Consider the following 144,179-nt stretch of genomic DNA (forward strand, 5'->3'; position numbering starts at 1 on the left):
GAATCACCTGCCTGGCTTGCCTGCCTGAAAGTGTCTTTGAATACGTACACCAGGAATGGCCTATAGTCAGGTATAGGCTTGGCTAGACTGAAATGCAATGGATATATATATGTTGGAGACCATATGTATATTTAATGCACTGCAGATCACTGAATCACTTGCCTGCCTGCCTGAAAGTGTATTTGAAAACGTACACCAGCAATGGCCTGCAGTCAGATATAGGCTTGGCTAGAATGGAATGCAGTTGATATATTGCAAGCTTCTTGAAGACTATATATATTTAATGCACTGCAGATAACTGAATCACTTGCCTGCCTGAAAGTGTATTTGAAAACGTACACCGGCAATGGCCTGCAGTCAGATATAGGCTTGGCTAGACTGGAATGCAGTGGATATATATATGTTGAAGACTGTATAAATATTTAATGCACTACAGATCACTGAATCACTTGCCTGCTTGCCTGAAAGTGTATTTGAAACGTACCCTTTGACCTTTGGGGGTGGTCCCTATTCCAATCCCTGAGTCCTAACCTTGTTCTTCCAGGGGAAACCCTAACCCTAAACGTACACCAGCAATGGCCTGCAGTCAGATATAGGCTTGGCTAGGCTAGAATGCAGTGGATATATATGTAGGGGACAGTATATATATTTTATGCACTGCAGATCACTGAAAAACCTGCCTGGCCTGCCTGCCTGAAAGTGTATTTGAATACATACACCAGGAATGGCTTGCAGTCAGATATAGGCTTGGTTAGACTAGAATGCAGTGGATATATATGTAGGATACAGTATATATATATATATATATATATATATATATATATATATATATATATATATATATATATATGTATATAGGAAGGCTAGTATGGTCGCCTGAATTTATGGGAGGAGCCCGGGGGGTATTTAAGCAGCCCGCTCACCTGTGGTGCTTGTCAGTTTCCTGTGCGCGATATACGTCACTAGGCCGACGATTCGAATACCAGCGTCCGCAAGCTCTTGTCTCGCAAATTCCTGCATTCGCAATTTTGTGCTCGAGAGTTTCGAAGTCGTGTTACCTGTTCGTAGTTTCGTACCACGCGTCTGGCTCGTCTGTCGCAGGTAGGGTCTCGGCTGACGTTTGTTTTTCACGCATTGTTAGATATCATGTCACTAAACCGTGATATCAAACTTACGAAACGCTCGCACATTTCACAACGGAACCGCAGTGCATACCACTCGCACCATCGTTATGTTACCGTTTCTCGTTATTAATAAACCACAGCGACATAGACGTTGCTTCATTCAGGCATGTCTAACAAATGGTTACCATGCGTCAGTAGACAATCGTTGTGATTCCCAAATTCGCTATTTTCTTATCCACTCATGTCAGTCCGATACCAAGTCATTTCTCATTTCGGAAACATTTCTAAACATTTCAAACATTTCAAACCATTTAGAATCATTTCATTCATTTCAGTCACGTACCGCGCTCCGATCCGAATCCAGTCGCATCTATAGATGCACCGATTCAGTGCATGCTCCAGAGTCACATTCGTTGTCAGTCGCTCATCACCACTCACCGATTCGTACCTCTGTCATGACCATCATTTCACTGTCACGTATCACGCCCCGAATTTAGTCGCATTAGATGCACCGATTCGTCTCGGCGTGCCACAGGAATTTACCACATTTCGGTATATGCTCCAGAGTCTGATTCATAGTCAGCCACAACAGCGGCATGATCGATTCGCGCCTCTGTCATGGCAAACAAACTGTTACACCTGAACTTACTGCGCTCCGGTTCGAATCCAGTCGCATCTACGATGCACCGATTCGTTACGGCGTGCCCCAGGGCTCGGACTCATTTCAGGACATGCTCCAGAGTCCAGATCGCAGTTAGTCGCAGACAGCGGGTGACCGATCCACATCTCTGTCATGGGAATTATTACCATTCATTTCACTCCTACATATCGCATCACCAGTCGCATCCGAGATGCACCGATTCGTCACGGAATGCCCCAGTTGTTTCGGCCGTATCCATACCTATACCAGAGCTCGGTTCGTTGCCAGTCGCAAATGTGGCACAACCAATTCGAGCCTCGGTCAAGGTAAAACATTTCTGTCATTTCGTTGTTTCATACTTCGCTCCGATTCGAATCCACATGCATCCATAGATGCACCGGTTCGTTCCGGTGTGCACCAATGTTTCTGTTGCCTCATTTCAGTACATGCTCCAGAGCCCAGTTCGTGGTCAGTCGCAGTTGCGGCATGACCGAGCCGGAGCTCCGTCATGGTAAGAGATTTCATCCATTTCATGATCAAGGCAAACATTTCAAATCATTTCGTTGGCTTGGCCTCATTGGCGCAGTCACAGCACACCGATTCGTGCCTCTGTCATGGCATAGACATTTCACCCATTCTATTTAATTTCATGCATCTGTCGCTTAAACACATTTCAAGTCACTTTTCAAGTCAGGTAGTCAAACCCTTCACCGGTTGTCACCTGTCATTTCCTCCAGGTCAGTCAAAGTTAAAAAAAAAAAAAAAAGCCACACCCCCTCTTCCTGCGAAGTTCAGTCATGGTCCCAATTCATTGGTTAAAACCTGCGCCTCACTACCATCCCCCTTATAGTCGCACAATCCGATTTATGTTGGTATCATTTCATACACCTTACAAACTGATTCGTATCAGGATTCATTGTATACAACATACAAAGATTTGTATTGGTTTAATTTCATACACGCTACAGCTTCGATTCAAATCTAGTCGCGTCGGTGGCACAGCGATTCACATCGGATCCAGATTCATACTCTTTACGATCCAATTTTACATTGGATTAATTTTCATACACTCTACAGTCGGTTCTTATCAGAATGGTTTCATATGACCGATTCGTATCAGATTCATTCATACACCTTACAACCAGTTCATATCGGACTAAATTTCATACACAAAAAAAAAAAAAAAAAAACGTTTTGCAATCATTGCAAGCATGCATCCAAGCACAACTCCCCGCAATCGTTGCAAGCACGCATCCAAGCATAAACTTCTTCCATTTGTTGCAAGCACACGTCGAAACATAACTTCTTGCAATCATGGCAAGCACACATCCAAGCACAACTTCTTGCAATCGTTGCAAGTACGCACCCAAACATAACTTCTTGCAATCGTTGCAAGCACACCCAAGCACAATTTCTTGCAATCATTTCAAACACGCAACCAATCATAAACTTTTCGCAAACATTGCGGGCAGGCATTCAAGCATAACTTCTTGCAATCGTTGCAAGTACGCATCCAATTACAACTTCTTGCAATCATTGCAAGTACGCATCCAATTACAGCTTCTTGCAATCGTTGCAAGCACACATCCAAGCATAACTCTTGCAGTCTTTGCAAGCACGTGCAGTAACACGTACTTTTCACAGTCACCACAAACACATCTTCAGAGACATAAACCCCTTGCAACCGTTGCAAGCACACATTTAAGCACAACTCTTACAATCATTACAAGACACGCATCTTAGCATAACTTCTGGCAAACATTGCAAGCGTACATCCAAGCATAACTTCTTGCAAACATTGCAAGCATACACCCAAGCATAACTTTCCGCAATCATTGCAAGCATGCATCTAGTCACAACCTCTTGCAATTGTTGCAAGCACACATCTAAGCATAACTTCTTGCAATCATTGCAAGCACGTATCCAAACAGAACTTCTTGCAATCATTGCAAACACGCATCCAAGCATAACTCCTTGCAGTCCGTGCAAGCACATGCAGTAATACGGACTTCTCACAGTCACTGCGAATACATCTCCATTGACACAAACTCCCTTGCAATCGTTGCAAGCACGTGTCTAAGCACAACTCTTGCAATCAGTGCAGGCCTTGCATCTTAGCATGACTTCTTGCAATCAGTACAAACACATTCCTTAATCGGACAGTTGTCTCCAGTGGCATCTTCATACAATCCACCCATCATTTCTGTATCATTTCTCGCTTAGGTCAATTGAGTTCAGGTTCCGTCCCGCACCAGGTATCGTGTTGCCACACACAGCTGGCTCCTTCTCATAACACTATCAGGCTATACCTAGCCAGCATCCAGCATTTCCTGTCCTTACAGGACCCCAGAGAGACGTCTGTGTCTACGGCCCATACAGTAAGATCTCTTCTACGTGGCATCCAGAAGCATCAGCCCATAATTAACGGCAACACTTGCCCATCACAACTGCCATCTTTACGGACATGTCACAAACCTCACACATTCCCCAGCCTAGTCATTCAAGCAGCCATCTACCTGGCCTTCTGTGGTTTTCTACGGCCTAACAAATTTACTTTTACTGGCACTAGCAGCCAGGTACTACGTAGACACCACTTGACTCGCTGATAAAACCATTACGTCCTTTCAGCTTGCGGTCTCCAAAACTCAACAACCGGAACTGAGGTCTACAATAACCTCTTCCGAACTAACAACTCCATGCAGGCCAGCCTCCCCCTTGACAAGCTGACCCGCATCAGGCCAGTTCCCCAAGACTTCACCCATACATGGGTGTGTACTAAGAAGCAGCTTCAGTCTTTCCCGGGAATGCTCAATTTTGCAATACAGGTCATTTCCCCAGGATTGATCTTCTGTGTCTTCCTCTCCCACACACAGGACCCCTTTCAGATCCTTAACTTAGACGCCGCGGCGGTAGCGGACCTATCAATGCCGGAAAGTCCCGTACTACGTGGATCGGTATATCAATGTTTATACCATCTATGTCGCCCTTATCACCCCAGGTAGTGACAGATGCCACAGCCTCCACAGGCTTTGCTGCAAATTTTGGCCACCATTGGTTTACAAGAACATGGCCTCCAGAGACACTCCTAAACCCCGTGTTTACACGGACTTCCTCCCTCTTCAAGCTATACCCGGTCATTGCAGCCGCACAACTCTAGGGTCATATCTGGACAGGACAGGCCGTGGCTTTCGCCACCGACAACCGTTCCGAGGCGATCTTGATGAAGCCAGGTCCGCATTGCTCTGTTATGTCCTTCCTGCTCAGGCTGGAGCAAATTATCTTGGCAACACCAGTTTAATGTCCACTGTACATTCATCCCAGGCTGCCATCTTCGGGGACATGCTTACTATCTTCACTAGTTCGCCATTTGGCCTTCTCCCCAGTTTGCTCATACAAGCAGCCATTACTTAGCCTACTACGGGTTCTGGCGGCCCAGCGAGTTCACCCGCAGCAATCCCGCAGGCCAAGTTCTGAGTAGTTGGCTCTCTACCGACACCATTTCTTCCTTCACCTTGCAGCGTCTAAAACCCAGCAATCAAGCCCCACGATAGACATCCATCTCCATAAAATAAACAATGTCCGGTGTCCTGTAACCATACTCAACCGCCTACTGTCACTCCTACCGGTACACTCAACCTCTAGTCCCCTATTACCTTTCGGGCAAACCCTTGAGTGCCTGCCAGTTTATCAAACACCTGGGGGTTCTTCTACGCAGTCTACACCTCGACCCCAGTCAGTACTCCGGTCACTCTTCAGTATCGGGGCAGCCTCGGCAGCATTTCGGCATGGGTCCCAGACCATGTCATTAAGAGACTTAGCAGGGGAAACTCTGCCTACCTCGCCCGGTACATCCCCACTCCTTAGGTGGAAAGCAAACCAAACTTGCTCAATAAACAAAGATTAAACTAATAAAACTACACCCCTACCTGAATGTTTTTGCCCCCTTATTTTGGCATACCGGCCTTCAGACCAAGGCACACTTTCAGGTCCATTTCATAGGGTAAGTCCACACTTCCAGGTCTATTTCCGATGGTAAGTCTTATGTTAACTATAAATGTTATCTATGTCCATATCGGACATAGGGCTCCAACCATAAGTAGGAAGGCCAGTATGTGGTGCTTGTCGGTTTCCTGTGCGCGATACCCACCCTACCATCCCCATTTCAGAAGCATTTCTCAACTATTCATTTCTCTTTACAGAATAATCATTTCTTAAACTAGGGTATAAGAATATATAAAACACAAAGCGCTGTGATGCTAAATAGCTGATAATTACACATAAAACCAAGTGAGGCTGCTATCAAAAGAGAGTGTTTTCTGAGTCACTTAAAAAGAATAAATAATGATATTTGAAGCGCTTCACAATGTGCATAAATAAATAAATACTCAAATAAATCCAGCGGTGAATAAAAATTCCTAAAAAATCCAGCAATCAAAATAGTGTAAAATTAAAAAAATTAGTGCCACCAAATGTGTAAAAAAATCCACATAAAAATCAACATAAAAATAAATATATAGGGATGTATTCAGAAGGTTCAATTATACAAGTGTAGAATCCGATTGGTATAAAGCTTTGATCCGGTCCCACTAGCAAAGCTGTTTAAAAACACTTGCTTAATTAAGGTGCTCATTGACATTTATAGTAACAATGTTTCTTTTGCTTCTGTTCACAACCAATGTGAGAATCATAGACAGATCTAATTTGACAAGCAGATAAGAGAAAAAACAATCATTGTGCAATAGTTAGGATACCAAGGTACACAGGCAAACTTCAATCCACTCACGTGTGCCTTATAATGATAAGGCATATGCAGGTTTTACTATAGCAGTCATCCGCCTTAGACAGGAGCACATTCACTGCAGTACACTGTGTGATACTGCTGATCTGCACAGAGCGTCCTTGGCTCCTCCCACGCGTTGCATCACAGTCACGTGACTTTTTCAAGGATTCGGGTCTCATAACAGAGGGCAGATATTTGACAGGTAAGGATACATGCAGAAGGCATGTATATCCTTATAGATAACCACTATGGCAGTAGTTTAGAAAAGATGAGAGTGGGTTTACATCCACTTTAATTTAAACATTTAAAGCAACAAAAATTTGATATATTTTTTTTTCACTGATGTTCCCTACACTCTGGATCCTGATTGCCTTAGATAAAAAAATATCCTGCTCACATTTAAATAAATAATATACTATATGGGGGGAAAAAATGGTAGGGAACTCATTAGTACCTTAAGTATTTCTCCGTGAATATTTTTAATATAGATTGCATGTTCACATCCTCATCATTTCAGCCTACTCCTTTTATCACTCCTTTGTAGATCTGATACTCAAACTAATCCACACTCCTACACCATAACCACTCTTTCAATCTTTCCGCATGTGAAATCATGTCAATGCCAACTGGAAATAATGTCAGGGAATTGGTAAAAAAAGAGGATAGCTTATGTGACGTACAAAAGCTCTAAGACACAGATAATTAATGTGAGGTAATGAGGTAGAGAATGGAACAAAGCATGGTGAAGAGCAGACAAATGGAGGAGCAGAGGTGAAAATGAAGAGTGTAAAATCTCAGGGATAAATAGATTCCTCATTATCAAAGAATCAGAATACAGGACAAAAAATACAAAGCTATTTACAATGACATAGATGAAAAAACAGAGAAAAAAAAAACGTGAAGTGCAAGAGGAGGAGGTTGGGGAGAAATGACAATGCAGCATTTCGGACTAGACAGAGTGCTTGAAGCACAGAAGCTACCAGAGGGAAAAAAACCTGTCTTGACAGATTAGCCCTTTTATTTCAGACAATAAATTGTACATATTACTTTCCAGAGGACTGCAGATATGAGCTATAAATAAAGTTTATTTAAATATGGCCAACATTGCAAAAAAAGCATCAGAGAACAACAAAGCACAGCTGTCACACTGGTTAAAGTGCTTTTCAAGCAACCTACCAAATTATATTGACCCTTTTGGCCACATCAGTAGGTTGCTATCCTTTAGTAACCATGTATGGGATTTCTAAAAAAGACACTACCGAAAATATTTTTCTTCATATCACTGATAATGAAAGTCTGCAATAATCTGTAATTCCACTTCAAATTAAAGCCAAAAAAAAAATTATAGGGAGTAGAGGGGAAGATTATTATAAAACTTCTCAAATAAAACTGAGCTCCAGGCACAAAAACTGTTATTTAAATAAATTCCTCAACATACAGAAAGATATAATTCTACTTTGTGTGTACCAAGTGCCTTTACACACCCAGTTATTACCTTGTAAAAGTAGTTGTGATGTCAACACTGTGCACAGTGGTGGAAGGGGCCCAGCAGGCACACCCAGTACAGGCTGCCTAAAAAAATGACAAGAGGGGGTGGATACAAATCCAGTTATCCTGCACACGGAAAAAGAGAGAGCAGTGACTGATTTTAGTACAGGAAACTCCTGCACACATGCCTCTTGTATTTAGACAATATCTGCCTATGCTAGACTTCAGCTTTACAATGATTTCCGGCTGCATGTTAATTATAGAGTAATGATGTTCTGTCCAGGCCGCTGGTTGGGCATCTGTACCTCATTTGCTATGTTCCCATTAAGTGCTGAGAATGATGATGAAATCTTGTTCTTTTCATTCTCAGAATGCCTGCAGTAACTTGCATCTGGGAATGTAGCTCGATATTTGTGTTTTGTGTTCTAATTTGAAAATTATGTTTATGATATTAAAAGAAATGCATAAACTAGAAAGGGAAAGACAGCTCAGGGCAGAGAGCAGACCCGACAATTCTAAATCTTTTGCTCAGTGATCATCCTGTTCTTGTTGTTCCATTAGCTGGGTATATAAATAATGTTTGGTAATGATATTCTAGCTTGAAAGAACAAAATTAACTTGAGGTACCCATACAAAGAAACTATCTGTTGTACAATGTAATCAGTTTTGGGGCAACCACAGGACAATGCGATATGTATAAAATCAAAATGATCAAATCAAATCTTCATCTCAAATCAAAATTTTGCTCAATTAGTCGTATTTGCTGTCAAAGTGCAGGAGAATACCAGAATTGCACATTAGACTAGCTTCACACAGACGTTACAACTAAAACATCACTTTAACACCTATAATATTAGTTTGCATTTTAGGTGCATTTTAGATGCCTTTCCGAGGCATTAGAAAGTGACTTCTGATGCTTTCCAAATGCCAATTTTGAAGGGGGGGGGGGGCAACGAGGAAAATAACATTGCCATATCACTCCTCAAATGTATGCCAAATTCTCAGAAGCATTCAAAACGTGTTTGTGTTGTGCCTACATAGACTTGATTGGAGTCATTTGGCAGGTTTTGCAAATTGTAACATCTGACAAATGTTGAAGGCAAGATAAAAAATAATGCCAAGCAACACAAATGTGCTGGACCATTTACTATGCATATTAAAAAAAAAAAACAGGCATTTGCTTTGCAAAGCATTTAGAAAAGTTTAATAACATGAAAAAATGCCTGTTCTGTATGCCCATGTGAACAGGGCCTTAGAGTTTATGTTGAGTTCCCTAAAACAAACTGTACATTATGGGCTTGATTGAAGGATCAAAGGATGTTCATTTAGCACAGTGTGTATAAATTTGGCTTAGTGAATACAGTGCAAATTTGTTCACTTTGGATACCCAATCATGTTCAAGGAAAATAAAAACAATGTTTTTTTCTTCCACATGATTTGATGACTTAAGTAAACAAAGTTTCATTCTTTTAACTAAGGCTAGCCACCTTACATGGTTATTTTTTCACTTAGCCAGTGGGCTGAATGAAAAAAAAATGCAGAATTCCCAATCCACACAAACAGGGTAGATGAAGGAACTCCCCCACATTGGAAGATTTCATTCTGACATTGGCACCCTCCACTGTCAGAGTACACTGATCCAGGGCTGGTGCAAGGATTTTTGACACCCTAGGCATTTTTGACACACCCTCATTTTGCTGCCCCTCTTGGCTCCACCCCTGACTCTACCCCCTTTGCTCTGCCCATGTATACCCCACCTTTTTAATGAAGTGTCGATCAAATGCAGTCCACCAGCACCCATCAAATGCAGCCTCACCAGCGCCCATCAAATGCAGCCTCACCAGCGCCCATCAAATGCAGCCTCACCAGCGCCCATAAATCCAGCCTACTAGCGCCCATCAATGCAGCCTCACAAGCGCCCATCAATGCAGCCTACCAGTGCCCATCAAATGCAGCCTCACCAGCGCCAATCAAATGCAGATTCACCAGTGCCCATCAAATGCAGCCTCACCAACGCCCATCAAATGTAGCTTTACCAGCGCCCATCAATGCAGCCTACCAGCGCCCATCAAATGCAGCCTACTAGCACCCATTAATGAATGTTTGTTTGCTTCCATTCATTCGGGAGTCGGGACACAGATACAGTCCTCATCTGCCGCTGTGCCTCTGACACTATGTGTGAACAGAGCGGCGGCTGCCTGCTGATGCTGAGACTTATGCCGCGTACACACGGTCGGACTTTTCACCTACAAAAGTCCGACAGCCTGTCCGACATACTTCCGGCGTACCTTCGGCGGACTTGCGGCAGACTTTCTTACGAACGGACTTGCCTACACACGACCACACAAAAGTACGACAGCCTAGTACGCGGTGACGTACACCAAGTCCGACGAGACTATAAAACGGAAGTTCAATAGCCCGTACGACACCCTTTGGGCTCCTTCTGCTAATCTCGTGTTTATCTCGTGTTAGTAGAAGTTTGGTGAGAGACGATTCGCGCTTGTGAGACTCGTATTTTTCAGTTCGTTTTAACTGTTGTTCAGTCTGTGCTTGTGAGGTTTGTATCTGCTTTTCAGTGCGTTTGGTCAGTTGGCATTGAGAAATCTTTGTTTTATTGGCCGCTCGTTCCTGATTTTCAGGTCGTTCTTCACAGGCCTTGCTGTTCTTCAGTGCGTTCTGTTAAGTGCGTTCTGACCAGCCGACCGTTTTGAAACCATGTTACCTGTACGTACTCGTCGTCGAGCTCGTGCATTGTATGTGTTTGGTGCTGTAGTTTATTCTTCAGCCCAAGACCAGTCCATGAACAGGGCGAGGAGGAGTTCATGGACCAAGAATTGGTTGCTTCAGCGTGACCAGTTCTGTCACATGCCTTTGCTCCGTGAGATCCGTGAGAATAATCCTGAGGATTTCAGGAACTTTCTCCGGATGACGGACCCCGTTTTTGACCGTTTGTTGGCTTTGCTGACCCCCTATATCAGCAGGCAGGATACCTGCATGAGGCAGCCCCCCCTCCTCCTCCTCCTCCTCCTCCTCCTCCTCCTGCCACAACTGAAACACCAGAGCCACAGCCTCAAAAGAAGGCTACAGGGAAGGCTGCAGGGCAGCGTGGAGGAAAGGCTGCAGGGAAGAGAAGAAAGTGATGACCTGGGTTCAGTCTGGTCTGACAGAAGACGCAGGCTGTTGTAGGACCACAGTCTGGGGACATCTAGATCATCTGCTGGTGCTGTTGATCTCTGGGATTCTTGGACCAGATTGTGCTCCCTCTTATATGGACTCCGCAAGATCCCAATTTTCTTGTACACCGACTTTTGCCAGCGTTGACTTCCTCTTTATTTTATTTTGACCATGAATAAATGGATCTTTTTTGAGTTTAACAAAAGACTTTATGTGTTTTCTTTTAAATCATTGATTTTACACACAATGTTAAATTAACAAGGGACAACAATCTCATTGAGTTTGAAAAAAACACACCAAAAATACATTACTAATGTTAATAATGTTCAAGTGGTAAGTCTTGAAAATAAAAAAATCTACATAACCAAAAACGGTGCTTTGGGTTAACTTTATCTAAAAACTAAAAAATAATCACTAGAAAAAAAAAATAGAATAATGGGTTCTTTGTGGTAACTTTACAAACCTAAAAAAAAAAAAAGGGAAAAAGTATTATTAGTATGGAAACATTGTTTTTAAAAAGCATACTATATCATTCATGAGATCAAAGAGAAAAAGAATCCAGAAATCAGTTTGGGAGAACTCTGATTATGAACAGCAAAACCCCTTCGTTCTTTAGAGCATTCGTAAAGAAGAAATAAAATGCGCTGCATTCAACGATCACAGATTTTGCAGCGTGATGAATGTGCTACCTACAATACGAACACTAGTTTTACTAGACCGAGTGCTTCCGTTTAGTTTTTGCTTATGAGCATGCGTCGTTTTTTTGTCCGTCGGACTAGCATACAGACGAGCGGACTTCGGGGTCCGTCGTAGTTACGACGTAAAGATTTGAAGCATGTTTCAAATCTAAAGTCCGTCGGATTTGAGGCTAAAAAAGTACGTTGAAAGTCCGGAGAAGCCCACACACGATCGGATTACCAGCCAGCTTTAGTCCGTCAGCGTCCGTTGGACTTTTGTAGACGAAAAGTCCGACCGTGTGTACGCGGCATTAGATGCTTGCTGCAGAGAGAAGAGAGAAGAAACACCAGTGACCGGGCGCCCTAGGCAGCAGTGCGCCCTAGGCGGCTGCCTAGTTTGCCTAGTGGTAGCACCGGCCCTGCACTGATCCATGGCTGCAGCTGTTGATTGTCAATCAGGCCACACACTGATTGAAATCTGGCTGGTTCAGCTGTATCAGTTAGACTTGCTATTTACACGAATGTAGGTAATATAACCGTCTTGCATTACGTTATTACTTGTTTCTTGTTTGCTATACTGTAGGTGACATGATCAAGTGTCCACACACATTAGGACCTATAGGGCTCAATTCACAAAGCTGTTTTTCTTTAGTTCAAATGTTGTTTTCCCCAATAGCACACCTTATCTACCTCATTCCATAATATGTCTCCTAAATCTCAAATCACAAGGGTGCATAACATGCTTTGTTAAATTTTCACATGCATCACACTTTAATGGTAAGTAGGCAAATTGCTTATCCTTACAAGCTCAGCATGTATCCAAAGCAGTGGCGGATCCGGGGGGGCCATGGGGAAATTGCCCCCCACCCCCAGAAAAGAATGAGCAGTCTGTCTGGTGACTTAACGGGCCGACGGGTGACTCGAGGGGCAGGCTGCTGGTGAGTGAGCAGGCTGGCGAGTGGGTCAGTGAGCAGGCTGGTGGGCGGGTCAGTGAGCAGGCTGGTGGGTGACTCGGCAAGCCGGCGAGTGAGGGAGCAGGCTAGCGGGTGGGCAGACTGCTGAGCGGGCTAGCGCCATGGGTGAGTTAGCAGGCTGGCGTGCGGGTCAGTGAGCAGGCTGGCGGGTGACTCGGGGAGCTGGCGGCTGAGGGAGCAGGCTGGCAGGCTGCAGAGTGGGTGGGCGAGCAGAGAGATTACATCATCTCTCACTGCACCCCTGCATCACCGCAGTTCTGCATCTAAAAGAAGACTGCCATTACTGTGCATGCGTGGGCCGCAAAGAGATTACATCATCTCTCACTGCCCGGCCTCACAACAGGGACACTGCCACTGGCCACTGGCAAGTGACAATCCGCATCTGGTGGAAGGCACTGGTGGCAATTGACAAGCTGCATCTGATGACAGGCGACATGGCAAGTGACAATCTGCTTCTGATGACAGGCAAAGTGGCAAGTGACAATCCGCATCTGGTGGTAGGCAATGGGTGCAAGTAACAATCCGCATCTGGTGGCAGGCAATGGTAGGAAGTGACACGCTGCATCTGGTAACAAGCGACTGTGGCAAGTGACACACTGCATCTTGTGGCAGGCAATGGTGGCAAGTAACAAGCTGCATCTGGTGGCAGGCGATGTGGCAAGTGACAAGCTGCATCTGGTGACAGGCAACAGTGGCAAATGACAAGCTGCATCTGCTGACAGGCAACGTAGCAAGTGACAATTTGCATCTGGTGGCAGGCAACAGTGGCAAGTAACACACTGCATCTGGTGGCAGGCAATGGTGGTAAGTAACAAGCTGCATCTGGTGGCAGGCGATGTGGCAAGTGACAAGCTGCATCTGGTGACAGGCAACAGTGGCAAGTGACAAGCTGCATCTGGTGACAGGCAACATAGCAAGTGACAATTTGCATCCAGTGGCAAGTAACACACTGCATCTGGTGGCAGGTGATGGTGGCAAGTGACAGGCTGCATCTGGTGGCAGGCGATGGTGGCAAGTGACAGGCTGCATCTGGTGGCAGGTGATGGTGGCAAGTGACACGTTCAGGGCTCCCACTGATTCCGCATTGTGGTAAATTAAACAATTTCATTGTACTTTAATAAAATAAAATAATAAAAGTTGCACTTGATAACAAGATCAGGACACATAACCTGGTTAAATCTGCTACTATGGGGTACCAGGTCAGAGCAACCATTGCTGTGTCCACTCTCACTAGGCAGCTGGCATGAGGAGAGGGCAGGAGCACATATGAAAACATCTGGAAGGGTCATTGGACAAAACATACCCAATAATTGGATGGCAAAAGGACCAAAAATGTATCCTGGAAAATGAAGCACCACCATATTTCAGGGTCATACTGCTGCATCAGACTCTCAGAGGTTTCTCCTAGTAATATACCCTTATTAAAATTATCCTTTGTAGATGCAAGCATTTTACCCCTGCCCTTTAAATAGGCACTATCCCTTTGCCCATTTAGAACAAAGTAACAGTCTGTTTCCAAAGCCCCCACCCCAGTTATATTCACTTTACTCTACATTATCTACTTTCAGATAAAAAACATGGTGTTTCCCGATATGGGGGACCATCTGACCTTCTGCCATTGATAGTGCACAGCTCTAGCAGCCAATTTGTAGGTCTGAGCACTGCCACATTCCGTGATGTCGCTGTTCTCCCTAGCTTCAGACTCAGGAGCATTTTATACTGTAGGCTACCATGAGCTTGGCCCTCCTATCTATCTTATCTTGAATTGTATTGTAACTGTTCTGTCTTCCTTTATTTTGTAAAGTGCTGTGCAAATGTTGGCACAATTTAAATCCTATATATAATATTAATGCTGGTGAAGGCAAGGGCAGCACTGGATCTCTGGTTATGTTAGAATACTTGGGGCAGGGGGAAGTGTCAAAAATATGCTGTTACTTTGCCCTGAATGGGAAAAGTCTGGTTTCTTTTAAATAACTGGAGATTTCATAAGGGTGTCTCTAGAGGAGAGCAGGAAAAAAGTCATGTGAGATTATGATTAACACTTCATAAGATAACATAACAGTTCATGGAAAAATAGGGCTTTTAGAAGATAAATGTTTATATCATGTGGAAAATTAATATTACGCATCTTGGTACCATTTACTGTATGCTTTTTCGTCTTAAATTATTTTTAATTATAATTCATTTACAATGTACATTAATCTTATAATTCATTATTTTTAAATTAACATGAGATAAAATAAGTAGCGTTGTTATAAAAACAAATCCATCTTAGGGAATAAAGCCTATAGTGTAATAAGTTTAATTTTAAAGGTATCTTCATTACCTTTTTTTCTCAGCTGACATAAGTTTCTAGTGTACTTGACATGTGAAGTAATCATTTCTCTAACCCTTCCCATTGTTTCATTACAATTATATGTAATGAGACAAGAAATTGGTTAAATATTATTAAGCAAATCTGGTAGAGCCTATTTTGCATGATGGAAAATCTACGGATATAATTTTGCTTTAGCTATGTGTTAGGGATTGTTCATGTCAGCTGCTTTGGACTGTAGTGAAGATGCAGTTCCAGAGAGTCTGCTCCCCCTCCCTCCATAGAGCATATCACTTTGCTCTTATTGGGAAGTGGACAGATGAAAACCCTGCAGGGAAAGGAAGCCAAGAACTCATAGTTCCCATGCTTCTGACAAGCAGACGTGTGAGTGTGTAAGGTACACAGAACTTAAAAGGTGGTGGGATCTGGCCCTAATCCTAGTGATACTCGAGACAGGAAAAGAATGTAATTCATAGTGAAAAAGGAAAGGATGACTGTGAATTGGTATTGGCTGCAGCCTTGTAAATGGCCATATGGCAAGGTGCCCTAGAGAAAGTAAGGACTTAAACTTTACATATATTTTGCAATCAGATTAATTACATTCTATTATGGTCTCATACTAAGTAATTAATTGAAGTGCTAAAAAAATACTGAAGGGGAGATGTACTAAAACTAGAGCACACAGAATCTGGTGCAGCTGTGCATGGTAGCCAATCAGCTTATGACTTCTGCTTTTTCAATTAAAACCTGAAAGCTGATTTGTCTCTATGCAGAGCTGCACCAGATTTTGCACGCTCACGCTTGCAGTTTTAGTAAATCTCCCCCTAAGTTTTTCAGGTCCCAAATACTTCTAATACAAGCAGTTGAACTTTCCCACGTGTAAAGTTGTTCCTTCTATTTTAAAGAAATCTCCGATAAAGTAATTCATTTTCAATGATGACAAAAGATAACATAATCTAACCTCCAGCTGTTAACTTGAATAAAAATCGATCGGCGCAATAATGTGAGTATATAAATATGCGATTGTAAGTAAGCTGCTGTCACTTTAAAAGATTCCACTTTCACCTCTCAAGCAATAATGATACAAAATACAGTGCTGCGCTACTAATCCTCAGATCAATATAATCAACAAATATTGTGTATATTCAAAAAAAATGTGTATTATCCAAAAAAAACTATAAATATATGTCTCAAAAGTTCATGCATAAAGTGACTGATTGAAGAAAATCCGGCCGTATTCCACCCCAAGAGCAGATAAAGGTAAGTGCTCTCCACCACCGGTATCACAAGCTGCTCACTTCATAGACAAGTAAAATCAGCAGTTGTCCCCTCTGGGGATAATCAAGACACCGGGCACACTCTGGATACAAAGATCTCCTTAGGCAGAAAGACTCCTTAATGGGTTTCAAAGACCCCGGTAGCAGATATTTTGAGCTGAGTTGAATAAGATAACACTCACATGACTGAAAATTGAGCACTCAAAGTGGAACTAAACCCTCCTACCCATTACAGACAAGGAAAGCTTCTGTTTAGGCTGCAGATGCCATGGTGCTGCAACTGTGACAGTTATAATTAATGTCATTTATTTTCAGCAATACAAGATATTAACCACTTCAGCCCTGGAAGGATTTACCCCCTTCCTGACCGGGCCATTTTTAGCAATACAGCACTGCGTCGCTTTAACTGGCAATTGCGCAGTCATGCGATGTTCTGACCAAATAAAATTTACATCTTTTTTTCCCCACAAATAGAGCTTTCTTTTGGTGGTGTTTGATCACCTCTGCGGTTTTATTTTTTTGCGCTATAAACAAAAAAACGACTGTCAATTTTGAAAAAAAACTATATTTTTTACTTTTTACTTTTTGCTACATATTTTTGTAAAAAAAAACTGCAATAAGTGTATATTGATTGGTTTGTGCAAAAGTTATAGCGTCTACAAAATAGGGAATAGATTTATGGCATTTTTATATATTTTTTTTTATTAGTAATGGCGGCGATCAGCAATTTTTATCAGGACTGCGACATTGCGCCGGACAGATCGGACACTTTTGACACTTTTTTGGGACCATTGATATCTATACAACGATCAGTGCTATAAAAATGCACTGATTACTGTGTAAATGTCACTGGCAGGGAAGGGGTTAACACTAGGGGGGTTAAATGTTTTCCCTAGGTGTGTTTCTAACTGTGAGGGGATAAAACTGACTAGAGGAGGAACCAGATCATTGTTCCTACTTAGTAGGAACAGACAATCTGTCTCTCCTCCCCTGTTAGAACAGGGATTTGTGTGTTTAAACACACAAATCCCCGTTCTGGCTCTCGTGCCTGCAATCGCAGGTGGCCGACGGCGATCGTGCCCGCCGGCCATGTGCATTGGGTCCCCCAGCATGTAGTGGGCACATGTGCGCCTGCTATGGCTCTTAAAGGAGCTGCCGTACATATACAGCGATTTGCGCAGGAGAGCCATCCTGCTGTCGTATATGTACAGGAGCTGGTTGGCAAGTGTTTAAAGTGCAACTGTATCTGAGCACCACAAATCGAAAACACTGTTTGATCAATTTTAATGATCAAAGCAAACTCCCCCACCCATCCATGTCTCCACGCTTTATTTTGTTGAAAAATCACTTTGAAAAGCCACCCCTAGCATCTCTAGCCACATCCATTTTGAGTAAGGGCAGATGATTCATGTAGCATTTACTTCCTGGAATTCATCTGCCCTTAGCTTAGGTATGCAGGCAGGAGGTCCAAAAATCACTCAAATCAATCTCCTGGGCTGTGCAGTGTGCCTATTTACAGCTGTGCGCTCTTTGCTTTGATGCTTAGTGATAAATAATGCACTTCTCGCTGCCCTCCACAGACCGGGGAATCTAAAACACTGAAACAAGAAAAGAATCAGAAGGCGCGTGGACCTAACGCATTATCCTCAAACAGAGATATTTATTTGAATATGAAGATAGGTATTATACTCACAAAGACTTGTTAAAAGCATGTCTTATTGGTCCTCCACATTAGTCCGTGAAGCTGTCCACATCACATGGGACTACCTCTGTGGAGGCATAGACTGGCTCACAGGCAGGAGGGTGTGCTTAGATTAGAAAACTCCTTCTTCCCCCACTCCAGATGAAAGGGAAAAATGCCCATGAAAACACCTAGGATATATAAAATCATTTTGGCCTAGGCCAAAAACCAGGAAACAACTGAAGAAATGTAAAACGAAGGGTTAAAACAGGAAAGTATATTATACATTCCTATCTATTTATTAATGCTAGAAGCAAAAGGATTAAAAATAGTTAATGCTGATTGAGGGAGTTTAGTTCTGCTTTAAACCAGAGTGGAAGATTTGCTGTTAAAAGGAATATCTTGAATGTTAGTTGTGCCTAAGCAGCACCCTAGAAATGTTTTTTTTTTCTAGGATTTAAACTGAAAAATAACAGTGCACTTTCTGGTGTATGGGGATGTCTTGGCATTCCTGTGCCTGTGCCTCATGGTTGTGTAACTTCAGTGTGAGATCTATTGCACTTTGCCTCTGACTGCTAGTCTCAGGAGCCTTGGAGGTAGGTGTAGTGATGTCATTACTGTGCTGCATACTGTTCATCTTTCTGGAACCTCTGACATAGGGAAGCAAAGCACTGCTGCTTCCAAGAAGATTGCCTCCACACTAGTGTCCCGTACATGCAATCAAAAAATTGTATGAACGGCAGAACAAATAATGACAGAGTACCATTTACCAAGCAATATGCTGTTCTCATGTATACGTGGTGGATTGGTCTTTTTCCCACTTCCTAAGGACGCACCCCATACCCAAATTAAAACTACCTACTAAGGCATGGTGCTTCTACTCAACTACACCACATTCCGTCAAAGGAATAACGCTATTCTACAATCTCCTTCATGAGAAACAAACCTTCAATAAAACTACTGCCCTTAGGAAGTGGGAAAAAGACCTATCCACCACCTTCTCTGCTGAACAATAGATACATGCATTCCAGGTAATCCATAAGACATCCCATTGTGTAAATCACTGGGAAATGACACTCAAAATTATCAGATTATATAGATGGCACTATTCGCCATATAGACTTGCCATCTTCTTCCCAGCCACATCTCCTCTATGTTGGAGGCAGTGTGGACAAATTGGCAATTTACTACACACCATTTGGGAATGCCCGAGCTTAACTAGTCTATGGAATAAAACGTTCCAGCTGATCTCGGCTATTACAGGGATCCTAACACCCCCGAACCCTGCACTAGCAATACTTCATATTGGCATGGAGAAGTTTCCTCCAGAAGACAGATCAGTCATCACTCATATACTTTTGGCAACCCGCACTCTCATACTTCGTAACTGGAAAGACACTATAGCTATCAACCTATCTGAAGTGATCACACTAGTTAACAGAAACCATAGCTTAGAGCGTCTATTGGCTATTAACTCCTTAAATTGCAAATAATTTGATAGCAATTGGAAAATCTGGACTGACAATCACAAAAGTCCTTAAATATCCTTCATGCTATACAGTGTCTATTGTGTCCTGACCTTGAGGTTACTGGTATGCTGTTATACTGGTATGCTGTTATACCTATAGTAAACTGTTGATACCCTAGACCATGACATTGCACATTGTGTGTAACTGTTATTTGTTGTTAATCTTGTGAAAAAACTAATAAAAATCTATTGAGTAAATATAAAAAAAAAAAAAAAATTTATGAAAAATCATACAATAATCTCATCTTTAGTACACAGCTTATGAGAGCCAATTACGACAGTTCATTCGATATTATCTGATGGGACAAGCATAAAAAAATTTTTGTACGATACCAGATCGTACGATTTTCATTTGATCAATACAGTTGTCATTCCAAAAAGGCAATACAAATACACTACAACACATTACATCACTTCCGAATGTTTATTCTGTCATACAAGAATTTTCGTCACTTTAGTAAACTCTTCAATTTCTATATGAGACTAGCGTGCAAAAAGAAAAAAAAATGGGACAATAGTTTGTTCGATAATCTCATCGTCTGTACAAGGCATAAGACATAGTGCAGAAAAAGGCATGGCAAATCAGTAGTGTGAAAAGATCAGCTGCTGGAAGAGCACAGACAATAACCATGGCTAGTTCTTTGCTCTCCAACTGCATTTTTTGGGCACAGCTTTCAGAGTTCAGTTCTTCTTTAATCACCTTTATTGTTGATCCTTTTGCTTTGGCAACAATGTTACTGTTAAAGTCTACCATAAATCTTTCATAAGGTTAATTGTTTTTTAGGGATGAGCAAAATTGAGTGTTTATGTAATCAAATTAGGAAATTAGTTTGTTAAGAACCATGAAGGTATAATGGGTTAGCTGGGTGAGCTGATACACCTTACCCAGAGTTTAATCCAATTTACAAGCAGACAGACCAGCAATAAAATATTTTAAAATTCAATAAAACAATGGATTACATTGTTTATAACTGCACAACAAATAATAGTTATGTACTGTATCTGTATTTTTGGCATCAATTTTGTAATAGTTGTCCTTTAACTGGCACAGAAGGTTAAAAGGACAAGTTTCCATAGAGTATCATTGTAACCTGACCATTCATGGAGACTTTTTTCCAGGCCAGTGTTCCTTTCCCTTTTTAACATTCCCCCTGCAATTTCCACTGATGTCAGTGGCAGTGCTAGCATCTTGTTAGCCCCTTGGCATACATGGAATTGCAAAGACCTATACTTAAACGATAAGTATTATGGTCCATTGTGAAGGAATAATGCAGCGTGAGGAGCTTGTAAAATGAGCACAATATAGCTGCTGTGCTGATATACTTTAACCTGTTTCCACTCTTCATACATGCCAACTAGAAGTTTGCACGATCTATTATTTTTAAAGCTATCGTTGAAGTTAAGTGAACATGATTACAATATATACAACTGTATTTATTAGTTGGAATACTATTAACCCCTTCATGAAAATGGTAAAAAAAATCCTAATGCGTGAACAGAGTTTTGCAACTTTGACATGTGTTAATAAAACTGTACATATTGTATCATCACAGCTACTTGCTTACTGCATCCAGGTGAATTAAACTTTGTTCTTTCAGGGCAAATTGCGATTTCATTTTGGTAGTAAGTGGGAATGGATATCTCCTGATTTTTTTGTATCGAAGGAAAACTGTCCTAAAATAGTAAAAAAAATATATATATATATTTTTTTTTAAATTCAGCTGTATATCTCCTGCTATTACCATAACCTACCACCAAAAAGCAACATAAAATAAATTCTCCAGCTCCTGATAAGTGCAGCGATAACACGTATGTGTATATTCTTTGTTGTTTGTACTCGTAGTAGGGCCCAGAAACAATGGTGCACATTTTTCTTTTTTGTATCTTACCTGAAACTCACTGACACCGATTCTTATTTAAAAATGTTTTTTTTTTTTTAATTCTACCTAACATACACTTACCCTGACCTTTAACCCTGATGTTTGAGCTTGACCTTTGACCCTAACACTAACCCTAACACTGGCCAAGATCAAATCCTGCTCTAGCTGTTTTATGTTTATTTTCTGTTATTATTATATATTATTTTTTTACACACTTTTATTGTTTACAGTTTTCTCCTCTAGAAGGAGAAACATATATAATATACCTTTCTCTCTATTCAGAGGAGAATAAAACACAGGGGTGGGCTGTAGAGTGACTGATCACTGTAATAGCCAGTCACAGCAATCAGGTGTTCGGGAACCAGTCCTCTTGGTTCCCGATTGTTAGTATAAGACCCGGAGCTCTCGGTAAGTCCCCAGTCTCTGTGCTGGGGGCAGGTTGTGTAATATGCTCCCAGCACACACACATGTTCGCATATATGCAGTCTCATGGAAGAAGACCACTACAGTGTGGCCGGAAATATACTGTATGTGTACACGGCAGTAAGGGCTGGAATAAAAAAAACTTAATAAGGAAGAAAATAATTATTATACATTAATACTGTATAAATTAGGCAGTTTGTACATATCATATTGTATGTTATAAAATCATACATATATTACATATTACAAATACACAAAATATTAGTTGAAGAATTGCCATACAGCAAAAACAATATGCGCTATAGATTACAGAGATCTGGTACAATCCAGTCATACCTGAAAATGATGTATAACCACTGATTCATGTTATGCAGGCTTTGTGCCAAATGACACAAATATGTCAACGTTATGAACCCCTGATGAAGCAATCTATGAGTAAAATCACTGCTGCATATATGACTCTTCCCAGTCAAGATGGTGCTGGACACATGGCTGAATCCTTTACATTTTTTAGGAACTAACAGGAACCCAGAGACAGGAAATTACATCTTAACCATAACACCTAGTGGCAGGAATACTAATCACAGTATAATATATGAGATTGGTTGTTGCATCTAAGTCTGTAAAAACAGCATGCTAAAAGGGAGTCTACATGAAATGGTGCAATTCATGTACTTATTGAGGTTAAGGGATTTTTTTTTTTCATTGTGGGCTGTGTAATATTCTAAATAGTCTTAGGTTACCAGGTTACTCTGGACAAATATAAAATACATATATCAGTGCAGTTCTGTGGTAATTGTTACATCATTAAGTGCGTTTTTAAAAGTCAGCAGTGTAATTATCTGAATTTAGCTTGGTATCGACATTTTCAAGTATACTTTACAGGTAAAGGGGTTGTAAAGTCAGAAGGTTTCTTATCTTTTTTATGCATTAAGATAAAAAGCCGTCTGTGTGCAGCAGCCCCCCCCTCAGCCCCCATAACATTTACCTGAGGTCCCTCTCTGTCCAGCGATGTTCACGAGTGGCCAGCCATCTGAGATTCTCCCTCTCTGACTGGCGGAGACTGCTGTCAATCAAAGTCAGCTAGCCAATCAGGAGAGGGGCAGGGGTGGTGCCAGGTCGGGGCTCCATGTCTGAATAGATACAGGGAGCTGTGTCTTGGCTCAGGTGCCTCCATAGCAAGCTGCTTGCAGTGGGGGCACTGAACAGGAGGGAGGGGCCAGGAGCACTGAAGAGGGACCTGAGAAGAGGAGGATTTGGACTGCTCTGTGCAAAACCACTGCAGAGCAGGTAGGCATAACATGTATGTTTTTTTTATAGGAAAAACAATGAGAAGTGCTGACAAAGAGCATGCTGATAGGAGCAGAAGGCTGGGCGACAGAGGGGTGAACTCAACACTGTACTGCTTCTCCTTCATTGTCCATTACAACCTGTGGGTGGGTACATGGGCTTCATGGGGAGGATATAGTAGGCCAGCGATCCCTAGTATTTGTAATGCCTATAAAAGTGGAAAAGAACTTGAACAGTAATTCAAAGTCCAAAGAAGGGGACCTGGTAAACACAAAGATACATCAAGCGTAACCCCCTAAAAAAATAAGGCGACAATAACCCCCAAAAGCCTAGCATACCTTTCCTTTATGTGCCTAGGTTTTTGGGGGTTATTGGTGGCTTATTTTTTTAGGGGAGCTTATTTTTTTAAGGGGTTATCCTTGATGTATCTTTGGGTATACCAGGTCCCCCTTATGGACTTTGGGTTACATTTCATTGATGTATGCAAATGGCATAGATAAATGAAAGCCATGTATAGTGTCTCAAGCCTACAAGCTGATCATGATTTATTGAATAATTTCTTTTTAAAACTTAACTTAATTTAAAGTATAATTACAGTCAAATTCTAACTAAGCCTAAATCTACTCCCACCCCCATTCTAAGAATATTCTATCTACCCTGTAAAAGAAAAGATCTTTATACTTACCTATTCTGAAGCCACTCCAGTCCGGTGACATGATCAGTTCCCAGTGCCTGTTTCAGTGTAGGGGGAGGTAGCAACAACACCTTTTAGCCTTTAGGGTTACTATGGGGAAGCCGTCGGCTGTGCCTCCTCTACACTGAATTTGGTTGTGGGACCCAATTATGTGATCAGACCGGCTCCAGAATAGGTAAGTATAGGCATCAGCGGCGGCCCGTTCATAAAAGGGGCAGGGACACTGCTCCCCCATCCATGCGTCCGGCCTCCTAATCTACATATGGGGTGCCAGGCGCACAGAATCCAATGTTTTTTTTTTTTCTTGAAGCACGTGATTAGAGTCTGAGACTCTAATAGGCTTCAAAAAGGGATGGGCTCGGGTTGCATAGCACTGTGCCCTGAGCCCACCCAGTTGTGTGACAATGGCGAAAGCTTATTCGCTATTGTCACACTGATTCTCCTCCTAACCAATCAGGAAGTGGGTCCTGAGACCCGTTTCCTGATCGGCCGAAAGGACAAGTGATCCTTTTGGCCTAGGAGGAGGGAGGAGATGCATGGACACCATGATGCCAAGGACTGACCAGCCCACCAGCCGACAAGTCCGATCCTCCACCCCATCCATGATAAGTGCTGTCAGCTCCTCCTGTGGCTGTCTGAGATGGGTTACTGGCTGCAGAAGAGGGGCGCACACACCTATAGAGGGAAGGGGTAGGTAGCAGAGAGCTACAGTGATGCCACCGTGCCTAATGCACACTATTCTCCATGGATCAGCCCTGTGTCATCGCACACCAGTGGTGTATTTAGGTTTTGTGCTGCCCTAGGCCTGACTAAGCTCGCGCACCCCCTGATTTAACTATGACCCACCCCTTCCTGTCAAGGCCACACCCCTTCCTTTTTAAGATCTCCCCTGTCATCTTCATGGGAGGACAGACTGACACCGCGGGAGTAGGACAGTGAGCGATACAGCATCTTTTCATTTGGGGGGTAAGGGGATATGTGCTGGGTGCTTTGGGAGGCTCTTGCACTGAAGTCGTGTCCCTCCTCTGTGGCTCCTCCTCCTCCTGGCTGTGTACTGAGTGTGTGTGGCTGACAGTGGGGAGAGAGGTGTCGGCTGCTACGGAAAGCCCATCGCCGCTTGTGGGACTCCAGGCGGCAGATGTCCTGGGTGCCCATGCTGGCGTATCCCTGTCTGGCCAGTTACCGAAACTCAGTGCCATAACTTGTTGTGGGCTCTGGGACAGTGGCTTCACTAGGGTTGGCCTAGAGGATATCAGGTTAGGTACTTCCTAATGGCTCAGTTCCTGGGAACAGTAATGTATAATGGCCAACAGGCTCTCTTACCAGACCCGGTGAAACTGCAACAGTGATTCCTCCGGCTGGAAGTTCGCTCACTCTGGGTTGCCCAGGCCAACTCTAGTCAGTAGTGTAGCATGTCTCTACCCTGGCAGTGGCTTCATCCTTCTCCCCCTCTGGTGGTGCGGGTACAGCGTGGCTCTCTGGTGGTGCGTGTACAGCATGGCTCTCTGGTGGTGCATGTACAGCGTGGCTCTCTGGTGGTGCGTGTACAGCGTGGCTCTCTGGTGGTGCGGGTACAGCGTGGCTCTGGCGGTGCGGGTACAGCGTGGCTCTGGTGGTGCGGGTACAGCGTGGCTCTCTGGTGGTGCGAGTACAGCGTGGCTCTGGTGGTGCGGGTACAGCATAGCTCTGGTGGTGCGGGTACAGCGTGGCTCTCTGGTGGTGCGGGTACAGCGTGGCTCTGGTGGTGCAGGTACAGCGTGGCTCTGGTGGTGCGGGTACAGCGTGGCTCTGGTGGTGAGGGTACAGCGTGGCTCTCTGGTGGTGCGGGTACAGGGGTACAGTGTGGCTCCCTATCTGGCTTCCCCCAGCACAGTATTCTCTTTTTCTCCTCCTGTAACCCCCCCCAGCAGAGTGCATGCATGCTGGGGGCTGTAGCATGATGTCTGACACACACAGGGGCCGCCATTCTTTAGTGATTACTTTTCCTATTATGCCCCCAGAGTCTTCTGATTGGCCCTCTGCTGTGGCCAATCATGGGGAGGGAAACAGTGGGGAGGAAGCTCGGTGGCGGCACAGCGAAACCAATTAGAGCCGCTCTCTCTCTTCTCCCTTCAGCTGACAGAAAGGGGCGGGGGAGGCGAGCGGGGAAGATACACAGACAGCCCGCATCTCTCCTCTCCCTGTCACAGATCTGCTGCTCCATTTACCAGAGAACTCCCCCGCTCGCCCCCCCTTCCCTTTCTGTCAGCTGAAGGGAGAAGAGAGAGAGAGCGGCTCTAATTGGTTTCGCCGTGCCGCCGCCCAGCTTCCTCCCCGCTGTTTCCCTCCCCATGATTGGCCACAGCAGAGGGCCATTCAGAGAGAGAGAGAGAATCACGGCTTTACAGGGCGGCTTGACGGCTCCTGTGTGGGAGGAGAGCGGGTGCCATTTTGGTGGGGGGGCGGCTTTTTTGCCACCCCCCACAAAGTGCCGCCCTAGGCCTGGGCCTTGTTGGCCTAGGCCAAAACACAGCACTGGCGCACACCACGCACACCTCTCTGACATCGATTCCCCCTGCCACTAACCTCATCAAGCTGGCATCCCTGGGCATGGTCCATCTGAAGATAGCAGCACACGGTGAGAGAGAGAGACTGGGGGGGCGGCAGGCAGGAGCAACGGGAGGGTCCATGGTCAGGTCTGCCTGCCATCTCCCCCAACTGATGGAGCACCAGCCATCACTGATAGGCATCTGATGATGATGACCATGATTCCGAGCATTCGTGGACTTTTGTCCGACGGACTTGTGCACACACGATCAGAAAGTCTGACAACAAACATTTGTTGGCAGAAAATTTGAGAACCTGCTAGCCAAAATTTGTTGGCAGAAAGTCCGACAATAAATGTTCGATGGAGCATACACACGGTCGGACTTTCAGCCAACAAGCTCACATCCAACATTTGTTGTTGGAAAATCTGATCGTGTGTACGGGGCATTAGTTATAATTTGACTGGCATTTCATTTGAAGTGAATAACTTACAGCTGTATTTACATCAATTATCTAATCACATGCAAGACAAGATCTGTGTTTTTAAAACCCCTGTATATGATTGGGGGTTCAGAGTAAACAAGGCTTCGCTTTGCTAATCCACATTTTTTTTAACTCCTTTATTACATCAACCCCATTGTGTGACTGTAATACTACATGGCAAACAAGGATCACATGAAATAATTCCCATCCTGAGAAAATGGTAAATCAGTGATAGAGAAGGATCTGGATGTACTTGAAGACTATAAACTTAGAAATAACATAGATGGTAACATCTAGAGCCAAGAAAATGTTTTGATCTAATTGTGGAATTGACTATTAAAAGAGGATTACAATTTTGCTGCTCTACAAAGCATTAGCACAACTGGGTGACCATACACAAACAGAATCAACTGGAAAGAATACAGAGACATTGAGGATATCAACTGATTACCACAGAAAATAGATATTTGAAGAAAGTATGGGAGCTAGTAAGTTCAAACGCAAAATTACTTATATCTACTGGGATAATCCATAGATGAATTATCTGCCCTAAAATTTCCATATTGAGCAGGAAGGCAGTGTCAAGGATTTTTGCTGGGAGATCACATTATTGCAGGAAATAAAATATATAGTGGTTATACCTCCTGACAAAGTGCAACATAATAAAATAAATACAAAAATAAATAAAGTGTTGGTTTTATGTGAACAGTGTCAGTAGAATCTAGTGCCAAGACGTTGACGGCTGTATCTTTCAGCACAGCAAAAGGTTAGTCTTTGGTAGAAAGAATCCTGGCAGAAAGGTGAGTATGCAAACATGGTCTCAAATTTTCATAAGGGGAGTTAGTGTTTAAGTTACAGTTAGGCTAGGGTTACACATATGTTTTCAGTGCGGCCTGCTGCTGTACCTGTGTGAAACATGGGAAAAGGGTACCTGCACCTTTTTAAAACTGTAGCCACAGGGAAATAGCATGGTGCTTTTGCACCATGGAAATTTCTGCACCCTTAAATGCACTGCTTGCTTAGATGTGTGGGAGTGCCGTTAAGAATGAATGGCAGCCCCGTGCATCTGTAAAATAGGAGCCCCTTTTGGCTGCAGGTGCAAGAACAGGTGCCATTACCGCTCTGCAACCACCGTCACAAATGTGAACCAAGCATTGAGGTTAGTGTTAGAATTAAAAAAGACATACATTATACAATTTTCTTTCCTTCAACACTGACTGTGTTGATAGGGGAATCCCTCTCCTTGCACTATTGTTTTCAGATAGGGGAGTTTTACCAGCTGTCAATATAACAATCGCCTAGTTAGTGCAATGGGTGGACACAGGGTAGGGTATCACTCTTACCATTGGTTTCTCTGTGTTGAAAACTATCAGCACCAATCTTCCAGCTTTGAAAACTAGTTTATCAGTGTGGACTAGTACTTTTGTAGGGGATGGATGGAATGCTGGTTAGAATAAAAGTTGAGGGCAAATGACATCCATGCCCAATACTGCACCTCCTCCTCCCTCTTCCCAGGTCTTGTTCAAGACCTCATAAACAAGCACTATATAACACCTCTTCAGGAAGGAGAGAGGATTGGAGGGCCCCCCTCGTCGGATAGATCTCACTGTAATCTGATCTATTCACCCTCCTTACCCTTAATATTTTTTTTTTCTCTTTCACCTTTTTTCATCTCTCCCCAGTGCAGTTGTTAATTTAGCCTCTGCCAGGAGAGTCCCATTGGCCATTGAATCTAATCTTCTTTTTTGCACTTTCTATATCCATGACAAACCCTCCTTCCCTAGATGAATATGTTCTGAACTTCTTTACCCCCCCCCCCATTTTATTTTTTCTTTCCCCTTTTTGAATTCTTCAAATACCCTCCTTATATGTTTGGGATTTAGACCCAGTTATGTTTGTTGTTTATTGTTTGAGGATCGATATGTGCTGCCTTCCTTGTCTTCGCACAACGACGGCTGTTCGGCCAACAATTTGATTTATCTGCATTATTTCCTATGCTGATTTCTACAACACACCAATTGTACGACTGTATGACTATATGATTGTTATATTCTTATACTGTATGTACCCAAAAAACTTTTCATTAAATAAAACTTGTTTGGAAGAAAAAAAAAATGAAAGAGAATAAAAGCTGAAGTAAACCTTATAAAAATTAAAGTAGAACTAAAGTTGAAGAATATAAAATTGCAAATAGACAGGGTCTTTTTTGCAGAAGAGGCATGCAGTGTCTCTTCTGCAATAAAACACGCTTACCTGCCTATTCTCAATTCCCTGTAGAATGTACCGTTGGAACTAAGGTAAGTATTTTTGACTCTAGTTCCACTTTGAAGTGGCTGTAAAGGGATAAGGTTTTTTTTTTTACCTCAATGCATTTTCTAAAGCAACTCAGCACAAGTGCCCCCATAACAAGAAATTTAATATAGATTTCCCTTTGTTTTGGACAACTTTGAAAGACAACATTCATACCTACACCTGTTGATGCTTCCATTCTATTTATATTCTCTTTTTACACATGAAAAGGGTAACTTTAATCGGTATTTGCAAAATATACTCTTATATCAGAAGAAATGTGAAACTGGTACACTGTTCAGCAAGCAATGTTTTGGTAGACAGCTAAAAAGATTTAGAGTGGTTGTAAACCTTCCAAATGCAAAATGAATAAAGCATATCCTCATATTGTGTCTCAATTAATAGTGCCCAGTGTGTATCGTGGCTTTTCTCTCCTTCCTCTACGATCTGCATGTGTCACTTCTGGCAATCTTCTCCAAAAACAGACAATCCACGGTAAAGCCATATTTAAGCCAGATTTAACAAAACACTTTCAAGGGTATAATTAGCTGACCAAACATAGCAAATAAGGGGAGTTCATTGTGAAGGTTTACATACACTTTAAAATTAAACATTCCATATAAATATTTCATATTTACCATCGGCCATTTGTTGTAAGAAGACTGAAATTTGCTATTTATAACACAGTTACTTAAGTGTTGGACACATACCCCACTCTTTCTTGCCCATGTGGCTCCATAAGAAATTTCAGTTAGAGACATTTTGAAAGTGAATAATATACAAACAATAAAAAAGTAGGATCTTCTTAAAAACGTATAACATAGGAAAAAAAACTCAAATCATGTTGACCAAAAAACATTAACCACTTGTTGACGAGTTCACATACATTTACGTCGGCAAAGTGGCTTGCTTCCACGAATCGCCGTACATGCATGTCGGCTCCTTTAAGAGCCATAGCAGGCATGCACATGGCCGGCGGGCGCGCTGACCGCCAGCCACCCATGATCGAGAGCCAGAACGGGAATTTGTGTATCTAAACACCCAAATCCCCGTTCTGACAGGAGAGGAGAGACAGATCTTCTGTTCTAAGAAATTACGAACAGCGATATGTCTCCTCCTCCAGTCAGTCCCATCCCCCCACAGTTAGAAACCCTCACGGGGGAACACATTTAACCCCTAGATCACCCCCTTCTCTGCCAGTGACATTTACACAGTAATCAGTGCATTTTTATAGCACTGATCACTGTATAAATGTCAATGGTCCCCAAAAAAGTGTCAAAAGTGTCCGATCTGTCCGCTGCAATGTCGTTGTCCCTCTAAAAATCACAGATCATTGCCATTGCTAGAAAAAAAAATAAAAATGCCATAAAAATGCCATAAATCTTTCCCCTGTTTTGTAGACGCTATAACGTTTGCCCAAACCAATCAATATACTAGTTATTGCGTTTTTTTAACAAAAATATGTAGAAGAATACAAATTGGCCTAAACTGATAAAGAAATTTGTTTTTTTTTTTTAATTTGGGGATATTTATTATAGTAAAATATTGTTTGTTTGTTTTTTCAAAATTTCGCTCTTTTTTTGTTTACAGCAGGAAAAATAAAAACCGCAGAGGTGATCAAATACCACCAAAAGAAAGCTCTATTTGTGAAAAAAAAAGGACATCAATTTTGTTTGGGTACAGCTTTGCACGACCACGCAATTGTCAGTTAAAGCAACGCAGTGCCGTATCACAAAAGATGGCCTGATCATTAAAGAGGAAAATCTTCCGGGGCTAAAGTGGTTAAAGCCTATTATTTTACTCAGGTGGCCTCAATCTGAAACTACATTGTGAGCTTAGTATTTGCAAGTTAAGGAAAGTGTTTTCTCTAGACTATTGCTGATAAATGCAGATCTACTGTATATACAGTATACCTTAATATAAAATGTTAAACTTAATGGACCTATGCCTGCTATCTTATTTTCAGTTGTAGATAGATTGCCATGGATGTGCAACTCAATGTAAAATCACATCATATGTAGATTGAGTGAATATGCAGACCTTGCATCGCTGGAGGAAGGCAAGCTAAAAGGTAATTCTACCATAATGTGCAAGTATGCACACTTGCACATTATGGCAAGGACTCTGAGGGGCCCATATCAAGCAAAGTTACACTTTAAAATGTGTTTTAATGTTAGCAGCCAAAAATGTGTTAATTTGTATATTTTTTCATTACTAACCCTGTCTGTACTGTGCTAGCAGATCTTTATTTTTCAGCTGTAAACTAGATGTGCACTGTCAGTCCTAAAAAAGGGACAAGATTACAAGGCTTGGATGGTACATTGTGTTTTAATGCACTCCAAAAAAAAAAAAAAAAACTGTCTCGCAATCTGTCCCCTAATTGCACATTGCAAGATATTTTTACAAATATACACTGCCTGTAGATTCCTATGCAGTAATGTATTTAGATCTTGTGCTGCCTTAGGCCTGACTAAATTTGTGCACCCCCTAATTTAAGTAAGACCCACCCATTCCTGTTAAGGCCACACACCTTTCTTTTTAAGACCTGCCCTGACATTTTCCAGTGGGGAAACTAGTTCTGAGGGCCCTGGGGGGGAGGGGCAATGGATTCCCTTAATTTGCAGAGATTTCCTCTCACTTCCTGTATGGCTATGGGGCAGGAAATGAAGAGAAATCTCTGCAATGGTACAGGGATGGCAAAAAATAAATTAACAGGGGCTATAACCCTCCCTTACGCTATCCAAAATTTAAAAAAAAGCATTGCCTATAGTTCTACTTTAAGCACAAATTTCTGCTTTATTTACGGAGAGGAATAAGAGGATATAACCATGCCTCTGGTGCAGCAGAAAAGATATCACACAGTGATGAAGGTATGTGGTCCAGGCATTGAGCAAAGGAAGGATCGGGGGCAAGATTCCTTAATATGTACAACTGACACAAGCAAAGGATTGCAGGAGAGTCCTTCTACCTACCCGCCAGGTATATAAATATATATATATATATATATATATATATATATATATATATATATATATATATATATCCCTTGTGTCTGCACCATCCCTAGATTAATAGCCCTTTGGCAGCTAGGTAAGTGCCATGCAAGTTTCATCCAAATAGTGTAGCTTACCTTCTACCCTGGGTGCCCCATGCTATATAATCTAGTCAGTTACTGTATAAACATTAACACCTACCTTCTTATCTATGGTAAGTCACTATAATATATAGCAACTCCTCAGCCAAAGGCAAATAATTAAGAAGAAGATTTCCTAATATTTAATATTTAACTATCATGTGCAACATTGCAAGCTTGAAAGCCCTCAGGGGTTTCTAGTATATATAGTATATATATATATATATATTTGATTGTGATCACCCAAAGGTTTGCAGGAAAGTCTTACTACTTACCTCCTAAGTGTAGCTGAACATCTCAGTCTCCCTTGCATCTGCACCATCCCTACTACCCAGATTAGAAGCCCTATGGCAGCTAGGTAGATTTTCCTGCAATTTCCACACAACTGGTGTGGTTTTCCTTTCAGCCTGAGTGCTTACAGCCTGCCTGGCTCCCTTCACGTGTCTCCACTGTACCTCTCCCAACATGGGGTCTCCTCACACAGTGGAGAGCTCCTCCTCCTTCACTGTACTGCACTTTCTCCTCCAGTTTCAGCCTCCCGATATGGCATCTGTTTCTCTGTAGCTTAGAACTCAGGTAAGAGGTCCGCTGTGATGTTAGGACAGTCAAAACTAGAAGAGCCCCCCCCCCACAGTTACGGAACGCTGGCCACCCGCATACTAGCAGCATGACCAATTTGTCTACCGTCCCAGTCCGCCCCATAAGACTGGCACTACACTGAAAGCCAGCGGGGACTCTTTTCGTGCCATCCCCCTGCAAAGTGCCACCCTGGGCCTGGGCCTCGTCGAACTAGGCCAAGATACAGCGTCCTATGTATAAATCTGCTACAAAGAAACAATAAGAAAGGTACAAAATATTTTTGTAAAAATATTTCAGGTATGCTGTGTGAATGGCTATACATAACAAACATACAATGGGAGTTTCCCAAATTCTAGCCTTAACCCTTTATTTGTATATTGCTTAATTGTCTCTTTTCTGGCTCTACAAACTGTATTTCTTGTGAATAGTGATGGTGAATGCCAATAAAGCAGGGGGAATCCTCGCAGGCAGTTGTGCCTGAATTGGACCTCTAAGTCGTTCAGTTCAAAAAAAGGAAATTATGACTTTAAGCATACTGGTCTGAAAAATGTAGTCATAAAGCAGAAAATAGGTGCAAGAAGTCTCCCTGTCCTTTTTATTTATATTGCTACAATATTATGCTTGTCTTGTACAACAGTGAGTTGTTTCTTTCTGAATTATGACTAATTCTCCACTGAGAATGTCACTGATTTATTTATATATAGTCATTTTCTATGGTGTTTTATGGTATTTTTATTAAGGCATTGTAGAAAAAGAGATTGAGCTAATGCAGAAGACATTTTTTTTTTTTTTTTTACTTTTTGTATATACTGTAACTGCACACAGAAGCAAATTCTCACATATATTTGGAGATGAATAAGCATACACTATAGTTGTCCTGCATTTCACAGGCAATGCCTGTAAGCCAAAGGATGGCTTTGTTTTCCCCGACAGAACATTATGTATTCTAGGCTGGAATTAGAAAGGGAAAATTTCCTCTAGGTGGCATGTCCACGCTGAACTTGTCACAAGTTGGAAAGCTGGATCGTTCTCAAGACACAGCAATGCAAAATATGCTCCTTTATAGGCAATGTGTTTGAGAGACAGTGACAAAAAGAGGGTGTACTCTGCCTCTGAGATCTTTCGTTTATTGTCATGCAGTACTAGTAGATTACACACCCCCTATCAGTTCGGAGTATCAGTTTTCTTTAAAGCTGAATTACATGCAGAAATAAAAGACATATAATAATGCAGTAATGTATTCAATAATAAATCATTCAATTATTACTATATATTATATTGTTCTTGCAATCCCTATATAGCAACATAGGACTGGGAGCCAATCAGGTGTTCTGCATGCAATTGTCCAGAAGGAGCATGCTGCTAGCAGGAGAAAGTACTGTAAACAAATAGGTGACCTTATCAGTGTGCTTCCCATCTTTCACTGCTCAGTCAGCAGGCTGGGGTTAGAAGGAGGGTACCTCTGTATTGTACTTGTTAATTCTAATTGCTGTAATAGAGTGTCTATTTTGTTACCATGCTCAGGTGCAGGCACAGGCCCATTTAACTCCATTTTCCACAACTCCACACTCAGGGACAATCTGTTTTTCAGCTTCCCTCCCTCAGCAGCTCAAAAAGGCCACACCTGATGAGGCAGAGGTAGCTGGACAAGTGATTTGCAGCCAGGTGAGAGGCTCTCCATTGTCAGAACTGACATGTGTGCAGCTGGGGAGGAGCCTAATAATACGTAACTTCTTTAGAAGACCCAGCTACTATGGGGAACACCTCCTGATATGCTACCAGACTACTTTAGGCCTATTGGGGTGACCCTTTGTTCTTGAATTCCTCCAGCTGTTCACCTGTGTTTCCAGAGCTACCCTGAACTTCACTATGAAGGTCCCTGTTTATTAAGATAATTGCAAGTAGCTGTGTTCTGTACTGTTTTACTGAAGTAGTGAGCCTCAGACGGATTCTATTGTTATAGAGTCTTATGGATATTATATAATGCAGCCACATGCTACCCTGATGCACAGAGACATCAATGTGATGTTTTCATATGTTTGCACAGCTTTAAATATTCTGCAGTGTATACATGTTTTTGCCATCTTGATCCTGTTTTGCATTATTGCTTCTAACTTTGCACCAGTTATTTTTTCCCTTTTATTGGTTGAACTAGATGGACTTGTGTCAACCTGACTAACTATGTAACTATGTAAGTTCAGGAAAATGCCATTTACAGTTACTCTTCATCTGTTCATCTGGCTGAATATCTATTCTATTAAACTTAGCATTCATGAACAGGATTAGTTATGTCAGACAACAGTTATGGGAATGGTGTGAGACTGGTGTCAGGCAGTAGTACTCCAGAAGGAAGCAGGCAAGCAACCTTCTACCCTTGCATTAATGACCTCCTTATTCCTGGAAGAATTCCTGCTGCAATAATTACTCAAGTAAACAGGGCCTGTTCAGCATAGCTCAGGCAATTGCTAATTTTCAAACAACTGAACATCCTGCCTCAAAAATAGTTCCTTATCCCCTCCATGCTGTGCTGACAAAGGTCTTAACAAAAAATAGTTTTGTTGTGCTGAATTTAGCAATAGATTAGGGAGCACTTAGGCTGGCCATTCACAGTTCGAATCTCGGTTGGTTCAGCAGGAACTGGCCGAGATTCAAACAGTTGATGGTCAGGCTGAATGTACCAAGTTGAACGATCAATCAACTTTGGTACAACCAGCCTGATGGATTCTCTTGTGATTATTGGCTGCTATAGCCCCTAGCGATAAATACTATCTTCTCCCAGTGGGTGCGGGTTAGTTTTGGGAGTCACAAGAAACCGTGGGACTACTCTGTCTGCCACAGCCAAGACAAAACTCTTCTCTGCTAATTTACTACAGCTGGTGTCTGATTATCAGTACTTTATATACAGGTTATATATTTTTTCTTTTCTGCTATTGTTTTATATCATCTAAAGAAGAGTGTTCTGAAATGATTGTAGCTTGTACCTGCATCTAACGGAGCTGCTACGGATGTGGTAGCTTAAAGTGGTTGTAAACCTAGTTACTCCACTAGTACCTACATGTAAGCCAATAATAAGGCTTACCTGTAGGTACTGTAAATATCTCCTAAACCTACACAGTTTAGGAGATATTTACCATATACTGTACGCTTGCCCCGACGTCATGTATTGACCTCTGCCCCTCCAGCGCTCACTGTAATGCCTGTAGGTGGGGGGCAGCATGGTGCGGCACCAATAATTCACAGTCAGTTGCAAAAACAAACCTGTATTGAAGCAATGCAGCAACAGTTTACAACAATCCCAGTGGGAATCTATATAAAACAAGGGATAATATCCGCACTAGAATATATCATGAGTATTGAACAATGCATAAAAGCAGCTGACAAAAAATACATTGATTGCAATGTATCAAAATATAATAAAGTCCAACTGCAGCGCTGAGGGTAAAAAAGACAGATGATGGGACGGTGGGTACAGGTGAAAAACGTGGAAAGGAGGAACCTCTCACCAACTTCAGTGCATTATAAACACACACCACCGTGCTGACAAATATATCTTCTTACCAGAAACATGAATAACAAGCATATGGTATATAACTCATCCAAACGCTTAGGCAGGTAACATCATCAAACGGTCACCACAATCCAAATTGGGAGCTCACAAGGTATGAGGATCCTCTGCGGTTTCCAATAAACCAAGAATATGCAGCCTTATCTCCAGTGACAGGGGCGATAATTACCATGAAAGGAAAATGAGGAGGCACATAGTGAAGCCTGTAAGAAAAGAACAAAATTTAGTGATAAAAGGGATACTTACAAACATCAGATGAAAATAAGTATATATGTATCAAGGGACCGTGTTATAAGGCGTGCTGGTGTCCTGTGTGGGAAGACTGCCCAACCAGGTACACTCATGGTTACAGCAACATTAACAGAGTGGGTTCCAGCCAGAATGACAGCATCTGTAGAGATGGGCAGAATGCGGCCTGGCTGTCTCAAGCACAATTGGGAAGATGTCCAAAAGAGATGCATCCCTACGCTTTCCCTTCTTGTCAGGAACATTTCTCTACCACTAGTATTGTCCCTAACAGACGGGGTACTTTTCCCTGCACTACCCACTCGGATAAAGTGAGCTAAACCTGGGATCCAGGGTCTTAAAAAGGCACTCCCTGAACAAAGATGGTCACCAGGGTCACATGGGGTGGCAGCATCCAATCAGATCGTGTCACGCTTACCCCTAACGCAGGTGGTCAGACACTATAGCTAGCTTTTGTGTTCTTTACCTATAGCAGCCCCCTTTCCCATAAGGCAAGCAGGGCTACCGGTACTCGGTTGCCCCCAGAACTTATACACAATGCTATAGTGCCTGGCTACCATGCCAGGGCATGTGCGAACTGAGCAAAGCAAACAGATATTTGCGGTTCAGAATAGTCAGGGTCAACGTCCGAAGTCAAAAGGCAGGCAGGGTTCAGAGAATAGTTGATATCTGATCCAAGGTCATCAACGAGGTAATCCAATCTACCAGAGCAGGGCAGGCAAACAGGGAGCTTGATCAGGTATTACACACACTATTACAAGCATGAGACTGCAGGCTTGGCTAGCTTAAATTGGGTTTGGTCTGCACCCAGAGGCTTTCCACAATCAATTACCTTGCAGGTGGACAGACAGACAAGGAGAAGCCCACAGCCAAAACCAGGATGCTGGAAACAGCAGCTAAGATGAAGCAGGAGTGCACATACTCCCAACATTATCCCTCTCTGAGGAGGGCCCCCCAGACCCTTAGAGGCAGGTTGGACATCTATCACAGGACCATCAAGCTGGGTGTTGGTCAGGTGATCAGCGAGTTCAGGTTGGTAAGCAGACAGAGAGTCTATGGTGACAAACTGGACGGTAGACGGAAAACCAGTAGTGTCAGGCTGGATAGCAGGTGACATGTCACTGGAGTGAAGCTGGGTTAGCTGGAACACAGGCAGGATACAGAGTGGCTTGAAGAAAAGGTTGAAGGCCCCACCTGGCCGAATGAGGCAGTCTATCCAATGGATGGATGGAATTTCTTAGACAGATATGAGCAGATGTAGTTGCAGTATATATATATATATATATTTTCATTATATGAAAAAACAGGAGGCTCAACTGACATGGGCTGGACCGAAGTAACTGGTGCAAAGGCACACTGGACTGCATCGACAGGTGTAGAGGCAGACTGGACAGCATCAGCAGGCAGCAGAACTTGAGGAGTTAGCCTGGATGTGTGTCCAAGGGCGTTTAGGGACAGGCATAGGTAGGGGTAATCCAGAGGGCTTGATTTTTGAGGACTTAGAGCAAGCACAGGTTTTTCAAACTTCTATGAGAGAGCGAGCTTTTATGGATAGAGTGCCACCAAAGCCTGCGAGAAACCCAAGAAAATGTTTTAGTAATCCCTGGGTGCCCAGCCATCATAGCGCCATGTGCTTCTGAAAGCAGATCGCTTCCCCAGTGACCCAGGAAACCATAGAGGAACCATGTTCCTCCTGACTTCATCCCCAACTGCAGTGTTGCTGCAGACAGCACCACCATCAGTGGAGAAAGTATACTGCACCTGCCTACACGCCGGGCTGTGCAGGGGGCAAGAGCAGCTGGCTCAGTCTCCCGGTGGTGTCGAAGCATCTGGGTGGATCCTGACTGTAAAGTTGGGATCTTTCCTGAGTCCAAAGTGGCTGAAAGATATCGGCCAACAATGGCCTTTAGCCTTGTTGGCTGAAAATGGGTCACAGGAATGCAGAACGAACTGCACTCTTGAAACCCATGGGAGAAGTATAACCAAAGAAGCTTTGCCTATACTTCTCCTTAAAATCTCTTTGTAAAATGGTACTAGTGTTGAGTGTGGGCCAGATAATGTAAACTCCAAGATATTGTTTAAAACACAGAGTTGTTCTTTTTTACACTCAGTTTAGAGTGATTTAACTCCAGTTAGGATTTACATTTCCTGTGAACTGTGAGGCAGTATCATATTACGTGTACTTGCGCTTTTTGTTTTGAAATGCAGCAGTACTTATGCACTAAATTTACTTATACTAATGCATGTTTATGACAGAATTATATGCTTTGAGTAGCGCTTTTCTTTGGTAGGTAGAGATTTCAAAGAGTAGCAACCTCTAGTTATAAAATCATATTTAAATAGTGAAAGCACTATTATTGTGAAAAACATAGAGAGTATTTTTAAACTGTATTAAAGCATATACTCCTTAATAAATGTCTGTGTTTACGAAATAGCATCTAGTCATAGTCAATATCATCTCATATAATTCATCCCTGGCACATTCACTACAGGTACAATGGGGATATTTTTTTTAAGGCATGTAGACCAATAACTAAGGACAGTAGACTTTGAAAGTCACCTGCTTTTGGAACTCAAACCTGCCCCCGATACTGCAGACATTACAGAATTCCATGTATATCTAAACCAAATTACAAAAATGTAATATTTTGCAGTTTACTAGTCCTTAGGTGTAGTGGCTGCATTAGTTTTTATTTTTCAGGTTAAGAACAATTTCATCAAGTTCAGAAAATTTCTGCCGGTCTTGAATAAAAATGCAGTGTCTTTGTCACTTCCTGTGAGCTCAAAAGAAAAAAACAACTTATGTTTCTTCTGTAAACCACAGGTGTGCACAGCCTATTGCATTAGGGTGTGCACCCCAAAACTCAAACACATTTGCATTGTATATATACTGACAGAGCAAGGGACGGTGTCAGTAGGGAAGAGATTGCTTGCAGTCATTTTTATTTTTCACTTTATCTTATAATTTTAGGAGCCTTTAGGGGTCTTTGGTGAAATATTAGGGGTCTAAACAGGGGCAATCTGTAGCGCACTGGGTGATTAGGGTGTGCCCAGGCACACCTGGCACTCCCTGTGCGCACGCCTATGCTGTAAACTATTAATCCCCCCAAAAAAACAGTGTAAATGAGCCTAATGCAGTAGAGGAAGACAGGTTTGAAGTCCAGCCTGGTTGACAACCATGACTGCCCTTAAAAATACAGTGAAGGAGTAAGCATAGACAGCCAAGGACAGAAAGTATGTTATTTGCAGCAATACTGAGTGAAAATAAAAGAGAAAAAGCATGAAATAAAGAAAAAAAATTTAGTCACCTCATCTTAAAACTGGAAAGTTGGGCGCATGGGCAGATCCTGACTGAGCAGACATGCCAGTTTAGAGCTCTGCTCCTGAAGGGACGTTTCTGCTTTAATATACTGTGTCCCGACTCAACTTCACCCGGTAAATATTGTTACTTGGTCTGCTAATAACCCCCGCCAATTAATGTAATGGTTCTTGGGAGTTCTCATCTGAAAATGAAGCCAAAAAACAACAAAGCAGCGCTGCCTCAGGTTTCTGTCAGAATGGCACTAGCATCATCCCCTCTCCCTGTTACCTCACACTCAGTGAAATCTTCTCAGCGCTCTAAGGTGTCTGTGGCAACACAGGGGGAATAGGACTTTCCATAGAAGTCAATGAAAACGAAGATAATTCGTTCCGCATTGACTTCTATTGCATGCAATACCACATGTGGCCAGAGGTGGAGAGCCATATGTGGTATTGCTCCATTCCGAGACCCTCGAAAATACTCGGGGACAGCTTGGCTGAATCGGAAACCCTCGGAAAGGCTCGGAAACACTCGGTAATGGATTATTTCTGAGTGTTACCGAGTATTTCTGAGCGATTCCGAGTATTTCCAAACGGCTCCGAACGGCTCCGAACCATTCCGAGTTTCACCGGTGATCCCGCACCTCTGGCCAAATGTGGTGCTGCACACCACATTAGCTTGAATTCTGCTCGTTTTGCAAGACAACACTCGTAAATCGAGTCAGGATTTATAAAAAAAGTTGCTCGTCTTTCAAAATGCTTGTTAACCACTTTAAGGACCTAGCCTCTTTATGAGATTTGTTGTTTACAAGTTAAAAACTGTTTTTTTTGCTAGAAAAATTACTTAGAACCCCCAAACATAATATATTTTTTTCTAACACCCTAGAGAATAAAATGGCGGTCGTTGCAAAACTTTCTGTCACACCGTATTTGCGCAGTGGTCTAACAAGCGCACCTTTTTTGGACAAAATACATTTTTTTTAAATTAAAAAATAAGACAACAGTAAAGTTAGCCGAATTTTTTTTATATTGTGAAAGATAATGTTACGCCAAGTTAATTGATAACCAATGCTTCAAAATTGCGCCCGCTCGTGGAATGGCGACAAACTTTTACCCTTAAAAATCTCCATAAGCGACGTTTAAAAAATTCTATAGGTTGCATGTTTTAAGTTACAGAGGAGGTCTAGGGCTAGAATTATTGTTCTCGCTTTACCGATCGCGGCGATACCTCACGTGTGTGGTTTGAACACCGTTTTCATATGCGGGCGCTACTCACGTATGCATTCGCTTCTGCACACAAGCTCGTCGGGATGGGGCGCATTTAAAATTTTTATTTTTATTTCACTTTTTTTCATTTGTACACCGTTTTTTTTTTTTTTAATTGTGTCACTTTTATTCCTATTACAAGGAATGTAAACATCCCTTGTAATAGAAAAAAGCATGACAAGACCTCTTAAATATGAGATCTGGGGTCAAAAAGACCTCAGATCTCATATTTACATTAAAATGCAATTAAAAAAAAAAATTGTCATTAAAAAAATGGAAAATAAATGGCCCTTTAAGAGCTATGGGCGTAAGTGACGTTTTGACGTCGCTTCCGCCCTGCAGTGATATGGAAACGGGTGGGGGCCATATCCATATTCCCCTCACTCATCTCCATACCCAGGCAGGGGACAGACGAGATCGCCTCCACCACTGCCGATGGCTCCGGTAAGTGGTGGAGGGCACCGGTTCGCGGCGGGAGGGGGGCCCTCTCCTGCCGCCGATAAAAGTGATCTTGCGGCGAATCCGAAGCAGAGACCACTTTTATCTTAAACCGGACCGCTCACTGAAGAAGAGGATAGCTAGCTGCCATAACCCCGGTATACTCTTCTTCAGTGAACGATATCCTTCTTCAAAGTAGCGACGTATAACGACGGTGGGCGGTCCGGAAGTGGTAAAATGCGTTACTCCTTAACCAAGGTTCCACTGTATACAAGCTTCACAAATGACATCTTTTACAGACCCTGGTCATTCTTCTGTTCTGAGGCAATTTGAAAAAATGCTTCACAAAGCCCTTAAATAAACCTCAGATCATATAACAAACAATCTGTCTAGGGAAATCAGAGAACTGGGCCAACGCACTGCAAATCTTAAACTGCGAGTTGATGAACTTGAAAATAACACCCAGACCTATGCAGTTGAATTTAAAAACCTCAAAAAGGAAACGTAGTCCTTCAATCACGTTTAGAAGATAAGAAAATAGGGCCCGGAGTTCGAATATCTGTATACGTGGAATACCTGAATCTGTCACTGATTTGCAAGCCACTATGCTATCCCTATTTCAAGAACTAACGCCTTCCATACCAGTTGAACGAATGGAGATGGACAGGGTTCATAGAGCCCTCACACCTCGCAAAGCTGCATGTATACGTGTGCACCCTTGGTGGAGGTGCATACGTATATGCATCATTCTAATATAATTCCCATTTTAGTGTTAAACATAAATCTAATTTCTCATCCTGATACAGTTTGTTCTTAGTTGTAAACTCCCCCCTCCCTCTTCCCTTTTCTTTTAATATATGCTGTAGTCCTGTTTGTGGCCCCTCCCCTTGGATCACACCATGATGTTGTTGTTTAAATAACACTTCCTTGAATATTTATTATATCCCTTTCATATACCCCATCTTTTAGTTATAAATCTACCATAATTTTATTTAATTGTTTTTTATCATGTTGCTATTTATAGTGTGCTGGCGCCTGTTGTCCCACAGGCAGCCTAAGCACATAAATAGCTCCATACTAGCAGTATTCCATTAGACCTGTAGAAGGAGTTGTTGATTTCGAGCGCGTAGCCTGTGTGTCCTCTTCAAGATTTCTCCTCCTTGTCGCTTCCCGTGTTTCAGCTTCCGGTAACATCATCGGCTGTGTTCCACCTGCGTTCCACGTCAGTTCCAGCCGTCTTCCTGGTGGCCACAGGATAGGACTGCACACCTCGTTTCCCACGACTGCCTACCCGTGAGAATAGGATGGACCAGCAACCGGATTGCACTATGTGCCTACAGCACAGATGAGACACAGCACAACACAGATCTAACTTATTGCACTTAGGTGTCGCTTCCTTTTTGTTTCCTTGTTTTACCATTACAGAGCTGGCTTCTCTTTAAGGATAGCTGCCACCCACCACCATTTTATGATTTACCATTGTCTATATGGACTATTGAACTGTGACTGTGTCCTTTACAGCCATTGTCTGTTGCATGTATAGAGGTGCATTCATCTTTGCCCTTACAGTTTTCTTTTTTCTTTCTATAATGTTGTGGAAAACTACCACAGTCACACTGAATGTATATCCATACCCCCCCCATCTTCCCACTCTTCTATTTCCCACTTTACCCCCCCTCAATCACACCTCAGGTTTATGGTAACTCTATATACCCGACTACTTAGATACGTTACACATCTGAGATATTGATTGCAACCTCTACATTATGATACCTGCATTTTATAAATTGATTCTATGTACTGTAAATGTGGCGGCGGCTTTCAACCACCAATTTATATACCACCTGTTTTTCTTTATTCTGTACCTCCAACTACTTTTCTCTAAAAAAAATGGTTAATAATAAAATATATTCAACCATAAATATGTCTGCAGTTCTCTTGAAGAACTCCAATCCTCTTTACAAAACATTCAACTCCTAGAATGCCCTCTCAACCAAAGCAACGCATGAAATCGAATGGTTACTCGTTCCCTGCAAAAATCAACTGGTGCTGAAGGAAATAAAAGTCACCAGGGGCAATCAAAATGTGATAGTTTTTCTTCTCCTACACCAACTCCTGAGGACACTGTGGACTGACTTCTTTTTGTTTGACTCGATGTCAGGTATTCTTATATCTTTAACTTCCAACTAACTAGATGTTTAGTCTTTATTTTTTTTGTTTTACCAGTTTAGAACTCACTCGATGCAAACTTTTTTCTATAGTTTAACTCCTTACTTTTCGGTTGGTCTTTTTATTTTACTGACAGCAGTTGTTCGCTATATTTCTTTACATAGCCTCAAGCTATTTTTCATTTTTTGAATGTTTTCTGTGATCATTTTTATTTCTTGTATACCTTACCCCATCCTTCTTTATATGCTTTCTCATGACACATTGAGGGTATGGAACTTTTTGGGACAATGGCATCATTTTTTTTATGTATTACTTTTTATTGTTGGCAGTGTTCCCTTTGATGATGTTTTGCGCCTCCAGTTTGCTACCCTTGGATCCCCATTATTATGTGGGCTTCTGACAGTAGCTCTTTGGCCTGTGGTGAACCATATTATGTTGAGACTCGAACCAAGTCTTTTTCCCTTGGATAAATCTCCCCCTTCTCCCTCCTCCTATTCCCCTAAGCTTTCATTTCAGCAACTTTTTTCTAAGCATAACAGACTCTTGGCATGAGCTCAATCCAGCTCGTAAACGCTTTACATATTACTCCCATCCACACAAATCGTTGTCTAGGTTTGATCACATCTTCCTAAGTGTTGGCATGGCCCCAGAGATCTTATCATCAGTTTTACACCCTTTACTTGGTACGATCATAGTGCAGTTTGTACTACCATCTCCTCCCCTATCCCGAGATCCCAGGATTTGTTTTGGTGCATTAATGATTCCAATCTAACTCACCCATCCCATTGTCTAGATATTAAACATGCTCTCAATGACTATCTCATTAACCCTTTCATGACTAAGCCTATTTTTGAAATTTGGTGTTTACAAGTTAAAATCCGTATTTTTTGCTAGAAAATGACTTAGAACCCCCAAACATTATATATATTGTTTTAGCAGAGAATCTAGAGAATAAAATGGCAATTGTTGCAATATTTTTTATCACACGGTATTTGTGCAGCGGTGTTTTAAACGCAAATTTTTGGAAAAGTGACACTTTCATGAATTTTAAAAAATCCAAACAGTAAAGTTACCCCAATTTTTTCGTATAATGTGAAAGATGATGTTACGCCGAGTAAATAGATACTAAACATGTCACCCTTTATAATTGCACGCACTCGTGGAATGGCGACGAACTACGGTACCTATGAATTTCCTATGAATAGGCGACGCTTTAAAATTTTTTACAGTTACCAGGTTTGAGCTACAGAGGAGGTCTAGGGCTAGAATTATTGCTCTCTCTCTGACGATGGCGGCAATACCTCACATGTGTGGTTTGAACACCGTTTACATATGCGGGCGCGACTTCCGTATGCGTTTTCTACGCGGGGACAGGGGCACTTTAAAAATTTTTTTTTTTTTTTTAATTTATTTTATTTATTTTTGTACTTTATAAATTGTGTTTAAAAAATTTTTTATTTTTTTTTACTTTTATTGCTGTCACAAGCAATGTAAACATCCCTTGTGACAGTAATAGGTGGTGACAGGTACTCTTTATGGAGGGATGGGGGGTCTAAAAGACCCCCCATCCCTCCTTTACACTTCAAAGTATTCAGATCGCTGAAAACGGCGATTCTGAATACTGTGTACTTTTTTAAATTCGGCGCCATTGGCAGCCGAGTAAACGGGAAGTGACGTCATGACGTCGCTTCCGCGTTAACAACGAGAAGGCTGGAAAGAAGCCGCTCGCAGCTTCGTTCCAGCCCACCCCCAGCCGCCGAAGGCAGCCAAATGGACACCGGGCCTCCCGATCGCACGGGAGGCCCGGTAACAGCGGCGGGAGGCGGCGGGAGGGGGGATGTCCCCTCCCGCTCCTCCGGTATAACAACCGAGTGGCTTTTAGCCGCATCGGTTGTTATACACGGGTAGCCGATCGCCTGCTGTAAACAACGGTACCGGGATGATGCCTGCAGCTGCGGGCATCATCCCGGTATAACCCCGGAAAGCCGAGTACGCATATCTGCGTACGGTCGGCGGGAAGGGGTTTTAATAACACTTCTGCAGATATTTCCACTCTCACTCTTTGGGAAGCCCATAAACCTGTAATTCGAAGTACGCTTATCCGGCAAGCACCATTTCTCAAACTCAAGCGCAAGCTCCTTCACCAAAAATTAGAAAACTACTTCAATCTGTGTCACGATGCATTCCAAAATTCTCCCTCCCCTTCTTCTAAAGCTAAGCTTGATAGAGCCCGCTTAGAATTCGACCTGTTTCTCACTGACTCTGCAGATAAATTAATACGTAAATCACAAAACCTTTATTACCTAAAAGCAAACAAACAAGATACCCTATTAGCACATTCTGCTCAAATCTTGCTAAATTATATTTGCCCAACCATAACTTTGACCATGCTGCTGCTGATTCCCTTTTTTCACAAATTACCCTTTCAACACTTTCACAATGTTGGCCAAAATTTATACTGCTACATATCTTTGGTAAAAATAAGTACAAATTGGTGTATATTATTTGGTCTTTGTGAAAGTTATAGAGCCCACAAGCTATAGTGCCAATATCTGAAAATTGATCACACCTGAAGTACTGATGGCCAATCTAATTTCTTGTAAGTAATAATAAGTACTGGTGCGCAAACCACAAACTAGACTATAAACAGAAAAAAATATAAATGATAAAGCTGCCACCCCAAAGGTGTTCCCACACCACAAAATAACTGTCAATAATAATAATAGGTAATGTGGCGCTAAAATCAAAAAATTTTGCAAAACTATAGTGTGAAAAATAGATAAATAATCAAATATTAATGTGAAACAACCACGTAAATGGAGATTCTACACGAAAATCCAAATAATAATTGTGTCAACAACAATTAATCTACCATCATAATGTGTACCAAAGGTTATGATGAACCATCGCTACAACAGAAATAGGTGTGGATTTCCCTATTTCTAAATCACTACTGAGTCTCGTACATAAATCCAAACCAATTGGTCATCGAATAATCCAAAAAGTGACTGAATCCCAACAGAAACAAATATATATAAAATTATAAACAATAAATATGATGATTGTGACAATCGCCCGGAAATGGTGAAAATAGTAGTACCTGCACTGGGGAGCTGTTGCCGGTACTACTATTTTCACCATTTCCTGGAGATTGTCACAATCCGGATTGCACAGTGTATGGGACTTTTTATCGGGGGCACAGTTTTTTTGCACGAATTTAATATTTTTTTGGTATTATTGGACTGCAACTTTATATACCTCTACTTCACTTGTCATAATCATATATTACACAGAATTTATTTGGCACTGTTTTCACTTATTCTTTATACTTTGCATCATATTTATTGTTTATAATTTTATATATATTTGTTTCTGTTGGGATTCAGTCACTTTTTGGATTATTCGATGACCAACTGGTTTGGATTCATGTACGAGACTCAGTAGTGATTTAGAAATAGGGAAATCCACACCTATTTTTGTTGTAGCGATGGTTCATCATAACCTTTGGTACACATTATGATGGTAGATTAATTGTTGTTGACACAATTATTATTTGGATTTTTGTGAGGAATCTCCATTTACGTGGTTGTTTCACATTAATATTTGATTATTTATCTATTTTTCACACTATTGTTTTGCACAATTTTTTGATTTTAGCGCCACATTACCTATTATTATTATTGACAATCTAATTTCTTGAGACCCTAACATGCCAGAAATACCCCCCAAAATTACCCCTTTTTGGAAAGAAGACATTCCAAGGTATTTAGAAAGATGCATGGTGAGTTTTTTGAAGTTGTCATTTTTTCCCACAATTCTTTGCAAAATCAAGATTTTTTTTCACAAAATTTTCATATTAGCAGGTTATTTCTCACACAGAGCATATGCATACCACAAATTACACCCCAAAACACATTCTGCTATTACTCCCGAGTATGGCGATATCACATGTGAGACTTTTACACAGTGTGGCCACATACAGAGGCCCAACATGCAGGGAGCACCTTCAGGCCTTCTGGTGCACCCAGGCCAATTCTGACATTTCTCTCCTACATGTAAAAATCATCATTTATTTGCTAGAAAATGACATAGAACCCCAAAATATTATACATGTTTTTTTAGCAAAGACCCTAGAAAATACAATGGCGGTCATTGCAACTTTTTATCTCGCACGGTATTTGCGCAACAATTTTTCGAACGCATTTTTTTTGGAAAAAAAAACAGTTTTGTGCTTTAAAAAAACAAAACAGTAAAGTTAGCCCAATGTTTTTGCATAATGTGAAAGATGAAGTTAGTTATCTATGATAGATACCTCCAAAAGATACCTTCAAAATTGCACACGCTCGTGGAATGGCGCCAAACTTCCCTACTTAAAAATCCCCATAGGCAACATTATATAAAAATGTTTACTGGTTACATGTTTTGAGTTACAGAGGAGGTCTAGGGCCAAAATTATTGCTCTCGCTCTAACATTCACAGCGATACCTCACATGTGTGGTTTGATTACCGTTTTCATATGTGGGCGGGACTTACCTATGCGTTTGCTTCTGCATGCGAGCACACGGGGACAGGGGTGCTTTAATTTTTAATTTTTTTTTTATTGTTCATTTTACTTTGTTTATTTTCGTTTGACATTTTTTTCAAAAAAAAAATTATTTTTTGATCACTTTTAATCCTATTACAAGGAACGTAAACATCCCTTGTAATAGGAATATGGCAAGACAGGTCCTCTTTACAGTGAGATATGGGGTCAATAAGACCCCACATCTCACCTCTAGGCTGGGAAGCCGGAAATAATAAAAAAAAAGATCCTGGCTTCAATCGTAGTGGTGAGTCGGTAGAAGCACCGGAGGGCGGCGGAAGGGGGGGAGTCCCCTCTCGCCTCCCGTAGGAACGATCAAGCAGCGGAACAGCCGCTATGATCATTCCCATGGTGTAGGGGATCGTCGGCTAAAAAAGCTGATATCTGAATGATGCCTGTAGCTGCTGGCATCATTCAGATATCCCCACACACAGTCAAGGACGTAATATGACGGTGGGCGGGAAGTGGTTAAATGCATTTTTTTAAACACAAAGTTGGTCATTTATACAATATTTCTAACACATAGCATGTACATACCAAAAATGACACCCCAAAATAGATTCTCCTACTCCTCCTGAGTACGGCGATACCACATGTGTGAGACTTCCACAGCCTGGCCACATACAGAGGCCGAGTACAGCCGAGTATGGCTGAGCATGGCAGAGTATGGCCGAGCATGGCCGAGTATGGCAGGGTATTGCAGGGTATGGCAGGGTATGGCAGAGTATTGCAGGGTATGGCAGGGTATTGCAGAGTATGGCAGGGTATTGCGGAGTATGGCAGGGTATTGCAGAGTATTGCAGGGTGTGGCAGAGTATTGCAGAGTATTGCGGGGTATTGCAGAGTATGGCAGGGTATGGCAGGGTATTGCAGGGTATTGCAGAATATTGTAGTGTATTGCGGGGTATTGCAGGGTATTGCAGAGTATTGCAGGGTATTGCAGGGTATTGCAGGGTATTGCGGAGTATTGCAGGGTATTGCAGAGCATTGCAGGGTATGGCAGAGTATGGCAGAGTATGAGAGTATGGCAGAGTATGGCAAAGTATGGCAGGGTATTGCAGAGTATTGCAGGGTATTGCAGAGTATTGCAGAGTATTACAGGGTATGGCAGGGTATTGCAGAGTATGGCAGGGTATTGCGGGGTATTGCAGAGTATTGCAGGGTATGGCAGGGTATTGCAGAGTATTGCAAGGTATTGCAGAATATTGTAGTGTATTGCGGGGTATTGCAGACTATTGCAGGGTATTGCAGGGTATTGCAGGGTATTGCGGAGTATTGCGGGGTATTGCAGAGTATTGCAGGGTATTGCGGGTTATTGTTGGGTATTGCAGGTTATTGCAGGGTATTGCGGGGTATTGCAGAGTATTGCAGAGTATTGCAGAGTATGGAGGGATGGCTGAGCATAGATGGATGGATGGCTGGATGTGACTGCAATTGTCACAGAGCAGCGCTGTGGGCACTACAGATCCAGCCCACAGCGCTGCTGCCATCCGATCTCTCCTCCTCTCCTCTCACACTGTACCAATCGGTACACAGAGGGAAGAGGGGAACCGGCGTCATGACATGTTTACAAGTGATCGCTCTGTCATTTGACGGAGTGATCACGTGGTAAACGGCTGCTGTCAGTGGCAATTTACTGTGATCCGTGATGCTCTCAGGTGCGCGCCCCAGGGGGGGCACGTGAGAGCGGGATTCTGGGAGGACGTCACTGTACGCTCTCCCAGAGTTATGCAACTGCCCTGTAGCCGTCATTCGGCTATAGGGCGGTTGGCATGTCGTTAATGGCCATAATTTCCATGCTTACTAAATCTAAAACAGCCTCTTGGACAAATTACTGTCCTATTTCGCTTCTTAATATTGACATTAAACTTTTAGCTAAAATACTTGCGACCCGCTTGAATCAAGTAATAGGCAAACTTATTCATCGAGATCAAGTTGGGTTTATCCCCTCGCACCAAGCAAGTGATAATATTTGTAGAGCTTCTTTACTCACCCATGTCGCTAAATCCAGACGTCTACCTGCGTGTTTTTATCGCTCGATATAAGGAAAGCATTCAACACTGTCTCATGGCTATACTTACAATATATTCTTCAAAAATGGGGGTTTGGACCGCATTAAGTGGATTTCTTCCTTATAAGACAAGCCGAATGCATTTATCAAATATGCTGGTTTTAAATCAGACCCTTTCCCTATTGGAAGAGGCACCCGTCAAAAATGTCCTCTCTCCCCCCTCCTTTTTGCACTCCTCGTTGATCCCTTAGCCCATTTAATTAGATCTGAGCCAAACATAAAAGGTATTGAATTAGCTGGATGTCATCATAAAGTATGTCTTTTTTGCAGATGACATCTTACTCTTCATGTCATCTCCCCATATCACAGCACCAAATCTTCTCTCCGTCCTAAATCATTTTGCACACATTTTGGGCTTAACAGTTAACTATCAAAAATCGACTCCACTCAACATTTCCTTGCCTCCTTCAGACCTTCAGCTTGCTAAAGATTCACTTCCCTTCTCTTGGACACCTCATAGACTTCCCTACCAAGGAATACAACTCACTCCTAAGATAACTGACTTATACTCAGCTAACTTCCCTCCATTACTAAAACAGGTTACTGAATTATTATCACAATGGTCCTCTATCCCTCTATTCTGGTTTGGCAAAATAATTTAATTATTTTGCCTAACCAGGATACTGAAACATGTCCCCTCATACAAATCGTATTCTCATATTATCTCCCTTACTCTTCTGCTTCTCCTAACCGCTGGAGATATTTCCCCAAACCCTGGGCCTCCCTTATTTAACTGTACCCAACACACCCATCACCATCACCCTACACCCTCTGGCAGTAGTCGCAATTTAGTCTCCATTCCTCTTCTTCCCAACACCAGCCTCCCCCTCTCCTGTTCCCTCTGGAATGCTCACTCTGTCTGGAACAAACTCACCACTGTTCATGACCTCTTTGTCACTAATTCCTTTAATCTACTTGCTCTCACCAAAACCTGACTCCACAAATCTAACACCCCTTCTCCTGCTTCCCTATCCCAGGGTGGCCTTTACTGGACTCACTCCCCTAGGCCTAATGGACGCAAGGGAGGTGGAGTGGGATTCCTCCTATACCCCCCAGAGCACCTTCCAGGTTATTCAGTCTCCTCCCTCTTTTTCCCTCTCATCATTTGAAGCCCACTGTATATGTCTATTCTCTCCAACTTCCCTAAGAATTGCTGTGATCTACTGGCCCCCTGGACCATTATCGACTTTCCTTGATGAGTTTTCTGCCTGGCTACCCTACTTTCTCTCTTTGGAAATTCCCACAATCCTTCTTGGTGATTTCAACATCCCTGCTAATACAAACACTCCTGCTACTTCTAAACATCTTAGTCTAACCTCTTCCTTTGACCTGAAGCAATGGGTACAGGCTTCTACTCACTGTGATGGCAACACCCTTGACCTTGTATTCTCCTACCTATGCACTCCATGCAACTTCTCAAACAATCCTTTTCCTCTCTCCGACCACCACCTTATTAGTTTCTCTCTCCCCCTGTCTTCCACCACCTTTCCCTCCAATCACCTAACCATCACCCATAGAAACTTTCGCAACTTCAACTTCTCTCTCCTCTATTCTGCTACTGATCACCTCTATGACAAAACTTCTCCCCTGTCCTGCCCCATCCAAGCCACGTCCTTCTACAATAAATCCCTGCCCTCGACCCTGGACAAGCTCGCTCCCCTCACTACATGCAGAATCAGGCCTCGACCCCTACAACCCTGGCAAACAGATGACACTAAAATTCTCAAAAAACGTAGTCGCGCTCTTGAGCATCTGTGGCACAAGACTAAGTCTCTCAAAGACTTCAACCAATACAAATCTGCCTTCCAAAAATACTATTCTTTCCTCCACACTGCCAAGCAAACCTATTTTACAACTCTTATCAACACCTTCTCATCTAGTCCTCTTAAACTCTTCTCTACCTTCAACTCTCTACTTCGTCCTCCACCGCCTCCACCCACTGACTCACTCACTGCCCAGGAGATTGTTAATCACTTCAAAAACAAGATTGATACAATCCATGATGAAATCTCCATTCTACAGGTATCTCCCCCTGTTAAGACCCCATGTCAACAGGTACAACTGACACTCCCCTTATTCAAATATGCTGCTACAGACGAAGTTGCTAAACTCCTTTCTATCACCCACATAACCACCTGTCCCCTGGACCCTATTCCCTCTCAAATGCTACACTCTCTAATCCACATCTTCAATCTCTCCTTCACCTCTGGCATTTTCCCCAATGCTTTAAAACATGCACTGGTCACTCCCATACTTAAAAAGCCGTCCTTGGACCCTACCAATCTTAACAACCTACGCCCTATCTCCTTGCTCCCCTTTTCCTCTATTCTCCTTGAACGCCTGGTTTACAACCAACTGAGTAACCACCTCATTAAGAACAACCTTCTTGATCCCCTTCAATCTGGATTTCGCCCTCAACACTCCACGGAAACTGCTCTTTTAAAACTCACAAATGACCTACTAACTGCAAAAACCAATGGACACTATTCTGTACTCCTACTTCTAGACCTTTCAGCAGCCTTTGACACGGTTGACCACCCCCTCCTCCTCAAAAAACTTTACTCCCTCGGTCTCCGTGACTGTGCTCTTCAGTGACTCTCTCCTATTCCAACGCACCTTCAGTTTCACTTACAGTTCTACTTCCTCCACTCCTCTTCCCTTCTCCATCAGGGTCCCCCAAGGTTCTGTTCTTGGACCTCTTTTATTTTCAATCTACATCTCTTCCCTGGGTCAGCTGATAGCCTCTCACGGCTTTCAATATCATTTCTACGCTGACGACACACAAATCTATCTTTCCACCCCTCAACTCACTCCTCAGTCTCCTTACGCACCACTAACTTACTAACCGACATATCTGTATGGATGTCACACCACTTCCTCAAACTCAACTTGTCCAAAACTGAGCTTATAATATTTCCTCCTCCACATGCCTCTTCCCCTGACTTGTCTGTCAAGAGCAATGGCACAACCATCCACCCATCCTCACATGTCAGGGTGCTAGGTGTTATCCTGGATTCTGAACTCTCCTTTCGGCCCCACATCCAATCGCTTTCCAAAGCTTGCTGCCTCAACATCTCTAAACTACGTCCCTTTCTAACCAATGAAACCACAAAACTCCTGATTCACTCCCTGGTTATCTCTCGCCTCGACTACTGCAACTCCCTCCTCATTGGCTTACCTTTAAATAGACTATCCCCCTTCAGACCATCATGAATGCTGCTGCCAGACTCATCCACCTTACAAACCGCTCAGTGTCTGCTACCCCTCTCTGTCAATCCCTCCATTGGCTGCCACTCGCCCAACAAATTAAATTCAAAATACTAACAATAAGTTACAAAGCCATCCACAACTCTGCCCCCAGCTACATCACTATCCTAGTCTTAAAATACCAACCTAATTGCCCTCTCCGTTCCTCCCAAGACCTTCTGCTCTCTAGCTCCCTCATCACCTCCTCCCATATCCGCCTCCAGGACTTCTCCCAAGCCTCGCCCATTCTCTGGAATTCCCTACCCCCATCTGTCAGACTGTCTTCAAATTTATCCACTTCTATCCTGCCTCCATCTAACAACTGCACTATTTTCTCCATTAGCTCATCCCCCACAGCTATTACCCTTTTGTATAACTTGACCCTCGCTTCTATATTGTAAGCTCTAACGAGCAGGGCTCTCTGATTCCTCCTGTATTGAATTGTATTGTAATTGTACGGTCTGCCCTAATGTTGTAAAGCGCTGTGTAAACTGTTGGCGCTATATTAATCCTGAATAATAATAATAATAATAATAATAATTAAGATGGCTATATTGCCCAAGTTTTTATATCTTTTTAGAGTCTTGCCCATCCCAGTTCAATCTCATTTTTTACGGCTTATTCACTGCAGAATTATTTCCTTTATTTGGGGTAAAATGAAACCTCAAACCTCTAAATACACTCTCTGTCTCCCACAATGCTACGGAGGTTTAGGTTTCCCAAATAATTCTGCTTACTATCATGCTGCACACCTTGCACATTTACCAAAATACCATGCAATCAAAGAAACTCCTTTATGGATAACAATTGAGTCTGTTGACTGTGACCCTATTTTAGTATCTAACATGTTATGGTTAAGACCAACTGATCAGACTTTTATTCGCAATTCTATCACAAAACATTCTTTATCCATCCATGCCTGGATCGCTCCTAATTCTTTTAAAGCATGGAATACAGCTAATTTATCCCATTTATATAATTTGGTATCTGCCTCCTCCATACATTATTTTCCTACTTTGTGTGATACATTTGGCCTTCCTCAATCGGAACTGTTCCGATATTTGCAAATCAAAAATTTGCAAATCAAAAATGATCTCAATTTCAACTCCCAACTATCCCAGATGTCACGTTTTGAAAGCATATATATCTCTGACCCTCATGCTAGAGGGATTGTTTGGTTTCTCTATAAGCAAATTTTAGCTAGTTCTAACACTGGTCCCCCCTCATATGTCTCCAAATGGAAACAAGACCTTAATCGCTCATTTAATGCTACTGAATTGTCTAGCATATGGCCCGCAACTAAGTCTGCTTCTTCTAATGATGTTGCTGTGGAAACTAACTTTAAGGTGCTATACTGTTGGTATTTGGTCCCCGCTAGAATATCAAAAAATGCTTCTGATTACCTTGGAGCTTGTTTTCGAGGCTGTTCAGAGTCTGGCACTCAACTTCATATTTGGTGGGATTGCCCAATTGCCCAAAAATTCTGGAAGGCAGTTTTTGATTTAGCCCCCAAAATCTTTGATACACCTATACAGCCCAACCTGCTACAGCCCTAATAAACCTGAAACCTGATGGGATCACACAGAAATAATTTCACCAATTTCGTCAATTTAGCCATACACAAAACTAATAAAGCTCTTATTCATGCTAAAATGGAAGCAATCGAAAGTGATCTAATCAGTCAATTTGGAAAACCCTGGCTTCTTTGGATTAAGCATTGTTTACCTCCAGACTTTGATGACACACTATTATTGCCTTGGTATTTTACTCTATTTGCCTTGACTATACTTTCTATTAATTTATTCATCGCATCACCACGTGTAAACCCCCCATTCCTCCCCTCTTTTTTCTACCCTCTTCTCTCTATCTACTCCTATTTTTTGTTTTCTACCTTTCTTTTCATATTGTGTGGTACTTATAAACAGATTGTCTTTCTGTTTTTTAATATATACCTATTAGATTGATCTCTTGCAAGATTAATCAGAATAGAATAGAATTTTATAATGCTTTCGATGTAATACTTTATTGGTTTATTGGTTTCTCTACTTGTTACATTTTTACATTGTTATATACTCATCCTGTTCATAAATCGATACGTTTAGCTCTATTGCTATTTGAATATTGTACCACCATCCTTATATGTACTCAATTTGTCAATATTTCTTATATTTAAAAAATGGTAAACAAATTTGACAAGAAAACTGGAAAACAGCTATTACATTTTTGTTTTTGCATCTAGGTATGCTTTTCAGAGACAGGATGCACAAAGATGTTCTTTTTTGTGTCAGAACAAAGCATGTGTTGTTCATCTACCCCTCCTCCTGGATTGGCTCATGTATCATTTGTCAGTAAGATGGCAGGAGTAGACACATTGTACACATTCTGTCCAAATGTTGAATCTTCTATGATGGCCAAAATAAGAAAAAAAAAAATTGTCCATGTTCCCACCATGTGTTGCTCCATGTCAGCCCACTTAGAGAGCCAAGACTGAGCAAAGAGAACCTTTAAAAAGTTGCTGCAACCTCTTGTTTCTACACACTTGTTTTTTCTGCTTATTGTGGGGATATATGTATATAATTTTATATACAGCTCTAAAAGGGATGGTTTATATATTGCTGGTAGGGAGAATTATAGTTGCTTATAAAAAACTGGTGGGGGATATATTAGAAGAAAATGCTGGTTGTTGTATATTACTACCCCTTTTCTCTAAGGTAGATTAACACCATAGTGTTTTAATTTTTTTGGTGCAGAATAACATACAACAAAAACACATTGAAGCACAACAAAATATATATTAATTAATCTCTTCTAGGATACTAAAGGTCACGCCCTTTATGAAATGTCAGTATGGGTTGTCAGTGATATGGCATAATAAATCAATAAAATTATACACTCACCGATCACTTTATTAGGTCCACCTGTTCAATTGCTTGGTAACACAAACTGCTAATCAGTCAATCACATGGCAGCAACTCAGTGCATTTAGGCATGCAGACGTGGTGAATACTCAAAGTAGACCTACTAATGTGGATAGGGCAAACCCTGGTAGAGGAATGTCTTCGACACAGAAGGGCTGGAGTAAAGGGAAAGGACTGTTTCCGGATAAACCCAAGCCACATGGGAACCATACTCCTAGGAGAAATAACTCCAATTATTATGAGAATCATTATGGATATGACACCAAAGGTTGGGGCCCTATACCTACTCAGAATAGATTTGAACCCCTCAGAAACTGGGAAGATGAACAAATAGGAGTGAAATATATAGGTTGGCAACCCCAAGATAATTCTAGGGCCAGCACAGAGGTGGGTGGAGACAAAGAGGTGCAGGCACTAGGAAAGAGTAGATGATATCCATAATGATTCTCATAATAATTGGAGTTCAATTATTATGAGAATCATTATGGATATGACACCAAAGGTTGGGGCCCTATACCTACTCAGAATAGATTTGAACCACTCAGAAACTGGGAAGATGAACAAATAGGAGTGAAATATATAGGTTGGCAACCCCAAGATAATTCTAGGGCCAGCACAGAGGTGGGTGGAGACAAAGAGGTGCAGGCACTAGGAAAGAGTAGATGAGTGACAGTCAGGAAGGGTAGAGGGGGAAGTGCCAGGGAGGCTGATCCAGGGCTGGAGCATCCCAATAAGTACGCTCCATTGAGTGACATTGGTGAAACCAGTCAGGGACCAGCACTGCTGGAGCTGAGGGACTCTCCTAGCTGCCGGGGGAAGAACTCCTCCAGTGAGAGTGGGGGGGAAGCGAAGGGAAAGGAAAGACAGATTTTGGTGGTAGGGGACTCAATTCTTAGAAGGACAGAGAGGGCAGTCTATAACAAAGACCTGAAGCACCGAACTGTATGTTGTCTACCGGGCACTCGGGTTCAGCACATCATGGATCTGGTGGACAGATTACTGGGAGGGGCTGGAGAAGACCCGACTGTCATGGTGCACGTTGGCACCAATGACAAAGTCAGAGGCAGATGGAGTGTCCTAAAGAACGATTTTAGGGACTTGGGAGCTAAATTGAGGAAAAGGACCTCCAAGGTAGTATTCTCAGGAATACTAATGGTACATCAAGCCACACCAGAAAGGCAGAGGGAGATTAGGGAAGTAAACAAGTGGCTGAGGAGCTGGTGTAGTAAGGAGGGGTTTGGGTTCCTGGAGGATTGGGCCGACTTCTCAGTCGATTGCCAGTACTATAGAAGGGATGGACTGCACCTAAATGAGGAGGGTGCAGATCAGCTGGGAGTAAAGATGGTAAAAAAGTTAGAGGGGTTTTTAAACTAGGTGACAGGGGGAGGGCCCAGAGGTAGAGATAGTCAGTGCGGAACATATTCCAAAGGGTAGTATTGGGGGCATTAGTAGTAGGTTGACTAAAACACATAAACCCATGGAAAGTACAGTAACAAGTCCTAGTTGCAATCTCTGAACACCCAATAAGAGGATAGTATGCAACCGGTCTAAACTATGTGGCATGTTCACCAATGCCAGGAGCCTGGCGGACAAGATGGGTGAACTAGAGATACTGTTGTATGAGGAGGATTTGGATTTTGTGGGAGTTTCAGAGACCTGGTTCAACAGCTCTGATGATTGTCTGGCAACCATTCAATGGTATACCTTTTATCACAGGGATAGAGAGTGTAAAAAAGAGGGAGGGGTATGCCCATATATCAAGAATAATGTACAAGTCAATGTGAGAGATGACATCACCAAGGGAGCTAGGGAGGAGGTGGAATCCTTATGGGTAGAGCTCTAAAGGGATGAAGCTGAAGATGAAGATAAACCCCCTAACCTGAGGGAGGAGGGGGGGACGGATCTCCTATCACAATTTGGATTAGCAGCAAGGATGGGAAGTGTTATCATAATGGGGGATTTTAACTATCCAGACATAGACTGGGCGGAGGGAATCATGCATTCGTCTAAGGTTTACCAGTTCCTAAATGTCTTGCAGGACAATTTTATGGTTCGGATGGTAGACGCACCAACTAGAAATAAAGCGTTACTGGATCTACTGATTACAACAATACAGACCTGATCACAGATGTGGAAATACGGGGCAATTTAGGAAACAGCGATCACAGGTCAATTGGCTTCAGTATAAATCACACAAATAGGAAACATAAGGGGAATACAACGACACTGAATTTCAAAAGAGCCAACTTCCCTAAACTACAAACCTTGCTAGAAGGCATGAATTGGGATAAAATCTTAGGAACAAAAAACACGGAGGAGAGATGAGTTTGCTTTAAGAACATATTAAATAAGGGCATTAGCCAATGCATCCCATTATATTTAAAAGAGCGAACAAAAGTCCTGGATGGCTTAACTCCATTGTAAAAATGCATATAAAAGCAAAGGAGAAGGCCTTCAAAAAATACAAGGTTGAGGGATCATCCTCAGCATTCAGACTGTATAAAGAATGCAACAAGAAATGTAAGGGTGCAATTAGGGCGGCTAAGATAGAACACGAAAGACACATAGTGGAGGAGAGCAAAAAAAAATCTCAAGAAATTCTTTAAGTATGTAAACAGTAAAAAAGGGAGGACAGACCATATTGGCCCCATAAAGAATGAGGAAGGAAATCTGGTAACAAAGGATGGGGAGATGGCGAAGGTATTGAATTTATTATTTTTCTCAGTCTTCACGAGAGAATCAGGGGGCTTCAGTAACCAAAACTGCAGTGTTTATCCTTATGGAAAAAAGAGATTAAGTTTGCGCAGACCCATATAACAAAAAATTCTGATACAATACTCATATGTGTAATAAAAAATCCTAATACATTCGAATTGTGTTGACATTCAAGTCCTTATACTGTGTCAAAAATAGTGTTTTTCAAAAATGAAACAAAACTAGTGATATTATCAAACTGTGTTGACATTCAAGTCCATATGGTGTTTCCAAAAAAATATAATAAAAAGAGTGATGTCAAACATTCGTGTTGGGATTTGAAACTTCCAATTCAGTGTTGAATCAAAAGGGGGGGGGCACTTACCGGATAAGGATCTCCAATTACAAAGATCACACAGGCTCAATAATATAGATATTCCTTCCAAGGTACCTCCGGAACTGATGTAACACTCGCTCACGGATGGGTCAATCCAACCGTGGGTATTTCTCCTAATATACCTCCGGACATTACCCTTATGACACATTACAGGAAGCACCTCCATGGTTAACAGAGGATAGAATTAAAATTAGACTTGGGAAACTTAACATTAATAAATCCCTGGGACCAGATGGCTTGCAGGGTACTTAGGGAACTCCGTCAAGTAATTGCCAGACCATTGTTCCTAATTTTTATTGACAGTCTACTGACTGGAATGGTACCAGCTGATTGGAGAAAAGCAAGCAAAAGCAAGATTGGAGAAATGTAGCACCAATATTTAAAAAGGGCCCAAAATACATCCCTGGGACATACAGACCAGTTAGCCTAACATCAATAGTATGCAAGCTCTTGGAGAGGATGATAAGTGACTATATACAAGATTTTAGTATGGTCAGGGGTGGGTAGTGAGGTCCCCCAGGGTTCTGTCCTGGGACCAATCCTATTTATTTTGTTCATAAATGACCTGGAGGATGGGGTAAACAGTTCAATCTCTGTATTTGATAATACTAAGCTAAGCAGGGCAATAACTTCTCCACAGGATGTGAAAACCTTACAAAAAGATCTGAACAAATTAATGGGGTGGGCAACTACATGGCAAATGAGGTTTAATGTAGAAAAATGTAAAATAATGCATTTGGGTGGCAAAAATATGAATGCAATATATACCCTAGGGGGAGAACCTCTGGGGGAATCTAGGATGGAAAAGGACCAGAGGGTCCTAGTAGATGATAGGCTCAGCAATGGCATGCAATGCCAAGCTGCTGCTAACAAACCAAACAGAATATTGGCATGCATTAAAAAGGGATTAACTCCAGAGATAAAAAGATAATTCTCCCGCTCTACAAGACTCTGGTCCAGCTGCACCTAGAGAATGCTGTCCAGTTCTGGGCACCAGTCCTCAGGAAGGATGTACTGGAAATGGAGCGAGTACAAAGAAGGGCGACAAAGCTAATAAAGGGTCTGGAGGATACTGGTTAAGAGGAAAGGTTGCGAGCACTGAACTTATTCTCTCTGGAGAAGAGATGCTTGAGATACAAATACCGTACTGGTGACCCCACTATAGGGATTAAACTTTTTCGCAGAAGGGAGTTTAACAAGACACATGGCCACTCATTAACCACTTGCCACCCGCCCTATTACACAATGACGGCGGAAAAGTGGTTTGATAATCCTGATCGGACGTCATATGACATGTTCAGGATTATCCGCTATTGCACGCCCCCGGGAGCACGCACCACGGCGATCGGGGGTGACGCTTGTCCCTCGGACACAGCGCATCCCTGATCAGGGTAAACAGCCAATGAAATTGGCTGTTTACCATGTGATCGGCTGTGTCCAATAACAGCCGGTCACATGCCAAAACAAATTGGGGTCGCGCAATGCGCGCCGCCGGGGGCGCGCAGCGTGCCGATCGGAGAAGGCGAGTGTCCCTTGGACACAGCGCATCTCCGATCGGGGTAAACAGTCAATGAAATGGCTGTTTACCCACGTGATCGGCTGTGTCCAATCACAGCCGGTCACTGGTATAAACACTGTGGCGGTTTCCAGGGATCTCTCCTTCTCTCTCCTCACACACCGATCGTGTGAGGAGAGAGAAGGAGAGATCTGATCAGTGAGTGAAACACATTTATTTTTACATATCTACTGTCTGCACAACACGCACCCCCCCACCAATAAAGAGAACCTGTCACAGCCCATCAGAACCTGTCACAGCCCATCAGGATCTGTCACAGCCCATCAGAACCTGTCACAGCCCATCAGAACCTGTCACAGCCCATCAGAACCTGTCAGCCCATCATCGGTACCGCCATCAGCACCGGCACCGCCATCAGCACAGCCACCGTCATCAGCACCGCCACCGCCATCAGCACCGCCACCACCATCAGGATCTGTCACAGCCCATCAGGATCTGTCACAGGCCATCAGAACCTGTTACAGCCCATCAGAACCTGTCAGCCCGTCATCAGTACTGCCATCAGCACCGGTACTGCCATCAGCGCAGCCACTGCCATCAGCACCGCCATCGGTACCATCTGGATCTGACAGCCCATCTGTCACACAGGCCGCCATCAGTACCCCTAACGGTACCGCTATTAGTACCACCATCGGCAACATCTGGATCTGACAGCCCATCTGTCATAGCCCATCTGTCACACAGGCCCGCCATCACTACCGTCGCACAGTCCTGCCATAAGTAACGTCACACAGGCCATCAGTAACCTGTCAGTACCATCACACAGGCCCACCATCAGTGAGCTGTCAGTAGCACCACCAGTTCCGTCACACAGGCCCGCCAAAAGTACCACCATCATGTCCCAAAGAGTTTACACAGCTGAGGAGGCATATAACATCGTTACCATGTCGGATGATGAGAGCAGTGGGGAGCTCTTATTATCCGATTTTGGTTCGGAATACGAGCCAGTGGAGGGTAGCGGATCGGAGTCCGAGTCAGCGGAGGAAACCGCCCCTCCTAAAAGAGTAAGGAGATCAGGACCTAGATCAGAAAACCTGCCTACCACCAGCAGCGCCAGACCCCAGGAAGAGGAGCCCAGTACAAGTACTGGAATTGCACATGCAGCCCAAAGAATCCGGGCCCAGTCCTACCTTCCCCATGCTCTGGCAAACCCCTTATGGTTGCCTGCCAACTCAGGATCTGCTACAATCCCGCCTTTCACTGCACAGCCAGGTGTGCAGCCCAACACTTCGAATTTTTCATATTTGGACTATTTCTATTTGTTTTTCCCGGAAGATTTGTTGCAGTACATGGTGAACCAAACAAATCTCTATGCAGAACAATATATTGCTGCCAACCCCAGTTCGTCCTAAGCCCGTATGTTCCATTGGCGACATCTCACACTAGACGAATTCAAATTGTTCTTGGGCCTTACTTTTAATATGGGGCTTACAAAGAAAAATTAACTGCATGCCTACTGGTCCACCCACCCCATCCACCACATGCCCCTATATTCTTCTGTTATGTCCAGGACACGGTACAATATGATTATGCGTTTCCTACATTTCAATGACAATTTGCAGTGCCCTCCCCAAGATCATCCCAACCATGACAAATTATATAAGCTTCGCCCTCTAATAAATTCTTTTACCAAACGATTTTCTGAAGTCTTTATCCCTGACCAAAATATTTGTGTAGACGAATCCCTTATCCACTTTACTAGCCTACTGAATATCAAGCAGTATATCCCAGAGAGCCAGATACGGGGTGAAATTGAACAAATTATGTGACCGAGCCACTGGATACGTGTACTCATTTCGTATTTATGAGGGAAAAGACTCCCAGCTCCAGCCCCGTGAGTGTCCCACATACATAGGAACCAGTGGTAAAATTGTGTGGCACCTTGCATACCCCCTGTTCAAAAAAGGTTACCACTTATAAGTAGATAATTACTACAGCAGCTTGCCCCTTTTCCGTCACCTGTATTGTGAAAAAACCCTGGCCTGCGGTACCTTCCGAAAAAATAGGAAGGGCTTCCCACAGAATTTACCAGCAAAACGGCTACAAAAGGGGGGAGCCGCATTCATGAGGAATGAGGAAGTGTTGGCCATGAAGTGGCGGGACAAGAAGAATGTTCACATGATGACTACCATTCACAATGATACCTTGGTGGAGGTTCAGAGAAGACGTGGCCCCCTAGTAAAGCCTGAATGTGTCCATGACTACAATCTGTATATGGGGGAGGTGGATTTAAATGATCAGATGCTGCAATCATATTTGTCAACCCGCAAGTCCAAATATTGGTATAAAAAGGTTGCATTTCATCTGTTTCATATGGCCATGTTCAATTCATTTGTCTGTTATCAAAAATCACCCGAAAACCAACCCATCACCTACCTCAAATATATTGAAAACATTGTCACTGCCCTTATTTACCAGCAAGGACCCGCCCCAGGAAGCATTCGCTCTGATAGTGTCGACTTCATGAGCAACAGTTTCCCTATAACATTCCCCCCGCAGAATCCGTAAGAAGACGCCAAAAGAGATGTCGTGTATGCTCAAGTGGAGCAGCTAGAAGAGATACAAGTTATTATTGTTCCCAATGTCCCTCCCGACCTGGCCTGTGTATCGGTGATTGCTTCAAAAATTATCACACATCCATCAGATATTAGTTCCCCTTATTAGTAACACCATGTTTCTACCTTCCATGTTAACTGACCCTGGCCTGTTTACCGACAATGTCTTTGCCTGCCATTTTAACCACGTTTCTGACTTCCACGTGCACCGATCTCGGCCTGTTAAATCGACCATGTTTTTGCCTGCCACTTGGACTGATCTTTTGCCCTTCTACTTCAGTACACAGGGGTCTCACATATGTGAGGGCTTCAGAATAGCATTCTGAGTAGAGAAAATCAGTTTTTGGTTTTCTGTGTTCCCAGAACAGGGTCTGGTTGCCGAAGGCTTCAAAGAGATTTGGGTGGGAGAAGCCTCTACCCCTGTGCCCCTGGCCCTAAGCTTGATGGTCCTTCCTGCTGTCTGTTCCAATACTTTGGCAATGCTGACCCTATCGCTGCCTGTAATGACCCAGGACTTTATGGACTGTTTATTTCTGCTGCCTGGACTAATACTTTGGCTGTGTTGACCATATCTCGGCCTGCTGCCTCTACTGACTATAGCCTGTATTTTTGCCTGGACATCTCTGCCTGCTACCTGGACCAATGCTTTGGCTCTGCTGACAGTATCTCTGCCTGAACTAACTATGGACAGTATTGCTGCCTGGATGATTGCTTTTGCTGTCACTGATCACATCCCTGCCTGCTGCTTGGACCGATGCTCTCCTCTGTGGACCACTGCACTACTAAAACCACAGGTAATCTTTTGTTATTTGGTATGTACATGTTATCTATTAGAAATATGAAGGGCCTTCAAAAATATGATCGGTAGTCATGAAATTATATGTGTAATTTATGCTCCTAGAACGACTGGAGATGCTATTTGGATGTTGGGCCTCTGTATGTGGCCAGGCTGTGTAAAAGTGTCACACATGTGGTATCGTTAAACTCAGGAGGAGTAGCAGAATGTATTTTGGGGTGTCATTTTTGCTATGTACATGTTATGTGTTGGAAATATCTTATAAATGGACAACTTTGTGTAAAAAAAATGCGTTTTCATTTTTTTCCCACGTTTTCCGAAAACTTCTGGGAAAAAATGAACCATTCAAAAGACTCATTATGCCTCATAGATTATATGTTGGGGTGTTTGCTTTCCAAAATGGGGTAATTTTGTGGGCGTTTCCATTGTCCTGGTGCTCTAGAGCCTTCAAAAGGGAGATAGTTCATCATGAAATGAAATGTGTCATTTTGCTCCTAGAATGCCTGGAGGTGCTACTTGGATGTTAGGTCTCTGTATGTGGCCAGGCTGTGTAAAAGTCTCACACATGTGGTATCGCCATACTCAGGAGGAGTAGCAGAATGTATTTTGGGGTGTCATTTTTGCTATGTACATGTTATGTGTTGGAAATATCTTATAAATGGACAACTTTGTGTAAAAAAATGTGTTTTCATTTTTTTCCCACGTTTTCCGAAAACTTCTGGGAAAAAATTAACCATTCAAAAGACTCATTATGCCTCATAGATTATACGTTGGGGTGTTTGCTTTCCAAAATGGGGTCATTTTGTGGGCGTTTTCATTGTCCAGGTGCTCCAGGGCCTTCAAAAGGGAGATAGGTCGTCATGAAATTATATGTGTAATTTTGCTCCTAGAATGTATGGAGGTGCTACTTGGATGTTAGACCTCTGTATGTGACCAGGCTGTGTAAAAGTCTCACACATGTGGTATTGCCATACTCAGGAGGAGTAGCAGAATGTATTTTGGGGTGTCATTTTTGCTATGTACATGCTATGTGTTGGAAATATCTTACAAATTGACAACTTTGTGTAAAAAAATGCGTTTTCATTTTTTTCCCACGTTTTCCGAAAACTTCTGGGAAAAAATGGACCGTTCAAAAGACTCATCATGCCTCATAGATTATACGTTGGGGTGTTTGCTTTCCAAAATGGGGTAATTTTGTGGGCGCTTCCATTGTCCTGGTGCTCCAGGGCCTTCAAAAGAGAGATAGGTCGTCATGAAATTATATGTGTAATTTTGCTCCTAGAATGCCTGGAGGTGCTACTTGGATGTTAAGCCTCTGTATGTGCCCAGGCTGTGTAAAAGTCTCACACATGTGGTATTGCCATACTCAGGAGGAGTAGCAGAATGTATTTTGGGGTGTAATTTTTGCTATGTACATGCTATGTGTTGGAAATATCTTATAAATTGACAACTTTGTGTAAAAAAAAATGCGTTTTCATTTTTTTCCCACGTATTCTAAAAACTTCTGGAAAAAAATGACCTGTTCAAAAGACTCATTATGCCTCATAGATTATACGCTGGGGTGTTAGCTTTCCAAAATGGGGTCATTTTGTGGGCATTTCCATTGTCCTGGTGCTCCAAGGCCATAAAAAGGTAGATAGGTTGTCATGAAATTATATGTGTAATTTTGCTCCTAGAATGCCTGGAGGTGCTCCCTGCATGTTGGGCCTCTGTATGTAGCCAGGCTGTGTAAAAGTCTCACACATGTGGTATTGCCATACTCAGGAGGAGTAGCAGAATGTATTTTTGGGTGTAGTTGGAAGTATATGCATGCTGTGTTCAAGAAATAACCTGTCAATACAATAAGTTTGTGTTAAAAAAAAAAGTCTTAATTTTCCCAAGAATTGTGGGAAAAAAATTACAACTTCAAAAAACTCACCATGCCTCTTACTAAATAACTTGGAATGTCTACTTTCCAAAAAGGGGTGATTTGGGGATATTTGTACTTTCCTTGATTGTTAGTGTCTCAAGAAATGAGATAGGCCTTCAGTACATCAGGTGTGATCAGATGTTATCTATTTTCAGTGATTTGCACCCTAACTTGTAGACTCTATAACTTTCACACAGACTAAATAATATCCACTAATTTGAGTTATTTTTACCAAAGATATGTAGCAGTATAAATTTTGGCCCAAATTTATGAAGAAAAATGACTTATTTGCAAAATTTTACAATAGAAGCTAAAAAAAAAGTGTTTTTTTTTCAAAATTTTCGCTCTTTTTTTCGCTTATATCGCAAAAAAAAAAAAAAAACAGCGGTGATTAAATACCACCAAAAGAAAGCTCTAATTGTGAGAAAAAAATTATAAAATTATTTTGTTTGGATACAATGTAGCATGACAGAGTAATTGTCATTCAAAGTGTGAGAGTACTGAAAGCTGAAAATTGGTCTGGGCGGGAAGGTGTTTAAGTGCCCTGTATTGAAGTGGTTAAAATTAGAAGAAAAGCGGTTTAACCTTAAACTACGTAGAGAGTTCTTTACTGTAAGAGCGGCAAGGATGTGGAATTCACTTCCACAGGCGGTGGTCTCAGCGGGGAGTATCGATAGTCTCAAAAAACTCGGATAAGCACCCGAACGACCACCACATACAGGGATATACAATGTAATACTGACATTATCTCACACATAGGTTGGACTTGATGGACTTGTGTCTTTTTTCAACCTCACTTACTATGTAACTATGTGACTATGTAACTATGTAACCACCATATCAACAAAACTCTAATTATCATTTTTTAGGAGGAAGACAAAACAGGAAAAGGAGCATAGACGCAGAATAGGTAGAAGAGGAGAGAGCAGCGTTAATGGATCAAAAAAAAAATAAGGTGAGAATAGGACAATCTAAAGACTTTTTCAACCTGAGTTCGTTATCTCTTACCCCTGAGGAGAAGGGTATACTGAACAAGGGTTTAAAGTTTGTCCCTAAGACCCGCCTTAATTAATTTCAAACTTTCATCGATCTTCATAAATTCACCAGACAAATTAGCATCAAAAAACATTTTATACAAAATCCCATTGTACGTAACAGCACAGGTTCAATCTATCACCAGTCTCCTTAAAGAATGCTTCTTTTTTTATTCCTCCCAATAATGGTAATTCTTTAAAGACATGGTGATATACGATTTGGAATAATTAGAGGTAAAAAAAGTAAGAAAAGAAAGGGATAATCATCTTGGGAAAAACACTTCACTAGAAAGAAGGGATCTTGTTATAAGACCTGCCGACAAGGGAGGCGATATAGTCCTAATGGATAAGGATAGGTATATTAACCGGTTCCCGACCGGCGCACGCCGATGTACATCAGCAAAATGGGCAAATGGGCGTACCTGTACGTCCCTTTGGATTTGCCACCGTGCCATGGCGTGCGCGCCGGCCAGTCGGGTCGCGGGTCCTGCTGACTCGATGTCTGCGGGGATACCCGCGATCGTCTCACGGAGAGGAAGAACGGGGAGATGCTAATGTAAACAAGCATCTCTCTGTTCTTCCTAGTGACAGTGTCACTGATCCTGTGATCGGGAGCTATGATCAGTGGTGTATCACAGCTAGCCCATTCCCCCTACAGTTAGAACACATCCCTAGGACACATTTAACCCCTACAACGCCACCTAGTGTTAACCCCTTCACTACCAGTCACATTTACACAGTAACCAATGCAATTTTAATTGCACTGATCGCTGTATAAATGTGAATGGTCCCAAAATCGTGCCAAAATGGTCCGACGTGTCCGTCATAATGTCGCAGTCATGATGAAAATTGCTGATCACCGCCATTACTAGTAAAAAAAAAAACATTAATAAAAATGGCATAAAACTATCCCCTATTTTGTAGATGCTATAACTTTTGCGCAAACCAATCAATAAATGCTTATTGTGATTTTTTTACCAAAAAAGAAGAATACGTATCAGACTAAACTGAGGAAAAAAATTTTTTTTATATATTTTTGGGTGATATTTATTATAGCAAAAAACAAAAAATAATGCGTTTTTTTAAAAATTGTCACTATTTTTTTGTTTATAGCGTAAAAATAAAAATCGCAGAGGTGATCAAATACCACCAAAAGAAAGCACTATTTGTGGGAAAAAAAAGATGTCAATTTTGTTTGAGAGCCACGTTGCACGACCGCGCAATTGTCAGTGAAAGCAACGCCGAATCGTAAAAAGTGCTCTGGTCTTTGGGCAGCAAAATGGTCCGGCACTTAAGTGGTTAAAGAAATGTTTAACATCCTGAATGATAGGGATACCTACATTCCATTGAATAAAGGATCTTACTATTAATTATAAAAGAGAACTCAAGCAATTGATTAATACTGGTAATAAAGAAGGGATACTAAATAAGAAAGAGAAAACATTCTTAGTCCCATCAGCTCCCAGAATCCCTACAATATATTTTCTGCCTAAGGTCCACAAAGACCTCATAAATCCAACAGGAAGGCCCATTATAAGTGGCATAGGATCCATTACGTCGAGAATTGGGGAATATATAGATGCATTTCTTTAACAAATAGTGACACACAAACCAGCATGTCTAAAAGACACCAAACAAGTGTTAAATGATTTAAAGAATATGAGGAGTGATGATCAAACATTTTGGTTACTGCTGATTTGGCATCACTCTATACTAATATTGACCATTTAGATGGACGAGCAGCAGTGTCACTGTATTTAAATGAAACAGCTACCCAATACCTCAAAGAGAGTTTATTATTTCTCTGCTAGATTTTGCTACGTCTCATAATTTTTGTTGGTCTAAAGACTCCCTTTATCTGACAAAAAGAGGTGTTGCCATGGGGGCTAAATCTTCCCCCAGTTCAGCAAATCTCTTTATAACAAAATGGGAATGGGAAATTATTTTTGATAGACAAAGAGATAATCTATTGTTTTACAAAGGCTTTATAAATGATGTCCTGTTACTATAGAAAGGGGATGAATCATCATTAACCACTTGACCTCCAGAAGGTTTACCCCCTATATGACCAGGCCATTTTATGCGATACGGCACTTTGTTAATTTAACTGACAATTGCATGTGACACTTTTTTCCCACAAATAGAGATTTCTTTTGGTGGTATTTGATCACCACCTCTGCTGTTTTTATTTTTTGCACTATAAACAAAAAAAGACTTACAATCTGTGGTACCCGCTGCTGGGCTCCCACTGTGTATAATCACAGTAGGAGCGGGCCACCAGCAGTGCGGGTGCACGCCCCAGATCCAGACTTCATGTCCTACTGTATCTTAATAGCAATGACTATACTATAAGTTTATCTTGGATTTAAATTTGAAAGTATTTAATAGAGAAATTTACATGACATATTACATCCTTCTTTAAAGGTTCAGACAGGAACAGCTACATCTCACTAGACAGCTGCCACCACTCCCTTTGGTTGAGAGGTATTCCTAAAGGACAATTTCTCAGGATGAGACGTAATTGTAAAGATGTAAATGATTATGTACATCAAGCGTCAATCTTAAAAAATAGATTCCTGGAGAAGGTTATGATGAAGCTGCACTTGACCAATCTATACAAGAAGTTCTAAATATACTGTAGATAGAGAATAATTATTGGCCCTAGGAGAGAAAAGGGTTAATAAAATGTTTTGTCCTATGATTACCAATTTCTCAGTCCAACACCATCAAGTTAGGCAAATTTTGAAAAAAATCTGAGGGATATTAAAATGTGACCCAGTTTTAAAAGAGATTCTACCGGATAGACCAGAGGTAGTATTCAAGAGAGCCACAAATTTAAGAGATTGGTTGGCTCTGACTATTCTTGATCCTCCTAAAAAGGTTGCTATTTTTGCAGAGATTAAAAGCTTCCATCCCTGCAATAAATGTGTAATATGTACTGTCACTGGACAGAGACAACAATAAAACAATAAATAAATAAATAAACAATATCTATTTTCTTTGACTATCACTAATATAAACTACTCAATAGATACATTAATTTCATGTAAATCACGCCACGTGGTTTATTTATTGGCGTGTCTATGTCATAAACCATACGTGGGCAGAACAGCTAGGAGGCTGAGAGATCGATTGAGAGAACACAGATACAACATAAGAACAGGTTTTAAACAATGTAAACAATATCTATTTTCTTTGACTATCACTAACAGAAACTACTTGATAGATACATTAATCTTATGTGAATGAAGCCACGTGGTTTATTTATTGGAGTGCCCATGTCGTAAACAATATGTGGGCTGAACCACTGGGAGACTGAGAGATCGATTCAGAGAACACGTATTCAACATAAGAACAGGTTTTAAAAAACACAGCATCTCAGCCCATTTTAGACAGAGCCACAAAATAGATCCTAGTGGTTTTAGATTTCTGGCTATTGGCAAATTAAAACCACACTGGAGAGGTTTCACAGAATGAGAGAAATATCCAAAATGCAAATTAAATGGCTGTATGTATTGAAATGTTCCATTGGGGCTAAATGTAGATTGGTACCTAAATTGTTTTATTGATACTAGTGATTTAGTGTCTACTCATTTTAGACTGGTTGCTTTTATTAATAGAATAATATTCTCAACACTTTTAATATTTGTCCTTATTTGATTATAATATATATTTTTTTTGATGACATATACCCACGATTTTTATTGTTTAGTGACGCATTATTATTTTTATTATTATTTTAAAACTTAAATAGATTGTAATGTGTAGCCTTGTCAGACTATATTACTAACAGTTTTTTGTTTAGATATTAATTTGGAGATTTTTATTATAATTATTATAACTTTTGGGCTTGTCATATTATAACTCTTTTTGTAGCCCCATAGGCTGCCTCCAACATATTCAGTTATTAGCATTGTTTTCAGTTTGATTGCCTAGTGGCTACAGGTTGATACAGTTGTGTCTATTTATGAATATCTTCACTTCCTGGTCCCTTAAAAAATGGTGGCTGTTTTGTTAAGTGGTTTGACAACAACAAAATGGTGCAAAAACAGGAAGTTATGTAATGTTTGACTCCAACAAAATGGTAAAAGTGATGTAATGCTCTTTTTGTAGTCCCATAGACTGTCTCCATTATTCATTTATTAGCATTGTTTTCAGTTTGATTATTTAGTGGCTGGAGGTCAATGAAGTTGAGTCTATTTATGAGTTTATTTATGAATATGTTCACTTCCTGGTCCCTCAGAAAACGATGGCTGTTTTGTTAGGTGGTTTGACCACAACAAAATGGTGCCGAAACAGGAAGCGATGTATTCGAGCTTCGGGAAAAAGTTACATAATAATGGTCGTTATAGACAAACAAACAGACATCTCCTGATGAGGCACATTTGCGTAAAACATACGTAGAACTACACTATGAAGGGCTAGAGGTCATGCTGGCATTCTCTACAGGCTTGGCACCCCTTATGTAAGTTTGAAAATGGGATTTGTTTTTATACTGGTTGTTTTTATACTGGGTGTTTTTAATGTATATTTGGAAATATTAAAATACTACACTATGATCAAAAATATTACTTTTGGTTGGTGGCTTCATGCTAATAACTCTGGTACTATTCCCTGGTGGAGTACAATAGAGCAGTCTGGTTCTGCCATCTGTGGAGTGAGAGTGGTGATGCTGGATACCATTTACACAAAGTGCTTATTGCTGTTCTAGTAATAAACAGCATATCCCTCAGGTGAGTGTGTATTTTTAATCATTAATGAAGGATTGGCACTACAGGTGTTTCCAAGCATTGGGTGAAGGCTGAAGCGTAACACTTGTGTATGTTTTACACCCATTACAATATGAACTGTTTTGTATTTGAGTTGTTTTGACAAACTTCAGTTTATGAACACATTTTTGTGGACACTTTATTTTTATTTTAGCGCAGCATTTTTGTTCTATTGTGATGAAGATGACTTGCTGACGTTCAAACTGAGCATCAGAATGGGGAAGAAAAGAGAATTAAGTGACTTTGAACGTGGCATTGTTGTTGGTGCCAGACGGGCTGGTCTGAGTATTTCAAAAACTGCTGATCTACTGGGATTTTCACACACACAATCATTTCTAGGGTTTACAGAGAATGTCCAGAAAAAGAGAAAATATCCAGTGAGCGGCGGTTGTGTGGACGAAAATGCCTTGTTGATGTCAGAGGTCAGAGGAGAATTGGCAGACTGTCTCCAGATGATAGAAAGGAAACAGTAACTCAAATAACCACTTTTTACAACCAAGGTATGCAGAATACCATCTCTGAACACACAACACTTCGAAACTTGAAGAAGATGTTCTACAGCAGCCAAAGACCACACTGGGTGCCACTCCTGTCAGCTAAGAACAGGAAACTGAGGCTAAAATTCACACAGGCTCACCAAAATTGGACAATAGAAGATTTGAAAAACATTGCCTAGTCTGATAAGTCTCGATTTCAGATGCGACATTCAGCTGGTAGGGTCAGAATTTGGTGTAAACAACATGAAAGCATCGATCCATCCTGCCTTGTATCAACAGTTCAGGCTGTTGGTGATGTAATGGTGTGGGGGATATTTTCTTGGCACACTTTGGGCCCCTTAGTACCAACTGAGTATTGTTTAAACGCCATGGCCTACCTGAGTATTGTTGCTGACCATGTCCATCCCTTTATGATGGCTACTTCCATCAGGATAATGCACCATGTCACAAAGCTCAAATCCTCTCAAACTGGTTTCTTGAACATGACAATGAGTTCACTGTACTTCAATGGCCTCCACAGTCACCAGACCTCAATCCAATAGAGCACCTTTGGGATGTGGTGGAATAGGAAATTTGTATCATGAATGTGCAGTCAACAAATCTGCAGCAACTGTGTGATGTTATCATGTCAATATGGACCAAAATCTCTGAGGAATATATCCAACACCTTGTTGAATCTATAACACAAAGAATTAAGGCAGTTCGAAAGGCAAAAGGGAGTCCAAAACGGTACTAGCAAGGTGTACCTAATAAAGTGGCCAGTGAGTGAATATGGCAATATAGAACCTGTGTCACACATTTGCAACATGGTATATGACAACATGGTATCTGTAATAAATGATGGTATTAAAGAACAACAGATAACACTGTACATCTAGTAACATTGCCTCCCCTGTAAAGCATTACTGCATTTAGCATGGTAATGTGTGTCGTGTACAGATCATTTAACAGCATGATAAACAGGTAGAGCACACAGTGTCAGAGGTTCTATGCCTAGAGGCTCCTGTGCGATAAATCTAACCCCACAAGTACCCTTGTATATACATAAGTTCTAAACAATCCCTAAGATCACTACAAATAGAAAGATTTATTTTAGATGTACTGTATTATTTGTTAAAACACCAAACTATTATGGTTAATCTACCAAATCAAGTAAAATGTGTCAGATGTATTCCCTTGGGGTATACATTCCACTGGCTGAGAACCTGTGAATTAGTCTGCACACAGATTAGGAATATGAGATACTGTATGCCCCAGGCCAGGTTTAAAGTATAGCTGTGTGTTTCCTGGAAAATGTGGCAATATCCTCTTCCCACCTCCCTCCTAGGGATGAACTTGATGTTCGGGTCGAACATACGTTCGACTTTGAACATCGGCTGTTCGCCCGTTCGTCGAAGAGCGAACATTACGGAAAATTTGAGCGCCGCAGAACATCCCATAATGCACTGCGAGATCGCACCTGCATGCTTTGGCCAATTCCAGCGCCCTCTGCTAAGAGAGCCATAATTGGCCAAAGGCAGGGTGCCTTTGGCCAATCATGGCTCAGGGGGACTAAGTCCACGCCCCACACTATATAAGGCTGCATACACTGCGGCCCTGTGTAGTGTTGTTGGTGTGGATGGAGAGATAGCTTGATTTAAATTAAGCAGGCAGGTTATTCAGTTAGTGGCAGTGTATTTGATATATATATATATATATATATATATATATATATATATATATATATATATATATATATAGTCAGTCTAGTATATATATATATATATATATATATACATATATAGTATCTACAAAAGTGAGTACACCCCTCACATTTTTGTAAATATTTTATTATATCGTTTTATGTGACAAAACTAAAGAAATGACACTTTGCTACAATGTAAAGTAGTGAGTGTACAGTTTGTATAACAGTGTAAATTTGCTGTACCCTCAAAATAACTCAAGACGCAGCCATTAATGTCTGACCCGCTGGCAACAAAAGTGAGTACACCCCAAGTGAAAATGTCCAAATAGGTCCCAATTAGCCATTTTCCCTCCTCGGTGTCATGTGACTTGTTAGTGTTACAAGGTCTCAGGTGTGAATGCGGAGCAGTTGTGTTATATTTAGTGTTATCGCTCTCACTCTCTCATACTGGTCACTGGAAGTTCAACATGGCACCTCATGGCAAAGAACTCTCTGAGGATCTGAAAAAAAAAATTGTTGCTCTACATAAAGATGGCCTAGCCTATAGGAAGATTGCCAAGACCCAGAAACTGAGCTGCAGCATGGTAGCCAAGACCATACAGCGGTTTAACAGGACAGGTTCCACTCAGAACAGGCCTCGCCATGGTCGACCAAAGAAGTTCAGTGCACATGCTCAGCGTAATATCCAGAGGTTGTCTTTGGGAAATAGACGTATGAGTGCTGCCAGCATTGCTGCAGAGGTTGAAGGGTTGGGGTTCAGCCTGTCAGTGCTCAGACCATACGCCGCACACTGCATCAAATTGGTCTGCATGGCTGTCATCCCAGAAGGAAACCTCTTCTAAAGATGATGCACAGGAGAGCCCGCAAAATAGTTTGCTGAAGACAAGCAGACTAGATTACTGGAACCATGTCCTGTGGTCTGATGAGACCAAGATAAACTTATTTGGTTCAGACTGTGTCAAGCGTGTGTGGCGGCAACCGGGTGAGGTGTACAAAGACAAGTGTGTCTTGCCTACAGTCAAGCATAGTGGTGGAAGTCTCATGGTCTGGGGCTGCATGAGTGCTGCTGGCACTGGGGAGCTACAGTTCATTGAGGGAACCATGAATGCCAACATGTACTGTGACATACTGAAGCAGAGCATGATCCCCTTGGATCATGCTCCATCCAAGGGGATAACGACCCCAAACATGCCTCCAAGACCACCACTGCCTTGCTAAAGAAGCTGAGAGTAAAGGTGATGGACTGGCAAAGCATGTCTACAGACCTAAATCCTATTGAGCATCTGTATGGCATCCTCAAACGGAAGGTGGAGGAGTGCAAGGTCTCTAACATCCACCAGCTCCATGATGTAATCATGGAGGAGTGGAAGAGGACTCCAGTGGCAACCTGTGAGGCTCTGGTGAACTCCATGCCTGAATGGGTTAAGGCAGTGTTGGAAAATAATGGTGGCCACACAAAATATTGACACTTTGGGCCCAATTTGGACATTTTCACTTAGGGGTGTACTCACTTTTGTTGCCAGCAGTTTAGACATTATTGGCTGTGTGTTGAGTTATTTTGAAGGGACAGCAAATTTACACTGTTATACATGCTGTACACTCACTACTTTACATTGTAGCAAAGTGTAATTTCTTCAGTGCTGTCACATGAAAAGATATAATAAAATATTTACAAAAATGTGAGGAGTGTACTCACTTTTGTGTGATACTGAGATATACTCTGCATTTTGCATAGCCTATAAATTCAGTGTTTACTCTATATTCAGTCAGTGCAGGCAGTGTATTAATATATATATGTTTAGTCTTGTGTATATATATATATATAACTGGTTTACGGTGTTCTGCTACCACCAACACCTAAGGCCCAATTTTCTGCAGAGTATATAGGGCAGGCCGTATATTATATATACTGCTGTTCAGAATATACAGTGTTTGGGGGACGCCCACACCATTTTTTTTTTTAAATTTGGGTTCAGGGTTCCCCTTAATATTCATACCAGACCCAATGTACTGGGGGGGAACCCATGCCATTTTTATTCAATGATTTTTATCTATATTGCCGGGACCTGACAATACATTACAGCCGCGGTCAGTTTTAAATGACTTTTTTTCCTTTAGAAATGTCATTTTGCTGTGGTATTGTTCTAAACACAGGAAAACTGCACCACTTTTCAGGCATACTATGGACACCCCCCAGGCACGATATTTAAAGGAGTATTTCATTTTTATTGTGTTACTTTAAGCATTCTTAAAATCACTGCTTCCGAAAAAACTGCCGTTTTAAAAACTTTTTTTTGCATTGATACATGTCCCCTGGGGCAGGACCCAGGTCCCCAAATACTTTTTAACTTGCATTTAAGCCTTTAAAATTAGCACTTTTGATTTTTCACATTCATGTCCCATAAACTTTAACGGTGTTCGCGTGTTCGAACAAATTTTTTGCCTGTTCGCATGTTCTGCAGCGAACCGAACAGGGGTTGTTCGGCTCATCCCTATTCCCTTCTATCCAAATCGAAATGCAATCACAATTGTCATCTCAGTAGCTGACTAATCTGGAAAGATAAAACTTTATTTCAGCCTACCAGTAGATGTGCTACGGCATTAAACAACATTACAATACTCATTTTCAGAGTGGACAGGCAATAGGCACAAATTCCACTTTCATGCAAGGTTATAATAACAGGCTGTCTACAGGATTCCTCAATTACAGACCACGTAATCAAAAGCCTAGGCATTTTGGTTCAGTGATCTCTGCTAAATCAGTGAATCAGAGATTATTTTTCTCTTTGCAAAAACAAGTGCACATATTGATCTATGCATCACAGTGAGCCCGCTAAGAAAACTTTAAGTTACTACTTGAGTATAGGTCTCCTTTAAGGGCAGTGCCCAGACACAGAGCATTGTGGACAGATCCAGCTCTATGCAGCATTTAACAAAAGTTTTGGTATATGAAGCCAGGTGCGAGGCTACAGAAACATGAAGAAGGAGATAATGGCCTCTGTTGCTCTACTTTCTGCTATAATACTGATGTTATGCTGCACTATCCTCTCCAACCAGCAGGGAGAGAGTCAAGTCATGCCAGCCCATAGAACTATATGCAGAGTGCTGTTAATCATTGAAGTTGTCGTTTGAGACAGCAGCCATACAATGGGGACAGTGGACTCTGTACACTACAGTTCCCAGGATGTACTGAGAAGCAGAAGGAGAGGTGAGACAGCTTTTACTGAACTGCCCACTTCACTCTCTTGATGCCACAGACTTGGAGAGTGCACATCTGTAGCTGGGGTCAGACTGTGGTTAGGCTGGACTGGGGAGATTGAGTGGTAGACCCAGGAAGAAAGAGATACCCTTGCTGCATAACACAGGCCACAGTAATCAAGCTGCACCATTGCCGCAGAGGGATTGGAGTGTCCTCTTACCGCCATTTCCTATAGCTAGACTTCACAGATACCTCAGGGAAAGATAGAGTGATCCTTCTACAGCAAGAGCGCACCTGTGCACCTGTATCGCAGTGATCGTATTCACTGTTAGCAGGGCATTAAGCATATCACATTCCCATCGCATCTGTGTCTTACCTATTTTGTCTCCCCCCCTTGGGAACTGCATCTGTGCCATTTCCACTGCACTATTAATACAATACACTGCATGCTGGTTTGTTAGGACTGCCAACAAGTGCACCAACTCTTTCTAAACGATAGCCAGCAGAAGAACAATCTAAATGACTGCCCCTCCTCCCCATTAACCCCCCCATCCTGAACACCCCTTTTTTCCTCTTCTGTTGATACCATTTTCCCATGGATATGCCAGTCAGTCGAGGCCTAGCATAACCGCCATTAATGCACTCTGGCAGTGTAGTCACTGTATTTGGTAGTGTAAGATCTATTACTGCTCATATGCAGACCTGCAGACCTGGACTCAAGATGTCATTTTATGTTATTTTTTCTTGACCACCTTTCATTACTTATGCTAAGGGTGTTACTACTACTAATATGCATATTATTATTATTTTGCTTATTATTGATTGTTTATTATCCTGAGCGCAGGTGGATTGACATACCTCTTACTACTATTGTTATGCTTGTCTGTTACTAACTTTGTTTAGAGACAATATATTACATTTGCTTTTATTGACTTGCTCAGCGCCTGTTTTATTGACAAGGTATTACTGCTGAGTGCCAAGTGCCACTTTCAGTGATTTTTGGTGTCAGTGTAAGTTTTTTACATTTACCCTAGTGTGTCAGAGGCTTCCGAGGTTCTCAAGGAGGTTGAGGCAAAGAAGGGACCCCATTCTATCCAGCAGCTCCTATGGGGTAGAGCTTTTTTACTAGCAATAAAGTACACAAAATGCTGCTTAAAATAGGGGATCATATCTCACTCGCCTAAGATAAGCTGTTCTTTGTGGGTATTGAGATTTTCTTATTTTTCATGTAGTCTGTACAATACCTGTAACCTTTATAGTTTCTTTAAAAAGAAATCCTTCTTGTGTTTTTTTTTAAAAAGGAAATTACAAATAAAATGACCAGCTGGCGAGGAAGGTATGTGTAAGCTAATTAAAGGAGATAAAAAAAAAAATTAAATACCAGAGACTAGAGGTTTGGGGACTTATTTAAATCTTCTTTAGCAACAATTCACTCGATATATGCTTCCTATACATGGTTTGAATGCCTCATATGAGTCTTGAGTTGCATGTGCTCAGCTAGGGTAATCCAAAAGCCGGTTAGGTGAAAGCTGGGTCAGTAACGGAATCAGGATGAGTATCAGGCTCAGGAACACAGGAGCAAGACTGAAGGCCATTCAGCAAGGGGCTTGTGCAGCAATGATGTCTACTTGGCAGCAGCCAACGATGCACATACAGTTAGGCTTCTATCCCATTTGAAGAAGTCTTTTCCACGAAACATGTCTGGGGCATGGTTACACGGTATTCCATCGCACTGACATTAGACGCCTCTGTCTGAGGAGGATGACACCGATCGGATTGCTGGGCCTTAGAAAGTTGGGTGAGAGATACACCAGATCACACTTCAGATCCGCTGTGACCGCGGTGCACTGTTGGATCACTGATCCTGTTGCTTGCTGTGCTTGCTGTGGTTTTGTTCAAAGGCTTTTTTGTTTCAGTTTAAAAGTGAGTGTAACCATTGAAGTGTGTTTGGAGTGATTTTACTAAATCTGTCAAAATGGTATCACGCTATGTGGAGCACTTTATTTATTTTTTCACATATGGAGCTGGCTTGATTGGAGTCACGGTTCATCACATGCAACCCAGGTGTGGTTCAATTGCTGTTTTGCTGAACACGAGAGTGGGAGGCTATACAATCTGGTGAGTTCGCTCTTCAAAGGGAGTGGTGTCACTATCACGGTGGTGTGGTGGAAGAGTAGAGGATTTATCACACAAGAAGATTGAAAAACAACTGTTGAGCTTGATTATTCAATTCTTGTAATTTATTATCTATAGTGACACTTTTCACTGGGTGTTGATAATTTTTCATGATAAAAATAATTCTTTTCATGACACTATTATGTTTATGTATAATTAGAGGGTCATAGGCATCATGCTGCTCTGACCCATTATTTTACACAATTTATATTAGCGCCACTATCTCTTTCTGTACACATGTGAGAGGTATAGTTTTGGGATTCTGATCAATTTATGTTTTTATTTAAGTGGCAGCTTTTTTCACTGTACACTATGTATGTACACACATTTTGTATTCACTTACACATCTTTTATATAGCTTTGCACTTTTCTTTGGCGCAGTGGAGTAAGAGGGATTCAGGGGCGGCTTATTTGTATATCTCTTGCTACAAACCATAGTTAGGCTTCTATGCCTGTAAATATATGCATGCCTACGTGCAGAAACATTAGCCTGATGGCTGACATGAGGTTTCTAACAACATGCATGCCTTTCCTGACATTTTGCTTATCTCCTAAGAATACATTTGTATAGGTTTGGGCAAAAGACATCCCCATAGCCGTCTCTTTTAAATCATGGTAAGTGCTTCCAATAAGAAATAATTTTACTCCTGAATAAACTAACATAGATCTAGAATACATTTTCTGTAATTCCCAAAGGTTCTACGCATGGTTTTAGTAAAATTTGCACAGGCTTCTAATATTATGGGGTTGGCTTCACTATATACCCTTCCCTTCTAGGTGAATGTGTGACATGTGTGATTTGTTTTGTTAATAATCAAAATTTGGACACATTTTTTGTTATTTGGAGATTAGGATCTATATAAATCTATATGTATATAAATCTATAAATCACAATAGTAATGTGTAATAAATCCAAAACAAATTATATAATGAAACAACAAATTCATTTGTATTCTGACTTTTTTTGTTGTTTGAAGCATTCGAAATAACATAACAACATTAACGACATAACAAATGATCCGAATCAATACGCATCCATCATTTTGTTTTTATGTTGCTATAACATATTTCAATTTTTTTAAAATTGTACTAAATATGAAATGGTAACATATTGCAATAATACAGTAAGGTATAAAAGTGAAAGAAGATGATGATTCCTACTTATTGTGTTTTGGTTGGATAGAGGTGGAACTATCAGAATCTCCGAATCATAACATAAATGAAACCAAAATTAGTTTTGTTCCATTGAGTATGTTATGATTTGGAGATTCTGATGGACCCACCTCCATCCTCCCTAAACAGAGTTTATAAGCAATCTCTCAAAATAATAAATGAGCACAATAAAATGAATATAGCAGATCTTCCAAAATATGAACTGATTCAGAACAACAAATATATGAAATACATCTGAATGTACAAAACTAACCCCAATATACAAAATTAATAACAAAAAAGGAATCATTCTAACAAATCAAATAATATATAATAAAACAAAATTATTAACTTAATGAATAAATCCAAAATTAAACAAAGGTTTCTGTTGTGCGCATCTCTAGTAAATAGTAAATAATGAAATCTGATCCTTTAATTTTTTTAAAAAAGGTATAATAATTTTATGTCATTCATTTTGTAAAAATTCTAAAAGGTATGAATTTCATCTAAAGATTTTGTGGCAATTAAATTTTAGTTTTTTAGGCTAATACATTTGAAACACTATTAAAAGCTTATGATATGACATAGATTTTGTTTGTGTATGTAAAGCCAAAACCTATTTTAGTGTTGGATAAAGCAAGGAATGGCTGTTTTTTTGTCCTGTCTGTTTCCTTTAAGGAATGTTTCCATTAACTTCCTGTCCCAGAGACTTAAAAGGAAGCAAAAGAAGATTTTTGCAAATCGAAGATCACCTCCTTGACAGTTTTAAGGACAGCTATCCCAACTGAAATATTTCTCCTCCTTTTGAGAAAAAAAACTTAGATTTTCCATCACTTTTTGTACTAGAGACAATGGTCACATTACAAATAGAGAATTGAATCTATCCAATAGGGACACAAACATACTATACAGTTATAAAAACCTGACAAGGGTTTTAACACTTCCCCATTCTCCAAAAAATGCTTCAGAATCTGTTTGCCTTTAACCAGTTCTGTACCAGCCGCCGCAGTTGTACTGCGGCAGGTTGGCTCGGCTGGGCGAAGCGACGTTACCTTACGGCAGCCACAACGATCAGATTCGCTTCTGAACCGATCAGTCTCCAGGCCCAGGCCAATAATTTCTGGCCTGGACCTGATGATCAGTTCTGGCCAATGAAATCCTTCCCCTGCCTGTATAAGTGTAAACACAGTCTGGGGAAGTGATGTCATCTCCCCTCGTGGAACTCTTTTAGTTCCAGAGAGAGGATAGAAGACATCTCACAGTAAGTTGCACCAACACTACACTGACATAGTACACATAGGCACACTTATCACCCCCCGATCCCCCCCCAATTAACCCTTTCAATCCCTGTCACAGTGTCACCCAGTGCAGTATTCATATTTTTCTTTGACCACTGTACTGGTGTAATTTGTGACAATAATCATTGTTGGGTACTTAGTAGTAGGCCCAGATAGGTCTAGGGACCCCCCTAATAAAGGTTTAACCCCTTGATCACCCCCTGTCATCAGTGATCACCGTATTAGTGTCACGGGTGATGCTGGTTAGTTATCTATTTTTTTAAAGCATCAGGGCATCCGCCGTATATTACCTAATAAAATGTTTAACCCCCTGATCACACGGTCAGTTAGCTTTTAGTGTCAGTTAGGGTCTGTGTCACCCCAGGCAGCATAAGATTAGTGCCAGTAGTGCTAACACCCACGCACGCACCATACAACTCCCCTAGTAGTATAGTGTCTGAACGGATTGATATCTTTGATCTGATCAGAACTATATTAGCGTCCCCAATAGTTTAGGGTTCCCAAAATGCAGCATTAGTGGGATCAGCCCAGATACCTGCTAGCACCTGCGTTTAGCCCCTTCGCCCAGCCCAGCCCACCCAAGTGCAGTATCAATCGTTCACTGTCACTTACAAAACACTAAACACATAACTGCAGCATTCGCAGAGTAAGGCCTGATCCCTGCAAATGCTAACAGTTTTTTGAAGTTTGAAGCAGTCGCTGATGGTCAGGTGCTCTTTATTCCTGTGAGTCGCACTAATGTACCAGTAAATTTAGAGGTCAAAATGTCCAATCGAAGGTACACTAGTGAAGAGGCCTACACATTTCTGAGCCTGATAGATGAGAGTGAAGAGGAAGTCACCCATCTATCCGATTCAGGCTCAGAATACGAACCAGTAGACAGCAGCGGCACCCTAACAGATAGCTCTGACAACGGAGTAGTGGTCACTGCCAAGGTCAGGTGTACCCGACCCCGTTCTTCTGCTGTTGTTGAGGTGCAAGAAGCGCAGGGAACTCATATGGAGCAGAGAGCCAGTACTAGTGCCGCTCATTCTTCTGGTGAACTGGAAAGCACCAGCGGCCTAGTACATCCTGGTCGTACATCTAGCACTGCAGTAACACTTGGTGACGTGGCGAGTCCCATAAGTGCAGTTCAAGCTGGTGAGGTGGCTAGCACAACTAGTGTTCCACAGCCACCAAGAAGACAAACACAGGCCCGTCGAGCCCATAGTGCCCTTCCTGCTGCATTTGCCGATCTGAATTGGGAGCCCACTACTTCTGCAGAACCCGTACTTCCCTCATTCACTGGCCAACCCGGAATTCAGGTGGAAACAGTTGATTTTATTTCACTTGACTTTTATTCGCTGCTTTTCATGGAAGATCTCTATAGATCTGTTGTAGACCAAAGCAATTTGTATGCTGGTCAATTCATTGCCGCTAATTGCCGCCAGTTGGCCCTGCCAGAGATTGGAGACCTATTACAGTCTCCAAATTTAAGACCTTCCCGGGCCTATCCCTCCTCATGGGCATAGTTTAAAAAAGTGAGTTGCGGTCATATTGGTCCACGAACCCAAATTCACCATATGCCCGTGTTCTCTGCCTCCATGACCAGGACACGATATGAGCAGATCTTGCGGTTCATGCATTTCAATGACAATGAGCTCTGTCGTCCTTGGGTGACCCTGGATTCTAACGGCTCTGCAAAATTCAGCCCCTCGTAAACCACCAACAGTTTGCAGCCTTGTTTACTCCTGATCAAGTTGTCTGCGTTGATAAGTCCCTGATTCATTTTTCTGGCCGCTTGTCTATCAAACAGTATCTTCCCATCAAGCATTTCAGATATGGGGTCAAGATGTATAAGCGCTGTAACAGGGCAACAGGCTATACATATAATTTTATGGTTTACGAGGGAAAAGATAGTCACGTGGAGCCCGAGAACTGCCCAGACTACATAGAGAGCACTGGTAAGATTGTGTGGGACTTGATGTCACCCCTATTCGGAAAGGGGTACCACTTATATGTGGACAATTATTACACTAGCGTGCCACTTTTTAATCACCTTTTTGATTGTGGAATGGGCGCATGTGGCACCATGCGATCTAATCGCCAGGGCTTCCCCCAACAGCTTGTAGAATTCTGATTTTAGACGGGGGGAGAGAGCCTGCTTGAAGTGTAATAATTTGTTAGCAGTGAAGTGGGGGGATACACGGAATGTTTTCGTTCTGTCCTCCCTTCACGCAGATACGTCCAAATTCCTACGGTGACTAGTGTTGTGGAGAAACCTCTCTCTGTCCATGAATACAACCTTAACATGGGAGGGGTGGACCTCGATGACCAGTTGTTGGTTCCGTACCTAATTGCCCGTAAGGCCAGATGCTGGTACAAAAAAGTGTCCGTATACAGTAGGTGATCGATATTGTGTCAATCTCATCGCTGTTATCGGTGAGATTTGACACTTGCGAGCCCCGTCGTGGGAACCAGTGCCGAGCTGGCTCGCTGATCGGGAAAGGAAAACTTTTTTCCTTTCGCGATGAGCAACAGGCACTGCTGACAGCTGTTTGGTATGAATCATGAGGGGGAAAGCCGTGCCAAATTTTAAATGAAAAAACGGGCATGGGTTCCCCCCCAGGGGCATACCAGGCCCTTAGGTCTGGTATGGATTTTAAGGGGAACCCCCTACGCAAAAAATTGGCGTCGGGGTCCCCCCCAAAATCCATACCAGACTCTTATTCGAGCAAGCAGCCCGGCCGGTCAAGAAAGGGGGTGGGGATGAGCACCCCCCCTCCTGAACTGTACCAGGCCGCATGCCCTCAACATGGGGGGTTGGTGCTTTGGGGGAGAGGGGCCTGCGGGCCCCCCCCAAGGCACCTTGTACCCTGTACATGCACAGTACCCTGTCACTGAGAACCAGTGCGATAGGATCGCGCTGGAAACACAATCTCGTGGTCTGGTACTGTATTTATTCCAATTGGCTTTGCTGAATGCTTAAGTGCTATACAAAGCTTCAGGATGAACTGGATCCTTCCTTAAATTCCAGGAAGAGATCATCACAGCCCTTCTGTTTCCAGACAGTGCTGTGGCCCACCTTCCCAACGCAAATGCAATGAGCCGGCTGCATGAGAGGCATTTTCCGTATGTCTACTCTGGTATCCCTACTCAAAGAAATCCCCAAAGAAGATGTCATGTCTGCAGAAAACGCGGATTTAGGCATGACACCCGCTTTTATTGTCACTCCTGTCCTGACCAACCTGGTCTCTGCATCAGTGACTGTTTCAAATGCTAAGACACATTAGTGGAGTAGTAGCGTAGGGTACAGCATTGCACAGTCCTAGGGGACACTTACACAGGGTCTCGAAAGATGAGATGGACATCACATTTTGAGAAACCCTTATCTGGAACGTTTCTAGTTTACAGTTAATATAAAAGAAAAAAAGAAAACACAAAAACACAAAAATAAAAAATAAAAAAGCCAAAATATTTGTGGTTTTATTTTTCTTCTCTCTCTTATGTTCACTCTCTATTGTTTGCTCTCTATTGTTCTATATCTATTGTTACTGTATTTTAGAACGGTAATGTTTTATTTTTACTATGTTTTATTGTATTTGCTTTGCAGGTATGGTATATCTTACTGTTATGCCCCGTACACACGGTCGGACATTGATCGGACATTCTGATAACAAAATCCATGGATTTTTTCCGACGGATGTTGGCTCAAACTTGTTTTGCATACACACGGTCGCACAAAGTTGTCGGAATTTCCGATCGCCAAGAACGCGGTCACGTACTCCACGTACGACGAGACTATAAAAGGGCAGTTCAGAACCAAGCGCGGCACCCTTTGGGCTCCTTTTGCCAATCTCGTGTTAGTAAAAGTTTGGTGAGAGACGATTCGCGCTTTTTCAGACTTGTGGTTTTCAGATCGTTTTCTGCTGTTCAGTTTGTGCTTGTGGGTTTGTATCTGGTCTTCAGTGCGTGCAGCGAGTTACGCGTGACTCTGTCATTGTGTTCTTGTTCGTTCGTTACTGTTTTTCAGGTTGCTCTTCACAGGCCTTGCTGTTCTTCAGTGCGTTCTGTTACTTCGTTCTGAGCAGCCGACCGTTTTCTAGCCATGTTGCGTATACGTACTCCTCGTAGAGTTCGTGCTGTGCAGGGGGCTTGGTGTTGGGGTCCTTACCTTGACACAAGCCCAGTCCATGAACAGGGTGGGGAGGAGTTCACGTACCAAGAATTGGTTGCTCCAGCGTGACCAGTTCTGTCATATGCCTTTGCTCCGTAAGATCCGTGAGAATAATCCTGATGATTTCAGGAACTTTCTCCGGATGATGGACCAAGTATTTCACTGTTTGTTGGCTTTGCTGACCCCCTATATCAGCAGGCAGGATACCTGCATGAGGCAAGCCATCACTCCGGAGCAGAGGCTCGTCGCCACCCTGCGGTACTTGGCGACGGGGAGAAGCCTGCAGGACTTGAAGTTCTCGACAGGCATCTCCCCCAGGCTCTGTTCTGCCATCTGTTCTGCCATCATCCAGGTCCTGCAGAAGGATTATATTAAGGTAAGATTCATCCTTTAATATCACATTTTATTGTATAGAATGTTTGCTAATGTATTGTATTTCTTTCCTCATTCCCTAATTACCATGATTGTAATATGCTGTGAATGTCCCCTTTGTCCTCATGCATGCTGGAATTTTAGGGGTTTTTTTGTCCTTCATACATATTTGCCTTCACTTACCTCCCCAGCATGCTCTCCTGGGCCTATATTCACCTCGTGTAGTCAATAAACAATGTATTTTGTCAGATCCATAGTAGTGCTTTATCCTAACAACCCCCTAAAATGTAGACATTTGTGATGTGTGTTCGAAATTCTGGCAAAGTGCCAGAGGCTTTTTTTTTGTGTTCCAAAATCATTTGGAACCCCCCCCCCCAACTGCTAACTCAGCTGATAACAATCCTCTATCTGCTGACTTTGGCAAACCCATACACACTATACCCACCTCTTTAGTGGTCATATTTATGGATGAATTCCCCAAAGCATGTAGTGCAAGGGCCTGCCTGAATACTTACAAATGGTACTGTTTAAAGTTTCTGTATTCTATTATTATCTTGATAGGTAATAGCAGAATATAAAAATGTGCTTCCATTTGTACAGTGTGTATTTTTATCTTTGTATTATGACACTTCTTACCTGTCCAGTGGGCTGCCAATAGTGTAAAGTAAGGAGGGGCTGGCCAAAGTAATACACATTATTTAGGCATTCATCTCTCAATGAAGTGGAGAGGGTTACCTGTCCCAAACATATCCCCCTCCATAAAATTTAACAAATGGCCCATGAGGAGAGGGGGGGGATCTGATAGGTGGACCTTATACCTTAGTCTTTAAATACTCCCTAAAATAAATGTTATACTGATGTTGGCCAAGAATGTTTGTGTCTAATCTGCTTTCCATGTTTATGTGCAAAGTGATTAATTTTATTTTCTTGTTTGACTCCAGAGTTTCCTTCCACGCCACAGGAATGGCAGACTGTGGCCTCCCACTTTGCCCAGCGGTGGGACTTTCCTAACTGCGGAGGGGCAATTGATGGGAAACACGTCCACATCGTCCCACCACTCAACTCAGGGTCATACTATTACAACTACAAGGGGTTCAATAGTATTTTGATGTTGGCGGTGGTGTTGGCTACTTATGAGTTCCTGTATGTGGACGTGGGGAAGAATGGCCGGATGTCCGACGGTGGAGTCATCGCCCAGACGGAGTTCTACAGGCGTCTCCAGAATGGCAGCTTGGACTTGCCACCTCCAGAAGACAATGTGGAAGACCTCCCATTCGTCTTCGTTGCGGATGAAGCGTTTGCGCTGGGGGACCATCTTATGCGGCCATTCCCTATGAGGACCCTCACCCCAGACCAGAGGGTTTTTAATTACCAGCTGGCCAGAGCCAGAAGAGTGGTGGAGAACACGTTTGGAATCTTGGCCAGTCGGTTCCGCCTATTTTTTACACCCATACACATGGCGGAGTATAAACTGAATCATATCATCCTGGCGTGCTGTGTTCTCTACAACTTTTTAAGCCAAAATTCTGCCAACTATGCTGCCTCAGTTGGGCCTGAGGCCGGAATTCCTGGAACTGAAACAACCCTGACGGCGCTTGAGGCTGGCCATCCTGGCTTGCCCCCTGGTCCGTCTTAGCTACCTTGAATACTTTGCGGGTAGGGGGGCCATCAATATGCCAGGCAATGTATGATACATTTTTCTAATTAAAAAAGCATTTTAACTACTAAAATCTTTGGTGACATTTACTGCTTGTGTTTCTTTTAGCTGACCCTGACAGAGATGTGGGGAGTTCTGAAAATGGCGTGATTGTGTAACATAAAAAAGCACTGTTGGGTTTTATTTACTAAAGGAAAATCCACTTTGCACTACAAGTGCACTTGAGACTGCACTGAAACTGCACTTGTAGCACTAGTAGTGCAAAGTGGATTTGCCCTTAGGAAATAACCACCATTGTCACAATTTTACCACCACAAAATTTAAGGAGCATTGAAACAATAATCCACACATTCTTGAGTATGAAACTTTTTGATACTAGCACAATCACATGTGCATTTATAAAAAGTTTTTAAAACAAACCAACATGTTTGTTGTATAACAATTTTTTGGGTCACATTAATAAAAGTAGAAATGTCCATTTAAGGTAAAACAGGCATGTTTCAAACAAACAAGAAATACACAAATCTGGAACTTACAAAGTTCAACTTTTGTAGAAATTGAAGGCAATATCACACATGAGTATTTAGAAACTGTGTTTGATATTGCGTTCAGATGGGGTGAAGTCACCCCTGGAAAAGCCAAATTTTGAAGATGCACACAAATTACAGAATGTCAACATGTGCTAGATGCCATCATGGGGGATCAAGGGACGTGTTTTGGGGGTGCAACCCCTTCCTCACAGCTACTTTATTATTGAGGAAGGGGTTGCATCCCCAAAACGCCTACATTGATCTCCCGTGATGGCAGATAGCACATGTTGACACACTGTGTGCATCTTCAAAATTTGACTTTTCTATAAAATGTCAAAAAATGTAACAAATTCTTCCATTACAAATACCACCAAAAAGTCAGGGATTTGGAGGTTTTTTAAACTCTCCCTAAAACATCAATGATGTTCTTCATTTTGTTTTTAACCTCATTGATATTTTTCTGGATGTTTTCCAAGTCCCTATTACACCACATGATCTCCCCGATCAGGATCTGGGCACTCTCACTGGTGAAATGACCTGGATCCACAACATCACCATCACCTACAAAAATAAATTAAAAAAAAAAAAACATGTGGTAGAAATATGCCGGCATCCATCTCTTACCTGAGCCTGTGGTCGCAGGCACTTACCTGTTGTGGTGAATAGTTCCACCACGTCTCATTCTTCCTCCTCCTGCTCTGCTTGGCTTTGGGGGATTTCCCCTTCTTCCAGAGGTGGGGGGTCTGTGGTCTCCTCTGATGAGGGATGTCCTCCGAGTCTTTTCTCCCCTATGTCCAAAAAAATAGGTATACTTAGCACACAGATATTTGATGGCAGAAATAGGAATATGAAACATTGCTTGGAAGTGGGGTACAATTGTCTGTTTGGTCAGAGTTACAAGATGAATAAATATTGTTTTCCTTTGTCAAGCTTTAATACTTACCTGTTTTGTACAAGCTTCACAGATGGAGACACCCCTATAGTATACGCTGGAGCACATGTGTGGGGCCCCCCAATAAAAAGGGTGTTCTTGTGTCCCACACTAGTGCTCCAGCGTCCAGATGTGTAAACAGCTGCTGAGTGTCCTCTCCTTACACAGAATCTAGTTTGCATTACATTCTAGTTACAAACCCATCTAGACTCCAAAATTATTTTAAGAGAAGTAGGCCAGAAAAAAGGTATACAAATGCATATGGCCAAAACAATGGGGCTTTCTATGCCGAACGAACAATGTTTCATACGAACGAACAATGTGCCCATTAACATGAAAGTTGCCATTTTAAACTGTACAACAGTAAAGAAAAGCACATGGTGCAGCATGAACGTTATAAAAATAAAGAATAGGAACACAGGACAAGTACTTACTTTTTTGCAGCACTCTCCTGATCCTTCTGTACTGCTCATGCTCCCTTAATTTGAGGTCCGACCACCGCTTCCTCAGTTGATCTTTCGATCGACGTACCCCAAAATTCCTGTGCAGACTCTTCACAACTTTCGCCATGATCTTGGCCTTTCTGACATTGAGGTTGAGGTAAGGGCCATACTTCCCATCATAGTCGGCCCTCTTCAGTATGTCCACCATCTCCAACATCTCCCCAAAGGACATATTTGATGCCTTAAATCGTCTCCTTCGGGATCGGGATGTTTCTGGCTCCAGGCTTTCCTCCTCCTCCTCCTCGTTGCTGTAATTAGCACGCACCTGTTGTGTCTCCGCCATGTGCTCTTCCCCCACTGTGCCGAACAAGAAGGGGCGGGGAATAGACTAGAAAGAACTTCAGGGGCGGGCGGGGTTTCACGCATGCGCAGTGTATATAAAGCGTAACACGCGTGCGTAGTACGTACGATCTGTGAGCGGAGGAAGGAGTATCGGAGGCGCCGATCGTGATAACGAAGGTAAGATCTCAACTTGGGCCTATACTGCTTCTAGATTGAGACCTATATTGTAACAAGATTAGGAGAATTTCGCATGACATTAGGGTTTGTCTTGTGTTGTGTCTTGCAGATAAAATGGATGGCTTCAATGACCACAACTTCCTCCCCCTGTTCATAGATAAACACAGGGAGCTGCTCTGTCTGTGGCAGGTGAAACACCCGCAGTATAATAATAAACAAAAGAGGCAGGTAGCGCTAGAGAAACTGCTGGAGTTGGTGAAGCCGGGGGTCCCCACGGCAACCATCCCCTATTTAAAAGCCAAAATTGGTGGCCTGAGGAGCACTTATCTAAGGGAGCGCAAGAAGGTCATGGATTCCCAGAGATCTGGAGCTGCAGCAGATGACGGTTATGTCCCCAGGCTGTGGTATTATGAGAGACTTCGTTTTCTGTCAGACCAGACTGGAGTCAGGGAATCCCTCTCCACTCTTCCTTCCACTCTATCTTCCACCCCAGCTGAGGCTTCCGACGTCCAGCCTGGGATTTCCAGCCAAGTGTTTTACATATCAATAGACAGTAGTGGGCAAAAATAATTGGGACAAGAATGAAAAATGCTAGGCTCAGAATGATAGTCTATTATATTTGTTAACTTTCAATTAGCAATAGTCATGAGATGAAAATTGTGTGTAATTGATGAAGAAAAAACTAAAACTATGTCCCTTTTTCATACACAGGAAGACCTCAGCCAGGAGGAGGCTCTGGAATGTGGCACACAGGAGGAGGCGGGGCTAAATGGAAGCCAGGAGGAGGCGGGCCTAAGTGGCAGCCAGGAGAAGGCCGGGCCCAGTAGGAGCCTGACCGAATCGCAGGTTCCTCCCCTCCGCCTTCCAACCAAAAGACCCAGGAAGGGGAGTCACATGCAGGATTCAGCTCTCAGGCTGATTCAGGAGGCTTCTGCGTCCCTCAGAGCCTTACCCACTCCTGAAGAGGCCTTTGCCTGCATGGCTGGCACAAAACTGCAGGGTATGCAGGAGGGCCAACGCCTCTTGTGTGAGGACCTTCTTTATAAAGTCGTAACTAAGGGGGTGAGGGGCGAAATCACACCCAAAACCCACCTGTGTGAGTTGGACCATCCTCCTCCTCCTCCTCCTGCCACAACTCCACCACCAGAGCCACAGCATGGAAGGAAGCGTGGAAGGAAGACCAGAAAGTGATGACCTGGGTTCAGTCTGGTCTGACAAAAGATGCAGGCTCTTGTATGACCACAGCCTGGGGACACAGATGTCATCTGCTGCTGTTCAGGATCTCTTGAACTTCTGGACCAGACTACACTCTCTTATATATGGACTCCTCAGGCCACCAATTTTGCAGTAAAATAATTGATGTGTGCCCTGGGGGCCAAAGGCTTTGCCAATTTCTGCTGTTTCTCCAGCGTTGCCTCCCTCTTTGTTTGGTTCGGATCCCTTAATAAAGGAATTTTTTCTTAAATTATAATTGCCTATGTGTGGTTTTCTTCAAAAAAGGACAGTTTGTTTGTGAGGAGGCAGGTACATTTCAAAAATACAATGTGAAATTAACAAGAGACACCAACACCAAGCAATCTCCTTGAGATTAAATAATACAAGATAATAATGGTGTTGTGGTAACTTGACACACAAAACACACCCAAAAATATTCTGGAGTAAAAATAAATAAATAAATAAAAAAACACGATCAGGCTTGAAAAAAATACAAACCCAAAAATAGAAACATATTGCTTTTTTGTCAGATGTGACAAATCAAAATATATTGATGAAATCATGATAAATAATAAAGAAAGAAGTTTGCAAGAACTCTGTGTGAATATGAGCAGCAAAACAACTTAATTCTTCTCACATTATAAAGAAGAAGAGAGTGCGCTGCATTAAACAATTTTAAACATTGCAGCCTGACGAAAGTGCTATATCCATTCCGAACGCTAATTTTACCAGACCGAGCTGTTCCGTCTCGGAATTTCTTCTGAGCATACGTGGCACTTTGTGCGTCGGAATTGTCCACACACGGTCGGAATTGACGCGATCGGATTTTGTTGTCGGAAAATTTTATAGCCTGCTCTCAAACTTTGTGTGTCGGAAAATCCGATGGAAAATGTCCGACGGAGCCCACACACGGTCGGAATTTCCGACAACACGCTCCGATCGCACATTTTCCGTTGGAAAATCTGACCATGTGTACGGGGCATTATACTGTAATATTACTTTGTTTTATTGTTAACCATCATTTGCTTAGCAGGTATGCCATTGAGCTCCAGCACGGGTTTATTTATTCTGACAGCAACAGCGTTTGCTCCCAGGATACGTAAAGCCCTGACTCCAGTGCTGTAGGAGATGACTTCACCAAAACAGTGAAAAAAAGAGCATATATGCCGAAGCATGGGGGCAGGGGTGGGGGGAGCGATTTGATCGTAACATTAGGGGTGGATTTCCGCCATGCTTCGTCATATATTTTTTAGGCACAGATTGCGTTAAAAATTCAAGTTGTTTTATTGAGTTAATGTTTTATCGTTACCATTGTTTGTGTTTCAGGTACGCCATTCAGCTACAGCACTAATTTATTTATCTTCACAGCAACAGTGTTTGCTCTCATGATATGTAAATCAGTGATTTCACCACCACTGTTAAAAAAAAAAATGGTGCATGTATGCCCATCATTAGAAGTGGGTGGATGAAGGGCAGTATTCTAATGGTGGGCATACCCACCGATCAATCTCTTTTTTTCGTTCAGCCCACAGGCTGCATGAAAAAAAGAACATTACAATATATGCCCAACAAGGACCAGCAACGTACTGGTATGTTGCTATACTCTGAGTGGTTATACCAGAATGATGCCTGCAGGTTTAGGTATCGTCTTGGTATCATTCTTTTCAGCCAGAGGTCGGCTTTCATGTAAAAGCAATCCTAGCAGGTAATTAGCCTCTAAACTGCTTTTACAAACAGTGGGAGGGAACTGCCCCAACAGGGTTCCGCCAGCTGACCATAGAGTTGATTGGAGACTAGAATGGCTCCAATCATCTCTATGGCCTAAGAAAACCAGAACCTACGAGCATTTCATGACTTAGGTTTGGCCAGATATAAACAATGCCATTGGGAAATTGAGAAAGCATTTTATCCCACCGATCTTAGTGTGGTCAGATGCTTTGAGGGAAGAGGAGAGATCTAGGGTCTAACAGACCCCAATTTTTTCAAAAAAGAGTACCTTTCACTACCTATTGCTATCATAGGGGATATTTACATTCCCTGAGATAACAATAAAAATGATTAAAAAAAATAAGTAAAGGAACCGTTTAAAAATAAAAAAAAGCAAAATAAATAATAATAAAAGAAAAAAAGCACCCCTGTTTCCCCGTGCTCATGCACAAAGGCGAACGCAAGCGTCGGTCTGGTGTCATATGTAAACAGCAATTGCACCATGCATGTGAGGTATCACCGCAAAGGTCAGATCGAGGGCTGTAATTTTAGCAGTATACCTCCTCTGTAAATCTAAAGTGGTAACCTGTAAAGGATTTTAAAGGCTTTTAAAAAATGTATGTAGTTTGTCGCCGCTGCATGTTTGTGTGCAATTTTAAAGCATGCCATGTTTGGTATCCATGTACTCGGCATAAGATCATCTTTTTTATTTCATCAAACATTTGGGCAATATAATGTATTTTAGTGCATTAGAATTTTTAAAAAAGTGTTTTTTTTTCCCCAAAAAATTGCATTTGAAACATCGCTGCGCAAATACTGTGTGAAAAAAAAAATTGCACCCACCATTTTAATCTGCATGGCCTTTGCTTTAAAAAAAAATATAATGTTTGGGGGTTGAAAGTAATTTTCTAGCAAAAAAAAATAAATTTTTTCATGTAAACAAAAAGTGTCAGAAAGGGCTTTGTCTTCAAGTGGTTAGAAGAGTGGGTGATGTGTGACATAAGCTTCTAATGTTGTGCATAAAATGCAAGGACAGTTCAAAACCTCCCCAAATGACCCCTTTTTGGAAAGTAGACACAAGCTATTTGCTGATAGGCATGTTGAGTCCATGGAATATTTTATATTTTTCCACAAGTTTCGGGGAAAACAAACTTTTTTTTTGCACAAAGTTGTCACTAAATTTTATATTGCTCAAACATGCCATGGGCAAATGTCGAATTTCACCCCAAAACACATTCTGCTGCTTCTCCTTTGCACGGAAATACCACATGTGTCAGACTTTTTGGGAATCTAGCCATGTAAAGGACTCCGAAAACGAATCCCCGCCTTCAGGCCTTCTAATGCCCCGTACACACGAGTGGAATTTCCGTCGGAAAAATCTTGGATGGTTTTTCCGACGGAATTCCGCTCAAGCTTGGCTTGCATACACACGGTCACACAAAAGTTCTCTGAACTTTCGACCGTCAAGAACGCAGTGACGTACAACACTACGACGAGCCGAGAAAATTAAGTTCAAAGCTTCCGAGCATGCGTCGAATTGTTTCCCAGCATACGTGACCCGACCGAAAAATAGAGAACATGCTCTCAATCTTTTGCTGGCTGGAATTCCGCAAGCAAAAGTCCGATGGAGCATACACACGGTGGCATTTTCTGACCAAAAGCTCTCATCCGAGTTTTGCTGGCGGCATTTCCGATCGTGTGTACGCGCCATTAGGGTGTAAAATGGTGATTTTACTCCTCACTACCTATCACAGTTTTGGAGGCCATAAAATGTCAAGATAGCGCAAAACCCCACCAAATGACCCCATTTTGGAAAGTAGACACTTCAAGCTATTTGCTAAGAGGCATGGTGAGTATTTTGCAGCTCTCATTTGTTTTTAAAAATGAAGAAAGAAAAGAAAATGTATTTTTTTTTCTTTTTTCAACTTTCAAAACTTTGTGACAAAAAGCGAGATCTGCAAAAATACTCAACATGTCTCTCAGTAAATAGCTTGCGGTGTCTACTTTCCAAAATGGGGTAATTTGCTATCTGGGCATATTATGGCCTCCGAAATTGTGATAGGCAGTGATGAGTGAAATAAAAAATTTACACCCTTAGAAAGTCTGAAGGCGGTGATTGGTTTTTGGGGTCCTGTAAGCAGTTAGACTGCCAAAAAGTCCCACACATGTGGTATCCCTATACTCAGGAGAAGCAGTAGAATGTATTTGGGGTGTAATTCCACATATAACCATGCCATGTTTGAACAATATATCATTTAGTGACAACTTAGTGTAAAAAAAAAATAATAATTTTTCCGAAACTTGTGTAAAAATATAAAATACTCTATGGACTCAACATGCCTCTCAGCAAATATCTTGAAGTGTCTTCTTTCCAAAATTGGGTCATTTGGGGGGTTTTGTGCTATCTTCACATTTCATGGCCTCCGAAACTGTGATAGGTAGTGAGGAAGTGAAATCACCATTTTACACCCTTAGAAAGCCTGAAGGCTCCCAAAAAGTCTCACACATGTGGTATCCCCATACTCAGGAGAAGCAGCAGAATGTATTTTGGGGTGTAATTTTACATATGCCCATTGCATGTTTGAGTAATATATCATTTAGTGATAACTTTGTGCAAAAAAATAAATTAAAAACAAAAACAAAAAAAAGTTTGTCATTTTCCCACAACTTGTGGCAAAATATAAAATATTCCATAGACTCAACATGCTTCTCAGCAAATAGCTTGGGGTATCTACTTTCCAAAATGGGGTAATTTTAGGGGGGTTGTGCTATCTTGGCATTTTATGGCCTTTTAAACTGTGATAGGTAGTGAGGAGTGAAATCAAAAATTTACGCTCTTAGAAATCCTGAAGGCGGTGCTTGGTTTTCGGGGTCCTGTACGCATCTAGGCTCCCAAAAAGTCTCACACACGTGGTATCCTCATACTCAGGAGAAGCAGCATGATGGATTTTGGGGTGTAATTCCACATATAACAATGGCATGTGTGAGCAATATATCATTTAGTGACAACTTTGTGTAGTTTTAGTTTTTTTTGTTATTTTTCAATCACTTGTGACAAAAAAATAAAATATTCAATGGGCTCAACATGCCTCTCAGCAATTTCCTTGGGGTGTCTACTTTAAAAAATGGGGTCATCGGGGGGGGAGGGGGTTGTACTGCCCTGCCATTTTAGCACCTCAAGAAATGAGATAGGCAGTCATAAACTAAAAGCTGCGTAAATTCCAGAAAATGTACCCTAGTTTGTAGACGCTATAACTTTTGCACAAACCAATAAATATACGCTTATTGGCATTTTTTTTTACCAAAGACATGTGGCTGAATACATTTTGGCCTAAATGTATGACGAAAATTGAGTTTATTGGATTTTTTTTATAACAAAAAGTAGAAAATATCATTTTGTTCAATATTTTCGGTCTTTTTTCCGTTTATATTGCAAAAAATAAAAATCGCAGACGCAATCAAATACAATCAAAAGAAAGCTCTATTTGTGGGGAAAAAAAGGACATAAATTTTGTTTGGGTACAGAATTGCTGTTAAATTGTAAAACGTGCTCTGGTCATTGAGCAGTCAAGTCTTCCGGGGCTGAAGTGGTTAAAATGAACATTTTAGATTTGGACATAATTAGGGGGCAACACAGCTATGCATTGCACTTTCTATTTCTTTACTTTTATTATTTTTATTATAATAATATAGGATTTATATAGCCCCAACAGTTTACACAGCGATTTACAATGTAGAGGGGGGACAGTACAATTACAATACAGTTCAATACAGAAGGAATAGAAGGGTGCCCGTGGAGCTCACAATTTAAAGGGAGGGATATAGATATAAGAAAGGAGTAGGGGGGCGTTAGGATTTATCCTCTGAATGCATAGAGAGTGCACCCCTGGCATTTGAGAGCGTAGATGACATTCATGGCGGTGACGGTCTTCCTCTTGCCATGCTCGGCGTAGGTGACGGCATTGCGAATTATATTCTCTAGGAAGACTTTGAGCACTCCGCGGGTGTCCTCATAGACGAGTCTGGAGATGCGCTTGACACCCCTCTGTGAGCCAAACGTCAGATGGGGTTTTTGTGTGATGCCCTGGATGTTTTCCCAGAGTACCTTTCTGTGGTGCTTGGCGCCTCCTTTGCCTAAACCCTTCTCTCCTTTACCACGACCAGACATTGCAAATCTTTTTCTGCTGCAAAGAAGAAACTTCATTACTTCCCCTTTGCTAAACAAAAATTGCTTTCTGGAGGCTTAGTCTTTCATTCAGAAAGGGATGAGGGGTATGCCATCAAGAGGCCCGCTAGCTGAACCCAGAAGCGTCGCCAGCCTCCCAATGATGTCACACAAAAACATGTTGGTGCAGGACCCAAGTGGTGGCAGAAGAAAAGAAGATCCCAGCAGAACAATGCTAAATCTGCTGGTTGAGTGATTTAGTTGAATAGTGATAATGGGAAACTATGCAAATGATGTCACTACTACTACTTCAGTCATTACTGTCATTAAGTGTGGGCCAGATAAATCTAAAACACCTTTATAATACATATATTATTCTTTAAAAATTCAAAAAAGGCACAGAAAATACCTGGTGACTGCACCATAGATTATTTGAGCTCCTAACTTTCTATTTTGGGCTGACCACTCTGCCTCTGCTATATTGAAATTTCAAAGAACATTGTCAGCCCAGTTTAAGTTCTCTTCTGCTGGACTACTTGACTCCACCTATGCTGCTTGCTGTCCCTCTCCACATGATTACAAATATTTCTTTCCCAGCAATTCAGTGCTGCTGCTTTGACTACCAAGAGCTTACCCAACCACTATGTGCAGGTAAGGAACTCTCTGGAGATGTAGTTCTAAGGGGTGTGCCTACATCAATAGAAACTGATGTAGGTCACCTTGCTGCATCCTCCTCTCTGCAGCTGCCTCTGCAAGATTTTTACAATCCTGGTAATGATGCCACATAGAAATTTGCTCACTTTAGGAACAAGTTAAAAAAAAAAATTACTGCTAGGACAGGCGAAAGGGAAGGTTTGGTGGTATATTGGGTTTATGCCTAGAGATCACCTTTAATGTGTAGTGTAAATTAAGAAATAAAAAAGGGTCAATTACTAAATTAATTCATATCATCCATCACATGTAGAATTTTTTTCCTGCCTAATGAATGTTTTTTTCACAACAGTAGATATATTTTTTAAAGTGAAAACTATGATAAGATTAACTTTGTTATTTCAGAGCTAGGTTACCCATAAACTCGTAGAATGCTATGCAACATACCCACATTGGATACTGCTGGCTTAATTTTTCATGTTAGCATGTTTTCCTTTCTTTTTATGTTTGGATGCAGCCTTAAATTTTCTCTGCTTATGAACAACCTGATTCAACATAAACATAGCAGAATTCTGTTGGTTACAAGCAAACTGCATATTTTCTTAAAGTTTCTAGTTTTATTTGTCACTACTATAGGGTGTTGGTTAGAATGGAGTTGAGGTAAGGACATAGTCACAAACACTTCCTTTACTGTTTCCTCAGGCAGGAATGCAATGGAATGAAGCCATACTGTACTGTGTGATATTTCAAAATGCAGCTATTTATAGCAAAGCCATAGTATCTTCTCATAAAGAAAAAAGTATTTGCAGTTGTTGTAAACATGAGTTTGAACAGCTGCTTTTATGACCCAAAGCTTCATATACAGTTAAATACAGAATATATGTGAGTTAGGTACAAAAAGTGTTTTTACTACACAAAGTGGATTGCCATAAAAAGTACTATAAAAAGATCTACATGAGCTGATATACCAGGCACTGGAGGCACAGAAGCGGAAGAAGAGGAGGGCTTGTTGCTATCTCAGGACCAATAGGAACCTTGGCCTACTGCCTCCCGCCCTGTGAGGCAGAGGCAGCTGGAGGCTAAGGTGGAATACAAGGAGGAGATTTGAGGTGCTGGTGAGGAAAGGTGGCAAGTTTCAAGGGGGATGTTTCACTTCTCCAAAATCCTGAGTGTTGTAAGTGGAAGGAGTGAATTTATTGTGGACAGTGTTGTCCTCAGCAATTTCAAGGACCCGGAATCCTCTGCTACAGGCAATTTGTGGCGGATGTGGTCTAATGTCTGTGAAAAGATGCCCATCCTATTGGATCCCAAGGCAAAGATAAAATGGCTGATCTACTGCCATCATAGTAGAGTGAGCCCAAAATATGACACTTTGCAGAGATGTTGCTTAAGAACTTCTTTGCCCTATACCTTGAGGTGGCAGGATCTCATCAAATGATCAACATGCATTCAATCTTCTGAATAGGATTCTGGTGCTCTGGCACTGTAAAGGTGACACACAATGTTTCTGCAACTCAACTTCAGGTAAACATTTCTAATGTTTTATGCAGGGTAAATCCTGTGTTGCTCCCCAAAGTCTGTGTCCTACTCCAATGCTCTAGCACTCAAAAACATTTGTGACTGTTGTCTTTTACATAATATACTTTAATTCATATTTCAAGATAAAACCTGCCTTTTCTCTTCCTCTTATATTGCAGCCCAGGCAAACTGTCTAGTCACTGTACAAAATTTTTGACTAGTGTTTCTCAGATAAAACATTATATTATCTATTTCAAGATCAAATCTGCCTTGTCTCTGTCTTCTAAATTGCAGCCTAACCAAGCTGCATACAGTATATACCGCCCAGCCACTGTACAATATTTGTGGCTATTTCCTCTCAGGAAATACCCTCTAATTTGTAATTTAAGATAAAATGTGCCTCACCTCTCACTCTTAAATTGTGGCCTAACCAAGTTGCTAATTTACTTTCCAGCAGGTGCGTTGCTAGGGGGTGGCTTTTGGGGCTATAGCCCCGAATCTGAGGCCAATAGCCCTGAGTCTCTGCAGGGGTCCCCCAAGGGGAGGGGAGGCTCTCTGGGGACCCTTACGTAAGTGAGGGGCTCTCTGGGGACCCTGATGTAAGGGAGAGGCTCTCTGGGGACCCTGATTTTAAGGCCTAGGCTCTCTAGGGACCCAGATTTAAGGGGCGGGATCTCTGGGGACCCTAATGTAAGGGGGCCTCTATGGGAACCCTGATGTAAGTGGGGGGCCCTCTGGGTACCCTGATGGAAGGGGGAGGCTCTCTGAGGACTCTGATGTAAGGAGGAGGCTCTCTGGGGACCCTGATGTAAGGTGATGTAAGGGGGGGCTCTCTGGGGATATATATACACCCACACGTATATTACTGTATATACATGTGTATGCCCGCCCAAGCGTATGACTTTCTTTACTACGCTGCTATGGGCTCTAGCCCCAGATCTTTTGTAGACCTAGCAACGCCCCTGCTGTCCAGTCAATATGCAACATTTGTAGCTATTGTTTACAAACACAATCTATTTTTTTTGCCAGTTAAAACCTGCCTTCTCTCTATTTTCTGCCTATGTAAGTGCTCATGTAGTTCCTTGATGCTGGTCAATTTTTACCAAACACTTATCTGAAGTCTATATTCTGAATATATTGGGAATAATTGGGGATATGGGAGGGGTTTAGGTAATGTGGAGTTGTGGTTTTTAAGTGTTTTTTCTGCACTCTGTTTTGACATTTTTTTAAACAATAAGACAATGCAGTGTGGACCTCAAGCTTAGAAATTATATTATTAAACCATTTTGCCACTGGCCAATTTGTAAGAAGTTGAGGGATATAGCTTTACTGGCTATTTTTTAAAGAATGTATACACACGCATAAATGTATAAAATACATTAAATGCACATATATTGTGGGTAGATTGTTGTTGAAATGAATGGTCTCTTTAGCGTTAAGAATACATACTTGAATAGATTCTTTTTAAACCACTGTTTCATTTCACTTTAAGGCCTCAAGGTGAGAACTAACAGCATTTGGCTCCCATAATTGATAACCAATGTATCAACCAAGTTGTTATGTCTGTTGAATCTATAGCATTGATTATGTGTGTGCTTTAGTAATTGTATTTGTATTTCGCTAGATATGCTTGGACATTGACAGCAGTCCCAATCAACCGACTTTGAAGAGTTATGCCCTGTACACACGGTTGGATTTTCCGACGGAAAACGTGCGATCAGATCTTGTTGTCGGAAATTCCGACCCTGTGTGGGCTCCATCGGACTTTTTCCATCGGATTTTCCGACACACAAAGTTTGAGAGCAGGCTATAAAATTTTCCGACAACAAAATCTGATCGCGTCAATTTCGACCGTGTGTGGACGCACAAAGTGCCACGCATGCTCAGAAGAAATTCCGAGACGGAACTGCTCGGCCTGGTAAAATTAGCGTTCGGAATGGATATAGCACTTTCGTCAGGCTGCAATGTTGAAAATTGTGCAGCGAAAAGTGCAGCGCACTCTTTTCTTCTTTTTAATGCTAAAAGAATGAAGTAGTTTTGCTGCTGATATTCACACAGACTTCTCACAAACTTCTTTATTCCTTATTTATCGTGATTTCATCAATATATCTTGATTTGTTTTGGGTTTGTATTTTTTTCAAGCCTGATCGTGTTTTTTTTTTCATTTTTTTTATTTTACTCCAGAATATTTTTGGGTGTGTTTTGTGTGTCAATTTACCACAACACCATTATTATCTTGTATTATTTAATCTCAAGGAGGTTGTTTGGTGTTGGTGTCTCTTGTTAATTTCACATTGTATTTTTGAAATGTACCTGCCTCCTCACAAACAAAGTGTCCTTTTTGAAGGAAAACACACATAGGCGAGTATAATTGAAACAATAAATTCCTTTATTAAGGGCTCATAACCAAACAAAGAGGAAGGCAACGCTGGAGAAACAGCAGAAATTGGCAAATCCTTTGGCCCCCAGGGCACACATCAATTCTTTTACAGCAAAATTGGTGGCCTGAGGAGTCCATATCTAAGGGAGTGCAGTCTGGTCCAGAGTTCCAAGAGATCATGAACAGCAGCAGATGACATACATGTCCCCAGACTGTGGTCATACAAGAGCCTGCATCTTTTGTCAGACCAGACTGAACCCAGGTCATCACTCTCTGGTCTTCCTTCCACACTTCCTTCCACACTGTGTCTGTGGTGGTGGAGTTGTGGCAGGAGGAGGAGGAGGATGGTCCAACTCACACAGGTGGGTTTGTGTGTGATTTCGCCCCTCACCCCCTTAGTTAGTGTTTTGTAAAGAAGGTCCTCACACATTGACCCTCCTGCATGCCCTGCAGTTTGGTGGCAGCCATGCAGGCAAAGGCCTCTTCAGGAGTGGGGGTGGCTCTGAGGGACACAGAAGCTTCCTGAATCAGCCTGAGTGCTGAATCCTGTACATTACTCCCCTTCCTGGGTCTTTTGGTTGGAAAGCGGAGGGGAGGAACCTGCGATTCTGTCAGGCTCCTACTGGGCCCGGCCTTCTCCTGGCTGCCACTTAGCCCCGCCTCCTCCTGGCTGCCACTAACCCCCGCCTCCTCCTGGCTGCCACATTCCACAGCCTCCTCCTGTGTGCCACATTCCAGAGCCTCATCCTGGCTGAGGTCTTCCTGTGTATGAAAAAGGGACATAGTTTTAGTTTTTTCTTCATCAATCACACACAATTTTCACCTCATGATTGTTGCAAATTGAATGTTAACAAATATAACAGACTATCATTCTGAGCCCAGCATTTTTATTATTGTCCCTATTTTTGGTGCCCACTACTGTCTATTGATATGTAAAACACTTTATGAAATCAGCAGTTAGTAATCAATAATAACATCTAGTAAACATCATTTATTTATTGACAAGAAATCTGCAGAAGAATGCTATACCTGGTTCCAGCTGGGCTCCTCCACTTCTTCCTGGCTGGAAGTCCCAGGTTGGACGTTGGAAGCCTCAGCTGGGGTGGAAGATAGGGTGGAAGGAAGAGTGGAAGGAAGGGTTGAGAGGGATTCCCTGACTCCAGTCTGGTCTGACAGAAATCGCAGTTTCTCATAGTACCACAGCCTGGGGACATAAATGTCATCTGCTGCAGCTCCGGATCTCTGGGAATCCGTGACCTTCTTGCGCTCCCTAAGATAAGTGCTCCTCAGGCCACCAATTTTGGCTTTTAAATAGCGGACGGTTGCCGTGGGGACCACCGACTTCACCAACTCCAGCAGTTTCTCCAGCGCTGCCTGCCTCTTTTGTTTATTATTATATTGTGGGTGTTTCACCTGCCACAGACAGGGCAGCTCCCTGTATTTGTCTATGACTAGGGGGAGGAAGTTGTGGTCATTGAAGCCATCCATTTTATCTGCAAGACACAAGACAAACCCTAATGTCAGGCTAAAGTCTCCTAATCTTGTTACAATATAGGCCTCAATCTAGAAGCAGTATAAGCCCAAGTTTAGATCTTACCTTCATTATCACGATCGGCGCCTCCGATACTCCTTCCTCCGCTCACAGATCGTACGTACTACGCACGCGTGTTACGCTTTATATACACTGCGCATGCGTGAAACTCCGCCCGCCCCTGACGTTCTTTCTAGTCTATTCCCCGCCCCTTCTCGTTCGGCGCAGTGGGGGAAGAGCACATGGCGGAGACACAACAGGTGCGTGCTAATTACAGCAACGAGGAGGAGGAGGAAAGCCTGGAGCCAGAAACGTCCCGATCCCGGAAGAGACGATTTAAGGCCTCAAATATGTCCTTTGGGGAGATGTTGGAGATGGTCGACATACTGAAGAGGGCTGACTATGACGGGAAGTATGGACCTTACCCAAGCCCCAATGTCCGAAAGGCCAAGATCATGGCGAAAGTGGTCAAAAGTCTGCAGAAGAATTTCGGGGTACGACGATCCAAGGATCAACTCAGGAAGCGGTGGTTGGACCTCAAATTAAGGGAGCACGAGCAGTACGGAAGGATCAGGAGAGTGCTGCAAAAAAGTAAGTAGTTGTGCTGTGTTCCTATTCTTTATTTTCCTTACGTTTGTGCTGCTCCATGTGTTTTTCTTTACTGTTGTACAGTTTAAAATGGCAACTTTCATGTTCATGGGCACATTGTTCGTTCGTATGAAACATTGTTCGTTCGGCATAGAAAACACCATTGTTTTGGCCATATGCATTTGAATACATTTTTGCTAGCCTACTTCTCTTAAAATAATTTGGTGTCTAGATGGGTTGGTAACTAGAATGTAATGCAAACTAGATTCTGTGTAAGGAGAGGACACTCAGCAGCTGTTTACACATCTGGACACTGGAAGAAGCTTGTATAAAACAGGTAAGTATTCAAGCTTGACAAAGTCAAAAAATATTTCTTCATCTTGTAACTCTGTCAAAACAGACAATTGTACCCCACTTCCAAGCAATGTTTCATATTACTATTTCTGCCATAAAATATCTGTGTGCTAAGTATACCTATTTTTTTTTTTACATAGGGGAGAAAAGACTCGGAGGACACCCCTCATCAGAGGAGACAACAGACCCCCCACCTCTGGAAGAAGGAGAAATCCCCCAAAGCCAACAGGAGGAGGAGGAAGGAGAAGTGGTGGAAATTGTCACCACAACAGGTGACCACAGGCTCAGGTAAGAGATGGATGCCGGCAGAATTATAATACATGTTGTGTTTTTGTTTTTATATTTTTAGGTGATCGTGATGTTGTGGATCCAGGTCATTTCACCAGTGAAAGTGCACAGATCCTGATCGGGGAGGTCATGGGGTATAATAGGGACTTGGAAAACATCCAGAAAAACATCAATGATGTGCAACAGAATGGCAATGACGTCAGAGCGTCAACCTCCCTGAGGTTGGGAGGTTGACGCTCTGACGTCATTGCCATTCTGTTGTAGACGGGTACTCGCTATGCCGGCCGGCGACTTGCTGTTTTATACCTTGCTTATGTAAGTTTTCTACCTTTTTTAAATAAACAATCCTGCCAGATTTACACTATGGCCAGTTTTCTTTTATCCACATGCCTTTGAGTCGAGTGTTTGGGTTCCCTGCTGTATCTTCGTAGCCACGCTACATACAGTCAAGTATACATCAGCTGGACTTCCCATGCTTGGACGGCTTACAGGCTTTTTATTGCTTGCTTTGTGGTAAGCGCAAAATCTATGTGGTGGCGGATCACTGAGTGGGGTGTCTTTTCCATGTTCACCACCGAGTTCTTGTTGTATTTATTGATGGGCTTTCCTTTGGGACTATTTCCAGTCAAAATCATATGCATATTGATTCCCATGTAAATCATATGGACATCACTTTTTGATTCACGTTTACGTGTATGGACATCACTATATTTTGACAATATTTTTGATCATCACATTAGCTCGCAATCTTTCTGGTATATGAATTCCCTAGAGGAGTTCCTAAATATGATTGCATGATTGCATCACATGTATATTCATTTATATATTTTAGCGCATTTCTTTTCTTTACATTTGGCATATTGATGGCCCCCTACCCGCAAAGTAATCAAGGTATCTAAGACGGACCTCACGGGCACTCAGGGGGGGCAAGCCAGGACGGCCAGCCTCAAGCGCCGTCAGGGGTGGTTCATTTACTTGAATTCCGGCCTCAGGCCCAACTGAGGCAGCATAGTTGGCAGAATTTCGCCTTAAAAAGTTGTGGAGAATACAGCAAGCCAGGATGATATGATTCAGTTTATACTCCGCCATGTGTATGGGTGTAAGAAATAGGCAGAACCGGCTGGCCATGATTCCAAACGTGTTCTCCACCACTCTTCTGGCTCTGGCCAGCCGGTAATTAAAAACCCTCTGGTGAGGGTCCTCATAGGGAATGGCCGCATAAGATGGTCCCCCAGGGCAAACGCTTCATCCGCAACGAAGACGAATGGGAGTCCTTCCACATTGTCTTCTGGAGGTGGCAAGTCCAAGCTGCCATTCTGGAGACGCCTGTAGAACACCGTCTGGGCGATGACTCCATCGGACATCCAGCCATTCTTCCCCACGTCCACATACTGGAACTCATAAGTAGCCAACACCACCGCCAACATCAAAATACTATTGAACCCCTTGTAGTTGTAATAGTATGACCCTGAGTTGAGTGGTGGGACGATGTGGACGTGTTTCCCATCAATTGCCCCTCCGCAGTTAGGAAAGTCCCACTGCTGGGCAAAGTGGGAGGCCACAGTCTGCCATTCCTGTGATGTGGAAGGAAACTGTGGAGTCAAACAAGAAAAATAAATTATTCCTTTTGCACATAAACATGGAAAGCAGATTAGACACAAACATTCTTGTCCAACATCAGTATAACATTTATTTTAGGGAGTATTTAAAGACCAAGGTATAAGGTCCACCTATCAGACCCCCCCCCCCCCCCCTCATGGGCCATTTGTAAAATTTTATGGGGGGGAGATGTTTTGGACAGGTAACCCTCTCCACTTCATTAAAAGATGAATGCCTAAATAATGTGTATTACTTTGGTCAGCCCCTCCTTACTTTACACTATTGGCAGCCCACTGGACAGGTAAGAAGTGTCATAATACAAAGAGATAAATACACACTGTACACATTTTAGCACATTTTTACATTCTGCTATTACCTATCAAGATAATAATAGGATACAAAAACTTCAAACAGTACCATTTGAAAGTATTCAGGCAGGCCCTTGCACTATATGCTTTGGGGAATTCATCCATAAATCTGACCACTAAAGAGGTGGGTATAGTGTGTATGGGTTTGCCAAAGTCAGCAGATAGAGGATTGTTATCAGCTGAGTTAGCAGTTGGGGGGGAGGGAGGGTTAGCAAACATTAAATACAATAAAATGTGATGTTAAAGGATAAAAATCTTACCTTAATATACTCCTTCTGCAGGACCTGAATGATGGCATAACAGGTCTCTGGGATAATGATCCCCAGAGCCTAGGGGGAGATGCCTGTCGAGAACTTGAGGTCCTGCAGGCTTCTCCCCGTCCCCAAGTACCGCAGGGTGGCAACTAGCCTCTGCTCCAGAGTGATGGCTTGCCTCATGCAGGTATCCTGCCTGCTGATATAAGGGGTCAGCAAAGCCAAAAAACGGTGAAATACGGGGTCCGTCAACCAGAGAAAGTTCCTGAAATCATCAGGATTATTCTCACGGATCTCACAGAGCAAAGGCATGTGACAGAACTGGTCACGCTGGAGCAACCAATTCTTGGTCCATGAACTCCTCCCCACCCTGTTCATGGACTGGACTTGTGTCAAGGTAAGGACCCCAACACCAAGCCCCCACACAGCACGAACTCTACGAGGAGTACGTATACGCAACATGGCTAGAAAACGGTCGGCTGCTCAGAACGAAGTAACAGAACGCACTGAAGAACAGCAAGGCCTGTGAAGAGCGACCTAAAAAACAGCAACGAGCGGACAAGAACACACTGAAGAATCAAATACGAACTCACTGCATGCACTGAAGACCAGATACAAACCCACAAGCACAAACTGAACAGCAGAAAACGATCTGAAAGCCACGAGTCTGAAAAAGCGCAAATCGTCTCTCACCAAACTTTTACTAACACGAGATTAGCAAAAGGAGCCCAAAGGGTGCCACGCTTGGTTCTGAACTGCCCTTTTATAGTCTCGTCGTACGTGGTGTACGTGACCGCGTTCTTGGCGATCGGAAATTCCTACAACTTTGTGTGACCGTGTGTATGCAAAACAAGTTTGAGCCAACATCTGTCGGAAAAAATCCATGGATTTTGTTGTCGGAATGTCCGATCAATGTTCGATCGTGTGTACGGGGCATTAGGGTATTCACACTTATGCTCATAAAAATGCATGAACAACTTAATAGCATTTTCTATGTATCAATATGATTTTTTCATAAGCTGTACACTGTATACATGATTTTTCTGTGTGTATGTTTCAGAAGGGTACTTTGTGTACAGCCATATGCTCTGAAATAAATGTAGAACACATATACTGTATAGTGCATTGTATATGCACTTCAAATGCTGTTATAGTGGACTTCCCCTACCCCTCCTCCTAAAAAAACTGCCAACGCTACCTTCAAGTAATTAGGCAAATGAGTACACTAACATATGCTGTTGCCCATTTGTTGTCAAAGTTTGTCCCATTCTTAGTGGATATGTTCCCCTTGTGCCCCAGCCTGCACCATAGTTTTTAAAAATAACATTACTGGGGACTGGCTTCATCTTGCTGTTTCCCTGGGGTAGCCCACAGACAAAATTTCACCAGATCTCCTGCATGCGTCATTTGAAATCTCGCACAGCTTGTGATTTTTCAATAGCTAGCTGCTGGGTCTGGCACATGAGCTGTATGAAATCTGGATAGGCTTGTTATAGGAAAAAAACAAGCTGTGTCAGATCTTGTGCAGCACATGTGGTGCATCTAGTTCAGCTTGCTATTAAAGAATAACACATTCACTCTGGATCTTGTACGTCATTTGTACAAAATCAGGTAATAATTACCTTGAAGGCACTAGTGACACAGCCTTTCTAGGAGCATCTGTGAGTCTGGGACTACATCACCAGTGCCTCAGAGAAAGGAAGTGGAAACAAAGTTTATGTACTGTAAGTACCATAGACAATATTTAATTTCTTAAAGAACTATAAGCTGATTTAATATCAGCATGCAGAGCTGCAAGCTTCAGCGTTTTTAGGTGTTGAGGGAGGGCCCACTTTAACTTTCATTCATTCATTCATCTTCAGTAGGAGTTTTTTGATATTTCATGTCAAAGAGCAGAATGGCCAGGAATGGTCTTGGTTCACCTACTATAAAATTTCATGTAAGTGCGTAAAATAACTTACAATACTGATGTGAACATGGCATTTCTGCATTCAAGAATATTAGCATCGCTATGTGCATATTGAAGCAATCTGCATCAAGGCTGGATTCACAGCTATGCATGCACATGTATTGTCCATAAACTATAAAGCATGGTATATGTGATTTGTGGTGTGATTCTATCCGTTCTGAATGACGCCCCCCCCCCCCCCCATGCACATATCCAATATGACCCACGCACTTGACCTTCAGAGTACCACAACACACAGATGTGAATGTGCTTCACGATGTAGACAAAAAATTGCACTATGCCTTCCAAGATTACTTACTTTCTATTCTGCAGTGATCAATCCCCAGATTCACTTTTTTTACAAAGTTCCTCTTAAACAGAAACCAGCACCATCTCAAGGGCATGGCCAAATTATTCAGCAAACCTGCTACTGGACTTATAAATAGAAATCCCTGCGCCTACATGGTTTGTCTATACTGCCATATCTGTATTTAATGCTTGCTTATGCAATGGGTAAGGAACAAATTAAATTCTGTAATTACTTTGAAAATGCAATCATGTCATTTCCAGCTAAACATTATCTTCTCTTTGTCCGAATTATAAATATAAATGATTCAATGAACACTAATCAAATAGTATCATATACATAATACTATTATTTCAAAACTGGCATTTGACTGTTTAATCAATGAGTGTTCTTTTGTCTTTTGACTCACTGTAAGTCTGAAAAAAGCTGCTATGCAGCAAAAGCAGGATACAAAAGAATGCGCCTCTAAGTGAAGCAGCATTTAGACTGTCACCAAAGGGTTAAAAACACTTACTAGAGGTAGAAGTATAAGAGACTCATCATGTGTATAATGGAGTCCAGCTTGGGGGATAGTCCTGATCAGGTTAGAAGTAGATGTAAGCCCAAACTGTCCAGCAAATGGACCTGCTTGATCCAAAGCCAGGAGATATAGCTGTGTTGGGGTGTGTGCTAATAGTATTAGAGATATGAATTTTGGTTTTGTATGCATGTGAAGCATATTAGCACCGGAAGCAGGGGCGGGATGGGGGGGGGGGATATAATATACAAATAGCGGGGGGTATTCTAAAAAAAAAAATACAATTTTTATTTTTAATTCATAAATTATAATAACGTGTTCACATCCAGTTCCTCATTGATCCCAGGTGATAAAACATCAAGGGAATAAATATAGTATGTCTCCTTATGGCAAAGTTTTTTGAACCGTTCGGCCAGAGGGAGATCTCTGGGCATGGCCTGAATAACCCACACCTTTAAACCTTTTGATGATGTGACAGAAAGTGTCCAAGCACACTATGTTGGTCAATACCCTCTGTGATAAGGTGACAATGCTCACCAAAACATTTACGTAGAGTTCTAATCGTATGTCCCACATAAAAGAGGCCACAGGGACATGTGAGGCAGTAAACCACATATTCAGATGAACATGTATAACATTCTTTAATGGGATAGATTTTCCCTTTTACCTTAAATACTTTTTGTCCATGTTGGACAAAGTGACAGGTCTTGCAGAGGGGTTTGCGACACTGGAACATCCCAGTGAGAGCCAGGAAAGTGGGAATGAAGCTACCAGGGGGTGGAGGTTTACGCTTTAATTTACTTGGTGCCCCTTTGCTTTTGATGTTAGAAGCTTTTTTTATATATAAACCAAGGTTTATCGGTCAGAACTGAAAGGAGATGATGATCCTGTTGCAGTAGAGGCCAAAGTTTTTTAATAATATGTTCCATCTGCCTATAACCAGAGTGAAACTGGATGATGAAACGAATACCGTTGGTCTCTGTTTGGGCAATACGGTGGGGAACATGAACATTATCACTGTAGCGGGAGGATGCTGCTTCAATAATGTCTGTTGGGAAACATTTTACATGAAATTTGGCCTTAAGAGTTGTGCAATGATTTTGAAAGTCAGAAGCTTGAGTGCAATTACTTTTCAAAATTGGCTTCAAGCGATATTGTTAAGCCACCGTGGGTGGTGGCAACTGTTATAATGAAGAAACAAATTGCCTGCTGTTGGTTTGGTATAGTTTTGAGCATGTATTTGATTGCCTACATGATATAATTCTAGCTCAAGGAAGGCTAGACTGTCTTTATCTGTGACGGAGGTGAAGGAGAGACCCATGTTATTGGAATTGCAGTGGGAGACGAAATATTGAACCCTGGATAGACTATCAGCCTATCAGATGCTCTGAAACGTGTCCCGCAATATAGACTTTACTTCCGACCTGTGCGTTCCACGCTGATTTTGGGCACACTTCCAGTGACATCATTGAGGAGCCCAGGGTCCCATGCTGGTACACCCCAACACAGCTATTTCTCCTGGCTTTGGATCAAGCGGTTCCCTCTGCTGGACAGTTTGGATTGACAACATCTACTGCTAACCTGATCTTCCCAGAACTATCCCCCAAGCTGGACTTCAATATACACACGATGAGTCTCTTATACTTCTACCTCTAGTAAGTGTTTTAAACCCTTTGGTGAATTAAAAGTCTAAATGCTGCTGCACTTAATGGCGCTTTCTTTTTTATCCTGTTTATTTTAGAGTGGTTGCTTTTCTCAGCGCCCTATACAGACGATTATCAGCGAGAATTAAAATTTTCCTTTGTGGATACTCTCTCTGTCAGATACAGCTATCCAGAAGCGCCCTTCTTTTCTCTTATCCTATGCAGCAAAAGCAGAAATGCAAATTCACATCGTAAAATGATGAAGAGCTTTATTGTTTTGTAAATCTTTATTTAATTTATTTTACATATTTTATTGGCAGGTTCAAATTACCTTTTGTTAAGTGCTGTGTACACAGGAAATTGTGCAGGGAAAATAGTTATAATTATTTGTAGAAATTTGAGAAGTCACCATTCGTAAGTTCTCTGTACTTGAGTCCACAGGGCTGCACAGCTATTGTGGCCATTAACACAGGGCTCCATTCTCCATGATTTATTCTGTACATATAAATATGTGTAGACCACAACTTCTCATATTTGCTCCCTTTTATTCTATTAAATATACCCTTAAAGGCATTTGTTACATTTAAAATAAATGCAAAAATACCTGTTGATACTGCCAACAAACTTGTTAGCTGATAACTTCCTGTGTACTTTGCCTCTGCTAAGTGTTATTAGTGAGCATCATCTCCAATTCTCTGGGGGTACTACAGAACACCTCTTGTTTATGTTATGGAGATGAGATGAGATAAAATGTGCTCTGTAGTCAACACGTTTCCTCCCCTTAGGTGACAACTTTGCTACAACATAGATACAGTATGGTGAGTGAGTGTTGTCATCCTACAAAATAAAAGTGTTAATGTAAGGATTATCATATAAAAATCAGAAGAAAAAAGCCTGACATGATAAAAAACTAATGCAGCGACCATATCTAAAAACTGGTAAGTTGCAATATATTACAATTTTGTTCTTGGGTTTAGATACACTCTAAATTATTAAAAATGCAACAGGCATAGCTGTAACACAAAAAGGTGGGTGGGGAAACACAAAAAACTTCTAGATAGAAATGAACAGAGTAAGGAATTATGACAGGGAGATGTCTGTTGGAACATCCAAGGCCACTCAGTCCACAAGGCTCCACATGTAACTGCCAGGGCCGCTAATAAGGAAGTACAGCCAGCCCTCCTGTACAGGGCCCGGGCCTCATCAGTTCAAAAGGGGGGCCTGGGCACTTGCTCGGTAGGCGGGTCAGCAATACTGTCTTTTTGCAGACACTGATCCTCTTCTGCCTCCCCCCTGCAGCACTGCCAGCTTCTCCTTCTCTTTCTCCATTGGGCTGTACTGTAGGGGGATTGCTTCTAGTACATGCTCTGCTTCTATCTGCTGGCTGGGTCCCCCTGTGTTCCCCTTTCCCTCACAGTGATCCTGACTTCCCTCCTCTCCTGTCAGCAGATGCTGCAGGCACACAGATGGATATTTTAGGATAGAGAGTGGGGAAAGGGGCCGGTAAATATGTCATTTTATGTCCCCTTTCTTTGATGAATAAACACAGTAAGTGATCGGTACCAATCACTCGTGTGTTCATTCATCACTGAAGCATAGTAAACTGTATTTACTATGCTTCAGTCTGTGAATGTGAAGGAAGCCTCAGAGTGCTTCCTATTCTTTCATCTGTGCAGCTGATGTTTCAGAGAAATGACTGATAAAAATGTCCTCAGTCACTTTTGGCCGGGGGGGGGGGGGGGGGCTATCATATAGGCTGCTTGGGGCCCCATGATTTCTAACAGCAGCCCTGGTAACTGCCATTGGTTGTTTGGTTCTGTGAACTACACTTAAAGTAGATCTAAAAGGCAAAACATTTTTTTCATTTTGGATAGAGTAAGGGAGGATTATAGACCCTGTTAGTTTTTGTTTTTTTGCCATCTGTGTCCCATTAGGGAGATTTACCTTCACTTTCTGTCCTATAACCAAACAGGAAGTGAGAGGAAATTCCTTCAAAATGAAGGAATCCCTGGTTGTCACCAGAGTCTAGTGTCTCATTTGGAAGTTTTATCCTCAATTACTTTTCTGGAGACAATCCAAAATGTGGGATTTTCTTTTACTTTCAGTGTAATCGGTAAAACATACAAGTAGAGATGGTTAATCTCCCTAGCAGAAGCACAGAAAGCAATAAAAAACCTGACAGGTGTTCTAATGCCTCTCCACTCTATGCAAAAACAAATTGCCCTTAGCTATACTTTAAAATATACTCTATGGCCATAGCATACTGGCTAACTATCCTGGATTTGCTTGGACAGTTCTGATTTTTAGATAGTTGTCCAGGGGTTACAGCATACCTCCCAACATTTTTGATAAAGCCCTGCTGCTACATTGCAGGCACAAAGAGTGAGCTCCCCCTCTTTCCTAATAATGAATGAATTATATCACACCGATTGGCAAAGTTTGTGCTTTGCTGCTCTGGTGGTGCTAAAGTGCTGTGCCAGAAGTGAGCAGATGGTGTTTTGGAGTACAAATGTAAGTGGTATTGAAGTTTTGGGGTGCAAAGGTGAGCAAAGAGAAGGGTTAGGAGGGTGTTGTTCAGTGTGGAATACCCCCTTATATTCCCTTTACATTGGTGAGTGATCAGTGGAAATTTCTCCCCTACATTGGTGGTCAGTGTAAATTCCTCTCTCACAATAGTGCTTAGTGTAAAATCACCCCTATGGTGGTGGTCACTGTAGTATGCCCCGATACATACTGTACATGAAAAAATGTCCAGCTTTTCCCTACGTGATTCAACATTTTCCACGGTGTAATGTCTTCTAAGTAGTTTTTATTACTTATTGTCACGGAACGTCCCACACTCCGCTTGAGTGCTTCTGTCATATACCACTTCCTCCCAGTCTGTATACAGATATCCCAACCTCTCTGAGCACAAACAAGGCGACACTTGCTTGTTGCTACCAAGAACTCACCTTATTTAGAATCAAAATTACAAGACTTTATATGCCGTTGGAACCTCCTCTAACAATACAACTGTAACTTAATTAACATGAGCTAATTATCTAATCCTTTATACAGCCTAGGTGACTGAGACATGACCTTTCGCCCAGACTTGTGGTCACCGAGCTTCACACAGTTATATCAACACAATAGCAGTCGTCCCGTCTCCTACATTGTATAGAGGACAATGTCATTAGCTCATTCAATTAACATAAACACAGGTAGCTGGAATTGATGACACCAGCATCTCCTCACAGGATGTGTCCCAACAGAATGAATCAGTCTTATCAGCAGGGGGCTGCTGGAGGAATCCCCCCTCCCTCTTCAGGGACACAAATCTACAGTAAGGAGTCCCCATACAATATATACATATATACACGACTGAGTCCGATTAGTACAGTTCAGCCTGGATTTCTCATTCACCTCACAAAGAGTATTGTTCCATTAAAATCCAGGGCCCATAATCAAAAAGGCAACAGGCTTGCATACAGTCCTCTCCAACAGCCTCTGTTCTGGCTAGGTCTGTCACACTTATTGTAAAGGATTTTTGGTACCTAAAAAGCCTTCAACTCATCAGCAACAACAATGTGATTTTTTTATGCCAAATGTGTTTACAATGTAGATGGTGTTTATCACTGTATTCTCTGCAAGAACTGTGAATTGTCACACTTTAAATTGACTGTACAGACTAAACGTTGTAGTTAGGTCAACAAATACATACATAATTTTACTGATGAACAATACCTTCTTGGCTGTGTTTCTCTCTGTACAAAGTTGAATCTTCCAATATATGTGGCACAACCCAAGTAGGAGCTGCAGATGAACAGGGATCCCCCACTCCTGCACAGACAGGCACACAGAATCTTCGCAGGCACACAAAAGTCAGAAAACAGTCTATAGCTTTGTTTTTGTTGTTTTATTAGGAGGAGGAGGAAGAGGAGGAAGAGGAAAATGAGGAGGAGGGGGGAGTTATGGGATGCCCACTTGACTTTCACAAGAAGACAGACTCCTTGTCAGTTCAGTAACAGCCCCAGGGCGGATCCTAGGGTCACCGGGGCCTGGGTGCAGAAATATTTCTGGTGCCCCCACATGGGCGTGGTCATCGTACCAACTCCCCCCCTTTACAAATGTTTCTATGGCAATGACTCAAACACAGAGATGCTCCCCTAAGAAGTCTGTTACTCTGGGATCCTCCCATGATCTTTTAACAATAGAAAAAATACAGGAAGAACGTACACTAATGAGACCTGGAGGGGGTCTCTCTAATGCACACAGAGATAGCTTCTGTTAGAGAGTCTGTTAGAAAGAGCCCCCAGACATAGTACAGGAGATGGTCAGAGACTGCAGACATAGTACAGGAGATGGTCAGAGACTGCAGACATAGTACAGGAGATGGTCAGAGACTGCAGACATAGTAGAGGAGATGGTCAGACTGCAGACATAATACAGGAGATGGTCAGACTGCAGACATAGTACAGGGGATGGTCAGAGACTGCAGACATGATACAAGAGATGATCAGAGACTGCAGACATAGTACAGGAGATGATCAGAGATTGCAGACATACTACAGAAGATGAACAGAGACTGCAGACATAGTACAGTAGATGGTCAGAGACTGCAGACATAATACAGGAGATGATCAGAGACTGCAGATATAATACAGGAGATGGTCAGAGACTGCAGTTCCTATGGATGTTAGTAGATAATGGCCGATCGGCCCTCTCACCTGACCCAGCGATACAGCAACGGTTCCTCTGATCAGGAGTCAGCTCACTCTGAATTGCCCATGGCGACTCCGCTGGGTAGCACCCAGATCTGTATTCCTGCAATGACTCCATTTCTTTTTCCGCCAGGGATGGCGCTAGGCTGTGTGGCTTTCCCTCTGGTGGTGCAGGGCAGCGGGGTTCTCTCTCTGATGGTGTTTTCTCAGCACTGTCCTCTCCCTCTGGAGTACTGGGTGTACTTCTCTGAAAGCTTTCCCGGGCTCCTGGCTCTCTCTCTCTCCCATTCAGCTGAGCATGCTCACTGCTCACTAGTACAGCAGTGCGCGCGAGAGGGAGGGGGGGAAAGAAGAGCCCGCAGCTGCATTGGTGTCACTAGGGTTGGGGTCACCCCCCTTCCTACAACTATAGTCGCCCCTCAGTACAGACCCCCTCCACTAAATATAGACCCCCTTCCATCAGTGCAGAACCCGCACCAAGTATAAACCCCTCCCTCAGTACAGACCTTATTCAGTACAGACCCCCCCGGAAAACCCCCCCTCCATTAGTAAAGACCCCCCCAGGACAGATCTCCCCCTCCATTAGTACAGACCCCCTCAGGACAAACCACCCCTCCATAAGTACAGACCCCCATTAGTACAGACCCCCCCAGGACAGACCCCCCATTAGTACAGACCCCCTCCATTAATACAGACCCCCATTTGTACAGACCCCCATTAGTACAGACCCCCCTCCATTAGTACAGACCCCCCCCTCCATTAGTACAGACCCCCCAGGACAGAACCCCATCCATTAGTACAGACCGCCCCAGGACAGACCCCCCCTCCATTAGTAATGACCCCAAGGACAGACCCCCCTTCCATTAGTACAGACCCCCCAGGAGACAGACCCCTCATTAGTACAGACCCCCCAGGACAGACCCCCCCTTCATTAGTACAGACCCCCCAGGAAAGACCCCCTCTATTAGTACAGACCCCCAGGACAGACCCCTTCATTAGTACAGACCCCCAGGACAGACCCCCCTCAATTAGTTCAGACCCCCCTCAATTAGTATAGACCCCCCAGGACAGACCCCCCTTCATTAGTACAGACCCCCCTCAATTAGTATAGACGCCCCCCAGGACAGACCCCCCTCCATTAGTACAGACCCCCCCAAGACAGACCCCCCCTCCATTAGTACAGACCCCCAGGACAGATCCCCCATTAGTACAGACCCCCCAGGACAGACCCCCCCCCTCCATTAGTACAGACCCCCCAGGACAGACCCCCCTTCATTAGTACAGACCCCCCCTTCATTAGTACAGACCCCCAGGAAAGACCCCCTCTATTAGAACAGACCCCCAGGACAGACCCCCCATTAGTACAGACCCCCAGGACAGACCCCCCATTAGTACAGACCCCCCCTGGACAGACCCCCCTCAATTAGTATAGACCCCCAGGACAGACCCCCCATCCATTAGTACAGACCCCCCTCAATTAGTATAGACCCCCCAGGACAGACCCCCCAAGACAGACCCCCCTCCATTAGTACAGACCCCCCAGGACAGACCCCCCTCCATTAGTAATGACCCCCCAGGACAGACCCCCCTCCATTAGTACAGACCCCCCTCAATTAGTATAGACCCCAGGACAGACCCCCAAGACAGACCCCCCTCCATTAGTACAGACCCCCCAGGACAGACCCCCCATTAGTACAGACCCCCAGGACAGAGCCCCCCCTCCATTAGTATAGACCCCCCAAGACAGACCCCCCTCCATTACTACAGACCCGACAACCCGACGCGCGACATCACTGCGCGGCTGGTCTCTCCACACAGAGACCAGCCGCTCTGCCTCCATTCTCATCTCTGGCTGGCTGTTCTCCTTCTCTGACAGGAGGAGGGAGGGGCTTGAGCAGTTAACACAGCGGCGCCTTTTCTTCTTAGAACACCGGCCCTGGACACAAACAAGAGGAGGAGGAGGAGGGAACAGAGCACTCTGGCGCTTCAGCGCCCCCACCTCTCTGGCGCTCGGGTGCACTGCACCCCGTGCACCCCGTCTGGGATCGGCCCTGAACAGCCCTTTACAGGCTCTTTGGCTACTGACCCCAGCACTACGTTTTCAGGCAATGCTAGCCCACCCTCCTGGCTGCCTCTACACCAGCCAAGCCAGCTGACTCTCTGGAGATCTCTCAGGTAAAGATAGAAGACTTAAGCCCACTGCTGTCTTCAAAGGAGACTGGCTACATGAGGCAGTCTCTCCCCTTTGTTAGTCCCACCAGTGTTGAATTACTCACTCTGTCCTCTCTTTGCTCCCATGCCTCCAGAAAAGCCGTGTCTTTGGCAGGATCATTCCAGCACCCCAAGGCAGGACCCCCCAGAGTAGGGGTACCTCTTAGGGCCACTGACAGCTTCATCAACACTATATCACCATCTTCCACCCAACTACCCCTGCTGGCCTGGCCCATGTATATTTATGGGGTTGTCTAAGCCCCCTAACAGACCACTTCTGGGGATTGGCTGAGGCCCCACAAATATTCAAGGCAACCCCTCCTTGCCCCCACACTCTAGTTCTAGAAGGTTCTCCAACTTTCCAGAAACCAGGGGGAGGCACCAGAGAGCTGCCAAGATGAGTCACCCAACCCTGGCCTCTGATAACCCTGACCCAATTCCATTCCTGGCCAGAGGTATGTTTTTTCCTGCACTGCCACTACTAGTAGCACACACTAGAGGGTGCTACATATACAGTATCTCACAAAAGTGAGTACACCCCTCACATTTTTGTAAATATTTTATTATATCTTTTCATGTGAAACACTGAAGAAATGACACTTTGCTACAATGTAAAGTAGTGATTGTACAGCTTGTATAACTGTGTAAATTTGCTGTCACCTCAAAATAACTCAACACACAACCATTAATATCTAAACCACTGGCAACAAAATCGAGTACACCCCTAAGTGAAAATGTCCAAATTTGGCCCAATTAGCCATTTTCCCTCCCCGGTGTCATGTGACTCTTTAGTGTTACAAGGTCTCAGGTGTGAATGGGGAGTAGGTGTGTTAAATTTGGTGTTATCGCTCTCACTCTCTCATACTGGTCACTGGAAGAGCAACATGGCACCTCATGGCAAAGAACTCTCTGATCTGAAAAAAAAGAATTGTTGCTCTACATAAAGATGGCCTAGGCTATAAAAAGATTGCCAAGACCCTGAAACTGAGCTACAGCACAGTGGCCAAGACCATACAGCGATTTAACAGGACAGGTTCCACTCAGAACAGGCCTCGCTATGGTCGACCAAAGAAGTTGAGTGCACGTGCTGAGCGTCATATCCAGAGGTTGTCTTTGGGAAATAGACATATGAGTGCTGCCAGCATTTCTGCAGAGGTTGAAGGGTCTGGTATGGATTTGAGGGGGACCCCCATGCCATTTTTTTTAAATTTTGGTGCGGGGTTCCCCTTGATATCCATACCAGACCTGAAGGGCATGGTAAGGAATTTAGGGGGACCCCCACGCCATTTTTTTTTAAATTTTGGCGAGGGGTTCCCCTTAATATTCCATACCAGACCTGAAGGGCCTCGTATGGAATTTAGGGGGACCCCCACACATTTTTCCCCTGTGGGGAAATCCCATGCAGGTTTAATCAATGAACTTTTATGTGTATTGTCGAACTCACAATTCATTAATAGCTGCGAGTAGTTTTAAATGACTTTTTTTCTTTGAAATGTCATTTTGCTGTCAGACTGTTCTAGACATGGGAAACATGTGCCCCTTTACTGGCATACTATAGACACCCCTCTTTCTAGGTCTACCTGACCTTGGTTTGGTATCAAGAGATGCCTGAATTTTCCACTTCTTAATAAGTGTTTGAATAGTACTGACTGGCATATTCAAGGCTTTGGATATCTTTTTATATCCTTTTCTATCTTTATAAAGTTCCATTACTTTGTTACGCAGGTCTTTTGACAGTTTTTTTCTGCTCCCTATGGCTCGTATCTAGCCTGCTCACTGCATCAATGTGAGAGCTAATAAACTCATTGACTATTTATACACAGACACTAACTGAAATTTAAGAAGCCACAGATGTGGAAAAATGATCCTTTAACTGCCATTTTAACCTGTGTGTCAACTTGTGTATCTGTACCAAGGCCAAACATTCCAGGGTATGTAACTTTTTGATCAGGGCCATTTGGATGATTTCTGTTATCATTATGATTTAAAAAGGAACCAAACAACTATGTGATAATAAATGGTTTCATATGATCAATATCCTTATTTTGTTTAGCATGATTAGTCATATTTTCAATATCAATGCCAAAATTTGGGGAGATTAAGGGAAAGTCTCCCTGATGTGGACACAGACAGTAATAAAATCATGTTTTAATCATTTCAAATTTAACTGCCCCAGCTGAATACAATGTAGTATAGCTGAATCAAATATCAATAATGGATTAAATCTCTTGTTAACAACTAAAGTGGTAGTAAAGCCTAGCTCTAACTATTTTTAAACATGCACCCCCCCCCCCCACACACACACACACACACACACACATACCTATCCTGCATACTCTGTAAAAAAAAAGATCTGTGTACTTACCTTTTTTATCCAGTCCAAGCCATGATTAAGTAGCTCTGGCTCCGCTTTGTAAGGGAGTGCACTACAGCTGATGTTAATTCCGCAAACTGTGACATCACCCATAGGCTCCCATGGCCCAGTCCTTGTCAGTGATCCCTCCTCTTCTCTGCAGCAGCCGCTCACTGGCATGGGAGCCTGAGCTGCTGGATCATGAGACCGGACCAGAGGAGAATAAAAATAGGTAAATACACAGACCTTTTTATGCAGAGTATGCAGAATAGGTAGGAGGTTGTAAGAGAACATTTTTGTGTATAGTTTGAGTTAGGCTTTTCTTCCACCTTAAAAGAGAAGTATGGGTTTTCATTTTTTTTTGTTTATTCATACTTACCTCGGTGGATGGAGCATCAGACCAATGTTGCAGCTGTCCCCCGGCATCTCTGCACTGAGAACCGAACCACTGAACATTGCTCGGTAATCACTCCTGCTAGAGCAGAGAGATGCTGCCTGTCAGCATCTCTCCTGTTCTGATTCTCCATGCTCATTGGAGTGCTGAGCTGTGGAGGGGCGGAGAGCGAGCGTCTCAGAGTTCCAGTGGCTTGCTGAGATGCTGAGACTACCATCAATCAAGGCAGCTGGCGGATCCAGACTTGGGAAGTCGGGATGACACGCTGCCTCGACTGATGGCAGTGACATTAGCGGAGAGCAGACTTCAGACTGTTCTCTGCTGAAAATGGTTCAGAGGAGTGCAAAACAAATTGCACTCCTGTGACCCAGAGGCGAAGCCCAGCCTAAAAAGCTCAGGCTGGACTTCTCATTTAACTAAAGATTCTGTGTATAACCAGCCCTGGGTTGTGAGTAATGTGAGTGTGAGTAATCTAATGCTGATTGATCTTGTAGGTATTCATCTCTCTGGGAGTACAACTTAGCGGATTTGAGTTTATACCCCTTCCTAAAAGAAGACATACCATAGGCTGGAAGGTAATAAGGTATCACTCTTCTGTCTGGGTTGGGTTCTGGGTTTATATATTCTGTGTTATTGAATCCACTGGATAGAAATCAGCCCATTCTCATTGTCATTGGTAAGGAACATATCCTGCTGTATTTGGCTCTTCTCCAACCTGGTTGACATTTTCTTGACCACGCCTGCTGGGTTTCAAGACCTGATCTTGTGAGGCCAATACATTTTTTAACACATTTAACTCCTACAAACTCATTTTTATATGACACTGCTGAAACAGAATTACAGAATTGGTCATAAAACTCTATAATTTATTCAACATTATCTGGCATATTTAAACTGTTTGTCCAGATAGATTTTGTTTAGTTTGGGACAGAGTAGAGAAAGATTAGCACCACTGTTGGGTTTTTCTAATATTGGACCCTCCATTACAAAAAATTCCTTTTACCTCCTGTCTTGGTGAGTAAGAGAAAGCTAGTAGCCCACCTCCTCTGCCTTCAGCTATTTATTGGCAGAGTAATTGGCAGTTTTTGAAATGCAGTGACCTATTGTAACCGATTAGCAATATACATTTTTTTTTTCTATTAGCCTAGGTTCACACTTATGCAGCTCTGTTTTGCACGGGCATTTCAGCCCATTCATTTGAATGGGCTACCATGCTTCCTTAAATGCTTTGAAAAAGTCCCTGCAGCATTTTAGAAATTGCCGCACATGCAAGTGCAGTGCGGTTCCCAGTGCGGGAGTGTTCTCGAGTGCATGCTATTAGGATTGCACCAGCACACATTCAGCGTGTCTTTCTATGCGCGTTGTGGCTGCAGCAGGAGGTGCGAACCCACCACGAAAACCACCCAAACCTAGCCTTATAAATAAATAAAAGTTTACATTAGATTGATTGCTAATGTGTATTGACTTTGGATGCCACCTTTTTACTAAATATGGCAAAACAAATTACTCTGATGACTTTTTCCCAACATAAAATATGGTGTAAGAGCTGAATCTTCATTACCATGCAGTCTGAGTGCACTGTACAAAAGAATCTATGAAACGTTGTTTATGAATACAGGCAGCTCTGCCGGGCTGAAAGTCTTCACATATTTTAACCCCAGGCAGATTCTGCACAAAAAGTTTGCACAAAGCATTCCCAGACAAATGTAAACACGGAGACACAATTATTTGGAACAGTCACTGATTAACAGGCTGGACTAAAATAAAAACAATTTAAAAAGTAGTGCAATTATCAAGCAGATTTGCTGAATCTAATAAAGGAAGAGTTAATAAATCAAAATAATTTAATCTAATGCCGTGTGCACACGACCCGACTTTTCGACCGAACTGGTCCGACGGAACGAATCTGACCGGACCTTTTCTGTCGAAAAATCTGTCGGACTTTAGAAATAGAACATGTTTCAAATCTTTCCGATGGACTCAAGTCTGATCGAAAAATCTGTTTGTCTGTATGCTAGTCCGACGGACAAAAAAGAACGCAAGGGCAGCTATTGGCTACTGGCTATGAACTTCCTTATTCTAGTCCGGTCGTACGTCATCACGTTCAAAACGATCGGACTTTGATGTGATCGTGTGTAGGCAAGTCCGTTTAGTTGGAACTCCGTCGGAACTCTGTCGAAAAGTCCTTCAGAGTTCAGTCCGACGAAAAGCCTGGTCGTGTGTACACGGCCTAGGGAATCCAGATTAGACATACCGATTCTACAATTGCTAACAGAATCACTATTTGGATCTCTAAATATATTTTTTCAATGCAGAACTCCAACCAAAAAATAATTATAATAATAGTTCATTAAAAGAATAACAAAATTGCTGTTGACATAATACTCAATTTCTGTCAAGAGATTTTCTCTGCATTACTTTTTTCTGTCACTAGAAGTAGCACAATGTCAAGCTCATTTATCTGTCACTTTGCTTACTCTTCCTATCAGCATGCTTCTTGTCAGCATGTAAACTGATTGGCTGCTTGTGCGGCTGGCTCCTTGTGCTGCTACTTCCTAGCTGCTCCAGCCTTTCTGTACAGACAGTGACTGCAAATGACTGATGCCAGATTCAATACTTATTGGTGCATGCATTGGTTGAATTGAAATACATTTTATAATATATTATATAACTGTTTAGATTTCAGCTTGAACAACAACAACAAAAAAAAACCCTTGTGATACCCCCCTCCCCCCTTGCTGCACTGTTAGGGTTAAATGCTTGTTGTGTATAGGGCTGTGTTCCCCCTATCCATGCAACTAGTCCAGCCCTGTATTCTCTCTAAGGGGTTGCACTCAGTTTTGTTTTTATTTTATCCCTTAGGGCCCCTTTCACACTTGCACCTCCCTGGAACAAATTCTGCTTGCTCAGCGAGGGATCGCTCCGCTCATCCCCGCAGGGCAGGCGGATGGCAGGTTCAGTCCACTCCACTGTGCAGAGTGGATATGGACACAGTCCTATTCTCCCTAATGAGGAAATCAGATGGAAATGGAGTGCCTGTTCGTTTTCATCCAATCCAAGCCTATGAGCCAAACAGATGGAAAATAGGACCACCATCCGCCTGGATTTTTGAGGGCAGGATCTGATCGGATAGCGATCTGATCTGATAGCGGATCTGATAGCGATCAGGATCTGATTGGATAGCGGCGGATGTCAGGGGACATGTGTCCCCTGACATCCGCCGCTCCATAGGGGAGACGGGAGGGTCCAATCATTTTTCAGGCGGAACTGATCAGACAGCGAAGGGCCCTTACAGATCCTGCAAATACAGAAAAGTACCTTCTAGAAATGCAACCAGCTACTAAACCTTGTTGTTGGTTGATAACATACATGTTTTCTGTAGACTGAGTGGTGTCTGCCCTGCCCAATTTCTTTTGGTAAGCTACTCAACCACTCATGATAACTAGGAGGACTAGTAAAAGCTGGGAGGGTTAAACAGACTGGTATAACAAAAGAAGTATATAGAAAACACAGGACAGCTCAGAAAAAGATTAAAGGGGTTGTAAAGATTTGTGTTTTTTTACCTTAATGCATCCTTTGCATTAAGGTAAAAAAACACCTGGCAGTCACCGGCCCCCTAGCCCCCCCCGTTTTACTTACCTGAACCCCTTCATTCAGTCAGCGGAGATGCACTGTCTCTCTCTCCACGGGCTCCCGGCTCTTGATTGGATAGATTGATAGCAGCGCAGCCATCGGCTCCATTGGGGGCGGGGCCCCCGCATTGGGAGTGGGGCCAAGTCCTGCATTAGGCCTCTATGGACGCTGAATGCTGGACTCGGGAGCGCACCCGCAAGGTAATCCCCCGGGAGAGCGCTTCTCCCAGGGGGTTATCTGATGTGGGGAGGAGCCGCGAGAGCCGCTGGGGGACCCCAGAAGAGCAGGTTCAGGGCCACTCTGTGCAAAACGAGCTGTATGATATGTTTGTTATTTAAAAAAAAAAAAAAAAAAAAAATTACCCTTACAATCACTTTAACAGTTGTTTTTGCACTTATCCAAGTAATACATTCAACAAAATGCTTCCAATGAAAAGTATGGATAAATGAAAGCCGCACCCCAATATATGCTCTTTTTCATTTTCAATCAGCTGTCAACAGTACAGCTGCATGCATGATGTCCTCAACCAGGGACAAGTTTTGCCTTATTGAATTAATCACATGATATTCATTCCATTTGTTCCTTGTTATAAAGCCATTCATGGTGAAATGCCTTAAGGAGACAATGGGTGGGGACATCATGGATGCAGATGTACTGTTGACAGTTAAATAAATGTGCCCGGAAGAGCATTTGCAGGAGTGAACTTTCATTCATTCATCCTCTTCAATGGTAAGCAAAGATTCTTTGAGCTAGCAGCCTGATAGTCAGCAGATGGTAAAAGGCGCAGGTATAAAACAATGCTGTTATCTTTGGATGTCTTAACTAAATGCTTACAATAGTATATTTAACAGACCAGAACGGAGCAAATAAATAAATAAATAAATAAATAAATAAATAAAGTTCATTGTTATGCCCTGTACACACAATAGGATTTTCCAACAACAAAACCGTGGATTTTTTTCCGAAGGATGTTGGCTCAAACTTGTCTTGCATACACACGGTCACACAAATGTTGTTGGAAATTCCAAACGTCAAGAACGTGGTGACGTACAACACGTATGACAAGCCGAGAAAAATTCAGTTCAATAGCCAGTGCGGCTCTTCTGCTTGATTCCGAGCATGTGTGGACTTTTGTGTGTCGGAATTGTGTACACACACTCGGAATTTCAGACAAGTTTTGTTGTCTGAAAATTTAAGAACCTGCTCTCAAACATTTGTTGGTGGAAATTCCGACAACAAATGTTCTATGGACCATACACACGGTCGGACTTTCCGACAACAAGCTCACATCCAACATTTGTTGTCGGAAAATCCTATCGTGTGTACAGGGCATTAGAGTTTACATACACTTTAAGAAATAACATATTTATTTTTTGTGCTTTTGTTTATTCCTTTTTTTCTTTTTACAATTTCAACCAGAAGGTGGTACTTTAGGCTCTCTTACGTTTCCCTGGCTATTCATAATCGCTTTACTAAAATATATCTGTTGTTTACAGAGCACATTAGCTCAAGATGATACTTGCACAGTGTGGCCTAATTACTGTGGTCTCGTTGCCCTTCACAATCGGATAGCGTTTTCAGCTCTCTATGATAAGTTTTCATTTTACTATGATTAAATATTCACAATGTGCCATTTTCTCATTTTGCAGTAGGTGACGTTTTCGGTATGTTAGAATGATTTGTTTTCGGAATTTGTTTCATAGATTTGTTTTGTATATTTGTTTTTCTGAATCGATTCATATTTTTGGAAGTTATTTCAAACGATTGTCTATATTCATTTGAATGTGTTAATTTGTTATTTTGGGAGATTACTAATGCCCTCTGAGTCATCCCTGCATATCCAACCAACAAAATTGACTGCGGTCGCATGCATCCTAAAGAACGAATGGAAGGAAATTAATTTCATATTCATTTGCTATTTTATGATTTGGAGATTCTGATGGATCCACCTCCATCCAACTCAAACACAATAAGTAGGAATCATTTTATTTCACTTTTATACCTTACTGTATTTATTGCAATATGTTTCCATTTCATATGTAGTGCATTTTTTATAATAATGAAAAATGTCAATGCAAAATAAAAATGAGGTGTTTCCAAATCAGTTCAGATCATTCGTTATGCATTAACATTAACAAAAAGCCCAAACTATCATGTCATCCAAATTAAACAAATAAATTTGAATGAATTTGTTTTTAGTTATGATTTATTTTGGATTTATCAAAATGTGTTACTTTCGGATACATCCAAATTATTGAATAACAAAAAGTTTGTCCGAATTTCTATTCATAACAAAATTAATTGCACATGTCTAGTGGCAAGGGGGTATTCTTTCCTTTGAGACATATGTGATCCTTCTGTTTTGAAAGGGTTTGCCTTCATGAATAATGCTTGTCTTCAGTTTCTCTTTGGTAAAATGTTTGATATGCAGGTAAAAAGAAAGTGGCATGTTTTGACAGATTCAGTTTTAGTCAGTCCTCCTGCAAGTTTTTCCTATGCTTGAGTTATAAAACGGCTGTACCTTTTTTAAATATTACTCACCACTATATGTTTATTGGTCTGCTTTGTAAAATCCTCTAAGGTGCATTTAAAATTCTTGTGGTCCCGTAAATATGTTTTCTTGCTTTAGATACCTTTGTCCATAACACACTGGTGCAAAACCTGAAATTAAATGTATACTGCATGTGTAGGATTTGAACTGAACAGATCAGGAGAGTGCAGGGAAAGAGGGTCCAAGGGGCAAATAGCTCTCTATGGGCTTACGCATGAATAGTATGCTAACTAGAAAATGTAATTTTGCCCATAGAAACAAATTGGTTTCCATCTGCTTTTTCTAACGTGCATAGCCAAAATCAAAACAGAGATACTGTTTGTAAAGGCCTCCAACAAAAGCCATTCTCATCATACTTTATATGTACAGTAATGCTCCATACACACGAGCGGAATTTCCGTCGGGAAAAATCTTGGGTGCTTTTTCCGATGGAATTCCGCTCAAGCCTGCCTTGCATACACACGGTCACACAAAAGTTCTCTGAACTTTCGACCGTCAAGAACGCGGTGAAGTTCAGTGCTTCCGAGCATGCGTCAAATTGTTTCTGAGCATGCATGGTTTTTTGTGCGTTGAAATTGCATACAGACTAACGGAATTTCCGCCAAGAACTTTTTCCATCGGAAAAATAGAGAACCAGCTCTCAATCTTTTGCTGGCGGAAATTCAGACAGAAAAAGTTGGATGGAGCATACACATGGTCGAAATATCCGACCAAAAGCTCCCATCACACTTTTTTTTGGCTGAAATTTTGCTCGCGTGTACGGGGCATAAGGGCTTTTTAGGGGCCAGTTTACAAAGGAAAGCATTTTGTCCTCTTCACCAACCACAGTATATTGCTACAAAAATTTCACACTGTATAGTACTTGCACTTGACAGAGAGGAGAAGTTGCAGTTTTACTGTGTCTGCTGCTGCGTATTTGCTTGTGTTAACAGGGGAATTATACACAGACACAGCTTGAAAGAAGACTATTGCTATCGTGGAGCTGTGTACAGCCAGTGTTAAGCCCCCCCCCCCCCATCCAATAGGATGGCACGCAGGATGTGGACTGCAAGGATTGTGGGATGTGTAGTTCTGACAGACTGAGCTGCTTAATGAACTGAGCAAAAAAAAAAAACAAATCCCACAAGGCACAGGGGCAAAGGGGAGAGGTGGTTCCCTGCTGTTTATTCCTGCCTGAGGAGAGTCTGGTTTTGAAAGAAGTGTGTGCACATTTGGCTGCTGGCAGACTTAGTGTTGCCAACCTACCAGATTAAAATTTACTGACACGACACCCAAAATTTGCTGGCACAGTTAAGTTTTTACGGGCATTTCCAAAAGTTACAAATTTTTTTTTTTTTTTAAATTCTTTGTATTAATTTTAGCATAAAGAGCAGCAACAAAAAACAGAACAAACCATTAGGTGGCACAACATCAGCTCTGCCCAATTAAGGCCACACAGGGCCAATTAACATAAACAAGCCTAATCTGAACTAACATAGTTCAACTGACTGTACTAATACTAATACTACCCCCCCCAACTATCCCCCCCAAAAAAAAACCCAACCACAAAATTACAGTTTTAAGTGCAAATTTCAGTATTCAGGCCACAAACAAGTACAGTATGCAATTAGCAATGTGATTTAAGGTAGCCATTAAGGGAAAAATACATATTTCTTATTATATTCAGGGACAGGGCTGAGGAGGGCAAGACATTAGAATGGGCAAGTACACATACATGAAATTGACTCTCACAGTTACACTGACAGCAGTGTTTAGCAGCCCAGATGATGATGACACCTCATTGACACAACGTGTACCGTCCTGCGTTACAGTGACAGTCTGTCTCCACTACAGGTGGTCCCTTCAATCCACTCCAGTCCAAACAGCACTGACAGTCTCGCTCCCAGCTGGCTATGCTCCCGACCCACACATGAGGCTTCGGCCGCTCTGCTTGGCTCCCTTGCACTATGACATCACATGCTAGACCCGCCCCCGCCGCCTGAGGACATTGTAGTGGGCACTCGGATTGGTCTCATCCGAACCGAGCGTCACAGACACATTTTTTTATTGGCAACCTTTTCCTGTCACTGGCATTTACTTGCAGGGGAAACGTGTCAGTTTTTTACTTGTTGCCAGTAAAAATACTGATCGCTGGCAACACTGCCATCGCTGCACCTTAGAGGGAGAGTGGCACAGAGACAGACATCTAAGGACTTAGAAAGTCCTTAGGATGGAAAGAGCCATGGATGTTGGGGGAGCCTCCTGCCTGATCAAGGGGGAAGGACACTGCAGACGCAGCCAGGCTGTGTTTCACTCAGTGTACAGAGGGTGATCATCTGCTAACCCAAGAAGGTGGTGAGAGGCCGTTGGCCAAATTTGACAAAAGAGGGACAGAGCTACCTGGGAGTCAGTGACATTTTCACTCAAGGGACCAGTGTCAGTGCCTGCATCATTGTTAAAGGCAGAGTAACCTGATGTAAGTGTTGGGCCCCAGCGAGCTGGCCAAGAGAGTAGTACATATTGACTGCTGAACTAGGTAATCTTGACCAGGTATACTGTTTAGGAGGGGTTGTGCTTTATACCAGTTATTGCTTCTGCAGTACATGTCTTCTACGGTTTATCCATTTGCAATTTATTTATCTTACCGTTTATCTAGTTTGCAGTATATTTCTTCCACTGTTTACCTTATTACAATACATTTCTTGCCATTAATTAATTTGCCATTACTTGTGTCTTTATACTTTAAGCCATCAAAGTATATACTGTATACTTATATCTACAACACATATTCCCCACCCAGCCAGGTGTGTCAAAGTGTGTGGTGCTATTTTCAGCGTCGTCGGCATAGGAACAAAGCACCCAGTACATCCAGCAGCTCCTTTAGTGGTAAGTGCTACATAAATAAAATGCAGAGCCCAATGTGGTCCCCAGATGCCAGCTATGTTTTTCTACATAACGCTGTAGAGAAAAGACCTGGATAGGAGATAAACCCTTTCACCTTAAACAGTCCTCCCCACCTTTTATTAAACTGAATGTGGCTTTGCTTGCTTCAATGCAAGTGGAGCAAAAATCACAGGCACACAAATATGTTGAAGGAGGTTTAAACATAAAGCAGCAGTATAGCAATAGCTAGGCTGTTTTCTGAAATAGATCCTTAATGACCTTAATGGTTGTGTATTGCTTTAAATTGGCCAATGCTTTATCAATAGAACACAGAGCAACAGGTTTACTTTAAAGCGGTATTAACCACTTGATTTATTGCTACAGAGCGGCTCTCCTGTGTAGGATCACGTAATACAGTATATACGTGATTCTGCACTACCACCTACAGGGGGCGCACACTCGCCACTGGCGAGCCCCTTCTGCTGTGATTATTCACAGCAGAAGCCTATCTATGGGTGCCGGGCACTGGATGTCATCTGGCACCCGCCGGTCGGTAAAACACACAGAACTGAGATCTGCCTATGTAAACAAGGCAAATCGCCATTCTGACAGGGAGGAAGGGATGGGTTTTGTGTCCCTGAAAAGCAGGGAATAAAATCCATCTCTTCCCTTGGGTAAAAGCAACTAACACAGTACACAAAAACACAGGCTAGGCACACAGTTAACCCTTTGATTGCCCTAGATGTTTAACCCCTTCCCAGCCAGTGTCATTGGTACAGTGACAATGCATATTTTTAGCACTGTTCGCTGTATTAGTGTCACTGGTTCCCACAAAGTGTCAAAAGTGTCAGTTATGCCCTGTACACACGGTCGGACATTGATCGGACATTCCGACAACAAAATCCATGGATTTTTTCCAACGGATGTTAGCTCAAACTTGTCTTGCATACACACGGTCACACAAAGTTGTCAGACAATCCGATCGTTCTGAACGCGGTGACGTAAAACGCATACGTCAGGACTATAAACGGGGCAGTAGCCAATAGCTTTTGTTTCTTAATTTATTCTGAGCATGCGTGGCACTTTGTGCGTCGGATTTGTGTATACACGATCGGAATTTCTGACAACGGATTTTGTGTCGGAAATTCTTATGGAAAATGTGTGATGGAGCCTACCCACGGTCGGAATTTCCGACAACAAGGTCCTATCACACATTTTCCATTGGAAAATCCTATCGTGTGTACAAGGCATTAATGTACATTGTCCGCCGCAATATTGCAGTCCCGCTATAAGTCGCTGATCGCTGCCATTACAAGTATAAAAAAAAAAAAATCCATAAATGTATACCATAAGTTGTAGATACCATAACATAAACCAATCAATGCTTATTTGGGTTTTTTGACCAAAAACATATAGCAGAATATATATTGGCCTAAAAATATATTGCAGCTTACCAATCCTTAGGTGTGGTAGCTGCATTAGTTTTCTTTTTTAGACTTTTTTTTACTAGCAATCCAGTCAGTAACACACCTCCTGTCTAATGCCGCGTACACACGATCGCACATTCCGACATCAAAATCCATGTTTTTTTTCCGACGCATGTTGGCTCAAACTTGTCTTGCATACACATGGTCACACAAATCTTGTCCGAAATTCCGAACGTCAAGAACGTGGTGACGTACAACACATACGATGAGCCGAGAAAAATGAAGTTCAATAGCCAGTGAGGCTCTTCTGCTTTATTCCGAGCATGCTGGAACTTTGTGCGTTGGAATTGTGTACATACGATCGGAATTTACGACAACGGATTTTGTTGTCGGAAAATTTGGTTTTTTTGCACTATAAACAAAAAAAAAATTGAAAACTTTGAAAAAAAAACACAATATTTTTTACTTTTTGCTATAATGAATATCCCAATTTTTAAAAAAAACTAATTTCTTCCTCAGTTTAGGCAGATATATATTCTTCTACATATTTTTGGTAAAAAAAAAAATCACAATAAGCGTATATTGATTGGTTTGTGCAAAAGTTATAGTTTCTACAAAATAGGGGATAGATTTATGGCATTTTTATTATTATTCTTTTTTTTACTAGTAATGGCATGATCTGTGATTTGGCGGTGATCTGCAACATTGCGATGGACACATCGGACACGTTTGACACTTTTTTGGGACCACTGACATCTATACAGCAATCAGTGCTATAAAAAATGCACTGATTACTGTATAAATGTCACTGGCAGGGAAGGGGTTAAGACTAGGGGGCGATCAAGGGGTTAACTGTGTTCCCTAGGTGTGTTCTAACTGTGAGTGTGAATGTGGCTGACTAGAGGAGAAGAGAGATCATTGTTCCTACTTAGTAGGAACACACAATTTGTCTCCTCTCCCCTGACAGAACCAGGATTTGTGTGTTTACACACACAGATCCCGGTTCTCGCTCTGTCATGAGTGATCGCGGGTGCCTGGCAGTCATCGCACCCGCCGGGCATTTGCATCAGCCCCGGGAACACGCTTTGGGCGCGTGAGCGCGCTGCCGAAGGCGTCCTAAAGAGCCGGCGGTTCGCGCATGGGAGACAACCTGCCACAGTATAACTGTGGCAGCTGGTCCAGAAGCGGTTAAAGTAAGTTGAAAAATAACAGACTTACTAGCTGGATCACCAGGTGAAAATAAAGCAAAAAGCCTAAAAAACAAAACTAATGCAGCCACCATATCTAAGAATTGGTAAGCTGCACTTTAATACATTTCTGTTAATGTATGTTAACTGTCTAGCAGTAAAAGGAAACCTGCTTTAAATAAAATTGTAAGGCAACTGCACATTTGTATGCTTTGTAATAACCTTGCATTTAGCAAGAACAAGAACTGTTTAAGCCTCTTGAAAAAAGGATTGCTTAATGACTGAAATGCTGCTGTATTTTGACTAAATAGAGCTTGATTTTGAAGATCCATTGGTGCGATTGACTTAATCTTTTATTCTAGTGCCAAGGCAAAGAGTGCATTTCTTTTTCAGTGTACTCATGATATTATTACTTTAAATAAGCCCTGATGGACTGCGGCAATATTTATTACAATGGTGGTTAAACTTTTTTTTTTTCATTAGATAATAACTTCCTTTAGGAAAGGCTTGATATACTAGTTGTATATGTTTAAAGCTTATCTGTGGCCACCCTAATAAAGTTCTAATTATATTTCACATGCCAAATTATGTTCTGGAATGTATTTAAATTCCAAAGTTTTGCATGTTAAACCACTTGAGTTTCCCCTTCTGACAGCTTATGTAGGGCAGCAGGGGGATACCTGTGGCAAGATATGCTTTCTTGGAAACCACACAAAAGACAAAGTAAGTAGGATTGTTTTAATACACCACACTAAAGTGTGCAGTATTACAGGATATGTACAATGTAGTTGGCAACTGTGGTTAGGACATTTTCCTAAATTCCTACCCCAGATCAATGCCTGGTTTATCGCTCTGCAGCCTGACAGCTTGATGGGATTTGGTAATAGTTTTTTCAACTAAAGTTCCCAAGACATGAGCAGTTCGTGATATAGCCCTGACCAAGCTGGTCATACACCTTGCGATCTAGTGCACAATCTTTTAGATTTACTGAAATCTCTGTAGTATGAAAGACAAAGTAAATTTAAATTGAATAGGCTGTTTAGGTACTTCTGCATATGAACTCAAACCAGTTTTGGTGTATCTATAGAAGATTGTAGAGAGAAAGCACTATCAAATTTTAACAACTTGATGACCAGACTGTTTCTGGCACAGTTTGTTTACAAGTTTGAATCAGTATTTTTTTTGCTAGAAAATTACTTAGAACCTTCAAACATTATACATTTTTTTTAGCAGAGACACTAGGGAATAAAATGGCAATCATTGCAATTTTTTATGTCACATAGTATTTGGGAAGCGGTTTTGCAAATTTTTTTGGAAAAAAAACACTTTAATAAATTAAAAAAAAAAAAACACAATATTTACCCCAATTTTTTTTAAATGTAGAAGATGATGTTACACCGAGTAAATAGATACCTAACATGTCACGCTTTAAAATTGCACAAGCTTGTGGAATGGCGACCAACTATGGTACTTAAAAAACTCCATAGGTGACGCTTTAAAAGCCATTACAGGTTACCTGTTTGGAGTTACAGAGGAGGTCTAGAATTATTGTTCTCGCTCTAACAAATACTGTACCTCTGTTTTGCTTTCATCTTTTTAAAGGTTCTTGCGGTAGAAGCCAAGGAAACTTAGACCTCTGTAGTGTATTGATGCTTTACTAAACAGAAAAGCCGTACATACCACTGCACAAAACCCAATTCATAGTTACAAAATATGCTTACAACATGCAGAATCCAATTATCCTTTCTAGCAAAATAAGCATGTATAATATGTATGCAATAAGTAAACTAAACAGTTACTCAAAAACCTTGTTCCCGTGAACAAACAGCGCTTGGTAATATTGTGCAGCAAATAATTCCTAAATAAATAAATATTATGAAACCACAAAAAGCACAAACAACTCAAACATAGTGTTCATAAGTCCTATGACAACAGATATGAAGAAAAATGTTTCTTTTCAGTGTAGGCTCCCACAATGAGTGACTTGTTGTTCAATGTGCTCCCAAGCAAACACCTCATTGGAAGTAAAGTGAAGGCCCCCACTCACCGAATGTAGTTGACCCTCAGTGTCATATGACAAGAGGTGTCAAATAGCCTTAAGCAGTCTCCATGACCGGGAAATCCACGAACCAGCTCCCATCGATCCCTCCTTACCGCATTCCATAACTCCAAAGCTGAATCTTGTGGCAATTAGAAAAAACAGAAAATGGGCTCCACATAGTGTAAAAACTTCTTGATTCTTTATTAAAAACTTGCAGGCAGGTTCAGCATACAAAAAGTGACTTTGCAAAATCCCTCCTGTGCAGGCAACCGCACCAGCACATAAAACCTATAAAACCGCTCAGGTGTCTTGTTGTGCGTTCCACCTAGAGCTTTGCATAGTTCACCGTGCATCCTAGCTTGACACTTTTCGTCATCAAATATGATATCATCAGAAACTGGGGGTCACTGTGCGTAACTTGTTCTTATATACCTCCTATAACTGCTCTTACTATACAATCAATTTACACAATAAAAGTGGATGCGCAGATCAAATGGTATTCCCGGTCAACTATAATATACAAAAAGGGCAATTAATGCGACTACGTCACAATTGTAGGGATAGAGAGGATTTTGACCATCAGGCTGATCTATTGATAGATAGATTTAAAGAGAAAGGATATCAAGATAAGTCCCTACAGGATATACAATTTTAAGTATCCAATATGGAAAGGGTTGAATTATTGAAGGACAAAAAAAGGGAATGATCAGGGAGTGGTCTTCCTCACTAACTACAATAATAATTATAAGCAATTTGAAAAAGTGGTTACCAAACACTGGCTGGTCCTGCTGGGGGGATACTACCGTGGCATCTATACTACCTTAAAAACAGTATTTGTGTATAGAAGGGCACCCAATGTAAGAGATAGATTGGTGCACAATGTGCCAGATCCTCCAAAGAAATTTGGAACCTTTTTGGATCATAAAGGTTTTTATACCTGTGGCAAATGTAAGCCATGTAGAACAGTTAAGAATAGGACTAGACATACCTTAACTTTTCAATCCAATGTTACCCAAAAACTATACCCTATTAAAAAGCTAATCACCTGCCAGAGTACTCATGTAACCTACCTTCTATCTTGCCCATGTGGCCAGCAGTATGCTGGCTGCACCACGCGCAGGTTGGCAGTTAGATTGGGTGAGCATGTCAATAATATTAAGAAGAGGTTTAGAAAGCACAGTCTCTCAAATAATTTTAGGATATCACATAATAGAGACCCAACGCTGCTCACCTTCTGCGGCATAGATAAAATAGATAACCATTGGAGGAGTATAGATATGCATAAAGCAGTGTCGCGGAATGAAACACGCTGGATTTATGAATTATGTACTATGAGCCCACAGGGAATGAATATATATATTGATATTAATTGTTTCATAACCAATATATAATAATAATATATATTTAATATTTTTTGCCCTTTTTTTCCCCAAGTCCCCATTATTTAATTTAACTATATATGAAAACTGAGGGGACTTTTGGTTGATTAACCACCTCAATACAGGGCACTTACACCCACTTCCTGCCCAGACCAATTTTTAGCTTTCAGCGCTCTCACACTTTGAATGACAATTACTCAGTCATGAAACACTGTACCCATATGCAATTTGCGCTTTTTTTTTCACACATATAGAGCTTTCTTTTGGTGGTATTTAATCACTAGTGGGTTTTTTGTGCTATAAATAAAAAAATACATAAATTTGGTGAAAAAAATGCCTTTTTCTTTGTTTCTGTCATAAAATTTTGCAAATTAGTAATTTTTCTTCATAAACTTTGGCCAAAATTTATACAGCTATATATCTTTGGTAAAAATAACCCAAATTGGTGTATATTATTTGGTCTTTGTGAAAGTTATAGAGTCTACAAACTATGGTGCCAATCACTGAAAATTGATCACATCTGATCAGGCCTTCAGAACATCAGGTGTATCTCATTTCTTGAAACACTAACAGGTCAGGAAAGTACAAATACCCCCCAAATGACCCCTTTTTAGAACATAGACATTCCAAGGTATTAAGTAAGTAGCATGGTGAGTTTTTTTAAGTTGTAGTTTTTTCCCACATGCAAAAATGAAGATTTTTTATTTTTTTTTTTTACAAAATTGTCATATTATCGGGTTATTTCTCACACACAGCACATGCATACAACAAATTACACCCCAAAATACATTCTGCTACTCTTCCCAAGTATTGCGATACCACATGTGTGAGACTTTTACACAGCCTGGCCACATACAAAGGCCCAACATTGAAGTAGTACCTTCAGGCGTTCTACGAGCATAAATGACACATCTCATTTCTCAACCACCTATTACATTTTTGAAGGCCCTGGAGCACCAGGACAATGGAATTGCCCACAAAATGACCCCATTTTGGAAAGCAAACACCCCAATGTATAATCTATGAGGCATAATGAGTCTTTTGAACGGTTTATTATTTTCCAGAAGTTTTTGGAAAATGTGTAAAAAAAATGAAAATGCTTTTTTATATTTTTTTACACAACCTGTCAATTTATAAGATATTTCTAACACATAGCGTGTATATAGCAAAAATTACACCCCAAAATACATTCTGCTACTCTTCCCGAGTATGGTGATACTACATGTGTGAGACTTTTACACAGCCTGGCCATATACAGAGGCCTAACATTGAAGTAGTATTTTCAGGCATTCTAGGAGCATAAATTACACATCTCATTTCATTCCTACCTATCACACTTTTGAAGGTCCTGGAGCACCAGGACAGTGGAATTACCTACAAAATGACCCCATTTTGGAAAGCAAACACCCCAACGTATATTCTATGAGGCATGGGCTGCAGATAGGTACTCGGGTACTCTGATGGGCTGCAGATAGGTACTCGGGTACTCTGATGGGCTGGAGACAGGTACTCGGGTAACTAGATGAGCTGCAGACAGGTACTAGGGTACTCTGATGGACTGGTGACAGGTACTCGGGTACTCTGATGGGCTAGTGACAGGTACTCGGGTACTCTGATGGGCTACAGATAGGTACTCGGGTACTCTGATGGGCTGGTGACTGGTACTCAGGTACTCGGTACACATATGAACTGTGACAGGTACTCAGGTACTCAGATGGACTGTGACAGGTACTCGGGTACTCAGATGAACTAGGGTACTCGGGTACTCAGATGAACTCGGGTACTCTGATGGGCTAGTGACAGGTACTCGGGTACTCTGATGGGCTACAGATAGGTACTCGGGTACTCTGATGGGCTGGTGACTGGTACTCAGGTACTCGGTACACATATGAACTGTGACAGGTACTCAGGTACTCAGATGGACTGTGACAGGTACTCGGGTACTCAGATGAACTGTGACAGGTACTTAGGTACTCGGGTACTCAGATGGACTGTGACAGGTACTCAGATGGACTGTGACAGGTACTCAGGTACTTATATGGACTGTGACAGGTACTCAGATGGACTGTGACAGGTACTCGGATACTAAGATGGACTGTGACAGGTACTCGGCTACTCAGATAAACTGTGACAGGTACTCAGATGGACTGTGACAGGTACTCGGGTACTTAGATGAACTGTGACAGGTGCTCGGGTACTCAGATGGACTGTGACAGGTACTCAGATGGACTGTGACAGGTACTCAGGTACTCGGGTACTCAGATGGACTGTGACAGGTACTCAGGTACTCAGATGGACTGTGACAGGTACTCAGGTACTCTGGTACTCATATGGACTGTGACAGGTACTCAGGTACTCAGATGAACTGTGACAGGTACTCAGGTACTCAGGTGGACTGTGACAGGTACTCAGGTACTCAGATGGACTGTGACAGGTACTCAGGTACTCAGATGAACTGTGACAGGTGCTCGGGTACTCAGATGGACTGTGACAGGTACTCAGGTACTCGGGTACTCAGATGGACTGTGACAGGTACTCAGATGGACTGTGACAGGTACTTGGGTACTCAGATCAACTGTGACAGGTACTTTGATGGCTGGTGACAGGTACTTTGATGGCTGGTGACAGGTACTTTGATGGCTGGGGACAGGTCCTCTTTATTGGGGGGGCAATCAGTGTGTGTTGGTGTACACTGTTAGTGGTAACGAGATGTTACCGCAATCTCCTTCTCACACACGATCGGTGTGTAAGGAGGAGAACCCATCTCGTTACTGCTCTATGTTAACATTTAGTGATCGGCTGTGAAAGGATCACAGCCAATCACGTGGTAAACAGCCGCTGGCCAATGGCTGTTTACCAGCCTCGGTGAGGAGCAGTGTTCCCGGGAACACGCTGCCACCGCCTGCATGCGCAGCTCGCTCGCGATCGCGTGCATGCGCCGTACAAAGTGGGCGGTACCATCTGTGATCAGCCATGACTTCATCACGGCCGATCATGTGGTAAACAGCCATGCCCAATGGCTGTTCACCCCCCTCGGTGGCGAGCAGTGTCTCCGTGACATGCCGCCATTGAAGGTACAGGGCTACGCGCATATGATCGCGAGCATGCCCTGTTTAAATGAATGGACATCATATGACGCCCGCCCAGAACAAGAGCCGCACCGCCTGGCCGTCATATGACAGCCGGCGGGCGGCAAGCTGTTAAAGAATTCATGGTCTCTCAAACAATTACCCTATTTTGCCACAAGATGGCATGAGTAAGGGATTATATAAGGGTTTTTATTATTGTAGTTTTATACTTTATATATGAATTTTGTTCTGTAATCAATAGGGTTTGAACGATATTCGATGAACCAGTTCCTGACCAGCATCCACAGTTATACTGCGGCAGGTTGGCTCTCTTGCGCGAATCACTGTACATTACGGTGGTCCCTGCACTAGCTTTTGCGGGAACACATGCCTGCCGCACACCGTGGGAACTCGCCTGTGAGTCCGGCAGACTCAATGTCCGCCGGCCACCCCCGATAGCATGAAAGAAAGGCAGAATGGGGATCTGCCAGTATAAACAACTCGAATTCCCATTCTGACAGGGGAGGAGAGAGAGATAAGCTGTCCCTAGTGATCAGGAACAGCGATCTCTCTCTACTCCCAGTCAGTCCACTCCCCCCACAGTTAGAAACACCTCCCTAGGGAACACTTAACCCCGTTCCTGCGAGTGCTATTTATACAGTGATCAGTGCATTTTTATAGCACTGATCACTGTATTGGTGTCACTGGTCACCAAAAAGTGTCACTTAGGGTCAGATTTGTCCACCGCAATGTCGCAGTCCCCCTAAAAATTGCAGATCGCAGCCATTACTAGTAAAAACAATAAAAAAAACTAAAAAGTCCCTACATTTTTACCCTATTTTGTAAACACTATAACTTTTGAGCAAACCAGTCAATATACGCTTATTGCGATTTTGAAAAATATGTAGCAGAATATATATATATTGGCCTAAATTGATGAATAAATTAGTTTTTTATGCACAGTATTCATCTAAAGCTACAAGTTAGTGCAGTGCGTCCTGCTCACAGTGTTCAGCTAAAACTACAAGTTAGTGTAGTGAGACCTCTGCACAGTGTTCATCTAAAGCTACAAGTTAGTTCAGTGCGTCCTGCTCACAGTGATCAGCTAAAACTACAAGTTGGTGTGGTGCGTCCTCCTCACAGTGTTCAGCTAAACCTACAAGTTAGTTTAGTGAGACCTCTGCACAGTGTTCATCTAAAGCTACAAGTTAGTGCAGTGCGTCCTGCTCACAGTGCTCAGCTAAAACTACAAGTTAGTGTAGTGAGACCTCTGCACAGTGCTCATCTAAAGCTACAAGTTAGTGCAGTGCGTCCTGCTCACAGTGTTAAGCTAAAACTACATGTTAGTGTGGTGCGTCCTCCTCACAGTGTTCAGCTAAACCTACAAGTTATTTTTTTGCGAGCTCTACACAGTGTTCATCTAAAGCTACAAGTTAGTGTAGTGCGTTCTGCTCACAGTGTTCAGCTAAAACTACAAGTTAGTGTAGTGAGACCTCTGCACAGTGTTCATCTAAAACTATAAGTTAGTGTGGTGCGTCCTCCTCACAGTGTTCAGCTAAACCTACAAGTTATTTTTTTGCGAGCTCTGCATAGTGTTCAGCTAAAGCTACCTGTAGAAGGTTGGTGGTGTTCTCATACTACAGGCAGGCAGTTGATTTTGCTAGCTGCAGTATCAGTACATATATATATATATATATATATATATATATATATATATATATATATCCCAGCTTAGTGCAGCTACAGGCCATTAGTATGTCTGGAAGGCCAAGAAGGAGAGGCAGACAGTCACAAGCCAATAAGAGAGGGCAAGCAGGCTCTGTGTCTAGTGCTGGTCGTGGAGACGGTGCATCCTCATCAGCACGTGGCCGTGGGACACGCTTGGCCTTTTTTTCGGCAGCTGGCCGTGTTGAGCCGCAACATGCGGAAGACTTGGTCGAGTGGATGACCAAGCCGTCCTCATCCTCCTCATCCTCTTTCACCCATGCTCAGGGTACTTTGTCTGGCAAAGCAGCGGCCTCTTCCCTCGGCTCAATGTCATCAGTGACTCCTTCCCTAGCCCCACCATGTCCTCCTGAGGAGTCCCTCGAACTGTTTGACCACAGTGTTGGGTACATGCTCCAGGAGGATGCCCAGCGTTTGGAAGGCTCTGATGATGATACTGAGCTCAATGAAGGCAGTAACATGAGCATGGACAGAGGGGGTGCCCAAGAAGGACAGCAATCTGGCAGTCATGCTCCCCCTGCTGCAGCATACTGCCAGGTTTGCTCCAGTGATGAGGAGGGAGGGGATGATGAGGTCACTGACTCAACGTGGGTGCCTGATAGGAGAGAGGAGGAGGAGGAGGAGGCGGCACATCATCAACGAGGCAGGACGCCCTCCAGGGGCCAGCCTAAGGGCAGCACATTGACTGCATCACACCCCAAAGCTCCACATGTGCAGGGCGCTGCAGTCTCTGCGCGTTATTCAAAAAGTTCTTTGGTGTGGGCCTTTTTTGAGACGAGTGCATCAGATTGAACCGCTGCTATTTGCAACATATGTCTCAAGCGTATCTCGCGTGGCCAAAACATCTCCCGCTTGGGTACCACATGCTTGACCAGACATATGTTGACCTGCCATGCAGTTCGTTGGCAAGCGTATCTAAAAGACCCACACCAAAGAACAAAGAGGACCTCTCCTTGCTCCTCATCAGCTGAGATCTCCAACCCCACTATACCTTCAGTCCTCTCTGAGACCTGCACTGAGAGGAATGAAGGTGTAGAATTAGGTGTGTCACAGCCAAGTACGTGTGGGCAATCTGCTTTTGGTACACCGACATCAGATTGTACCAGGCAAATTTCCCTACCCCAGCTGCTGCACCGCCGAAAGAAGTTTGCTCCCAGCCATCCACATGCCCAGCGGTTGAATGCTAGCTTGGCAAAATTGCTAGCACTTCAACTGCTGCCTTTTCAGTTGGTAGACTCTGCCCCCTTCCGTGAGTTTGTGGAATGTGCGGTTCCTCAGTGGCAGGTACCCAAACGCCACTTTTTCTCACGGAAGGCGATTCCGGCTCTCTACCTGCATGTGGAAGGCAATGTCCATGCCTCGCTGGACAGGGCGGTCAGCGGTAAGGTGCATATTACCGCTGACTCATGGTCCAGCAGGCATGGACAGGGACGTTACCTAAGTTTCACGGCGCATTGGGTGACTCTGCTGGCAGCTGGGAAGGACGCAGGACAAGGTGCAGTAGTGTTGGAGGTTATTCACCACCACGCCTCCAAAATGCCACTACTAATGATTGTGACACACCTCTCTCCTCCACCCCCTCCTCTTCTTCTTCCTCCATGGCCTCTTCCTGTGCTTTTTCCTAGGAACCAGCGGTGCTCCGTAGCCGTTTAAGGGGCTACGCAAGAACGCAGGCCAAAAGATGCCATGCGGTGCTTGAGCTGGTGTGCTTGGGGGACAGGAGCCACACTGGGGCAGAGGTTCTGTCAGCTCTGCAGGGGCAGGTTCAGAGGTGGTTGACGCCACGCCAACTTAAGGCAGGAATGGTGGTTTGCGACAATGGCACCAACCTCCTCTCTGCCCTCCGACAGGGACAAATGACAGATGTGCCCTGTTTGGCTCACGTCCTTAACTTGGTGGTGCAGCGGTTCTTGGGCAGGTACCCGGGCTTACAGGATGTCCTGAGGCAGGCCAGGAAAGTCTGTGTGCATTTCCGCCGGTCATATAATGCCAGTGCTCGGCTGGTGGACCTCCAAAAGGAGTTTAACCTGCCCAAGAACTGCCTAATCTGTGACATGCCCACCAGGTGGAACTCAACGTTGGCCATGCTGCAGCAGCTGCACATGCAGCAGAGGGCCATCAATGAGTACCTGTGCGACTATGGCACCAGGACAGGGTCAGGGGAGCTTGGTTTTTTTTCCCCACGCCAGTGGGCCATGATCAGGGATGCATATGCACTGTCCTGTCACCATTTGAGGAGGCCACGAGGATGGTGAGCAGTGACAGTGCATGCATCAGTGACACTGTCCCCCTTGTCCACTTGTTGGAGCACACGCTGCGTGGAATAATGGACAGGGCACTTGAGGCAGAACAGAGGCAGAAAGAGGAGGACTTCCTTAGCTCTCAAGGCCCCCTTTATCCAGACAGTGTTCCTGCGTGCCCGCCGATCACACAGGAAGAGGACGAGGAGGAGGAGGAGCAGGAGGAGGAGGAAGATTGTGTCAGTATGGAGGTGGAGCCTGGCACTCAGCATCAGCA

The 144,179-nt window shown here is 42.4% G+C and overlaps 1 protein-coding gene across 1 annotated transcript; it reads right to left on the reverse strand.

Annotated features, from left to right (window-relative positions):
* Window positions 1–97,876: 97,876 nt before the first annotated feature.
* Window positions 97,877–98,188, reverse strand: LOC141134556 (histone H4-like). The gene has a single exon (XM_073624047.1). It carries the CDS (start codon window positions 98,186–98,188, stop codon window positions 97,877–97,879), a length of 312 nt encoding a protein of 103 aa, XP_073480148.1.
* Between the last annotated feature and the right edge of the window lie 45,991 nt (window positions 98,189–144,179).

This window comes from Aquarana catesbeiana, linkage group LG03 (assembly GCF_042186555.1).
Source record: "Aquarana catesbeiana isolate 2022-GZ linkage group LG03, ASM4218655v1, whole genome shotgun sequence".
NCBI lineage: Eukaryota > Metazoa > Chordata > Amphibia > Anura > Ranidae > Aquarana > Aquarana catesbeiana.

Bases quoted from the DNA above. Each gene is read 5' to 3' on its own strand.
- LOC141134556 (XM_073624047.1), bottom strand. From the start codon at position 98,188: ATGTCTGGTCGTGGTAAAGGAGAGAAGGGTTTAGGCAAAGGAGGCGCC.